The 144179-nt window shown below is 40.1% G+C and overlaps 1 pseudogene across 1 annotated transcript in view; it reads right to left on the minus strand.

Annotated features, from left to right (window-relative positions):
* Nucleotides 1–143814: 143814 nt before the first annotated feature.
* The window catches only part of LOC309856981 (small ribosomal subunit protein uS5 pseudogene), a 948-nt pseudogene continuing 583 nt past the window's right edge, over nucleotides 143815–144179 (minus strand). Inside the window, exon 1 of the transcript in view lies at nucleotides 143815–144179. This exon is cut by the window's right edge and continues 583 nt beyond it. The product of the transcript in view is annotated as a small ribosomal subunit protein uS5 pseudogene (transcript).

Here is a 144179-nt window from a genome sequence, read left to right on the forward strand (position 1 = left end):
TGCCCCATGCAATATGTGCCCTCCTTAATACCCATCACCAGGCTCACCCATCCCCACATCCTTCTCATCTTTAAAACCCTCAGTTTGTTTCTTGGAGTCCATAGTTTTTCATGTTTCATTTCCCCCTCCAATACCCCCACTTCATTTTTCCTTTCCTTCTCCTAATGTCCTCCATGCTATTCCTTAGGTTCCACAAATAAGTGAAACCATATGATGATTGACTTTCACTGCTTGACTTATTTCACTTAACATAATCTCCTACAGTCCCATCCATGTTGATGCAAAAGTTGGGTATTCATCCTTTCTGATGGCTGAGTGATATTCCATTGTATCCTTGGATCACATCTTCTTTATCCATTTGTCTGTTGTAGGGGATCTTGACTCTTTCAACAGAATGGCTATAGTGGACATTGCTGCTATGAACACTGGGGTGCATATGGCCCTTCTTTCCAGTAAAATAGAGCTAGCCTATGACCCAGCGATTGCACTACTGAGTATTGACCTCAAAGATACAGATGTAGTAAAAAGAATTAGGTATTGTTAAAGCACAAATGCAGGGGATAGAAGTTATGGTACAGAAGAGGGAAGGGCAACCATATGGCAGAGTAGAATAAAGTAGCTCAGGAAGAAATTAGTCATATACAGATATTGTAAGGCATGTGGGGTTGGCAGGGAGAGCATGAGAAATCATGAGAGAAGAGAGAGAAAATGGACCAGGCCGGAGAGGTTTATAACATTTTAACATCTAAGGTAAGCATATGCAAAGCAGAATAGGGAAAGAAATAAAAGTTTTTATAAGACTCAATACATAAGGAATAACGTGGAGGACACTGGGAGATGGAGAGAAGTGTGCTGGGGGAAATCGGAGGGAGAGACAAACCATGAGAGACTGTGGACTCTGAGAAACAAACTGAGGGTTTTGAAGAGGAGGGTGGCAGGTGGTTGGGTGAGCCCAGTGGTGGGTATTAAGGAGGGAATTTATTACATGAAGCACTGGGTGTGGTGCATAAACAATGAATTTTGGATCCCTGAAAATAAACTAAAAGAAAAAAAAGACTGACTACAGACATGGACCTCAGTGTAACACAGATATGGAACTCACTGTAATACCAGCCACCTCCCACCGACACACACAGACTATGATAATAATAAATAATAATGCAATTAAGAAAATTGCCGCCAAATAATTTTTCCTCTTTTTTATTTTTATGATTATTATTTTTATTTTATTTTTAAAGTTTTTATTTAAATTGTAGTTAGTTAAAATAAGGTTAATATTACTTTCAGGTGTACAATATAGTGATCAACACTGCCATACAATGGCTTAAATAAAAAAATGAAAAAAAAATTTTTAAAGATTTTATTTTTAAATAAAACCTCTACACCCAAGGTGGATTTCAAACGTACAACCCCACGATCAAGATTTACATATTTTACGGACTGTTCCAGCCAGGCACCCCAACAAATAAAAATTTTATAAAATTGTTGAGTTTGTGGGAGTCTCATTTGCTTAGTCAGTTAAGTGTCTGCCTTTGGCTCAGATCAGGATCTCAAGAGTCCTGGCATCGAGCCCCATATTGCTCATGCTCTCTCTCTCTCTCTCTGGCTTTTGCTCTTAAATAAATAAATAAAATATTTTTTAAAAAATTGTTGAGTTTGTTTAACTAGTTTTAAACTAGTAGACAGAGATGAAGATAAAGTATGATGTAATGGCACGGAAAAATACAACTTACACGTTTTAAAAAAAAATGTGCAATGCAAGTTACCTCACTTCTTTTATCACCACACTGGGACTTTCCCTACTGAGTTGTTGTAATGTAAGGACCTATTTTATATTTTTATATTTTAGCAAGAGGCTTTCATTGAGGTTAACCCTTAAACTGTCCTTGCTCCCCTTCCCCCAGGGGATTCACTTAAAAACAAGTCCTGGAAATCAGCTCCAGGTAACAAAGCCCATATACAAGGGTGGGTCAGGCCAGGTGGAGACATCAATCAGCGGGAGGGGGGCGGTGTTTGCATATTGTCTCCCTAGATACTAAGGAGTATGCCCCACTCCTCCGCCCTTTGGGAACCTTTTTTGCACCAATCCTAATCAAGGTGTAATAGGCTGGGTCAAATGTCTATACTAGGGTAAATTGAACCTCAATTGGTCACCTAGCCTCACTGTGGAGTTTCCTGTGTGTGTTAAAATCTCATTGGTCACCTGTGCGTGGCCAGGCCTGACTGCATGGCCTTTGCCCTTAAAAGCTAGACTGTGAAACAGCAAAGGGTTTCCTTCTCTCATAAGAGGTGTGGCCCCGAACGTTTGGTTAGATTCTTGATGCTTGGCATGAAATAAAGCTTTGCTTGACCTTTGCTTTACATCAGTCTCCCTCCTTTAATCATAGACCCATTATTGGGGCATAACAGTATTAATCTTAAAGTTATAAGTCCACAATGCATCCATCATCCATTCTACCCCTTAACATTCCCCTTTGGACAGACCCATGATCTAGAACAAGCCTTATTTTATAGTGCCTTGTAGGAGATTTTTGCTGCTGCCTAAATTGCCTACTTTCCTCTCACCATTACCACGGAAATTGGGTCCACTGAAACAAAGGGGTAGTGTAAGAAATTAAGACTTCCATAAATCTCTTTAAATAATAAAGTATAAGATAGTGATACCTTTTTTTCTGCCACATAACCAATTCTTGCAAGAATAAGGTCATATAAAAGAATTTACAACACATGCTAGCATTATCCTACTGGACCCAGACCATTTGTATGTTTCTCTGTCTCTGAGAAATGTAGTTATTTACATGACTGAAACCTAAAAATTGTTTGATATGACCACTAATATCACCTACATTATTTTAAAGCCTGTTTAAAGCTTCTGTAATACATAGGCTTTGTAAACACTTATTAAGCATCTTGTATATATCAAACACTTTAAAAATCTCTGCCAAAAAAAAAAAAAAAACTCTACCTCAATGGAACTTTGAGTCTGAAAAAGATACAGGCAATATACAAGGCAACAGATAGAATAATTACATATTTGATTATATACTCTGAGGATGTCACCTTAAATTGATATGAAAATGATCAGAAGGATCTGGATTTCTTGTCAAAATTTTTTGCCTTAAAAAGAAATTGATATTTAGGGAAAGTTGTTACTGAAAGAGGTCCTGTGTCAACCAAAAATGTTAAACCATGATCTCGCTAAATTTTCCAGTTGTGATCATTGCTTTGTTTAGCTGTCTTCTATTAAGACTGAATTTAGTAATTCAGTCTCAGATTCAGTAAGTCTTTTTTTTAAAGATTTTATTTATTTATTAGAGAGAGAGAGGGAGGGGCAGAGGGAGAGGAAGAACCAGACTCCTTGCTGAGCAGGCAGCTGATGCAGGACTGGATCCTAGTACCCTGGCATCATGACCTAAGCTGAAGGAAGACACTTAACCAACTGAGCCACCCAGGCACTCTAGACTGTAAACTTCTTAAAGGTAAAAAAGTTTATTCTTCTAGGAGTTCCACAGACATTTCTAACATCCATAAGAAAGCATGTACTGATGTAAAATGCCAGCAAATCAAATTATTTAAAAAAGAAAGAAAGAAAGAAAAGATATATCTGGATAAAGAGAAAAACAGAAAATCTAATAATACATTGAATTATTAGAGCAAAGAGTGGAGGAAGAGAAAATAAATATGAAATAGAGATTTCCACTAAAAGAAAAAAATTGAAAAAGGCAGGAGATTTAGAAAATTATTATGACAGACTTGAGAAAAAAATAAAATAGGAATTTTTAGAAAATAGCAATGAATGAAAAGGTAAATTGTTCCTACCTCTATAATATTAGCTGTTTGTTGTTGTTGTTGTTGCTAATTTACCTATTTAATCTAATAAACAAAGAAAGGTTTCATTTAGGGATAAGGTTTCTCTCTATATATATATATTTTTTCCATTTAGGGATAAGGTATATATATATATACATAGATATATATGTATATATATTTTTTTTAATTTTAATTGTTGGAAAATGTGTCACAGAATGTGTTTAAACTTTAAGATACAGATGCAACATGTAATGAACTGCATTGTTTGAACGTCTAATTTGTAAATGCTGTTAGAGGAAACTTGGTGGAAATGTTCCTATGTGCTTGTGTTTCTGGAACTAAGTATATTTATTAATAAGGAATAGTTTAAAATTATGAAATGACCAGGAGTGGACAATTTTCCTAATCCTATCAGCTCTTTGCAGCTCTTTTATTAGCCCCCTTCAGGAATATCAGCTTTTTTATCTAATTAAATTTTGTATTAATGTGCTTTTGACTTTTGGCCTTTCTCTTCCTTCTGTTCTTTTTTTTCCCCTAAATTACATGTTTCTGTTTAACAGCTACTATCAATTCTTTGATATGAATTCTCAACATCAATTTACTAACTCCAGAGATGAAGGAGCATCAATATTTAGAAGCAAAGAATACAAAGCCTTGGGCATCTGGATGGCTCAGTCAGTTAAGCATCTGCCTTCGACTCAGGTGGTGATCCCAGGGTCGTGGGATGGAACCCCAGGTTGAACTTTCTACTCAACTGGGAGCCTACTTCTCCCTCTCCTTCTGCCTGCCGCTCCCTTTGCTTGCGTTCTCCCTCTCTTTGTCAAGTAAATAAAATAAAATAAAATAATGTAAATAATACATTTATTTATTTATTAAAATGCAATTATTACACAATACATAATGTATTGCATAATTATAATAATGATTAAATAATTTATTAAATATTTATATTAAATATATCAATTTAATTAAATAAATATTTTTAGAATTTGAAATATTTCAAATTTAGATTATTAAATATTAAATCATTAATTTAATAAATAAATATCTAAACATAATTAAATAAAATAATTTATTTATTAAAATGAATAAAATAATGTTGTCATTATCTCAGCATGTATTTTTAAATAGTCTAAAAAAAATCTAATAAAGTCTAAATACATTGAGTTCAGATATTTATACAAGTTAACCCAGACACTCAACCCACAGTTTCAAAACTTTTGTTTTTATCTACTACTCAAAATACGATTTTAATGTATTTATTTGTAACTTTGACATAGCAAGGAAACTTGGAGGAAAAGGAGACATTTGCTTTTAATATTTGAAAATTATTTTGTTGATTTAAAAAAATAAAAACCTTAACACGTGAGCATTTCTTCTTAAATAACACTGTGAAGTTTCTGAGTCGCATTCTATTAAAAGTGCTGATAAAATGGCCTCAGTTACTCATTTAAATTATCAGCTGAATGGGTAACAAATGAAGTAGAGAGCTTTTTAATTATTTATGAATGTATTGCTTGTGGATGGAGTGCCACATAGAGTTACCTCTCTTTTTGGCTTTGTTTTGTGAGCAGCAGTGGAATCTATGAATGAGATTAAACATAAGGACATTCACAGAAATTCTTAATGAACTTCTGGGGAAGGGCAATAAGTGCAAGGAAAAACTGCAGCAAGACTAATTACAAATTTCAAGTGGTCATCGCTTAATTATAGAAGCTTTTAAGTTCAAGTAATATATCTTTTTCATGAGCCTATCATATTGTATTAATTACCACAAACTGCACTCTTGAACACTTATCTTTTCACATATTTCTTATTCTTAGTACTTAAAATTACCCTTATGATTGATAAGTAAATGGATTTTACTGACAATGCATTTATTTACATAAATAAATAATGCTGTTTATATATATAAAAACAATTGAATATGTGTATGTGTTCAATGAATTTTTTTTCAAATTAACATCTTAATTCTACCACATTAGTTACAAATAGATATAGACTTTATAGATTCATCAAATATTTAATTCTCAAATTTATATGTCCTTTGTGAAGTAAATGAAACTGTATATATTAAATATAATCCTATCACATGTAACAGTTACTAGTGCATCCCAGGACATACATAGGTCAGGTCCTACTCAAGGAATCACGGATAACTGGATTTAACTTTCTATTCTAGGAGTCTTCTGTATATTTCTGTGGCTTTTATACTACAATCAGGAGGAAGAATTCTTTTGCTAAAAGCTTCCAAATGACTATGCGAGTAGATTATTTGTAGACTAGTGATATAATATTATTGTTTAATATGTAAAGCATGATAAAATAAAATGCTATTGCCATATTTAATTTGTTCAGTAAAGCATTCATTTAGTTATCAAGCATTCATTTTCTTTTTTTAAAGATTTTATTTATTTATTTGACAGACAGAGATCACAAGTAGACAGAGAGGCAGGCAGAGAGAAAGGAAGGGAAGCAGGGTCCCTGCTGAGCAGAGAGCCTGATGTGGGGCTCTATCCCAGGACTCTGGGATCATGACCTAAGCAGAAGGCAGAGGCTTTAACACACTGAGCCACCCAAGAGCCCCAAGCATTCATTTTCTTTATACAGAAGAGATAGAACAATATTATATAGTAGAAAATACAGTAAATAATCTAGAAACCTTGATCATTTTGTTTTGGCAATTTTAGAACATAAAATTAGCTAAAGCTCAAGTGCAAGTTATATTTGTATCATAGGAGGAAAAGTTAATTAAAAGTTTGTTTATTACCATAGTTTAACACTTCAACGAAATGATAACGAGTCCAAAATCAATGAATATATGAAGTATACAATAAAAACAATAATCTTGAGTGTATGTGACTCACTGTAGGTATTGATAGGCTAGAAATCAAAGGGAAAGTATCTATAGGGTTTGTTCAGTTCCATGCTCATCAGATTAATAGGCTTTCTCATATTGCTTCCTTCACCACATTAATTTGTCTAATGAAGTTTTCAAGAGTTAAAGACAGTGATAGGTTCATGGCTGGAGAGAAGGTACAGAATCTAAGATAGTTCAGCAGTGCTTATTATTTAAGAGAAAGACAGCATGGGAGGTGAGGGGTATATCATGCATCCTGTTTTCACTCCCTTTGTGGAGCACCTACCCTGGAGGTCATGTAATAATAACCAATGACCAAAAAACAATAAAAAAACCCAAACATCCATGTGGAAGTGCCATCCCTGCCTGGAGATGAGTAGACTGCTCAAACAGATCCTGGGCAGGCATCTCAGCCCAGGCCTGTGTTGGGGAAGCTGGTTCCTGGCTTTGGGCGCAATCTGGAAGCCAGCAAACTGACGGAAGAGTGCAGCCAGGGTTAACAGGACTGATGATCTTTTTGCAGCCAGGCCGCGGGTGGACACCCGCTCAAGGAGCCAGGCTAGGAGGCTGCCCAGCGCCAGCGCTGGTCAAGCTTGCAGCCCCCGGGGCTTCCCCCGCGCCCCAGCCAGGGCGGGGCCTCAGGAGGGAGGGGGAGGGGGCGGGGGCGGGGCAGAGAAGGGGCTTTGCTAATTGCCAAAGCGAAAAGGGAGCTCGCGGAGGACTCAGGAGGGAGGGGGGCGGGGGCGGGTGGAGGGCGGCGGGGAGAAGGCGCTTTGCTAATTGCCTAAGCTGGAAGTGAGCTCACAGAGGATGTGGCTGAGAGTCTGGGAGGAGGTGGAGGGGCTGGCGGAGGAGGGGCGGGCAGCGCCGCGGTGCTGTGCTGCGGCTCAGTCGGGACTGCAGGACCCACCGGACTCGCCCCCCGTACGCTCCCATGTGAGGCTCCGCTGTCCCGCTCCTGCTGCCTGCTGCCCCTCCCCGCCCCAAGGCTTCTCCGGACCACCCTCTGCACAGGGGTAAAGTGACACCGCGCCGCGCCCTCACCTGGAGCAGAAAGCGCGGACCCGACCTGGGGGCGAAGAGGGGGGTGTGGAGGCCCAGCCTCCCGCAAACCCCAGGGCACCGGGACCAACCCGGGCGCTGCGCCAAACCCGGGTCCTCATGGGGTCGGGCTGGGGACAGCGCCTTGCGAGGTGCCCCCCGCCAGCAGGCACGCTAGCCCCCATCTTTCCGCAGCCCCATGCGCCCGTGCTGAGGACCCCCTTCCCTCCCCCGCCGTGGCCCCGCTGCTTTTGTTCTGGACTTGGGATCCCAGGTGGAAACTAGTCCCTCAGACCTCCCTGGCAGCAAGGAGGGCAGGGAGGGATTCTTGGTTTCCTGCCCTGGGTCCTCCTCTCTCCCCATTCACAAGCCTTCTGGCTTCCCTTTCCTCTCCTCATTGTCAGTTTTCTGAAATGGTTTTCTTCTGCATGTTGACCCAAAGAGCTATTTCATGAATGAATATACACGAAACTGAGTTGGAGCCCACCTGTAGAGGCCTTTCATTAGAATGGTCTCTGGTTCTAGCCTCAGTTCAGAATACTGCATGTACCTGAGGACCAAGTCCAGATGTTTCTTTCATCTCTGACTTGAATTTGAAATCCTCCTCAGACTTCAGCTTCCAGGATTTCTCCAGTCCTTGCTCTCCCACTGTCTTGCTGGGGATCCGCCATGAGTGTTGAACACAGGAATGAATGAATGATATATACCCCAGACTGCTGGGGCTTTGTCTTCTTTTGCTGAGGTTGGAAATGCTTGGGAGAGACCCCCTGTATGCAGATAGAGAGCTGCATGCAATTGCTTAGATAAACGTGTTCCCCACTTAATTGCTTGGGCATTGAACATTTCGCCCTTAACCAGTGGCTTGAGCATTTAGGAGGAGACAATCTGGAGGTGAATCAGAAGATGGCTGAATCCACATGGTGGTGGTCTGGGTTTGGGAGATTTTCCTGGAGATTCAAAGGAAAGATATAAATTCTTCCAGTGTGGAGTGGTAAACATTTTATCGATGGGAGATGGAAAATAAATGGTCTGGTTAAACTTTCCCGCCCCCTCAAAACCCATTATTTGAAAACACAAAAAGGGAAGTGAAGGGAGAAATCCTCCCACTCCCATTCCCACTCACCTCCATAGCCATCTCCTCTTCCAAGAACCTAACAGACAAGGTGCCAAGAAGTGTTAGGTACCAGCAGTGGTCTCAGATCTCATTCAAGAATCATGGTGAAAGGCTTTCAAATAGATTGTGGGGGAACAGGGATCCAATTAGGGGGGACAAGTTTAAGGTTTGCCTGGTCCCCTAAAAACTAATGGCACTAGAGAAGATGAGCTTTGGGAACTATAGCTTAATGGATACAATGTGTTAAAAGCTTCAGTGAGTCATGGTGGGAAGAGGCCAAGAGGGCAGCAAACACAGTCTTAGATGATGTTATTAATAGCACTACAGGCTCTAGATTTCCTGTGGTGGTGTTCTTGGCAAGACCAGCCCGGCCAAAGTGGATACTCTCAACCTGGAACAGAGGGTCTTGGAGATGCCAGCACGTGAGGTATGATGAGAGGGTAAAATGATAGGAGGTGTCCTTTGGAAGGACTGACTCCTTGACTTTAAAAGGGAGAACCCAAATCTGTAGGTGAAATCTTTCTGGCTACAAAGAGGGCCAAGGCCTCCTAAGGTCAAGGTCTCCTCGTCACTTGCAAAGATGTCGAAGAACATATTCAGACATTTCAAAGATGTCCTCATATCATTGGTTCCCACTCTGGAATTCTATCAATAAGGTGAGAGTTCCTCTAGTTGAAAAAGAGATCTAAAAAGACTTCCCTTTCTCATGTAATTTCTGTAACCTCCAGGACACACCCACCTCCCCCTTCCAGCTCTGTAATGAAGCCACAGCTGGTGCCAATTTGTGGAACTCCTTAAAGGCTATTCTCCCTTATATACCCCCGGACCAAGTTCCCATGCTCCCTCACCCGATTTCCTGCACTCACCTCCCACCTGGTGTGTTCACACCTGCAAGTGCCTTTTACCAACCCCTTTGCCAAAAGGCAGCCAGAGTGACCTTTCAAAGACCTATCAGTTCCTGGCATTTGTCTCCATAGAAATCTGCACTGATCTTCTAACAAATTCTCAGTCCTCCAAAGGCACCCATAATCCTCCCATCAGTCTCTTCATACCCCTCCAACTGACTGATGCCTGTTCTGCCCCATCTCTCTGCCCTTCAACCACACTGCCTCCTTCTTCCTGTGGAGACCTCTCATGGCACCTGCCTCCAAGCACAGGTGATTCCCATTGATGGGAAGACCCTCTTCTCTCCCCCATCTCCCCACTCCAGTTACTCCCACTTATTCGTGAGCTCACAAGCCCCATGGTAAACACTCTCCATGCAGCCTGCTCTCTCTTTTCTAGCACTGGCCTCCGTTTCTAGCTGTGCTTGTGTCATGGATGTCCCTCCCCAGCCAGCCTCCAAGCTCTCCTTCCCTTTAGCTCCAACACTTGACACAGTGCCTGGCACGTAGTAAGCCCTGGCTAGCTTCTAAGAGCCTCACTGAGGGACTGAAAGCATTTTAAAAATGTCACCACGTAGGCTCCAAACTGTAGGCAGAAAAAGCTTTGCCTGGATTGACATTTTAGAGACGTATTCGTCAAGTTGGATGTGTTCACTGACTTTACCTTGTAAAATTTAAAAAAAAAAAAAGGACCTCTGTATCGCTTCGCATCTAAGGAAGGCGCATGTATACTATTAGACCACGTTATGAGCTTAATGGAAGGAGACAAGATGTTTTCGCTAAGAAAATGTATAAGACTGTTGAGGTCAAGTGGGAGGAAACAGTCCGTTTGTTGGAGCATTGCTATCTTACTCTATCACAGCCACTCTTAAAAATCTGACACGGGGTGAGTCAGAATTGTCTGTCGGAGATGAGTTAGATCTGGCTCATGTTCCTACAGACATGAAAGCCAGAAACGAAGAAGGAGGCTTTGAAAGCATGGGTTGAGGAGGCCGTGTGGTTCACTGCGATGAGCTAAGTGCCCAGGGCCACCAGCAGACATGCTGGCCTGTGTCTGTCCTTTGTTCTGGGGTCCCTCTTGCACCATGTGGTGAGGCTGGTGGCTGGGAGAAGCTCAGGACAGGACCCGGTGGCATCTTATTTCTCCCACCCTCCTGTGGGCTCCAGTGGGCTCCCGTAGGTCCCAAGGGACAGCCTGCCTTCCTTGAAAAGCCCAGTAGCACTGGGAGCAGAAACTGGGGCCAAAGAGTGAGCACCCTGTTTGACAAGCTAGACCAGCCACCTCTTCTTCAGATGCAGGGGGAGCCCTGGCATGCTGACTCCTCCCTTCTCCCTTTCCCCTTTCCTCTTTCCTCCCTCTTTCCTTCCCCTCTCTCCTTCCCTGGTGGTGCCCTTTCCCAATGCCCACTTCATCCCTTTTCCTTTCTACATACCTGTCTTCTAGAGTTTCTTCTCTTTCCTCCCCATTACTTCCCTTCATCTGAATCTCCTCTTTGGTCCCTTTGTCCCTGCTCTCTGCTCCTCCTCCCCTTCCCTGGCCCCTGTTCAGCTCCATACTGAATGCAGGCAGAGCTGGACTAACATGCTCACTTGCTAGCTCAGCCACCCTCCAGAGAAGTCACTCTTCGGTGGCCACCTTCCTGACCCCCTGGTCGCTTCTCCACTTGTTCAGATATTGCTCTGAAGTCTGAGGAGGACAGAGCGGGGCTGCCACAGAAGCAGGCCAGAGGAGAAACCAAACCATGTGTCCACACTGTCCCCCAGCACTGATGCTCTGAGAGCTTTCTGAGTCCTCAACATGGTTAGGATTTAGGGGCTTCTTCAGAACTGGGAGTGAAAACAAGCATAGGTCTAAAGAAAAGCGACGGCCCCCACACAAAAATAATAATCACAAATGAAAACTATGTTAACTCTGAAGTCCCAAAGTTGAAGAATTGCCTTGAATCTGTCACTAGAAAGCACCCAAGGCCTCACTCTCTGGGTTCTGGGTGCTCTGGGAATGGCAGGAGGCTCTGACATGCACGTGGGGGTGCCGAACTATGAGGGCTAGCCTGCCCGCTGGCAGGGAGGGGTACCTCCTGTGGCGCTGTCCTGGCACGACCCCCTGTGTAGGGGGTGTGGCACGGCGTCCTGGGTGGTCCTGGTGCCCTGGGGTTGCCGGAAGCCTGGGCCCCGACCACTCCACCCTCCCCCCCCCCCACGCTCCTGTCCTGCGTTTTCTGCTTCAGGTGAGGGCGCGTCGAGGTGTCACTTTACCTGTGAGCAGAGGGTCCTCCAGAGAAGCCATGGGGCAGGGAGGGGCAGCAGGCAGCAGGAATGAGAACAGGACACCATGGCCTCTGGGGCTAAGCTGGAGCGTGGGAGCGCAGGGGCAGCGAGTATGGTGGGTCCTGCAGTCCCGAATGGGCTGCAGCACAGCACCCTGGAGCTGTGTGCCCCTCCTTCCCGCCTGGGCAATTAGCAAAGCCCCTTCTCCTGGCCCCCCCCCCGCCCCGCCCCCGCCCCCCTCCCTCCTGAGTCCTCTGAGAGCTCACTTCCAGCTTTGGAAATTAGCAAAGACCCTTCTCTGCGCCGGCCCTGCCCCCTCACTCCAGGGGCCTGAGCCCTGGCTGGGGTGCAGGGCTATGCCCTAGCATGCTGCCCCATTGCCAGCGCCGACGCTGGGCAGACTCATAGCCTGGCTTTCTGAGCGGGTGTCCACGGGCAGCCTGGCTGCGAAAAGATCATCAGTCCTAAAGGCCAGCTGCACTCTTGGGTCAGTTTGCTGGCTTCCAGATTGCGCCCAAAGCCAGGAACCAGCTTCCCCAGCACAGGCCTGGGCTGAGATGCCTGCCTGGGATCTGTCTGAGCAGTCTCCTCCACTCCAGGCAGGGATGGCACTTCAACCTGGATGTTTGGGTTTTTGGTTTGTTTTTTTGGTCATTGGTTATTACATGACCTCCAGGGTAGGTGCTCCACAAAGGGAGTGAAAACAGGACGCCTGATATATATGCATATGGCCATTCTAGAAAAATAGCTTGTGGTTCTCTCGGAAACGCGGCATTGGTCCTTGCACTATGGTTTAATAGAAAAGGGATTATGCACCAAGTTACTTAAATGAGCATAGGTTGAAATCGTTTACTGAGAGTAAATATTTTAAATAGTTATATTTTAACTAAATCTATCATCAATCATAAATCTATTACACGAAGGTTACAGGCAATTTAAAAGCAAGAGCACTCTCTTCAGGGTTTTAAATAATCCCTGTCTGTCTTGGCACATGAGAAGGCAAAGATAGGAAATGGTTTGTAAAAGATCATATAATAGCTTTTACTAATTCTATTTATTTGACAGACAGAGATCACAAGTAGGCAGAGAGGCAGGCAGAGAGAAAGATGGGGAAGCAGGCTCCCCGCCAAGCAGAGAGCCTGATGAAGGGCTCGATCCCAGGACCCTGAGATCATGACCTGAGCCCAAGGCAGAGGCTTAACACACGGAGCCACCCAGGCGCCCCCAGATGAAATACATTTCTGACTTAGAAACTTCAGATAGAATTGTTTTGTCCATGATGACAACTGAAGAAAATGTGTCATCCCTAAACCTAACCTTAAACCCTACCAACGCTGAAACCTAAGCTGACCTTAAAGCCCAAACTAGAACCCTGAATCCCAAACCTGGAATGGAACCCAAAGCCTGTACCTGAGCCCTGGATCCAAGCCCTGAACCAAGAACCCAAACCCTAAACCAGACCTCCAAGTCATGAAACCTGAACCCAAATCTCAGCATGAAGTCAAACCCCAAATTTGACCTTGAACTTTATCCCATAAGCCCAGAGTCTTAAAGCCTAAATCATAAACTTAAAGCCCTAAACTATAACTCTGTTCCCTTGTCCTTCACTCTAAACCCTCACCCTAACACTAAACCCAAAGCCTGATTAGAACTCTGACTAAAACCTGAACCTGAACCCAAATTCAAACCCTTCACCACACTTTGCTTATGCACTTGCCATTGATGGATACTTGCAGTTTGTACCTCTTGATTCTTGTGAACATTGTTTGGGTTGGGGGCTAGGGTTAGGGTCTTGGATTAGGGTAGGGTCCAGGCTTGAGACCAAGTTGAGGTCAGAGTGTGGGTCTGCATCAGGGCCATGTTCAGTGCCACTGTTTGGGTCAAGGACTGTTGTAATTCCACATTGTTTCCAATTCATTGTTCCTTAGCTATTTGGGGGGAAGTTGGGGGGTATTGGGCTCCATGCAGCTTGAATTTCTGGAATGAAATGGCATCAGCTGGACCCGGGGAGGGAGCAGGACCTTCCACTGAAGGGTGAGCTCCCACAGTCCTGCACTGCCTTCCACCGCCTGCAGAGGGCACCAGACCCCAGCACACTCCCTGAGCCCAGGCTGCACAGCCACTGCTGTGGCCTGAGCCCTGCCTTTTCAGGACCCACTGTGGAGACTTCTGGAGAATGTGGGGCGCCTCCCACCCTGACAGGACAAGCTGAGGAGGGTGTGGCTCTGCATCCACACTGACCGGACCCGTTGTGGAGGACGCGCCCACACTGGCAGCAGTCCAACCTCCTAAGGACCAGACGCTGGAGGAGGTGAGGAGAAGTCCCTTAGTGGACTGTCAAGGGGTTTGTGGTCTCAGGACCCCACAGAGAAAGGGCGCCCTGTGTAGACACTGGGGCTTCCGTTGTTTTGTGTGAGGAGACGTGGCCTCCTGCTGTGCTGTGCGGGGGGGGGGGGCTGTGGGGTCCCCCCTTTCTGGGCTCGGGTGATCCTTGGTCCTTGTCTGTGTTTGTGTGCTCGCGGATTAGGTTCCTTGGGCTCCTCAGATGGTCTGCAGTCAGGGAGCATCCCCCTGCTTTGGTGCTCGTGCTCTCCCCACCTCAGCCCTGCGGGGTCCTTCCCGTATCCACACCCACTCCAGGCTTGCGCCTAGTCCGGAAATTCGGGAGCCAAAGTGAGGACTCTGTAGCCGGTTTTGGGGAGAGTAGGTATTTTCCCAGTGTGGGTTCTTCCCTGAGCACAGTGCCTCCCCATCTCCGTGTGTACCCCTCCCTGTCTGTCGTCATTGTTGCAGGGCTGTCAGAGGACAGGTCTGTCACCTTCTTGGTTCAGGGGCCTCCCAGGTATCTTGCTGTCTTGGATGCAGGTGTAAATGAGATTGTTCTCCGCAGTCTCTTTCTGATGGTTTCTTCGGAGCACCTAGGAGTGCCACTAATTTGTGCATATTGATTTTGTTCCTTGCAAGTTCTTGAATTTATTAGTTCAATTGGCCTTAAACTCAATCTGCCAGTTATTTGACCAGCAGCATGGGTTTAATTGGGAAGAGCAGAGAATGGCAGTCTGGGCTGAGCAAGCTAAGGTCCCAACACAGGCAAGTGCGAGAAACAAAGGAGAGGAACATTATTTCATGGAGGAGGAAGAAGTTGGGAAGGGTGCTTGAAGAAAAGTCCCTTGGAGAAAGGCAGGGTGATGGAGAATTCTCACCAGCTGAGCTGCAAAGATCCTACAAAAAGTCAGGAGATGAACCTCCAGCTTCCCCTGTGGGGCCTAAAATTGGTGAGTCTCTCCTGTGGGGGATTGCAATGTGGGGTCTGTAATGGGCACTGAGCAGCAGGCGCCCCCTTCCAGCCTCCCCTTCTGGCATCCCCAGTCCACTTTACTGGGGCTTCCCTTCCTGCTTTTGCACAGTTCTAACCAGCTTGTGGTGGAACGTTGTGGAAAAACTGAAATTCCAAATCCACTGCTTCTACTGCACCTGAGATACAGGGCCCATGATTTAATCCTCCCACGAGTCTCTTGCTAGCCCCACCTGTCCGTTACTCATTTTGAGAGTTGATATTACCAAAGTACTGTAATTCTAAAAATTTCTGAATTAGCTGTATTATTTCTTTTTAGGTATGAAGTTAACTTCCAATTATATGAATTTAATATTTTGGTCATTGTTTTCTAATTTTATTGCCTTATTCTTGGAAAATATAGCCTGATATTTAACTCTAGGAATTTATTGGCATAGACTTCTGGCCTAAATAATGGCCTGTTTGTGTAAATGTTCAACTTATGCTTATATACTTACTGAAGACTCTTGTTTTGGGGTTAGGATGGCTACATTTATTAATAGATCAGGACTATTAGATTCTCTAAATTTTGATGTCTCTTAATTTAATCTAATTAAATTATCAGTTAATGAAAGAAGTTAAATTTTTTATGTACTACTGCATCTAAACTTATCAAAGTCTTTGCTATAATTAGACAAGTATGTCATCCTGTTTTTATACCAAGTCTTACATTAAAAAAATCATACTATCTGAAATATTATTTATTTTTATTATTATTTATTTTTTTTAAAAGATTGTATTTATTGGGGTACCTGAGTTAAGTGTCTACCTATAGCTCAGGTCATAATACCCGGGTCCTGGGATAGAGCCCCGCAGGGGGTTCCCTGCTCAGTGGCGTGCTTCTCCCTCTCCCTCTGTTATTCCCTCTGCTGTGTGCATGTTTTTCTTTTCTCACTCTCTCTCAAATAAATAAGTAAAATTTAAAGATTATCTCTCTCAAATAAATAAGTCAAATTTTTTTTCTCAATGGGAGGGAGAAGCAGACTCTCCACTGAGCAGGGAGCCTGATGCAGGGCTCAATACCAGGACCCTGGGATCATCACCTGAGCTGAAGGCAGACACTTGAACCAACTAAGTCACCCAGGCACTCCAGCTGTTTATTTATTTATTTATTTTTATTATGCATATGTTTTATCTCTCTTTTCTACAAGTCTTTTTTTTTGATCTTTTTACTTTTTTCATAAAACTGAATTATTTCAAGATGACTTGGTCATCCTCTTTTCCCCAACCTCAAAGATCATAGAGTATATTTTAACTGTTAAAATAATATTAGTATTTAAGTACTGCCTACACAAATTAAGGCAAATTATCTGTGATCTGTATTCCTGAAAATATTTTTTTTATTATGCCTTCCTATGCCAATGACATTTTATAAGGATCTAAACGTTTCCATTTGTGATTTTTTTTCAAGATAATAAAGCTATTACTTCATTCTTTTTTATATCTGATGTTATTTAAAAAATTTCTGTCAGTCTGATTCTTGTTTCTTTATTAATGAATTATTTTTTTTCTCTCTAACACTTGTGATTTTTTTTGTGTGTCTTTGGTATGTATGCCCTAGTTTGGGATTCATAGAGTCAACTCTAGTTATGAATATTTTCTTTCTTTTCTTGTATGTAAGTTTTAATCCAGTGTCTTGACTATTTTATGCTTGAGAAATAGATGTACATTAATATTCAAATATTTCTTTCCTTTTTCTTCTTTCATTTAAAAAAAGTCATTTATTTTATTTTATTTAAAAATATTTATTTATTTATTTGGAGTAGAGAGAGAGGGTCATGAAGAGTGGCTGATTATATACTTTCAATTTGGGAGGAGGTTAGGGATAGCACAAGCCTCCAAGGTATTTTATAAACAAGGTTTCCAGGACCTTGAGGGGGCTAGCTATTGTTAGGGAAAGGTCATTTATTACTATTTAGTAAAAACTCAGGGAAGAGACTCTTCTGATGTGTATCAGTGGGTATATGCTTGGGAGATGATTGCCAATGTATATCTTGAGGGCAGGGGTGGGGAGTAGAGATAAAGAAGTTTCCAAAGTAATTTTTACATGTGAAAGTAGATTTTCAGTATCCTGGGGGGTGGACTAAGAATGCTTTTTGCCCTGAGTGGATGTGTCCACATGGAAGCAGCTGAGTCCCCAGAGGAGCTTCAAGGACTTGTCAACAGGCTATGAGTAGTAAGGAAATCTAATTTCTTCTCTAGCTTTTGTTCCACACACATCACCTACATCTTACACCTCTTTTATATTGATAATTTTAATGCTTTGCTGGTATCCAGATGACTATATCCTTAAGTGACTTCTTATCTCTATTGAAACCATTATGTATTCTATCCATTGTATTCTTAATTCAACTAGATTACATATATTTAATCTATTAGTACCACTAGGTTCTTATTCTTGTTTTTATTTCAAAATCTTTCCTTATTTCCTTACATTATTTATTGGGTATATTTTAAATCCCTGAAATACTCACTTATTATATATAAGCTGTCAACCGTATTCTTATTTTGAGGTAGCTATATCTTTTTGGGTTTTAGGACATCATACCAACAATGCCAAATAATTTTCAGACAACAGCAGGATCTCCAAGAATTCAACTAAATTCTGACACTATCTACCTGAACATAGTGTAAGATTTCATCAGTTAAGGGATCAGTCCTCCAAGACTATCTCCAACCCCACCTCAGATGCCAGTCTCACTGTAGGCCCCAGGTTATTACCTGTGCTTGTGACTGAGCAACTACAGGTTGGAGGTCCCAGTGGCCTACTTTTTTACGTTCTTTTAATTTGCTACAGGGACTCACAAAACTCAGAAAAATACTTACTTTATGTTTGCCAGCTTATTAAAAGATATAATAGAAGATTTAAATCAATAGATAGATAAAGAAGTGCACAGGGCAAGGTATGGAGAATGGGCACAGAGCTTCTATTACCTTCTGTAAGACTGCCACTCTTCCTGCCTTTTCATACATTTAACAAACTAAAAGCTTTCTGAACCCAGTCCTTTCAGCTTTTCTGTGGAGGCTTCATGACATAGTCATGACTGACTAAATCATTGTCATTTGCTGATCTAATCTCCAGATCCTCTTCCCTCCCCAGATAATCCTGTATTGGGAGGAAGGGGAGGCAAAAAGTTGTGAAGGCTTTCACCAAGTGGTTGGTCCTTCAGGCAAACAGCCCTTGCCTTGAGTGAGGTCTGAAGGTCACTTCATTAACAGAACAAAACACACCTCTCTCACCCTTATCACAGGAAATCCCAAGAGTTTTAGGAGCTGTGAGTCAGTAGCCATGGTTGAAAACCAAATATTCAGATGACCAAAATATATTTCTTGTAAACCACTATATTACACTACATGCTTAAGTATTTAATTATGTGATCTTTTAAACTAATATTTTTCTAAGAGTATAAACTGTTCTGGCAGTAATCTGGATTGGGGAGTGATGTATTGCCAAATTTCTGTCCTTTTAGTCCAGGAAGTCAAAGAGAAAGAACAGGAGAGCCCCTTAGGGCAGGAAGTTCAAAGTAACAATGTTAACTACTACTACCTTTTCTTGATTTTTTTTTTTAAACAAGCAAATCTTCTCTTCAGAGTTGCAGTTTAAAGCCAAGAACATGCAGAATTGGGAGAAAAAATAGTTAAATTTGGAGACTTGCAGAGGTAGAATCAGAGTAGTGAAAGCCATTACAGCAACTGAACTAACTGAGGTCAGTCTTTGGTGAATCACAGAAACAGGTGGAGTTGTCAAAGGAATCTTTGTTTACAACATACAAGGAGATCACAGGGAATAAGTTCCAAAGCCTTGACTGTTTGAACAGGAGAGAGATTTTTATTTAGTATTTAAGATGAATACTCAGAAGGGAGAGTTTTATTATTCCGTGTATGGTTGGTCATAAGGTTGTGGATGCATGCACATCCACATATGTATTTGTGCAATATGTATTGCATGTTCACCTGAATGAAGCTTGTATTCCACCGAGGGCAGAAACTTCAACGTTAGAATAAAGCAGAGGTAACTGTTGGACAAGGGAAAGGGACTCTGCAGGCTTCAAGAGCAGATAGAAACTAGATGGGGTCTTGGGCTCATTTTCTGGGACAAGGAATGCAAGGCCTTGATTGCTTTTGAAATAGCACTAGGAGTTTTACCACTGATTTATTGTCTCAATAGCTTAGGCTATTTCCTGGTCTGGTGGTGACTGTTAGTTTTCCCATTGCCTTGTTCCCTCAAAATCCTTAAGGAGTGAGGTTTATGCATTTCTTTTTAAGAACCTCCCAGGAAGTTTTGGAAGAAGTGTGCTTGGGCAAGTACACAGGTGGGGTATAGATCATTGAAAATAGCTGGGGACAAAAAATGACTTTTCTTATGTCAGGAAAACTATATGTCATCTTAATTTTCTGGGAACCTCTAATTCTTTCTGCTGATGTTACCAGCAGGCTTCTGAGATATTACTGATTGTTCTCTTGTACCTAAGGAAAAAGAAATGTAGAAAGCAAAAGACAAAACTTTAAAATCTATCCTCCAACTCATCAATTCACTGCAGCCACCTCTCTGTCTTTCCCTTTCTCTTTTTCTTTATCTTTCTCTCTCACTTTCTCTCTCACATACGAACAACACACGCAAATCATCTTAAAACAATTTTTAATTTTCCCTATTCCATTTTAATATACTTGAGGCATGATCATTTTCTTAGTAAATACAAGAAAAAAAAATCTAGGATTCCATCATTCTGTGTGATTAAAGTATTGAGGAATTTACTTCCAATAGCACTTATAAAAACATATTTTATTTATGTAATATTATATAATCAGGTGCCTGCATTTTTCTTATTCTCTAACTAGTGTTATTTGGCAATTAATATTTTGTCAATCAATATTCCCCTATACCTGAATGTGTGGGCAGTGAGAGATGAGTTAGAGGCAAGGATGGTGAACACTCCCAACAACTGCAGACTACATATATCTTAAGCCATGATTTTCTTTGCAAAGGTCAACATTGATAATGTTGTAGTCATACCTCCGTGTACCAGGAAAGAAGTAGCATATTTCTTGAAAGACACAGCTATCAAAGCTCCATTGAGAAACTGTAAAGATGGACAAGCGATTTCCAAATTACATATCTGATAATGGACATCTACTCTGATTATTTAAAAATGAATAAAAATAAAAAACCTTACTAATAACCAAACAGAGTATCCAATTTTACATGTGAAGGAAATAATGGAAGAGACATGTCACCAAAAGTATATGGATGGCTTATAGGCACATGACAAATTTCTCAACATTTAGACATTAAAGAAATACAAATTAAAATCATAATGAGACATGCTTACATATCTATTAGAATGGCTAAAATTATAAAGGCTAATTGTACTTGGTCTGAGCTAGATTGAGAAGCAACAAAAAATCTAAACTGTTGTTGGCATATATCATGATACAACCACTTTGGAAAATAGTTTGAAAATTTTTTTTTTTTTAAAGATTTTATTTATTTATTTGACAGAGAGAAATCACAAGTAGATGGAGAGGCAGGCAGAGAGAGAGGAAGGGAAGCAGGCTCCCCGCTGAGCAGAGAGCCCGATGCGGGACTCGATCCCAGGACCCTGAGATCATGACCTGAGCCGAAGGCAGCGGCTTAACCCACTGAGCCACCCAGGCGCCCCATAGTTTGAAAATTTTTTTAAATGCAAAATATGTTGCAGTTACAAAAATAGCCATTTTACTTCTAGGCATTTAACCAAGAGAAACAAGCCCATGTTCATACAGGGACTTGTATATGAATTTCATAGCAGCTTTATTTTTAAGAATTGAAAACAGTGGAAATGTTCATCAATGTCCATCCATAGAGCAAAGAAAAATTATGATCTATTCATTAAAGAGATTACTATTCAACATCAAAATGAACTATTTACAATTGGAGATTCTCAAAGTAATGATGCTGAGAAAAGAAAAGCCAGGCAATCAATAGTATATACAGTGTCATTCCATGACTATAAAAAATCTAGAAAATACAAATTTATATATAGTCACAGTCATCAAATATATTGGTGTGATTTTAGTGCCTTCTTCTGTGATCCTATAGCTTCCTACACTTGCATCTCTGAGCATTTGTTACACCATGTGAAAATATGAACTCTTTCTCTTCATTCTGTCTTACTAGAATAAGAGTCCTTGAAATTTTATGGACAATTGAACTCTCAGTTATTAGCAGAAATTCTATCACACAGTAATTTTCCAAATATAAAAGCCAGAGTTTTACAATGACTTCTAAGCTTTTACATGATCTAGCCACTCATTTAACCTCTGTGACCTCTTTCCCTGCTACTCTTCAGTCACTCACAGTGGCCTCCTTGCTATTCCTCAGATATGCCAGGCATGATCCAACCTTATGGCCTTCAAGATAGCCAATTCCTTTGTCTGGAGTGACCTTATTGCTGATAGTTCTGGGCAAATTCATCACCTTTCCATACCTTTGTTCAATTGTCAGCTTCATTGTAACTACCCTGATCTTCCTATTTAAAATTTTAACTCCCCATCCCCTGCCTAGCAACCTTGATTTTTCTCACCCTGATCGAGTTTTTCTTTTTCCCCATTGTACTCATCCTTTTTGAATGCACTATGCAATTTTTATTAAGGTTTATAGCTTTGAATTGTCTCACCCATTAAAATAAAAGTTCTACAAAGCCAAGTATTTCATTTACCAGTGTAGTCTGAAGTAATATCTGCCATATAATAGTTCAGTAGGCAACTGGTAAATTTCAAAATAAATTAATGTTGAGAATATACTGAATTTCACAAGTCATTTCAATATTTATTTCCAAAAAATAAACTATGTAAAACATACCTTAAATTTACTTTCAAAATATTTTATAGCATATAATGGACAATATACATAAGCCTTAAAGAAACAATCCTATAAATAACCATTTCATACCTACTTAAAAACTACATAATACCACACTCCTAGATCCTCTCTGAACGCTCTAAAATAACCCTAAAGGAAATACATTTTTAAAAATAACAGATTTTTTGTCAAATAATTTAATAAAATAAAAGTTTCATTCATCTATGTAGATCATAATAAATGTTTTTAATAAGCATGAAATTATAACTCTGAAGTGTGCTAAAATGAAACCACCTGCTAATGGTGAGAGAATAAAAATAAACATCATGTTTCCAAATAAGAGGAATTAATTACCTTTGAATCAAAGCATGTGGATTTGTTCAAACTGGCAATAAAGGAATATGGAGACACAAACCATAGAAAGTCATATTTTAGATTTCTAAAAGACTTCGAAGTAAAAAGTATACATTCACTTCTCACTTATTGCTCCTACATATTCATGAATTTGAGAGAAAATATAGGCCCTGTGTGTCTTAGCAACTAATGGGATATTTTTTGATATTTACATGCTTACACATAGTATGTGTTATAGTCTTCTCTTTTACATGCTGTAAAAAGGTTAACCATTTTCTGCAGAGATCTGAAAATGTGAAACAGTGCCTGAGTAGCTGAATTCATCTAATTCAAATTTCTTGCAGGTCTAAGACCTATTGATTTTCACTTGACTGCCTCCTTTTTCATCTGTCAATTGGTTACAAATTCTGGTACTGAAGAGAATACATTGGGGCTGGTGGCTCAGTGTGTTAAAGCCTCTGCCTTCAGTTCAGGTCATGATCTCAGGATCCTGGGATCGAGCTCCACATCGGGACATAATGTAACGACAGATAGTTTATATGGGAGCCCTTTGGGTACTCTGGTGGATGAATGTTTTTAAATTAGTTTTTCATGGACATGGGGAGTTAGAGACGAGAAGGGAGGTGGGGGAAATTGGAAGGGGAGCTGAATCATGAGAGACTATGGACTCTGAAAAACAATCTGAGGGTTTGAAGGGGCGGGGGATTTGGAGGTTGGGGTACCAGGTGTTGGGTATCATAGAGAGCACTGCTTGCATGGAGCACTGGGTGTGGTGCAAAAAGAATGAATACTGTTATGCTGAAAATAAATAAAAAATTAATTTAAAAAATATTAGTTTTTCGTAAACTACAAAAAAAAAAAAAAAAGAAAAGCGCTCCCATTTATAGCATACACTTTATGGTTCACAAAGCACGTGCCAACAATAAAAATAATAATGGGTTACCGTTACACTTCATAGAAAAGGAGGTACAGGGAAATTGAATGAAAGGGAATAACAAAGTAGGTTCATAAGTCAATCTTCCTTGTAAAAAAATTAACCTGAAAGTGCGTTTCTGCCACCTCTCTCCTGTGTGACATTTTATCGATGGGAGATGGAAAATAAATGGTCTGGTTAACCTTTCCCTCCCCCTCAAAACCCATTATTTGAAAACACAAAAAGGGAAGTGAAGGGAGAAATCCTCCCACTCCCATCCCCACTCACCTCCATAGCCGCCTCTTCTTCCAAGAACCTAGCAGACAAGGTGCCAAGAAGTGTTAGGTACCAGCAGTGGTCTCAGATCTCATTCAAGGATCATGGTGAAAGGCATTCAAAGAGATTGTGGGGGCACAGGGATCCAATTAAGGGGGACAAGTTTAAGGTTTGCCTGGTCCCCTAAAAACTAATGGCACTAGAGAAGATGAGCTTTGGGAACTATAGCATAATGGATACAATGTGTAAAAAGCTTCAGTGAGTCATGGTGGGAAGAGGCCAAGAGGGTAGCAAACACAGTCTTAGATGATGTTATTAATAGCACTATAGGCTCTAGATTTCCTGTGGTGGTGTTCTTGGCAAGACCAGCCCGGCCAAAGTGGATACTCTCAACCTGGAACAGAGGGTCTTGGAGATGCCAGCACGTGAGGTATGATGAGAGGGTAAAATGATAGGAGGTGTCCTTTGGAAGGACTGACTCCTTGACTTTAAAAGGGAGAACCCAAATCTGTAGGTGAAATCTTTCTGGCTACAAAGAGGGCCAAGGCCTCCTAAGGTCAAGGTCTCCTCGTCACTTGCAAAGATGTCGAAGGACATATTCAGACATTTCAAAGATGTCCTCATATCATTGGTTCCCACTCTGGAATTCTATCAATAAGGTGAGAGTTCCTCTAGTTGAAAAAGAGATCTAAAAAGACTTCCCTTTCTCATGTAATTTCTGTAACCTCCAGGACACACCCACCTCCCCCTTCCAGCTCTGTAATGAAGCCACAGCTGGTGCCAATTTGTGGAACTCCTTAAAGGCTATTCTCCCTTATATACCCCCGGACCAAGTTCCCATGCTCCCTCACCCGATTTCCTGCACTCACCTCCCACCTGGTGTGTTCACACCTGCAAGTGCCTTTTACCAACCCCTTTGCCAAAAGGCAGCCAGAGTGACCTTTCAAAGACCTATCAGTTCCTGGCATTTGTCTCCATAGAAATCTGCACTGATCTTCTAACAAATTCTCAGTCCTCCAAAGGCACCCATAATCCTCCCATCAGTCTATTCATACCCCTCCAACTGACTGATGCCTGTTCTGCCCCATCTCTCTGCCCTTCAACCACACTGCCTCCTTCTTCCTGTGGAGACCTCTCATGGCACCTGCCTCCAAGCACAGGTGATTCCCATTGATGGGAAGACCCTCTTCTCTCCCCCATCTCCCCACTCCAGTTACTCCCACTTATTCGTGAGCTCACAAGCCCCATGGTACACACTCTCCATGCAGCCTGCTCTCTCTTTTCTAGCACTGGCCTCCGTTTCTAGCTGTGCTTGTGTCATGGATGTCCCTCCCCAGCCAGCCTACAAGCTCTCCTTCCCTTTAGCTCCAACACCTGACACAGTGCCTGGCACGTAGTAAGCCCTGGCTAGCTTCTAAGAGCCTCACTGAGGGACTGAAAGCATTTTAAAAATGTCACCACGTAGGCTCCAAACTGTAGGCAGAAAAAGCTTTGCCTGGATTGACATTTTAGAGACGTATTCGTCAAGTTGGATATGTTCACTGACTTTACCTTGTAAAATTAAAAAAAAAAAGGACCTCTGTATCGCTTCGCATCTACCAAAGGCGCATGTATACTATTAGACCACGTTATGAGCTTAATGGAAGGAGACAAGATGTTTTCGCTAAGAAAATGTATAAGACTGTTGAGGTCAAGTGGGAGGAAACAGTCCGTTTGTTGGAGCATTGCTATCTTACTCTATCACAGCCACTCTTAAAAATCTGACACGGGGTGAGTCAGAATTGTCTGTCAGAGATGAGTTAGATCTGGCTCATGTTCCTACAGACATGAAAGCCAGAAGCGAAGAAGGAGGCTTTGAAAGCGTGGGTTGAGGAGGCCGTGTGGTTCACTGCGATGAGCTAAGTGCCCAGGGCCACCAGCAGACTTGCTGGCCTGTGTCTGTCCTTTGTTCTGGGGTCCCTCTTGCACCATGTGGTGAGGCTGGTGGCTGGGAGCAGCTCAGGACAGGACCTGGTGGCATCTTACCTCTCCCAACCCCCTGTGGGCTCCAGTGGGCTCCAGTAGGTCCCAAGGGACAGCCTGCCTTCCTTGCAAAGCCCAGTAGCACTGGGAGCAGAAACTGGGGCCAAAGAGTGAGCACCCTGTTTGACAAGCTGGACCAGCCACCTCTTCTTCAGATGCAGGGGGAGCCCTGGCATGCTGACTCCTCCCTTCTCCCTTTCCCCTTTCCTCTTTCCTCCCTCTTTTCTTCCCCTCTCTCCTTCCCTGGTGGTGCCCTTTCCCAATGCCCACTTCATCCCTTTTCCTTTCTACATACCTGTCTTCTAGAGTTTCTTCTCTTTCCTCCCCATTACTTCCCTTCATCTGAATCTCCTCTTTGGTCCCTTTGTCCCTGCTCTCTGCTCCTCCTCCCCTTCCCTGGCCCCTGTTCAGCTCCATACTGAATGCAGGCAGAGCTGGACTAACATGCTCACTTGCTAGCTCAGCCACCCTCCAGAGAAGTCACTCTTCGGTGGCCACCTTCCTGACCCCCTGGTCGCTTCTCCACTTGTTCAGATATTGCTCTGAAGTCTGAGGAGGACAGAGCGGGGCTGCCACAGAAGCAGGCCAGAGGAGAAACCAAACCATGTGTCCACACTGTCCCCCAGCACTGCTGCTCTGAGAGCTTTTGGAGTCCTCAAAGGGTTAGGATTTAGGGGCTTCTTCAGAACCGGGAGTGAAAACAACCATAGGTCAAAAGAAAAGCTACGGCCCCCACACAAAAATAATAATCACAAATGAAAACTATGTTAACTCTGAGTCCCAAAGTCGAAAAATTGCCTTGAATCTGTCACTAGAAAACACCCAAGGCCTCACTCTCTGGGTTCTGGGTGCCCTGGGAATGGCAGGAGGCTCTGAAAAGCGCGTGGGGGTGCAGAACTATGGGGGCTAGCCTGCCCGCTGGCAGGGGGGGGGTACCTCCTGTGGCGCTGTCCCGGCCTGACCCCCTGCGGACAGGGTGTGGCGGAGCGTCTGCGGTGGTCCTGGTGCCCTGGGGTTGGCGGGAGGCTGCGCCCAGCTCCTGGACTGCGTTTTCTGCTTCAGGTGAGGGCATGTCGTGGTGTCACTTTACCTGTGAGCAGAGGGTCCTCCAGAGAAGCCATGGGGCGGGGAGGGGCAGCAGGCGGCGGGAACGGGAACAGGACACCGCGGCCTCAGGGGCTAGGCTGGAGCATGGGACTGCAGGGGCAGCGAGTATGGTGGGTCCTGCAGTCCCAAATGGGCTGCAGCACAGCACCCTGGCGCTGCGCGCCCCTCCTTCCCGCCTGGGCAATTAGCAAAGCCCCTTCTCCCGGCCGCCCTCGACCCGCCCCCGCCCCCCTCCCTCCTGAGTCCTCTGAGAGCTCACTTCCAGCTTTGGAAATTAGCAAAGACCCTTCTCTGCGCTGTCCCCGCCCCCTCACTTCTGAGGCCGGAGCCCATGCTGGGGTGCGGGGCTAAGCCCTGGCGTGCTGCTGCATTGCCAGCGCCTGCCCTGGGCAGCCTCCTAGCCTGGCTCCCTGAGCGGGTGTCCACGCGCAGCCTGGCTGCGAAAAGATCATCAGTCCTAAACGCCAGCTGCACTCTTGGGTCAGTTTGCTGGCTTCCAGATTGCGCCCAAAGCCTGGAACCAGCTTCCCCAGCACAGGCCTGGGCTGAGATGCCTGCCTGGGATCTGTCTGAGCAGTCTCCTCCACTCCAGGCAGGGATGGCACTTCGACCTGGATGTTTGAGTTTCTTGTTTGTTTTTTTGGTCATTGGTTATTACATGACCTCCAGGGTAGGTGCTCCACAAAGGGAGTGAAAACAGGACGCCATATATAGCATACAGCCATTCTAGAAAAATAGCTTGGGGTTCTCTCGGGAACGCGGCATTGGTCCTTGCACTATGGTTTAATAGAAAAGGGATTATGCATCAAGTTACTTAAATGAGCATAGGTTGAAATCGTTTACTGAGAGTAAATATTTTAAATAGTTATATTTTAACTAAATCTATTATCAATCATAAATCTATTACACGAAGGTTACAGGCAATTTAAAAGCGAGAGCTTTCTCTTCAGGGTTTTAAATAACCCCTGTCTCTCTTGGCACATGAGAATGCAAAGATAGGAAATGGTTTGTAAAAGATCATATAATAGCTTTTACTAATTCTATTTATTTGACAGACAGAGATCACAAGTAGGCAGAGAGGCAGGCAGAGAGAAAGATGGGGAAGCAGGCTCCTTGTCAAGCAGAGAGCCTGATGAAGGGCTCGATCCCAGGACCCTGAGATCATGACCTGAGCCCAAGGAAGAGGCTTAACACACGGAGCCACCCAGGCGCCCCCAGATGAAATACATTTCTGACTTAGAAACTTCAGATAGAATTGTTTTGTCCATGATGACAACTGAAGAAAATGTGTCATCCCTAAACCTAACCTTAAACCCTAACAACGCTGAAACCTAAGCTGACCTTAAAGCCCAAACTAGAACCCTGAATCCCAAACCTGGAATGGAACCCAAAGCCTGTACCTGAGCCCTGGATCCAAGCCCTGAACCACGAACCCAAACCCTAAACCAGACCTCCAAGTCATGAAACCTGAACCCAAATCTCAGCATGAAGTCAAACCCCAAATTTGACCTTGAACTTTATCCCATAAGCCCTGAGTCTTAAAGCCTAAATCATAAACTTAAAGCCCTAAACTATAACTCTGTTCCCTTGTCCTTCACTCTAAACCCTCACCCTAACACTAAACCCAAAGCCTGATCTAGAACTCTGACTAAAACCTGAACCTGAACCCAAATTCAAACCCTTCACCACACTTTGCATATGCACTTGCCATTGATGGATATTTGCAGTTTCTACCTTTTGATTCTTGTGAACATTGTTTGGGTTGGGGGCTAGGGTTAGGGTCTTGGATTAGGGTAGGGTCCAGGCTTGAGACCAAGTTGAGGTCAGAGTGTGGGTCTGCATCAGGGCCATGTTCAGTGACACTGTTTGGGTCAAGGACTGTTGTAATTCCACATTGTTTCCAATTCATTGTTCCTTATCTATTTGGGGGGGAAGTTGGGGGGTATTGGGCTCCATGCAGCTTGAATTTCCGGAATGAAATGGCATCAGCTGGACCCGGGGAGGGAGCAGGACCTTCCACTGAAGGGTGAGCTCCCACAGTCCTGCACTGCCTTGCACCGCCTGCAGAGGGCGCCAGACCCCAGCTCCCGCCCTGAGCCCAGGCTGCACAGCCACAGCTGGGACCAGAGCCCCGCCTCTTCAGGACCCACTGTGGAGACTTCTGGAGAATGTGGGGCGCCTCCCACCCTGACAGGACAAGCTGAGGAGGGTGTGGCTCTGCATCCACACTGACCGGACCCGTTGTGGAGGACGCGCCCACACTGGCAGCAGTCCAACCTCCTAAGGACCAGATGCTGGAGGAGCTGAGGAGAAGCCGCCTGAGTGGACTGTCAAGGGGTTCGTGGTCTCAGGACCCCACAGAGAAAGGCAGCCCTATGTAGACACTGGGGCTTCCGTCGTTTTGTGTGAGGAGACGTGGCCTCCTGCTGTGCTGTGCACGGGGCTGTGGGGTCCCCCCTTTCTGGGCTTGGGTGCTCCTCGGTCCTCGTCTGTGTTTGTGTGCTCGCGGATTCGGTTCCTGGGGCTCCCCAGATGGTCTGCAGTCAGGGAGCATCAGCCTTCTTCGGTGCTTGTGCTCTCCCCACCTCAGCCCTGCGGGGTCCTTCCCGTGTCCACACCCACTCCAGGCTTGCGCCGAGTCCAGAAATTCGGGAGCCAGAGTGAGGACTCTGTAGACGGTTTTGGGGAGAGTAGGTATTTTCCCAGTGTGGGTTCTACCCTGAGCACAGTGCCTCCCCATCTCCGTGTGTACCCCTCCCTGTCTGTCGTCATTGTTGCAGGGCTGTCAGAGGACAGGTCTGTCACCTTCTTGGTTCAGGGGCCTCCCGGGTATCTTGCTGTCTTGGATGCAGGTGTAAATGAGATCATTCTCCACAGTCTCTTTTTGATGGTTCCTTCCGAGCACGTAGGAGTGCCACTAATTTGTGCATATTGATTTTGTTCCTTGCAAGATCTTGAATTTATTTGTTCGATTGGCCTTAAACTCAATCTGCCAGTTATTTGACCAGCAGCATGGATTTAATTGGGAAGAGCAGAGAATGGCAGTCTGGGCTGAGCAAGCTAAGGTCCCATCACAGGCAAGTGCGAGAAACAAAGGAGAGTAACATTATTTCATGGAGGAGGAAGAAGTTGGGAAGGGTGCTTGAAGGAAAGTCCCTTGGAGAAAGGCAGGGTGATGGAGAATTCTCACCAGCTGAGCTGCAAAGCTCCTACAAAAAGTCAGGAGATGAACCTCCAGCTTCCCCTGTGGGGCCTGGAATTGGTGAGTCTCTCCTGTGGGGAATTGCAATGTGGAGTCTGTAATGGGCACTGAGCAGCAGGCGCCCCCTTCCAGCCTCCCCTTCTGGCATCCCCAGTCCACTTTACTGGGGCTTCCCTTCCTGCTTTTGCACAGTTTTAACCAGCTTGTGGTGGAACGTTGTGGAAAAACTGAAATTCCAAATCCACTGCTTCTACTGCACCTGAGATACAGGGGCCCATGATTTAATTCTCCCACGAGTCTCTTGCTAACATGTGTCCTCTCCATGTTGGGTGACCTGGATCTGGGAGGGCTTGGACTCCATCCCAAAGTCTGATGTTCTCTCTGCTTCCGTGTCGTCGTGCTAACATGGTTGTTTGGAAGATTCATTTCCTCTGTGGTGATTTCAAAGTGCAGTCAGCTTGTTATAGCAGCACAAATACGTGCTGTCTCCACACTCAGATTCCCCAGCCGTCATTTCTTTACCACGTTTGCCACTTCACACGGGATGCTTCAGTGTGTTTGATCCCACACCAGGACAATGTCCTGCAGAACCACCACATAACCTGAAATGAGGAGATCATTACAGAACCCATCCAAGGGTTAGTGTTAGGAACCAGGGACATGGCAGGGCTGACCTGAAGACCCCATGGAGAGCTGTCAGGGTGGCTGAGTTGACAGTGGAGGTGAGGGTGAGTGTCTGGCTCTGGCTTTGTGTCCAGGAGTCAGCTCTGTGTGGGTGTGTCCTCAGCTAGGCATGCAGATTTCTGCTCCTCTGAATCCTTTCCGGAGTTCCAAATGGCACAGTTTCCTTCTGGGCAGCAGGCTGAGTCCTCTGGGATTGCCCATGTGTCCCCAAATTGTAGGGCACCTACTGCAAGGCCTTTGGGGTCAGTATCTTGAAAACCAAACCAAAGGTTATGGTTAGGGACCACCACATGGCAGGCCCGATCTGCTAGCACTCTGTCCATCTTTCTGGGGGAGGGGGCAGTCGACGGATTTGTTCAGGTTGAGTGTCAAGCTCCAGGTTTGCATCCAGGGGCCTGCTGAATATGGGGCTGTCCATAGGTAGGAATGCAGATTTCAGTTCCTCTGAATCCTTTCTGGAGTTCCAAATGGCATGGTTCCTTTCAGGGTGGCAGGTTGAGTCCTATGGTGTTCCTCACTGTCCCCATTCTCTGAGGCTTTGGAGCCAGGCCGTCGGGGACAGACAAACACAGGCTGGAGAGCTTTAATGTCAGAAATGTATTTTCTCACAGATCTGGAGGCCAGAAGTTCCAGATCAAGGTGCCAGCAAGGTTGGTCTCCAGTGAGCCTTTTCTTGTTGGTCTATAGATCACTACCTTTTCAACTGTGCCCTCAGATGACCTCTTCTCTGTGCACCCCCAGAGGGGAGGTAGGGGGAGTGCTTTCATGTGTTTCACCCTTATGAGGACACCAGTCCTAGCAGATTAGGACTCCTGTGACCTCACCAAGCCTTCAGTACCTCCTTCTAGGTAGGCCCTATCTCCAGATGCAGTCACACCGGAGATTAGGAATTCTTCATATGACTTTTGTGGGGACACAATTCAGTCCATAACAATTAGTACAGGAGAAAAACCATGGAGAGAATTCTAGAGGAGTCACACGTTGATGTTATAAGGTAAGTAGGTATAAAAGAGCACCTCTGAAGTCCAATAGGTCATTAGAGCTAGAGGCTGACAGGAAAGTCTCGTACATGCCACAGTTTTGAGTTTGATGCAAGCGCAACTCTGAAGGGAAGATATTTGGGAGGCCTTGGCCGACCACTACTTCTAGCCAGGGGTGATTCTGGAGGGAGTATCTCTCGGAGTGCTGCCTAGAATCAAGACTTTGGGGTTGGAAAAGTGCCACTTCCAAAGCTGGAGAAGGATGGTGCTGTAAGTTACTTGAAGAGTACTGTTCTGGGAGATAGGAGATCTGGGGTGTCTTCTTTGTTCTGCTGCTGACCAGATGTGAAAATGCAGATTAACTCCCTAACCATCTCAGTTCTACCACCATGTGCTGCTGTCATGTGTCCCAAGCCCCAGAGTTAGTTTGATCCATAAGCAGAAGCCAGTCTTTTAGTTCCCAATCTCTTAATCGGGCTGATCGTCACAATATATAGCGGACACGTGACAGCCACCGGGGAGAAGTAAGGGTTGTCTTCCCCTCAGGGAGAGTGGAAAAGCTCTAGGAGAGGGCATACCCGTAGACCAAAGGCAGCCAGTGCTGGGGAGTGGAGCCACGGGGAAGAGTGTGCTGATGACAGCCTTGTGGAGGGAAGGCAGAAAGAGCCACCACCATGACACTTGAGTTACAGATCGAGCTTGGGGATAGAGAAGGGATCAGGGCACAGTAGAGCAGCAGCTGGCAAAGTGATTCTGTTGAGCTTAAGCTCATAGTGCCTTAGCGAATTAGAATGGGAAATGCCTTGCTATTGTCTGTGACTCTGTGATTGTGTGAGTATGAGTGACAGAGTGGGGACAAAGAGAGAGGGAAAGAGAATACATTAAATTTTAAAGGACAATAAGGGACGCCTGGGTAGCTTACTCAGTTAAGCATCTACCTTTGGTTCAGGTGATGATCCCAGGGTCCTGGGATTGGATCCCATACCAGGCTCTAGTGGGGGGCCTGCCTTCCCTCTGCCTGCAGCTCCCCTTGCTTGTGATCTCTCTCTTCCTCTGTAACAAATAATAGTAAAAAATAAACGAGGGCGATACGTTATGTTTACTTTTGTTTCTGATGCCAGACATGGGTTCAGAGGATTGAAGAGGGAGATCCAAGGAGCTAGCCTCTCAAGAGGAGTGAATACCTAGTCACTGGTAAGACCCCTGGTCCTGCAATACAATATGGCTCCTGTGATCTGGGTCCTGTTAAATGCCCCTCGCCATCCTTCACCCGATAGTTTGATTCTTCATTGCGTTCAGTGTGGGGAACTGGGAGAAGCTATGACACTTGGCCCTTTGTGGAGGAATGTTAGTAGTATAAATAGCAATAGTTATCAGTTCTGGAGCACTTCCATGACTCTGCTGCAGGCACTCTGCTGTGACCTGGGTTTATAGCAGTGAGATAAACATAGAAATAGATGTGGGCTCTGTTCCCAAGAATCTGAAACCCACTATTCTCCTTGTCCCCTTCCCATTCTGTCTTCTTCAGCCCTTGTGCAATCCCACCAAGCAGGAAGCTTGCTTCTCCCCTTCCCTCTCCTGCTCCCCCTGCTTGTGCTCTCATTCCCTCTCTCTGACATGTAAATAAATCAAATGTTTTAAAAAATTATAAAAAAGGCAAAACAAATAACCATTTTTGGAGAGTGATTTTCTGAATGCAGTTATGGGCAGTGCTGGGTACTGAAGAAGACGCTCTGCTGACCAGAGGAGTGGGGAAATTACAGAACAAATTCCACAGGTCATTGAATATATCACATTCATCACCCCACCCATAGCACTCATTAATCTCTAGCCCAGCCAATATGTTGGTTATAAAAATGAGCTTTCTCCAAACTGACAGGAAGTTCTCGTTTTAGCAATGTAAATCATTCTGATCTTTATCACTAATGTGATCTAATCCTGTCTAGTAAAGAAACTTGAGAGTTCTATATCTCTGTAAGCATTTAAGAAAAACAATGGACTCTACTCTAATTACTTTTTAACTAACTTGACTTGCCAAAGGAAGGAGAAAGTAAATATCAGAAATCTTACCACTAAGCACAAGTTGCAAGTTATACATGCCAAAATGTGGTTCAAAATATAAGTAACCAGTCTCCTTAGAAGCCTTTTACCTTCTTATATCTGTTATGTTGGGTAAATGAGTAGTTACTAGAATACAGCTGGCTCAGTGATCACAATTCAGCTTACCCTCAGAAATATAAATAGATTACATGTTTAGCCCGGTAACTGGACACTGATATAGAATTATTCACTGGCTGATTCCTAGATCAGAAACCACAAAAAATTTTTCTTTTTTATGGAAGTATGGCTGTTACAATAGTCTCACCTGTACCTCATAGTGATTGACTTAACTACTCTATACGTTACAACTCTAGATGTAACATTTTAATAAAACAACAATATCTTTGATGGTATCATGGAAATGTAAGTGCCTTGTGCACTTTTCTTAATGTGTATAATTACCTAAACATCATAGTAAGTAAATCAAGGCCATTGTCAAGCTTCCGTCAAGGAGAGTCCTTAACTAGAGGGATTTCCCATTGCTCTCAGGATGATAACCTCTGAGTTACAGGTTCCGTTAGTTGGCCACACACATTTGGAGCCTTGTGGACTTTCTGACAGCTGAGCAGCATATCTGTTTCAAGCATTGTGATCCCTGTTCTTACTGCAAGAGTGACAGTTGTCACTTTTCCTTTGACCCCTGTCTTTAGGAAAGTGTCTGACTCAGAAAGTCGAGTCAGTACCCCCCAAAGGTATTTTCAGGAGAACCACCTCAAAGATGATCACCTGAGATACTGTCAAGAAAAAAAAAACACTGAAATTCTAAGCAACATTCATAAAAAGTATTTTCATGTTGATAAGGAAAGATTTTCCCCTAAATACCAGAGAGGCTCCATGAAAGTGAGATTTTTACCTATTTTGTTCACCGTGTCACCAGTCCCTAGAAGAGCGCCTAAGACATCACTCAAGATTAGGTTGCTTTGAATGAATCAAATGAATGAATGAACTGTAGCCTTTGATAGTGAGGTAGTTTATGGTCCTTAGGCAAGAGATGTGATTTGTGTTGGGATTTCAAGAATGGGAGGTGCCGAAGAGAAAATTGAGAAGCTAAATGTGAAAATATGCAATTTACTGACTGGAGTAGTTCTGAATATATTTCAAACATAATTAAACTATGGCTGTGGGTCTATATGCGTTTTCATAATTTTCCCTTGAAAATGTGAGGCATACAGATGTCATCTCCAGTGAATTCTCCTTGTCCGTATACAGAATCACCAAAAAAAAAAAAGGCATTCTGACAGTCCTCAGCCCATCCACTCCAGGATTGTGACTCTTTCTTCTCCATGTTCTTTCTGACATCATGGACTTTCAGGTTGACCTCTCTCATCTTGGGTCCCACTCTCATTAGCTGTAGAAGTCATGCGATGTTTGTGATGTGAGGGTGGCAATACTCTCTGACTTTTGGTTACAATATGTCTTTGAAAGCCAGTGTTTATTCTGCTTTTACAGCATTTCTCCATTTGAATTGGCCACCTTTTAAGTGGTCATTAGCCACATGTGGCTACTAGCCATGGGACTTGGACAGCAGAGGTGTGGAAAATCTGCACATTCTTCCACTCAAAGGATATTGTGAGTTATGCTACATCTTTTTTTTTGAAGTGCCTTTTTTAGATATTTAAATTCAATTAGCCATTAGATAGTACATCATTGGTTTCAGAGAATTTAGTAACTCATCAGTTGTGGATAACCCTTGGTGCTCATCACATCACGTGTCCTCCTTAATGCCTATCACCCAGTTTCTCCATGTCTCCCACTCCCCTCCCCCCCAGCAACTCTCAGTTTGTTTCCTATAGTTAAAGGTGCCTCATGGCTTGTCTCCCTTTCTGATGACTCCCATTCAGATTTCCCTCCCTTCCCTCTCATCCTCTGTACTACATCTTAATCTCAACAGTCAAGCAGTGGTAGTAATTCAGTCATGGAGTCATGCATATTCTAAATCTGATGAGGTGGATTCCCATACTGCCTTTGTCTCTTCTAGAGCGCTTACATTTGTTATATTATTGCTGCTGCGTTCATGTTTCTCGTTCACTGAATGTCTGATAAAAGAATTAGTAAAATGTGTGACTGCAGAAAATACAATGGTCATGGATGATGAAGATTTTCTCCTTGACCAGACTCGAGTCAAGTTCCTCTGAGTCCTCTTTCTGTCTAGCCTTGACCTTAGGCTCCGCCCACTTAGCCCAGTTTTAGCAAGAAATCTGCTTGGTCATTTTTCAGCAATCTTCTATCCTACTCTTGATATCTGATCAAATTCCTTATCTCTCACCCCTGGTATCTTACCACTTTTTTTTTTTTAAGATTTATTTATTTTGACAGAGAGAGAGCCTGAGCAGGGGGAATAGCAGAGGGAGAGAGAGAACCAGACTCCCCACTGAGCAGCAAGCCCAATGCCAGGCTTGATCCTGGGATCAGATCATGACCAAGCCAAAGCCAGAGATTTAACCAACTAAGCCACCCAGGTGCTTCAGTATCTATAACCCTTAATATCTGATCCAATCCCTTATTCCCAGGGCACCTGGTTGGTGCAGCTGGTTGAACGTTTGACTCTTGGTTTCTACTCTGGTCATGATCTCACGGTCCTGAGATTAAGCCTCACCTCAGGCTCTATGCTCAGTGAAGAGTCTGATTAAAATTCTCTTTCCCTCTCCCTCTACCCCTACCCCTGCTCCCTCTCTCTAAAATGTATTAATAAGTCTTTTAAAAAATTCCTTATCCCCTGATCTCAATAGTTTATGACCCTAGCCTTCCTTCAACAATATTACTGTCCAGATGGTTTAGCCAGAATCCCTTCATCCTTACCCTTGATGTTCCATCTTAATTTTACATTCAGTGATCCCCACCGTGCTCTTTAGCTGTAAATCTCCATTTGTCTGAGCTGAGCCAGATTTCTCTCCCATACTATACAATAAAATCTCATCATAGTAGCATCCCTTGAATAAAATCTTCCTTACTCTCTTTAATGGGTGTCACAATATTTTTTTTTCTTTAACAGTCAGGAGGGTGCTAATGGAGTACCATGACAAAAGGCCTAACTTCCTATAATGGACATTTCCTTGGTTTACCTGACAAATACTCTTTCTCTCTTCTAAGGAAAATTTCCGGTTCTCAGTATAACTGCCAACTGGCCCAGGGGTGGACAAGTGAGGCAGATGAGACCAAAATGAAAATTCTGTTGAGACACTGGACCTTGAGGATTCAAGCCAAGGACATAAAAGTGTTGGTACTCCATTATTCTGATGGTCCGTTAACTCTTGCTTTTTTGGTTCCTGTGTCTATCACTGCCCCTGCCTTTTTGAAGATAATGACCATTCATCTGAGTACACGGTTCACAGAATCCCTTTGCAGTGGCCCATGCGGGCCAAGGTAGTAGAGCATAATAGATCTCTGTAAGTTTTTAAAAAATGTCTTTGTCCCTGTTGCCCATGGCCATTAAAGACCAAAGGTCGGGGGTAGGGGGATATTGGAAAAGGTGAAGTTATAGTTACTCACTGATTTTTTGATTGGTAGAGAGAAAGCAACACCTACATACAGGGCCAGTGGGTGAGTGGAGGAAACATCTTTGGCTCTAGGAGGAATGGGGGAAGGAGAAATATTAATAATCTTTGTCTTTGGAACTGCCCCTGAAGACTTCCCCACACAGGAAAATGACCTAGCGTGACTCTCCTATACTTCGGCAAGCCCCTTAAATTTAACTGACATCTAGATCTGATACTCCCTGCTGGATAACTCTGATCATTATTGGATTGTTACTTATTTTATTTTAAAATTATTTTTAAAGAAAATTTTAATCTAAATACAATTAATTAACATATAATACTAGTTTCAGACATACAGGTTAGTGATTCATCAGTCTTTTGTAACACCCAGTGCTCACTGTATCACATGCCTTCCTTAATGTCCATCACCCAGTTACCCCATCCACCCATCCCTCTCCCCTCCAAGAACCCTCAGTTTGTTTACTGTGATTAAGAGTCTCTTCTGAGGGGTGCCTGGCTGGCTCAGTGGGTTAAAGCCTCTGCCTTCAACTCAGGTTATGATCTCAGGGTCCTGGGATCGAGCCCCACATCAGGCTCTCTGCTCCCTGGGGAGTCTGCATCCTCCTCTCTCGCTCTTCCTGCCTCTCTGCCTACTTGTGATCTCTGTTTGTCAAATAAGTAAATAAAAATCTTTTTTTTTAAAGTCTCTTCTGGTTTGTCTCCCTCTTTGACTTCATCTTGTTTTATTTTTTTCCTTTACTCCCCTATGATTCTGGTTTGTTTCTTGAACTCCACATATGAGTGAGATCATATGATAATTGTCTTTCTCTGACTGACTTATTTCGCTTGGCATAATACCCTCTACTTTCACCCCTGTCATTGCAAATAATTGCCATTTATTTTAACTCGACAGAGAAGGCCACTAGAAACAGCAGGTGATGGCCCCAGCTCCTGTTCCTCCATGCAGAACATCTGTCAACACCTGTGGACATCTTTTCCTCCCCCCATTCCTATGAATGTTGCTCAGTTGTTACATGGCATGGACAAATGCTGTTGGCTGGTGGCATGGACACACTGGACAAGCTTGGCCTTCGGTAAAACAAAGACTGGCTTCAATTACTCAAACTGAAACAGGAATGCTTGGATGAACAAGCCTGCCAGGAAGTCCCACTGGAGGTACTCAACCTGTGCCCCTTCCCTCCTTGGACCAAGAACCTGAACTTGAGAGATGAATGGCTTATCCAAGGTTATGGCAAGGTTACACAGAGCTGAAACTAGACACAGGTGTACATGCCTATTGATCAAGGCTGGCTGAGAAATCGAACTGCCTCAAATCTTGATTCTTTTTACCACTTCTTATTCTCTGACCCTGTTTTTCATAGTTTAGGATGTAGGAATAATAAAAATATCAGCTAATGGGGTATCCTGACTTTTTGATGTTTTAGTTCTTGTCAGACATTTACCATAATGCTTAGCACATGGATATGTGTGTGCACACACGTGCACATGCATGACACTCAAAAAATTGTTCCCTGATATTAACTTTATCAGTGCACTTTGCATCCACCACCAATTGGCTGTTTTGTCACAAACTGATTAAAGCAGAACTGTCAAGTGAGAAACTTCAAAGCCAAAGCATTAAGTGCTTTGAAAAACCAGCACCTGGGAGGATTTGTCTCAGCATCTGTGATTAGAAGGCAGCAAAAAGAGACTTTGGGGACACAGTTCACCCCTTCATGAAGCAGCCATTCAGAACTTTCTCCGAAGGGCTAATGCCTAATCTTCCAAAGACCAGCAAGAACAAGCTTATGGTCTGTTAAAATCAGATTTTTAAAAGATTTTTATTTATTTATTTGAGAGAGAGAGAGAGAGTGAGAGAGAGAGCATGAGAGGGGAGAAGGTCAGAGGGAGAAGCGGACTCCCCATGAAGCTGGGAGCCTGATGCAGTCCTTGATCCTGGGACTCCAGAATCAAAATCAGTTTGATTGACTCAATACAGTCAGGGAGGACAGTCCTCAGGAGTCACAGAATGCTGGTTGCCATGAGGGAGGAGTCTTTTACAAAGTCTGGGCTCTCACAGAAGGAGTCTGAAGCACGTGTATGGAAAGCAGAGGTCAGTTCTGGATTAGAAGCTCTTTCTGAGGGGAAATGAGTAGAAGCAGGGATTAACCAGGACTTGGGCTCTGCTTTATTCAGTTCAAGTTGCTGCAACAAATGATGACAGACTGGGTGGCTGAAACAGCAAAACATGTACTATTCCTTGCAGTTCTAGAGACTGAGAAGTCCAAAAGCAAGATCCTGGGAGATCTGATATCTAGCAAGAGACTGCTTCATTATCTACAAATGCCCATATTTCTGTTGTAGACTTGCATGGATGACAGCTGGCAGAACAATCTCTCAGGTCGTTTCTCAGAAGTGCTTTTATCTCATTCACAAGTGTTCCAATCTCATGACCTCACCACCTCTCAAAGCCCATACCTCCTGATGGCACTCCTTGAGGGTCAGGGCTTCAACATCTGAATTGGGACAAGACACAAACATTCAGTCCATTATCAAGTGTTGTCATGAGGACAGCATAGCTTATCAACTGGGTATCCCCAGGAATCCATGGGACTAGCAAAGCAGAATCTGGGGGTGTCACTGGTAGGAAAGCAGGAGGTCCCCAAGAGACAGTCCTCATAGCATTTTACAGAGACAGCAGGACCCTTGAGAAACAATAGTTTCCGTGACCCATACACCAGCCTTTATCTATGCCTGTCCTCCCTGCTGGATTCACAGCAAGCCTACTTCTTTCTTTTCCAGTACAAATGGATTTCCACTCTCTGAATCCTGATGAATTTTTGCTCTTTTGCAGTTAGTAGGTTGTCCCTCAGGATTCTGCATGTCTGGATTTGCAATCGTGGAAACTGCCAAAGGTCTAGGGACCTGCATGGCAGAACCCGGCCTCTACCACTATTGCCCAAGGTAGGGACTCTGGTCCCTTGAGCGTCCTGTGCTGCTGTCAAAGGTCTGTGTGCATTGGCTTATTGTTTTTTTTTTTTAATGTAATTGCTTATACGTGTGTTTCATCATGCTCAAGTGGCCTTTCTGTGAAAAAGTGGCCAAGCTACACCTAGAAGTCACTGAAGAAAGTTCTAAGAACTCCTGGTTAGTATGAGGCTAGAGAGAGAGAGAAAGAGAGAAAAGAAATCTGCCTCTCTGCATTTTGCAAGTCCCTGGGCAAAATCTGTTGGCTGTGCACTCCTCACACGAAGATTCCAGGCAGGGAGACCCTCCTGAGCCTCATCTCCCTGAGTTCCTCTTCCAGGAGCAATCCCTAGTTTGAGACCAGGGTTAGCGAAAATAGAGCAGCAAAGCAGGGTCCAGAAGGAAGGACTGCCACAGACCATGGAGCACCAGGGGGACAGGCTGGTACCTCCTCACAGTTGGGGTACAAATGGGCTCAGCTCAGCAGGTATAGGGGTGCCCTTGGCCCCTCTGGTGGGCTTTGCAGTGCCCCAATCTCAGGAAGAAAAAAGGCTGGCTCAGGTGACATATTTTTGACTGGGAAGGAGCTGACAGCAATGGAAATAAACAAGTAGGGAATGATGTTGGAAAGTTGGAGGGTTTGTCCTTTATATCTCAGCTTTCTCTCCTATCTTCCCTTGCTCTGTAGTGTGTTATCAAAGAAGTATTTGGCATGATATTCCTGTTCACTGATTAACTCTTGAGCTGTGTCTTTTCTGCTGTTCAGCTCATCTGGTGAATTCTTTTACTGTAAAAAGTATCTTGCCCTTGCAAGGGCAATGGCAAGACCTGAGAAATCCCAGAGATTTCAGCTTGCCACCCAGAAGGAAACCAGGCTATTTGGAATGCTGGAAAGGATTCAGAGTAGGGGAAATCGTCTTGGACATCTGAGACCACCCCCACATTCAGCGGTCCACTGGACACAAACCCAGACCTTGATACTGATCCTGAACCATGCTCTCAACTCAGACCCCTGTGATCCTCGCCACAGTGCTTTCAGATCAGTGCAGCCATGCCCATAGGCACAAACTCTTAAGCCTAGATTCTGTCCTGAGAGGTCTGTCCCCGACGGCCTGGCTCTAAAGCCTCAGAGATTGGGGACAGTGAGGAACACCATAGGACTCACCCTGCCACCCTGAAAGGAACCATGCCATTTGGAACTCCAGAAAGGATTCAGAGGAACTGAAATCTGCATTCCTACCTCTGGACACCCCCATATTCAGCAGGCCACTGGATGCAAACCTGGAGCTTGACACTCACCCTGAACAAATCCCTCGACTGCTTCCTCCCCCAGAAAGATGGACAGAGTGCTGGCAGATCGGGCCTGCCATGTGGTGGGCCCTAACCATAACCTTTGGTTTGGTTCGGTTCTCAGGATTGTGACCCCAAAGGCCTTGCAGTAGGTGCCCTACAATTTGGGGACACATGGGCAATCCCAGAGGACTCAGCCTGCTGCCCAGAAGGAAACTGTGCCATTTGGAACTCCGGAAAGGATTCAGAGGAGCAGAAATCTGCATGCCTAGCTGAGGACACCCCCACACAGAGCTGACTCCTGGACACAAAGCCAGAGCCAGACACTCACCCTCACCTCCACTGTCAACTCAGCCACCCTGACAGCTCTCCATGGGGTCTTCAGGTCAGTCCTGCCATGTCCCTGGTTCCTAACACTAACCCTTGGATGGGTTCTGTAATGATCTCCTCATTTCAGGTTATGTGGTGGTTCTGCAGGACATTGTCCTGGTGTGGGATCAAACACACTGAAGCATCCCGTGTGAAGTGGCAAACGTGGTAAAGAAATGACGGCTGGGGAATCTGAGTGTGGAGACAGCACGTATTTGTGCTGCTATAACAAGCTGACTGCACTTTGAAATCACCACAGAGGAAATGAATCTTCCAAACAACCATGTTAGCACGACGACACGGAAGCAGAGAGAACATCAGACTTTGGGATGGAGTCCAAGCCCTCCCAGATCCAGGTCACCCAACATGGAGAGGACACATGTTAGCAAGAGACTCGTGGGAGAATTAAATCATGGGCCCCTGTATCTCAGGTGCAGTAGAAGCAGTGGATTTGGAATTTCAGTTTTTCCACAACGTTCCACCACAAGCTGGTTAAAACTGTGCAAAAGCAGGAAGGGAAGCCCCAGTAAAGTGGACTGGGGATGCCAGAAGGGGAGGCTGGAAGGGGGCGCCTGCTGCTCAGTGCCCATTACAGACTCCACATTGCAATTCCCCACAGGAGAGACTCACCAATTCCAGGCCCCACAGGGGAAGCTGGAGGTTCATCTCCTGACTTTTTGTAGGAGCTTTGCAGCTCAGCTGGTGAGAATTCTCCATCACCCTGCCTTTCTCCAAGGGACTTTCCTTCAAGCACCCTTCCCAACTTCTTCCTCCTCCATGAAATAATGTTACTCTCCTTTGTTTCTCGCACTTGCCTGTGATGGGACCTTAGCTTGCTCAGCCCAGACTGCCATTCTCTGCTCTTCCCAATTAAATCCATGCTGCTGGTCAAATAACTGGCAGATTGAGTTTAAGGCCAATCGAACAAATAAATTCAAGATTTTGCAAGGAACAAAATCAATATGCACAAATTAGTGGCACTCCTACGTGCTCGGAAGGAACCATCAAAAAGAGACTGTGGAGAATGATCTCATTTACACCTGCATCCAAGACAGCAAGATACCCGGGAGGCCCCTGAACCAAGAAGGTGACAGACCTGTCCTCTGACAGCCCTGCAACAATGACGACAGACAGGGAGGGGTACACACGGAGATGGGGAGGCACTGTGCTCAGGGTAGAACCCACACTGGGAAAATACCTACTCTCCCCAAAACCGTCTACAGAGTCCTCACTCTGGCTCCCGAATTTCTGGACTCGGCGCAAGCCTGGAGTGGGTGTGGACACGGGAAGGACCCCGCAGGGCTGAGGTGGGGAGAGCACAAGCACCGAGGAAGGCTGACGCTCCCTGACTGCAGACCATCTGAGGAGCCCCAGGAACCGAATCCGCGAGCACACAAACACAGATGAGGACCTAGGATCACCCGAGCCCAGAAAGGGGGGACCCCACAGCCCCGTGCACAGCACAGCAGGAGGCCACGTCTCCTCACACAAAACGACGGAAGCCCCAGTGTCTACATAGGGCTGCCTTTCTCTGTGGGGTCCTGAGACCACGAACCCCTTGACAGTCCACTCAGGCGGCTTCTCCTCAGCTCCTCCAGCATCTGGTCCTTAGGAGGTTGGACTGCTGCCAGTGTGGGCGCGTCCTCCACAACGGGTCCGGTCAGTGTGGATGCAGAGCCACACCCTCCTCAACTTGTCCTGTCAGGGTGGGAGGCGCCCCACATTCTCCAGAAGTCTCCACAGTGGGTCCTGAAGAGGCGGGGCTCTGGTCCCAGCTGTGGCTGTGCAGCCTGGGCTCAGGGCGGGAGCTGGGTTCTGGCGCCCTCTGCAGGCGGTGCAAGGCAGTGCAGGACTGTGGGAGCTCACCCTTCAGTGGAAGGTCCTGCTCCCTCCCCGGGTCCAGCTGATGCCATTTCATTCCGGAAATTCAAGCTGCATGGAGCCCAATACCCCCCAACTTCCCCCCAAATAGCTAAGGAACAATGAATTGGAAACAATGTGGAATTACAACAGTCCTTGACCCAAACAGTGTCACTGAACATGGCCCTGATGCAGACCCACACTCTGACCTCAACTTGGTCTCAAGCCTGGACCCTACCCTAATCCAAGACCCTAACCCTAGCCCCCAACCCAAACAATGTTCACAAGAATCAAAAGGTAGAAACTGCAAATATCCATCAATGGCAAGTGCATATGCAAAGTGTGGTGAAGGGTTTGAATTTGGGTTCAGGTTCAGGTTTTAGTCAGAGTTCTAGATCAGGCTTTGGGTTTAGTGTTAGGGTGAGGGTTTAGAGTGAAGGACAAGGGAACAGAGTTATAGTTTAGGGCTTTAAGTTTATGATTTAGGCTTTAAGACTCAGGGCTTATGGGATAAAGTTCAAGGTCAAATTTGGGGTTTGACTTCATGCTGAGATTTGGGTTCAGGTTTCATGACTTGGAGGTCTGGTTTAGGGTTTGGGTTCGTGGTTCAGGGCTTGGATCCAGGGCTCAGGTACAGGCTTTGGGTTCCATTCCAGGTTTGGGATTCAGGGTTCTAGTTTGGGCTTTAAGGTCAGCTTAGGTTTCAGCGTTGGTAGGGTTTAAGGTTAGGTTTAGGGATGACACATTTTCTTCAGTTGTCATCATGGACAAAAAAATTCTATCTGAAGTTTCTAAGTCAGAAATGTATTTCATCTGGGGGCGCCTGGGTGGCTCCGTGTGTTAAGCCTCTGCCTTGGGCTCAGGTCATGATCTCAGGGTCCTGGGATCGAGCCCTTCATCAGGCTCTCTGCTTGACGGGGAGCCTGCTTCCCCATCTTTCTCTCTGCCTGCCTCTCTGCCTACTTGTGATCTCTGTCTGTCAAATAAATAGAATTAGTAAAAGCTATTATATGATCTTTTACAAACCATTTCCTATCTTTGCATTCTCATGTGCCAAGACAGACAGGGGTTATTTAAAACCCTGAAGAGAGTGCTCTTGCTTTTAAATTGCCTGTAACCTTCGTGTAATAGATTTATGATTGATGATAGATTTAGTTAAAATATAACTATTTAAAATATTTACTCTCAGTAAACGATTTCAACCTATGCTCATTTAAGTAACTTGGTGCATAATCCCTTTTCTATTAAACCATAGTGCAAGGACCAATGCAGCGTTTCCAGGAGAACCCCAAGCTATTTTTCTAGAATGGCTGTATGCTTATATATGGCGTCCTGTTTTCACTCCCTTTGTGGAGAACCTACCTTGGAGGTCATGTAATAACCAATGACCAAAAAAAACAAACAAAAAACCCAAACATCCAGGTCGAAGTGCCATCCCTGCCTGGAGTCAAGGAGACTGCTCAGACAGATCCAGGGCAGGCATCTCAGCCCAGGCCTGTGCTGGGGAAGCGGGTTCCTGGCTTTGGGGGCAATCTGGAAGCCAGCAAACTGACCCAAGAGTGCAGCCGGCGTTTAAGACTGATGATCTATTCGCAGCCAGGCTGCACGTGGACACCCGCTCAGGGAGCCCGGCTAGGAGGCTGCCCAGCGCTGGAGCTGGCAATGCAGTAGCATGCCAGGGCTTAGCCCCGCACCCCAGCCTGGCTCAGTTTTCAGAAGTTAGGGGGCGGGGCCGGAGCAGAGAAGGGTCTTCGCTAATTTCCAAAGCTGGAAGTGAGCTCTCAGAGGACTCAGGAGGGAAGGGGGGGGCGGGTCGGGGGCGGCCTTGAGCAGGGGTTTTGCTAATTGCCCAGGCAGGAAGGAGGGGCGCACAGCGCCAGGGTGCTGTGCTGCAGCCCATTCGGGACTGCAGGACACACCATACTCGCTGCCCCTGTGCTCCCATGCTGCAGCCTAGCCCCTGAAGCCCCGGTGTCCCGTTCCCGTTCAGGCCTTCAGGCCGCCTGCTGCCCCTCCCCGCCCCATGGCTTCTCTGGAGGACCCTCTGCTCACAGGTAAAGTGACACCGCGACGCGCCCTCACCTGAAGCAGAAAACGCAGGACAGGGGACAGGAGCGGGGTGTGGGGTGGTCGGGGCCCAGCCTCCCGCCAACCCCAGGGCACCAGGACCACCCCGGAGGCCGCGCCACACCCTGTCCGCAGGGGGTCGGGCCAGGACGGCGCCACAGGAGGTACCCCCTCCTCCCCCCTGCCAGCCGGCAGGCTAGCCCCCATAGTTCCGCACTCCCACGCGCCTGTCAGAGCCTCCTGCCATTCCCAGGGCACCCAGAACCCAGAGAGTGAGGCCTTGGGTGCTTTCTAGTGACAGATTCAAGGCAATTTTTCGACTTTGGGACTCAGAGTTAACATAGTTTTCATTTGTGATTATTATTTTTGTGTGGGGGCCGTAGCTTTACTTTTGACCTATGGTTGTTTTCACTCCCGGTTCTGAAGAAGCCCCTAAATCCTAACCCTGTTGAGGACTCAGAAAGCTCTCAGAGCAGCAGTGCTGGGGGACAGTGTGGACACATGGTTTGGTTTCTCCTCTGGCCTGCTTCTGTGGCAGCCCCGCTCTGTCCTCCTCAGACTTCAGAGCAATATCTGAACAAGTGGAGAAGCGACCAGAGGGTCAGGAAGGTGGACACCGAAGAGTGACTTCTCTGGAGGGTGGCTGAGCTAGCAAGTGAGCATGTTAATCCAGCTCTGCCTGCATTAGCGATGGAGCTGAACAGGAGCCAGGGAAGGGGAGGAGGAGCAGAGAGCAGGGACAAAGGAACCAAAGAGGAGATTCAGATGAAGGGAAGTATTGGGGAGGAAAGAGAAGAAACTCTAGAAGACAGGCATGTAGAAAGGAAAAGGGATGAAGTGGGCATTGGGAAAGGGCACCACCAGGGAAGGAGAGAGGGGAAGGAAAGAGGGAGGAAGAGAGGAAAGGGGAAAGGGAGAAGGGAGGAGTCAGCATGCCAGGGCTCCCCCTGCATCTGAAGAAGAGGTGGCTGGTCCAGCTTGTCAAACAGGGTGCTCACTCTTTGGCCCCAGTTTCTGCTCCCAGTGCTACTGGGCTTTGCAAGGAAGGCAGGCTGTCCCTTGGGACCTACTGGAGCCCACAGGAGGGTGGGAGAGGTAAGATGCCACCAGGTCCTGTCCTGAGCTGCTCCCAGCCACCAGCCTCACCACATGGTGCAAGAGGGACCCCAGAACAAAGGACGGACACAGGCCAGCATGTCTGCTGGTGGCCCTGGGCACTTAGCTCATCGCAGTGAACCACACGGCCTCCTCAACCCACGCTTTCAAAGCCTCCTTCTTCGTTTTTGGCTTTCATGTCTGTAGGAACATGAGCCAGATCTAACTCATCTCTGACAGACAATTCTGACTCACCCCGTGTCAGATTTTTAAGAGTGGCTGTGATAGAGTAAGATAGCAATGCTCCAACAAACGGACTGTTTCCTCCCACTTGACCTCAACAGTCTTATACATTTTCTTAGCGAAAACATCTTGTCTCCTTCCATTAAGCTCATAACGTGGTCTAGTAGTATACATGCGCCTTCGGTAGATGCGAAGCGATACAGAGGTCCTTTTTTTTTTTTTTAATTTTACAAGGCAAAGTCAGTGAACACATCCAACTTGACCAATACGTCTCTAAAATGTCAATCCAGGCAAAGCTTTTTCTGCCTACAGTTTGGAGCCTACGTAGTGACATTTTTAAAATGCTTTCAGTCCCTCAGTGAGGCTCTTAGAAGCTAGCCAGGGCTTACTACGTGCCAGGCACTGTGTCAGGTGTTGGAGCTAAAGGGAAAGAGAGCTTGGAGGCTGGCTGGGGAAGGACATCCATAACACAAGCACAGCTAGAAACGGAGGCCAGTGCTAGAAAAGAGAGAGCAGGCTGCATGGAGAGTGTGTACCATGGGGCTTGTGAGCTCACGAATAAGTGGGAGTAACTGGAGTGGGGAGATGGGGGAGAGAAGAGGGTCTTCCCATCAATGGGAATCACCTGTGCTTGGAGGCAGGTGCCATGAGAGGTCTCCACAGGAAGAAGGAGGCAGTGTGGTTGAAGGGCAGAGAGATGGGGCAGAACAGGCATCAGTCAGTTGGAGGGGTATGAATAGACTGATGGGAGGATTATGGGTGCCTTTGGAGGACTGAGAATTTGTTAGAAGATCAGTGCAGATTTCTATGGAGACAAATGCCAGGAACTGATAGGTCTTTGAAAGGTCACTCTGGCTGCCTTTTGGCAAAGGGGTTGGTAAAAGGCACTTGCAGGTGTGAACACACCAGGTGGGAGGTGAGTGCAGAAAATCGGGTGAGGGAGCATGGGAACTTGGTCCGGGGGTATATAAGGGAGAATAGCCTTTAAGGAGTTCCACAAATTGGCACCAGCTGTGGCTTCATTACAGAGCTGGAAGGGGTAGGTGGGTGTGTCCTGGAGGTTACAGAAATTACATGAGAAAGGGAAGTCTTTTTAGATCTCTTTTTCAACTACAGGAACTCTCACCTTATTGATAGAATTCCAGAGTGGGAACCAATGATATGAGGACATCTTTGAAATGTCTGAATATATTCTTCGACATCTTTGAAAGTGATGAGGAGACCTTGGCCTTAGGAGGCCTTGGCCCTCTTTGTAGTTAGAAAGATTTCACGTACGGATTTGAGTTCTCCATTTTAAAGTCAAGGAGTCAGTCCTTCCAAAGGACACCTCCTATCATTTTACCCTCTCATTATACCTCACGTGCTGGCATCTCCAAGACCCTCTGTTCCAGGTTGAGAGTATCCACTTTGGCCGGGCTGGTCTTGCCAAGAACACCACCACAGGAAATCTAGAGCCTATAATGCTATTAATAACATCATCTAGGACTGTGTTTGCTGCCCTCATAGCCTCTTCCCACCATGACTCACTGAAGCTTTTTACACATTGTATCCATTAAGCTACAGTTCCCAAAGCTCATCTTCTCTAGTGCCATTAATTTTTAGGGGACCAGGCAAACCTTAAACTTGTTCCCCTTAACTGGATCCCTGTTCCCCCACAATCTATTTGAAAGCCTTTCACCATGATTCTTGAATGAGATCTGAGACCACTGCTGGTACCTAACACTTCTTGGCACCTTGTCTGTTAGGTTCTTGGAAGAGGAGATGGCTATGGAGGTGAGTGGGAATGGGAGTGGGAGGATTTCTCCCTTCACCTTGCTTTTTGTGTTTTCAAATAATGGGTTTTGAGGGGGCCGGAAAGTTTAACCAGACCATTTATTTTCCATCTCCCATCGATAAAAAGTTTACCACTCCCCACTGGAAGAATTTATATCTTTCCTTTGAATCTACAGGAAAATCTCCCAAACCCAGACCACCACCATGTGGATTCAGCCATCTTCTGATTCACCTCCAGATTGTCTCCTCCTAACTACTCAAGCCACAGGTTAAGGGCGAAATGTTCAATGCCCAAGCAATTAAGTGGGGAACACGTTTATCTAAGCAATTGCATGCAGCTCTCTATCTGCATACAGGGGGTCTCTCCCAAGCCTTTCCAACCTCAGCAAAAGAAGACAAAGCCCCAGCAGTCTGGGGTATATATCATTCATTCATTCCTGTGTTCAACACTCATGGCGGATCCCCACCAAGACAGTGGGAGAGCAAGGACTAGAGAAATCCTGGAAGCTGAAGTCTGAGGAGGATTTCAAATTCAAGTCAGAGATGAAAGAAACATCTGGACTTGGTCCTCAGGTACATGCAGTATTCTGAACTGAGGCTAGAACCAGAGACCATTCTAATGAAAGGCCTCTACAGGTGGGTTCTCACAGGTGGGCCCCAACTCAGTTTCGTGTATATTCATTCATGAAATAGCTCTTTGGGTCAACATGCAGAAGAAAACCATTTCAGAAAACTGACAATGAGGAGAGGAAAGGGAAGCCAGAAGGCTTGTGAATGGGGAGAGAGGAGGAGCCAGGGCAGAAAACCAAGAATCCCTCCCTGCCCTCCTTGCTGCCAGGGAGGTCTGAGGGACTAGTTTCCACCTGGGATCCCAAGTCCAGAACAAAAGCAGCGGGGCCATGGCGGGGGAGGGAAGGGGGTCCTCAGCACGGGCGCATGGGGCTGCGGAAAGATGGGGGCTAGCGTGCCTGCTGGCGGGGGGCACCTCGCAAGGCGCTGTCCCCAGCCCGACCCCATGAGGACCCGGGTTTGGCGCACCGTCCGGGGTGGTCCCGGTGCCCTGGGGTTCCGGGAGGCTGGGCCTCCACAACCTCCCTCTCCGCCCCCAGGTCGGGTCCGCGCTTTCTGCTCCAGGTGAGGGCGCGGCGCGGTGTCACTTTACCCCTGTGCAGAGGGTGGTCCGGAGAAGCCTTGGGGCAGGGAGGGGCAGCAGGCAGCAGGAGCGGGACAGCGGAGCCTCACAGGGGAGCGTACGGGCGGCGAGTCCGGTGGGTCCTGCAGTCCCGACTGGGCCGCAGCACAGCACCGCGGCGCTGCCCGCCCCTCCTCCGCCAGCCCCTCCACCTCCTCCCAGACTCTCAGCCACATCCTCTGTGAGCTCACTTCCAGCTTCGGCAATTAGCAAAGCGCCTTCTCCCCGCCGCCCTCCACCCGCCCCCGCCCCCCTCCCTCCTGAGTCCTCCGCGAGCTCCCTTTTCGCTTTGGCAATTAGCAAAGCCCCTTCTCCGCGCCGCCCCGCCCCCCTCCCTCCTGAGGCCCCGCCCTGGCTGGGGCGCGGGGGGAAGCCCCGGGGGCTGCAAGCTTTGCCAGCGCTGGCGCTGGGCAGCCTCCTAGCCTGGCTCCTTGAGCGGGTGTCCACCCGCGGCCTGGCTGCAAAAAGATCATCAGTCCTGTTAACCCTGGCTGCACTCTCCCGTCAGTTTGCTGGCTTCCTGATTGCGCCCAAAGCCATGAACCAGCTTCCCCAGCACAGGCCTGGGCTGAGATGCCTGCCCAGGATCTGTTTGAGCAGTCTACTCATCTCCAGGCAGGGATGGCACTTCCACATGGATGTTTGGGTTTTTTTATTGTTTTTTGGTCATTGGTTATTATTACATGACCTCCAGGGTAGGTGCTCCACAAAGGGAGTGAAAACAGGATGCATGATATACCCCTCACCTCCCATGCTGTCTTTCTCTTAAATAATAAGCACTGCTGAACTATCTTAGATTCTGTACCTTCTCTCCAGCCATGAACCTATCACTGTCTTTAACTCTTGAAAACTTCATTAGACAAATTAATGTGGTGAAGGAAGCAATATGAGAAAGCCTATTAATCTGATGAGCATGGAACTGAACAAACCCTATAGATACTTTCCCTTTGATTTCTAGCCTATCAATACCTACAGTGAGTCACATACACTCAAGATTATTGTTTTTATTGTATACTTCATATATTCATTGATTTTGGACTCGTTATCATTTCGTTGAAGTGTTAAACTATGGTAATAAACAAACTTTTAATTAACTTTTCCTCCTATGATACAAATATAACTTGCACTTGAGCTTTAGCTAATTTTATGTTCTAAAATTGCCAAAACAAAATGATCAAGGTTTCTAGATTATTTACTGTATTTTCTACTATATAATATTGTTCTATCTCTTCTGTATAAAGAAAATGAATGCTTGGGGCTCTTGGGTGGCTCAGTGCATTAAAGCCTCTGCCTTCTGCTCAGGTCATGATCCCAGAGTCCTGGGATAGAGCCCCACATCAGGCTTTCTGCTCAACAGGTACCCTGCTCCCCTTCCTTTCTCTCTGCCTGCCTCTCTGTCTACTCGTGATCTCTGTCTGTCAAATAAATAAATAAAATCTTTAAAAAAAGAAAATGAATGCTTGATAACTAAATGAATGCTTTACTGAACAAATTAAATATGGCAATAGCATTTTATTTTATCATGCTTCACATATTAAACAATAATATTATATCACTAGTCTACAAATAATCTACTCGCATAGTCATTTGGAAGCTTTTAGCAAAAGAATTCTTCCTCCTGATTGTAGTATAAAAGCCACAGAAATATACAGAAGACTCCTAGGATAGAAAGTTAAATCCAGTTATCCGTGATGCCTTGAGGAGGACCTGACCTATGTATGTCCTGGGATGCACTAGTAACTGTTACATGTGATAGGATTATATTTAATATATACAGTTTCATGTATTTCACAAAGGACATATAAATTTGAGAATAAAATATTTGATGAATCTATAAAGTCTATATCTATTTGTAACTAATGTGGTAGAACTAAGATGTTAATTTGAAAAAAAAATCATTATACACATACACATATTCAATTGTTTTTATATATATAAACAGCATTATTTATTTATTTAAATAAATGCATTGTCAGTAAAATCCATTTACTTATCAATCATAAGGGTAATTTTAAGTACTAAGAATAAGAAATATGTGAAAAGATAAGTGTTCAAGAGTGCAGTTTGTGGTAATTAATACAATATGATAGGCTCATGAAAAAGATATATTACTTGAACTTAAAAGCTTCTATAATTAAGCGATGACCACTTGAAATTTGTAATTAGTCTTGCTGCAGTTTTTTTTTTGCACTTATTGCCCTTCCCCAGAAGTTCATTAAGAATTTCTGTGAATGTCCTTATGTTTAATCTCATTCATAGATTCCACTGCTGCTCACAAAACAAAGCCAAAAAGAGAGGTAACTCTATGTGGCACTGCATCCACAAGCAATACATTCATAAATAATTAAAAAGCTCTCTACTTCATTTGTTACCCATTCAGCTGATAATTTAAATGAGTAACTGAGGCCATTTTATCAGCACTTTTAATAGAATGCGACTCAGAAACTTCACAGTGTTATTTAAGAAGAAATGCTCACGTGTTAAGGTTTTTATTTTTTTAAATCAACAAAATAATTTTCAAATATTAAAAGCAAATGTCTCCTTTTCCTCCAAGTTTCCTTGCTATGTCAAAGTTACAAATAAATACATTAAAATCGTATTTTGAGTAGTAGATAAAAACAAAAGTTTTGAAACTGTGGGTTGAGTGTCTGGGTTAACTTGTATAAATATCTGAACTCAATGTATTTAGACTTTATTAGATTTTTTTTTAGACTATTTAAAAATACATGCTGAGATAATGACAACATTATTTTATTCATTTTAATAAATAAATTATTTTATTTAATTATGTTTAGATATTTATTTATTAAATTAATGATTTAATATTTAATAATCTAAATTTGAAATATTTTAAATTCTAAAAATATTTATTTAATTAAATTGATATATTTAATATAAATATTTAATAAATTATTTAACCATTATTATAATTATGCAATACATTATGTATTGTGTAATAATTGCATTTTAATAAATAAATAAATGTATTATTTACATTATTTTATTATATTTTATTTAGTTGACAAAGAGAGGGAGAACGCAAACAAAGGGAGCTGCAGGCAAAAGGAGAGGGAGAAGTAGGCTCCCAGCTGAGCAGAAAGTTCAACCTGGGGTTCCATCCCAGGACCCTGAGATCACCACCTGAGTCGAAGGCAGATGCTTAAGTGACTGAGCCATCCAGATGCCCAAGGCTTTGTATTCTTTGCTTCTAAATATTGATGCTCCTTCATCTCTGGAGTTAGTAAATTGATGTTGAGAATTCATATCAAAGAATTGATAGTAGCTGTTAAACAGAAACATGTAATTTAGGGGAAAAAAAGAACAGAAGGAAGAGAAAGGCCAAAAGTCAAAAGCACATTAATATAAAATTTAATTAGATAAAAAAGCTGATATTCCTGAAGGGGGCTAATAAAAGAGCTGCAAAGAGCTGATAGGATTAGGAAAATTGTCCACTCCTGGTCATTTCATAATTTTAAACTATTCCTTATTAATAAATATACTTAGTTCCAGAAACACAAGCACATAGGAACATTTCCACCAAGTTTCCTCTAACAGCATTTACAAATTAGACGTTCAAACAATGCAGTTCATTACATGTTGCATCTGTATCTTAAAGTTTAAACACTTTCTGTGACACATTTTCTAACAATTAAAATTAAAATATATATATATATATATATATACCTTATCCCTAAATGGAAAAAATATATATATATATATATATATATATATATATATATATATATATATATACATAGAAACCTTATTCCTAAATGAAACCTTTCTTTGTTTATTAGCTTAAATAGGTAAATTAGCAACAACAACAACAACAAACAGCTAATATTATAAAGGTAGGAACAATTTACCTTTTCATTTACTGCTATTTTCTAAAAATTCCTATTTTATTTTTTTCTCAAGTCTGTCATAATAATTTTCTAAATCTCCTGCCTTATTCAATTTTTTTCTTTTAGTGGAAATCTCTATCTCATATTTATTTTCTCTTCCTCCACTCTTTGCTCTAATAATTCAATGTATTATTAGATTTTCTGTTTTTCTCTTTATCCAGATATATCTTTTCTTTCTTTCTTTCTTTTTTAAATAATTTGATTTGCTGGCATTTTACATCAGTACATGCTTTCTTATGGATGTTAGAAATGTCTGTGGAACTACTAGAAGAATAAACTTTTTTACCTTTAAGAAGTTTACAGTCTAGAGTGCCTGGGTGGCTCAGTTGGTTAAGTGTCTTCCTTCAGCTTAGGTCATGATGCCAGGGTACTAGGATCCAGTCCTGCATCAGCTGCCTGCTCAGCAAGGAGTCTGGTTCTTCCTCTCCCTCTGCCCCTCCCTCTCTCTCTCTAATAAATAAATAAAATCTTTAAAAAAAAGACTTACTGAATCTGAGACTGAATTACTAAATTCAGTCTTAATAGAAGACAGCTAAACAAAGCAATGATCACAACTGGAAAATTTAGCGAGATCATGGTTTAACATTTTTGGTTGACACAGGACCTCTTTCAGTAACAACTTTCCCTAAATATCAATTTCTTTTTAAGGCAAAAAATTTTGACAAGAAATCCAGATCCTTCTGATCATTTTCATATCAATTTAAGGTGACATCCTCAGAGTATATAATCAAATATGTAATTATTCTATCTGTTGCCTTGTATATTGCCTGTATCTTTTTCAGACTCAAAGTTCCATTGAGGTAGAGTTTTTTTTTTTTTAAAGCAGAGATTTTTAAAGTGTTTGATATATACAAGATGCTTAATAAGTGTTTACAAAGCCTATGTATTACAGAAGCCTTTAACAGGCTTTAAAATAATGTAGGTGATATTAGTGGTCATATCAAACAATTTTTAGGTTTCAGTCATGTAAGTATCTACATTTCTCAGAGACAGAGAAACATACAAATGGTCTGGATCCAGTAGGATAATGCTAGCATGTGTTGTAAATTCTCTTATATGACCTTATTCTTGCAAGAATTGGTTATGTGGCAGAAAAAAAGGTATCACTATCTTATACATTATTATTAAAGAGATTTATGGAAGTCTTAATTTCTTACACTACACCTTTGTTTCAGTGGAACCAATTTCTGTGGTAATGGTGAGAGGAAAGTAGGCAATTTAGGAAGCAGCAAAAATCTCCTACAAGGCACTATAAAATAAGGCTTGTTCTAGATCATGGGTCTGTCCAAAGGGGAATGTTAAAGGGTAGAATGGATGATGGATGCATTGTGGACTTATAACTTTAAGATTAATACTGTTATGCCCCAATAATGGGTCTATGATTAAAGGAGCGAGACTGATGTAAAGCAAAGGTCAAGCAAAGCTTTATTTCATGCCAAGCATCAAGAATCTAACCGAACGTTCGGGGCCACACCTCTTATGAGAGAAGGCAACCCTTTGCTGTTTCACAGTCTAGCTTTTAAGGGCAAAGACCATGCAGTCAGGCCTGGCCACGCACAGGTGACCAATGAGATTTTAACGCACACAGGAAACTCCACAGTGAGGCTAGGTGACCAATTGAGGTTCAATTTACCCTAGTATAGACATTTGACCCAGCCTATTACACCTTGATTAGGATTAGTGCCAAAAAGGTTCCCAAAGGGCGGAGGAGTGGGGCATACTCCATAGTATCTAGGGAGACAATATGCAAACACCGCCCCCCCTCCCGCTGATTGATGTCTCCACCTGGCCTGACCCACTTTTGTATATGGGCTTTGTTACCTGGAGCTGATTACCAGGACTTGTTTTTAAGTGAATCCCCTGGGGGAAGGGGAGCAAGGACAGTTTAAGGGTTAACCTCAATGAAAGCCTCTTGCTAAAATATAAAAATATAAAATAGGTCCTTACATTACAACAACTCAGTAGGGAAAGTCCCAGTGTGGTGATAAAAGAAGTGAGGTAACTTGCATTGCACATTTTTTTTTAAAACGTGTAAGTTGTATTTTTCCGTGCCATTACATCATACTTTATCTTCATCTCTGTCTACTAGTTTAAAACTAGTTAAACAAATTCAACAATTTTTAAAAAAATATTTTATTTATTTATTTAAGAGCAAAAGCCAGAGAGAGAGAGAGAGAGAGCATGAGCAATATGGGGCTCGATCCCAGGACTCTTGAGATCCTGATCTGAGCCAAAGGCAGACACTTAACTGACTAAGCAAATGAGACTCCCACAAACTCAACAATTTTATAAAATTTTTATTTGTTGGGGTGCCTGGCTGGAACAGTCAGTAAAATATGTAAATCTTGATCGTGGGGTTGTACGTTTGAAATCCACCTTGGGTGTAGAAGTTTTATTTAAAAATAAAATCTTTAAAAAATTTTTTTTTCATTTTTTTATTTAAGCCATTGTATGGCAGTGTTGATCACTATATTGTACACCTGAAAGTAATATTAACCTTATTTTAACTAACTACAATTTAAATAAAAACTTTAAAAATAAAATAAAAATAATAATCATAAAAATAAAAAAGAGGAAAAATTATTTGGCAGGCAATTTTCTTAATTGCATTATTATTTATTATTATCATAGTCTGTGTGTGTCGGTGGGAGGTGGCTGGTATTACAGTGAGTTCCATATCTGTGTTACACTGAGGTCCATGTCTGTAGTCAGTCTTTTTTTTCTTTTAGTTTATTTTCAGGGATCCAAAATTCATTGTTTATGCACCACACCCAGTGCTTCATGTAATAAATTCCCTCCTTAATACCCACCACTGGGCTCACCCAACCACCTGCCACCCTCCTCTTCAAAACCCTCATTTTTTTTCTCAGAGTCCACAGTCTCTCATGGTTTGTCTCTCCCTCCGATTTCCCCCAGCACACTTCTCTCCATCTCCCAGTGTCCTCCACGTTATTCCTTATGTATTGAGTCTTATAAAAACTTTTATTTCTTTCCCTATTCTGCTTTGCATATGCTTACCTTAGATGTTAAAATGTTATAAACCTCTCCTGCCTGGTCCATTTTCTCTCTCTTCTCTCATGATTTCTCATGCTCTCCCTGCCAACCCCACATGCCTTACAATATCTGGATATGACTAATTTCTTCCTGAGCTACTTTATTCTACTCTGCCATATGGTCGCCCTTCCCTCTTCTGTACCATATCTTCTATCCCCTGCATTTGTGCTTTAACAATACCTAATTCTTTTCACTGCATCTGTATCTTTGAGGTCAATACTCAGTAGTGCAATCGCTGGGTCATAGGCTAGCTCTATTTTACTGGAAAGAAGGGCCATATGCACCCCAGTGTTCATAGCAGCAATGTCCACTATAGCCATTCTGTTGAAAGAGCCAAGATCCCCTACAACAGACAAACGGATAAAGAAGATGTGATCCAAGGATACAATGGAATATCACTCAGCCATAAGAAAGGATGAATACCCAACTTTTGCATCAACATGGATGGGACTGGAGGAGATTATGTTAAGTGAAATAAGTCAAGCAGTGAAAGTCAATCATCATATGGTTTCACTTATTTGTGGAACCTAAGGAATAGCATGGAGGACATTAGGAGAAGGAAAGGAAAAATGAAGTGGGGGTATTGGAGGGGGAAATGAAACATGAAAAACTATGGACTCCAAGAAACAAACTGAGGGTTTTAAAGATGAGAAGGATGTGGGGATGGGTGAGCCTGGTGATGAGTATTAAGGAGGGCACATATTGCATGGGGCACTGGGTGTTTTACACAAACAATGAATCATGGAACACTACTTCAAAAACTAATGATGTATTGTATGGTAACTAGCATAACAGAATTAAAAAAAAAAAAGGAGGGGGACAATACCTAACACTCAATCTTTGCTAGTTTCTTGTTTACCTCCTTTTAAGAGTAAGCTCATTAGTGTTTTTGTTTGTTTGTTTTTTTTTGTCTCAACTAAAAGAAGAAAAATAATACACATTATTTTGAAAACTTTTTGAACAGTGTACAAACGTTAGTCAAGTCCACAATGTCTCATCTCTTCTTCCTCCTAACATGGCTAAGTTGAAAAACCCTTTATCTGGGAAAAGATCATTGTCCAGCCACCTTGTGTAAGATTTTGGCTTTAGGTTAGATTATCCTTTCTTTCCTTTTCTGAAAATAAGTTGAAAATATTAATAGCCTCAGTTTCTTCTTCCAAAATATGACTGCTTCTTTACCAAGTGCAAAAGCAACCCATTTTGACCATAGTAAACAGCTTGGACCTACTTTTTTTGGCTCACTGTTTTAGTGAGACAAGTGGAGTGAAGATGACACACCATTTCCAAATGTATTAATAATTTGTAGACCATACTTCTAAATTGAAGATTTGTTGCCATTAAACTACGACCAGACTCGCTATAATTACAGAGGTAAATTCTTTATATTTACTATATTTGAAATTACCATATAATACCAAAATAAAATTATGATTATGTGAAGAGTCTGTAATATTAAGAAGATGACTTTGAAATGATTGATTATCTAAATGAAATTTCCCATTTTATAATCTTGTATAAGCTTCCATTGTCATTTCTATTTAAAATCTATTAGAAGGCACTCTTATTTTCCCTTAAGTGGGAAGTCAAATGTGGAACAAATTCATCCCAAAGGAACTGATTCTATGTTCCACTGAAGACCAGGTGGCTTCCATGTGGCATTTTGCCTCTTGCATATTGTTCATCTCCTACAACAAATGAGGGTATGCTCTTTAGTAAACTAATTCAACTCAATTAGAGACATTGTCTTCAAGGGATAACATCATAGAGACTAGAATCAGAATCATACTTTTGGGAAAATTGGGCCCAGGATTTTTGTTTTGTTTTGTTTTGTTTTAAGATTTTATTTATTTATTTGACAGACAGAGACCACAAGTAGGCAAAGAGGCAGGGGCGGGGGTGGGAAGCAGGCTCCCTGCTGAACAGAGAGCCTGATGCAGAGCTCGATCCCAGGACCCTGAGATCATGGCCTGAGCCGAAGGCAGAGGCTTAACCCACTGAGCTATCCAGGTGCCCCTGGGCCCAGGTTTTGATGGCTTCTTTCCTCAATATTATAAAACCTATTTGAACTCTACTGGATGCCAGAACTGCTTAAAAATATTTGGTCCCTTGTAATTTTAACCTTCCATTATTCAATGCACCTGATCCATGTAATATCCTATAGTATTTTTGTCAAATGAAGACTCTCAAAGTGTGTTTCTTGGGAGACACTTTTCAATTGGTTGCTTACATTTCTGCATTTATTATTTGTTCTAGGCCATCCCTGTGAAGATGGTTGTAATGAATAGACTTGGAAGACAGAAATAGTATCTTTTTTTTAACTTAACCTGTTGTGTTTGCAAATATTATCTGCCTCTGTTTTGATTCTTCTTGTGGGAACTGAGGCTCAGAACTGATATATAACTCCCAACCCTACACACACACACACACACACACACACACACACACACACAAATACTGTTAATATTCTGGCTACCTCTATTGCTGTGAATATTAAACTATATTATTTCTGAACCATGAGTCTGCGTCTTCTATCAACACCCAAGAAACTACGGCAGACTCATACACCAGCTTTCAAATAAGGGAAAATAATCTCAGATGCTTTATATTTTTTGATAGTGTTACCTACTTCTGAACATATGACTGAACACATATAAAGCTGGAGCCCTGACCATTTAGAGCTTCTTCTGTGGAAGAACTATGCATTCACCAGTAAACAAAAGTAGATTCATCTTTTTTTTTTTTTCCTCCTGGACACCATTTCCTCTCTCACACTGTTGCTCAAATTGGATGGAGTCTAAGGTCCTTTGAGGAAATTTTTGTTTAATGACTCAAAATAAAATAGGAAGAGTCTAAAGTGCTAAAAATACTTCTAGATAAAAGGTATAAGATAATGCCAGAAAGGATAGTAATTTTATCTAACAACTGCCTGTTCACCACTTTTTTGTTCCTTAACTAATCTCCAAATTCCTGACTAAATCCCTTTTGTAAGCCAGAATGTGAGCTAAAAACTGGGATTTTAAAAAATTTTCATTTGAAATCCAGTTAGTTAACATATATGGTTGTATTAGTTTCATGTGTACAATATAACATATAGCACTCAGTGCTCATCATGACAAGTGCTCTAATTAACCCCCATCACTTATTTAATCCATCACTCCTTTCAGATCCCCTCAAGTAACCATCAGTTTGTTCTCCGTAATGAAATGTCTGTTTCTTGCTTTGTTTCTCTTTCTATGTCTTATTATTTCCCCTTTGCTTGTTTGTTTTGTTTCTTTTATTCCATATATGAGTAAAGGTATTTGTCTTTCTCTGACTGACTTATTTCACTTTTAGCATTATACTGTCTAGTTCCAACCATGTTATTGCAAATGGCAAGATTTCAGTCTTTTTTATGGCAGGATAATATTCCATTGTATATAGATACCACTTATTCTTTATTTATTCATCAATTGATGGATACTTGGGCGCTTTCCATATCTTAGCTTTATAAATAATGCTGCTATAAACATAGGGGTGCTAGCATCCCTTTGAATAAGTTTTCTTATATTCATTGGGTAAATACACACCAACAGGATTGTTGGATCACAAAGGACTTCTATTTTTAAATTTTATGGAAATTCCATACTGTTTTCAAATATGGCTGTATCAGTTTGCATCACCACCAACAGTTCACAATTGTTACTTTTTTTTTTTTTAAGATTTTATTCATTTGACAGAGAGAGATCACAAGTAGAGAGAGAGAGAGGAGGGAGCAGGCTCCATGCCTGGCAGAGAGCCCGATGTGGGACTTGATCCCAGGACCCTGAGATCATGACCTGAGCTGAAGGCAGAGGCTTAACCCACTGAGCCACCCAGGCAGCCCCCACAAGTGTTACTTTTTCACATCCTCTCCAACACCTTTTGTTTCTTGTAGTGTTGATTTTAGCCATTCTGACAGGTGTGAGGTGGTATCTCTTTCTAGTTTTGCTTTGCAATTTCCTGATGATACATGATGATGGACATCTTTTCATGTATCTACTGAACATTTGAATGTGTGCTTTGGGGAAACACTTGTTCATGTCTTCTATCCATGGTTTTATTGGATTATTTGTTTTTGGATGTTGACTAAAAACTGGATATTAAGTAACACACAAGACAGGTTTCCTTGAGCTTAAATTTTATTTGCATGAGTATCATTAACAGGAAAAAATATGCATATGGGTATGTACAAGTGTGTTTATGTATACATCTATCTATCTATCCTCTATCCCATGTCTTCTAATTGTGGTAAATCCTGTAAGGTGGGGAATGGGATAGTCTGAAGAAATATGCTTCTGGATATGCTGGGTAAGCAAATTTAATTGCACTCAGATGCATTGGATATAAGTGAATCACTCAAATGAGTTATTTAATATTATATAGAAACAAATTAAAAGTTTATGTAGTTGAAAATAATAGGTAGTTAAAATAATTTTTTTGTTTGTTGTTTTTGTGTCTTTTTTTGTTTATATATACTATGGTGTGAATGTTTATGTCTCCCAAAATCATATTATGGAATCTAACTCTGGAAGTGATAGTATTAAAACTTAGGGGCCTTTGGGAGGTGATTAGGTCATAAGTGGGATTACAGTCCTTTTAAAGGAGACCCCAGTGAGTTCTCTTGATTCATTCATCATGTACGTTTACAGTGAGAAGATAGCCATCTATGAGGAAGTGGGCTCTCCCTGGATCTGCCCATTCCTTAATCTTGAACTTCTCCGTTCTAGAACTGTGAGAAATAAATTCCTGTTCTTTATAAGCTATTAAGTCTATATCATGTCCGTTATAGCAGCCTGCATGCAGAAGGACACTATGACCTAAAATGAGAGCAATAAATATAAAGTTTCAGTAAAGTCAGTTGGTACAATGTTTTTTTTTTTTTTTTACTTAGAGAAGCCATGCTGCTTCATGTTAAACCTTGATATTGTATATGTTTCTTGAAGGGCCACTTCTTACTCCTTTGTGTGTTTTCCACAAAGTCCAGGATGATGCCTTACATAAAGGTAATATTTTATAAATACTGTTGGAAATATATACTTCTCTAAAATCTTATTTTGCCTACAGATTACTTGGATCCACTTTGCCTTGTGTAGAATATTTGAAATATATTAAGTACAGAATGTCTCTCTAAATAACATTTAGAATCATCATTAGTTTATGACTCCTGACTCATTTGTTTATGCAGTGATACTTACTTCAAGAACACTGAAGTTTGTAATATATTTTGAATTAATCACCAAGCTAGTTTATTTTAACTTATGAAAAAATAATTTCTCATGTTGGTTTAATTCTGCTCTTATGTTATGGTCATGACATTTTCATTAAAATAAAGTAGAAAATAGAAGTAAATAATTAATGAAAAATAATAAATAATAAATAAAAAATAAAAGCAAATCTCTTGTGAAATGTTAAACTTTTCTTACTTATTTTGTTTTGCTTTTCCTCTACCATGCTGGCAAAGCTGTATGTTGCAGATAAGTATAATTTTCTAGGTGCTAGGTTTGTTACTTTTACTAAAATTTTCAAAATATAAGGAGTTGAATAGTCATGGATTGTATATTAAACTCCTTATCTACACATATAAAAATAAAACAATGATGGTGACATGGGTATTTCTAAAATTGTATTCTGTTTTTCCATATTATGGTTTACAATGTAATTAATAAAGATTCTGCATATATTAACATCCATCCCCTTCTATCTCATCTGTATGTCCATACAGAGCATGTATGATTTCTATTCATTTCTATGTTGTGGTGAAGAGATTGTCTGAAGTAGCCTATATTTATGCAGGTAGATCTTAAGCTACGGTGCTCTTGTTTATTTGCTTGTTCGTGATCAGTATGTCTGAAAGATGATAACTATTGCATCAGGTGTGACGATTAAAAAATATTATTGTTGCCTGATACACTGTGATGAAATAGGTAAGTTGATTCATAATTTGTTAATTAAATTAGAAAAGAAATTCCTTTGGATTTGTTCTTTATTAAAGTTTTTTTTTTAACGAATTCCTTGGGATGTTTTTTGTGTAATATATATCACATGCCTCAACCTTTAAATTTGAATGTAGAAAAGAGTTATCAGAATGAGCCTAGAAAATATTGTTATGGGGGCGCCTGGGTGGCTCAGTGGGTTAAGCCGCTGCCTTCGGCTCAGGTCATAATCTCAGAGTCCTGGGATTGAGTCCCACATTGGGCTCTCTGCTCAGCAGGGTGCCTGCTTCCTCCTCTCTTTCTGCCTGCCTCTCTGCCTACTTGTGATCTCTCTCTGTCAAATAAATAAATAAAATCTTAAAAAAAAAGAAAACATTGTTTTGAAATATTTTTGTTCTGTTATATTATGTTAACTTAGGAAATAATGGTAGTTATTTTTATTAGCATTTCCTACTTTCCACATGCCCTTACAGATGAGATATCATGTTTTTCCTACTCTTTTTATCGTGGTTGTTATATTCTTCATGATCAATAACAATCAATAAAAATTCATAACATTAATTTTCTTTGGGAAAGTGATATTTTAGCAAGAATCCATGACCAAAAATTTTAGCTGTTGTTCTTCCAGGAGATGAGACTATCAATGTTCCCGAAATTTCAAGAAATAGAACTTATTAATTGTGTTGGTTGATGTTTATTGTCTCTGAACTTAGAGGTGCATAATTCAATTTAAAATTTATTTTGGGGGCGCCTGGGTGGCTCAGTGGGTTAAAGCCTCTGCCTTTGGCTCAGGTCATGATCCCAGGGTCCTGGGATCGAGCCCCGCATCGGGCTCTCTGCCTAGCAGGGAGCCTGCTTCCTCTTCCCTCTCTCTCTGCCTGCCTCTCTGCCTACTTGTGATCTCTATCTGTCAAATAAAATAAATAAAATCTTAAAAAAAACGGAGTGGACCTTATGGGGGTGCTTATCTGAAATTGAGGGACATTATAAAAAAATAAAAAATAAAATTTATTTTGAATTGAAAACAAGATCTTACTGAAGTTTAGGCATCCCACTTTATATCAGGCCTCCAGTACATTCTAATTTATTTATAGAAAATATCATAAACATGAATGACACTTTTCCTATTGCATTTATATGAAACTGCAATGACTCAAAGATGTCAGATTTGAAAAGCACTACCTTTCTATAATTTCTGTTTCCTAGGAGGAATGGATATACCATTTTAGCTCAATTATCCAACAGTATTCAAAACCACCATGAATTTTAAAACATAGTTATTACATCCTAAAAATCAAGTATGAAAATGTATAAACAACCAAATCTCTATCTGTAAATGAAATACTCCCACACAGACGGGTTTTAAAACTTTCTAACTTAAGGAATTTGATAGCACAGACTCAGGGTAGTAGTTTCAGTGCCTACAGTATACTTTCAGGGAGAGAGTAATGTAAGCTCTGAGTCACTTTCTGCCTAGAGATGACCTAATAGTGGTTCTGGCATTGTTTGTTTGTTTTTGAAAATACGTTCCTGGGCGTCATTCAGAAAATGCAGAGTTTGGCATCTATATAAATTAAGGATGATCTTTTTGAACTTTTGTCTTTCATTACATCAAATTACCATAATTGGACAGAAATTCCACTAAATTAAGCATTGTTAGGAAATGTGTAAATTGGAGCTACTCAAATTAGTTGCTCTTTGAACTATGTGCTGTTGGTTCAGGATTAGATAAGGATTTTGAAGGCAAACCTAAATCATTGCTTCTTTTTGAGAGATTCTCAGCATATTTTCTTAAAATTAGCTGAAATAAACAATGTGTTTAGTCGCAAAGTGATTTGCATTTTTGCACAAACTCCCTATCTCCTTGAGAATTATAACAGATATTTCATGAAACATCATTGATCTTTACTTTGTTACACTGCTGTAAAGTACATTCAGAGTTGCCAGTTAAAGGTGTTAGTGTTGAGATGAAATTTCATGCATTTTTCTTCACTTCCATGCAAATGAACACAGTAATTTATTAAGACACAATGAAGAAGGTTTTCTGCGCGTGCGAGCGGCGGCGGCGGCGGGTCCCGGCAGGTGAGGGGCGCGCCGGCTCCTGGGCAGCCCCCGGGACGCGGCCTCGGACAGCCCTCTCTCCCTGAGAACACTGAGCATCTCCTAGCAGCCTGTAGCCCTCATAGGGACCTCTGCCAGCGAGAGGCCGGAAGCTGAAGCGCCATTACCATCAAAAATACTCACTCTAGGGAGGAGTCAAGATGGCGGAGAAGTAGCAAGCTGAGACTGCTTCAGCTAGCCGGAGATCAGCTAGATAGCTTATCTAAAGATTGCAAACACCTGAAAATCCATCGGCAGACCGAAGAGAAGAAGAACAGCAATTCTGGAAACAGAAAAACAACCGCTTTCGGAAAGGTAGGACCGGCGGAGAAGTGAATCCAAAGCGACGGGAAGATAGACCCCGGGGGGAGGGGCCGGCTCCCGGCAAGCTGCGGAGCAACCGCGCACAAAATCAGGACTTTTAAAAGTCTGTTCCGCTGAGGGACATCGCTCCAGAGGCTAAACCGGGGTGAAGCCCACGCGGGTTCAGCGTGGCCTCAGATCCCGCAGGGTCACAGAAGGATCGGGGGTGTCTGAGTGTCGCAGAGCTTGCGGGTATTGGAACGGGAAAGCCGGCTACAGAAACAGAGCCGACAGTAAGCTCACAGCTCGGTGTTACCTTGAACCGGTCGCAGGCTCGGTGAGCTCGGAGCGCGGCCGGAGGTCAGGCAGACGGGAATAACTGGGCGCTGTTCTCTGAGGGCGCACTGAGGAGTGGGGCCCTGGGCTCTCGGCTCCTCCGGGCCGGAGACCAGGAGGCCGCCATTTGTGTTCCCGTCCTACGGAACTCTACGGAAAGCGCTCAGGGAACAAAAGCTCCTGAAAGCAAACCCGAGCGGATTACTCACCCCAGCCCCGGGTAAGGGCAGTGTAATTCCGCCTGGGGCAAAGACACTTGAGAATCACTACAACAGGCCCCTCCCCCAGAAGATCAACAAGAAATCCAGTCGAGACCAAGTTCACCTACCAAGGAGTGCGGTTTCAATACCAAGGAGAGCAGCAGAATTCCAGAGGAGGAGAAAGCCAAGCACGGAACTCATGGCTTTTTTCCTGTGATTTTTTTTAGTCTTGCAGTTAATTTAATTTTTTCTTTTTCATTTTTTTTTTTCTTTTTCTTCTCGCCCTCGGGTAAAATTTTTTTTTTTTTTAACTGTTACCTTTTTCTTTTTTAACGATTTTTTACTAGTTTATCTAATATATATATTTTTTCTTTTTTACATTTTTCTCAGGTGTTTTCTATTTTTAAAAAAATTTTTTTTCTTTTCTTTTTTTTTTTTTTTTTTTCTTCTTTCTTTCTTTTTGAACCTCTTTTTATCCCCTTTCTCCCCACTCACGATTTTGGATCTCTTCTAATTTAGTTAAAGCATATTTTTCTGGGGTTGTTGCCACCCTTTTAGTATTTTACTTGCCCCTCCATTTACTCTTATCTGGCCAAAATGACAAGACGTAAAAATTCAACGCAAAAAAAAGAACAAGAGGCAGTACCGAAGGCTAGGGACCTAATCAATACAGACATCAGTAATATGTCAGATCTAGAGTTCAGAATGACAATTCTCAAGGTTCTAGCCGGGCTCGAAAAAGGCATGGAAGATATTAGAGAAACCCTCTCGAGAGATATAAAAGCCCTTTCTGGAGAAATAAAAGAACTAAAATCTAACCAAGTTGAAATCAAAAAAGCTATTAATGAGGTGCAATCAAAAATGGAGGTTCTAACTGCTAGGATAAATGAGGCAGAAGAAAGAATTAGTGATATAGAAGACCAAATGACAGAGAATAAAGAAGCTGAGCAAAAGAGGGACAAACAGCTACTGGACCACGAGGGGAGAATTTGAGAATTAAGTGACACCATAAGACGAAACAACATTAGAATAATTGGGATTCCAGAAGAAGAAGAAAGAGAGAGGGGAGCAGAAGGTATACTGGAGAGAATTATTGGGGAGAATTTCCCCAATATGGCAAAGGGAACGAGCATCAAAATTCAGGAGGTTCAGAGAACGCCCCTCAACATCAATAAGAATAGGCCCACACCCCGTCACCTAATAGTAAAATTTACAAGTCTCAGTGACAAAGAGAAAATCCTGAAAGCAGCCCGGGAAAAGAAGTCTGTAACATACAATGGTAAAAATATTAGATTGGCAGCTGACTTATCCACAGAGACCTGGCAGGCCAGAAAGAGCTGGCATGATATTTTTAGAGCACTAAACGAGAAAAACATGCAGCCCAGAATACTATATCCAGCTAGGCTATCATTGAAAATAGAAGGAGAGATTAAAAGCTTCCAGGACAAACAGCAACTGAAAGAATTTGCAAATACCAAACCAGCTCTACAGGAAATATTGAAAGGGGTCCTCTAAGCAAAGAGAGAGCCTACAAGTGGTAGATCAGAAAGGAACAGAGACCATATACAATAACAGTCACCTTACAGGCAATACAATGGCACTAAATTCATATCTCTCAATAGTTACCCTGAATGTGAATGGGCTAAATGCCCCTGTCAAAAGACACAGGGTATCAGAATGGATAAAAAAACAAAACCCATCTATATGTTGCCTCCAAGAAACTCATTTTAAGCCCGAAGACACCTCCAGATTTAAAGTGAGGGGGTGGAAAAGAATTTACCATGCTAATGGACATCAGAAGAAAGCAGGAGTGGCAATCCTTATATCAGATCAATTAGATTTTAAGCCAAAGACTATAATAAGAGATGAGGAAGGACACTATATCATACTCAAAGGGTCTGTCCAACAAGAAGATTTAACAATTTTAAATATCTATGCCCCCAACGTGGGAGCAGCCAACTATATAAACCAATTAATAACAAAATCAAAGAAACACATCAACAACAATACAATAATAGTAGGGGACTTTAACACTCCCCTCACTGAAATGGACAGGTCATCCAAGCAAAAGATCAGCAAGGAAATAAAGGCCTTAAACGACACACTGGACCAGATGGACATCACAGATATATTCAGAACATTTCATCCCAAAGCAACAGAATACACATTCTTCTCTAGTGCACATGGAACATTCTCCAGAATAGATCACATCCTCGGTCCTAAATCAGGACTCAACCGGTATCAAAAGATTGGGATCATTCCCTGCATATTTTCAGACCACAATGCTCTAAAGCTAGAACTCAACCACAAAAGGAAGTTTGGAAAGAACCCAAATACATGGAGACTAAACAGTATCCTTCTAAAGAATGAATGGGTCAACCGGGAAATTAAAGAAGAATTGAAAAAAATCATGGAAACAAATGATAATGAAAATACAACAGTTCAAAATCTGTGGGACACAATAAAGGCAGTCCTGAGAGGAAAATATATAGCCGTACAAGCCTTTCTCAAGAAACAAGAAAAGTCTCAGGTACACAACCTAACCCTACACCTAAAGGAGCTGGAGAAAGAACAAGAAAGAAACCCTAAGCCCAGCAGGAGAAGAGAAATCATAAAGATCAGAGCAGAAATCAATGAAATAGAAACCAAAAAAACAATAGAAAAAATCAACGAAAGTAGGAGCTGGTTCTTTGAAAGAATTAATAAAATTGATAAACCCCTGGCCCGACTTATCAAAAAGAAAAGAGAAAGGACCCAAATAAATAAAATCATGAATGAAAGAGGAGAGATCACAACTAACACCAAAGAAATACAAACTATTATAAGAACATACTATGAGCAACTCTACGGCAATAAATTTGACAATCTGGAAGAAATGGATGCATTCCTAGAAACATATAAACTACCACAACTGAACCAGGAAGAAATAGAAAGCCTGAACAGACCCATAACCAGTAAGGAGATTGAAACAGTCATTAAAAATCTCCAAACAAACAAAAGCCCAGGGCCAGATGGCTTCCCGGGGGAATTCTACCAAACATTTAAAGAAGAACTAATTCCTATTCTTTTGAAACTGTTCCAAAAAATAGAAATGGAAGGAAAACTTCCAAACTCATTTTATGAGGCCAGCATCACCTTGATCCCAAAACCAGACAAGGATCCCACCAAAAAAGAGAGCTATAGACCGATATCCTTGATGAACACAGATGCGAAAATACTCAACAAAATACTAGCCAATAGGATTCAACAGTACATTAAAAAGATTATTCACCACGACCAAGTGGGATTTATTCCAGGGCTGCAAGGTTGGTTCAACATCCGCAAATCAGTCAATGTGATACAACACATCAATAAAAGAAAGAACAAGAACCATATGATACTTTCAATAGATGCTGAAAAAGCATTTGACAAAGTACAGCATCCCTTCCTGATCAAAACTCTTCAAAGTGTAGGGATAGAGGGCACATACCTCAATATCATCAAAGCCATCTATGAAAAACCCACCGCAAATATCATTCTCAATGGAGAAAAACTGAAAGCTTTTCCACTAAGGTCAGGAACACGGCAGGGATGTCCATTATCACCACTGCTATTCAACATAGTACTAGAGGTCCTAGCCTCAGCAATCAGACAACAAAAGGAAATTAAAGGCATCCAAATCGGCAAAGAAGAAGTCAAATTATCACTCTTCGCAGATGATATGATACTATATGTGGAAAACCCAAAAGACTCCACTCCAAAACTGCTAGAACTTATACAGGAATTCAGTAAAGTGTCAGGATATAAAATCAATGCACAGAAATCAGTTGCATTTCTCTACACCAACAGCAAGACAGAAGAAAGAGATATTAAGGAGTCAATCCCATTTACAATTGCATCCAAAACCATAAGATACCTAGGAATAAACCTAACCAAAGAGACACAGAATCTATACTCAGAAAACTATAAAGTACTCATGAAAGAAATTGAGGAAGACACAAAGAAATGGAAAAATGTTCCATGCTCCTGGATTGGAAGAATAAATATTGTGAAAATGTCTATGCTACCTAAAGCAATCTACACATTTAATGCAATTCCTATCAAAGTACCATCCATCTTTTTCAAAGAAATGGAACAAATAATGCTAAAATTTATATGGAACCAGAAAAGACCTCGAATAGCCAAAGGGATATTGAAAAAGAAAGCCAACGTTGGTGGCATCACAATTCCGGACTTCAAGCTCTATTACAAAGCTGTCATCATCAAGACAGCATGGTACTGGCACAAAAACAGACACATAGATCAATGGAACAGAATAGAGAGCCCAGAAATAGACCCTCAAATCTATGGTCAACTCATCTTCGACAAAGCAGGAAAGAATGTCCAATGGAAAAAAGACAGCCTCTTCAATAAATGGTGCTGGGAAAATTGGACAGCCACATGTAGAAAAATGAAATTGGACCATTTCCTTACACCACACACAAAAATAGACTCAAAATGGATGAAGGACCTCAATGTGCGAAAGGAATCCATCAAAATCCTTGAGGAGAACACGGGCAGCAACCTCTTCGACCTCTGCCGCAGCAACATCTTCCTAGGAACAACGCAAAAGGCAAGGGAAGCAAGGGAAAAAATGAACTATTGGGATTTTATCAAGATCAAAAGCTTTTGCACAGCAAAGGAAACAGTTAACAAAATCAAAAGACAACTGACAGAATGGGAGAAGATATTTGCAAACGACATATCAGATAAAGGACTAGTGTCCAGAATCTATAAAGAACTTAGCAAACTCAACACCCAAAGAACAAATAATCCAATCAAGAAATGGGCAGAGGACATGAACAGACATTTCTGCAAAGAAGACATCCAGATGGCCAACAGACACATGAAAAAGTGCTCCATATCACTCGGCATCAGGGAAATACAAATCAAAACTACAATGAGATATCACTTCACACCAGTCAGAATGGCTAAAATCAACAAGTCAGGAAATGACAGATGCTGGCGAGGATGTGGAGAAAGGGGAACCCTCCTACACTGTTGGTGGGAATGCAAGCTGGTGCAGCCACTCTGGAAAACAGCGTGGAGGTTCCTCAAAATGTTGAAAATAGAACTGCCCTATGACCCAGCAATTGCACTATTGGGTATTTACCCTAAAGATACAAACGTAGTGATCCAAAGGGGCACGTGTACTCGAATGTTTATAGCAGCAATGTCCACAATAGCCAAACTATGGAAAGAACCTAGATGTCCATCCACAGATGAATGGATCAAGAAGATGTGGTATATATACACAATGGAATACTATGCAGCCATCAAAAGAAATGAAATCTTGCCATTTGCGACAACATGGATGGAACTAGAGCGTATCATGCTTAGCGAAATAAGTCAAGCAGAGAAAGACAACTATCATATGATCTCCCTGATATGAGGAAGTGGTGATGCAACATGGAGGCTTAAGTGGGTAGGAGAAGAATAAATGAAACAAGATGGGATTGGGAGGGAGACAAACCATAAGTGACTCTTAATCTCACAAAACAAACTGAGGGTTGCTGGGGGGAGGGGGTTTGGGAGAAGGGGGTGGGATTATGGACATTGGGGAGGGTATGTGCTTTGGTGAGTGCTGTGAAGTGTGTAAACCTGGTGATTCACAGACCTGTACCCCTGGGGATAAAAATATATGTTTATAAAAAATAAAAAGTTAAAAAAAAAAAAAAAAAAAGACACAATGAAGAAAAAAAAAATTGACAATGAGTTCCAGATTTCAAAAATCACTTGCCATTCAATCCAAATTGTGAGTTTGATCGGTTACTGAACACTTTATAATGCACCCCCGGTAATTTTACAGAGATTACTTTTTTCTTACCAATTCTTGATTATTCTGTCTTGCAATGCAGAGAAAGCTAACTAATTTAAAGAGTGCTGTGAAGTGTGTAAACCTGGTGATTCACAGACATGTACCCCTGGGTATAAAAATATATGGTTATAAAAAATAAAAATTAAAAAAAAAGAAAAAAGAAAAAAGAAAAATAAAATAAAATAAAATAAACTTCCGTTAATTTTGATTGTTATAAACTTAAAATTGACTAATTTCCATATACAGAGTTTAAAATGTTCACAATTTACATTAAATATACATTCTGTGTATACCTTGGAAAAATTATACTGAAAATTGAAATTAAAATGATGTTGTATATAGCTGCAAGAAGCCGCCTGTCCCATTTCATCTTACTATATAAGTTGTGTAGGTAATTTATAAAATCCCTGCTGCATAACAAATCTATTTTTTGTTGGAATGGGTAGTAATGTTTCTTCTTATTTCGAAATAAGAGTTGGTCTATGAGTGCCTCTGCAACTGTATTTTTCCTAAGTGGCTTCATGGTCTTGAACTGAGAAAGCTCAGAGCATTAAACATCAAAGTAATATATTTTGACATAATTAGACATCAAGGAAATGCAATTAAAATGACACTGAGATATCACTACACACTTACCAGAATGGCTAAAATAAAATATAATGACAAGCCCAAAAGAAAATATATACCATTTGATGATACACAATGGCAAGTTGTACCATAACTTAACCATCTCAGACTAGTGTAGTGTTAAATTTGTTTTTCTAAGCCATGTTTTGGGTCACTTACCACTTTTCAAGGATATAAAGTGCTATCATTTTACTTAAAACTGTGAAATTTGGTCAGATTTAAATTTCAATTTATGTTAAAACATTCTGTAAACTGTGTTAGACTTTGACATTTGTTCCCTCAGTTCAGTGAATAACACTATATCATATTCTGAAAAATACGCTAATTTTTTATTATTTTGAAAAATATCCCTTTTTCCTCTTATGGTAATTATTAATATGAATTAATAGTAGAATTTGATATGGTCCAATATGACCATAAATACTTTATTGTATATTATCAAATTTAATAATGAATATAATGTACTTCTGTGGACAATTTTTAAAGACCAGTCTACTCTTGAAACAAAAAAAAATGGAGATGCACTTCTTTAGTTCACACAAATTTCATTTTATTATATATGACCTCAGATAAATTTCAACAAATCATAATTTATTAAAATCATGTCTACTTAAAAATCTCATAGAAGAGTTAAACCATCAAAAATAAAAATAAACACACACAACACACACACATCACCCATGTATTGGCAAATCACAATTGCTGTAACAATACATTAGGCATTCCACAGTTAAGGGCTATCAAAATTTCCATCAGTGACAAAAAGATTTGTATCCAAATGGACTGATTTGCCAGAATCCAAGAAAAAGTCTCCTAGGATTTATTTAAAGGTAAATATTTGAACAAATACTTCTTAAATTTAGGAAATTCAGAACATACGATTAAAGAATATTTGCAGTGCAGACTATATTCAATCCTTCCTTCAAAATGTGCCTTTGAGTACATAATTCTGTTTTCTCGATCTAAATTGAGCTGTCTTCCAAGGAAGTTTTCCAAAATGTGTGTCTCTGTGTGATAAATGTTCTAAGACCTAACATGCTTCATTGTATTTTTACTGTGCTCTCAAATTTAATCAATAATTTGGATTGATGTATAATACCTAGTTTCAAATATCTTTTCCATCTATAAAAACTCCCAGCTGTCTCTTTATATGCTATTACTATTGAGAATTGTGCTGTCAGTATTATTCTTGTACATTTTAGGTGATCTGTTCTTCTCTTGGGCATCATTTATGCTCTTCTCTGTTTTTGATATTCTTAAAACTCACCATAATGTATATGAGTGGTTTTTTGTGTGTGTAGTTTTTGTTTTGTTTTGTTTCTGATATCTCATGTTTGGCATCATTTTAAGTCTGGTATCTTTTATCTTTCTTTAATTCTCCAAAATTTATCTCAGTACTTATTTAAATATTTTCTTTATTTTTTTTCTCTTCTGCTGTATTTGGGCAGAAGTCATTAATTTGTTTGTTTGTTTTTCCCAACTCATTTATTCATTTTACAGCTATATTCATCTTAGTCTCCATTTATTGTATTCTTTATTTCAACAATTTTCACTTAATTTATATTCACAGTATAGTATCTTTCTTTTCCTTGTATATGTATATCATTATTTTATCATATACTTTTAAGCTATTTTTAAAAATATTTTATTTATTTATTTGACAGTGAGAGATCACAAGTAGGCAGAGAGGTGGGCAGAAAGAGAGGAAGGGAAGCAGGCTACCTGCTGAGCAGAAAGCTTGATGTGGGGCTTGATCCAGGACTCTGAGATCATGACCTGAACGGAAGGCAGCGGCTTAACCCACTGAGCCACCCAGGCGCCGCTTTTAAGCTATTTTTTAAAAGTACAGTCATTCTTTTTTTTTTAAGTTTTTCTTTATTTATTTATTTGACAGAGAGAGATCACAAGTAGACAGAGGGCAGGCAGAGAGAGAGAGAAAGAGAGAGGGAAGCAGACTCCCTGCTGATCAGAGAGCCTGATGCAGGACTTGATCCCAGGACCCTGAGATTATGACCTGAGCTGAAGGCAGTGGCTTAATCCACTGTGCCACCTAGGCGCCCCTAAGCTATTTTTTTAATTCCTGTTCCCATAACACTTGGATTGGCATATAAAGTTAACCACATCATATTTTTTAGGTAAGTAATTGTACTTTTTATGTGCATAGTTATTTTGGTCCATGAGTTCAGCTCTTCTTAGGATCATCAAATCTCTGTAAAGTCTGGGTATGCTAGGATTTTCTAAGCAACAATAAAATACATTGAAACCTGGTAGCTTAATTATAATAATGTTTTCTTTCTCAATCATTCACAATAGTATTCCATTCTGAGTAGCTTCCTTCTATTTTGCAGCTATAGTGTTTGGAAAAACTTGAATTATGATATTACTGTGATAATGTGAATTAGTCAGGGTTTTTCAGAGAATCGGGAAGAGAAAAAAAGGAAGATATTCTCCAGGGCCAACTCTAGAAGTGACTATTAAAACATCTGTCCAAATTCAATTGAACAAAACTCAGAAATGCCATCTCCAGTGAAATACAAAAAAGATTATATATAGTTCTGGGCACACACATCTCATTTGACCCAATGATGTATATCAATGAAAGACTGAAGGCCAATCACCACTCCATGGGAGAATTTAAAAATAAATTTACTAATGAGGCCAAGAATTCAGAATCACCAATACTTCAGAACTAATAATAACTGCCTTCACTTGATGTTATTCTATAAGATAAATCCTACGGTCAAGTTTCAATTTTAAATTCTTAAATCCTTATGAAGAAGCATCATTTGGAGGGAGCAGTTTTCATAATTTATCATCCATCAGCCTTTTTTAAAAGATTTTATTTATTTATTGGACACAGAGAGAGAGAAAGAGAGTGAGAGAGAGAGATCACAAGTAAGCAGAGAGGCAGGCAAGCAGGGAGGGAAGCAGGCTTCCTTTTGAGCAGTGCCCGATGTGGGGCTGGATCCCAGGACCCAGAGACCATGACTTGAGATGAAGGCAGAGGCTTAACCCACCACCCACGTGATGAGAGAGCCACTCAGGTGCCCCTCATCCATCAGTCTTAATTGATTGGAGGAAAATGTGTGGAGGAATAATGCCTTAGGGAGCTAATCTCTCTAAAGAATTTTCAAGTCTTTACCCCTTCAAGGTTTTGTACAGTTCTGATAGCCTCTAAACATCCAGCGGATTTCTACAGTGACAGGCCTGTTAAAACCTGTCTTCAAACCAGGAATAGAGCTTGAAACATACCAGTCAAGGGCAACTTTGAGTATTTTAAGGCGTTTATCATCATTTCTTTGTTTTTGGTTAATATCTGAAATAGTTCCATATTACACTTGCATAATTTCTCCAGAGCTGACTTTGAAGGAGGCATTCAGTTCCAGCTAGTTCCATATTTTGGCAAGAACTATACTTCTATATTAAAAAAAAAAAAACATATTTTAGGGCGCCTGGGTGGCTCAGTGGGTTAAAATCTCTGCCTTCGGCTCAGGTCATGATTCCAGGTTCCTGGGATTGAGTCCCACAGTGGGCTCTCTTCTCAGCTGGGAGCATGCTTCCATTCCTCTCTCTCTGGCTGCCTCTCTGCTTTCCTATGATCTCTGTCAAGTAAATAAATAAAATTTTTAAAAAAACATATTTTATACCAGTTATTCATGTTTATTAACTAAGATATCACAATACAAATAATACAAACAGTTGCTCTTTATTAATACCTTCAACCAAGATAAAAAAATATGTCATATTTTCTCCAAAAATTTTATATCATCTGATAGGTCAGATATATATAAAATTACATTTAAAGTTTTAAAAATATCAGCAAATATTTTCATTTAAATGCCAATTTGAAAAGAAATCTACTTTTCCAAACACGACTTTTTTTTTAAAGATTTTATTTATTTATTTGACAGAGAGAGATCACAAGTAGGCAGAGAGGCAGGCAGAGAGAGAGGAGGAAGCAGGCTCCCTGCTGAGCAGAGAGCCCGATGCGGGACTCGATCCCAGGACCCTGAGATCATGACCTGAGCCGAAGGCAGCGGCTTAACCCACTGAGCCACCCAGGCGCCCCCAAACACGACTTTTTATCCTATTTATTTTGAATTTTGTCAACAACTGATAAAATGTTTAGCGAGACTATAAATGTTAGATCGAAAAAAATGATTAATAGATGTAGGTTCAAATTATTATGTTCCATTAAAAATGATTTAGTCTTTGATGAACATCTGTTTGGTAATATGTTGTATCCAGATATAGTAAATTAAAGACATATATAAAATTATAGGGAAATGACATCTTCCGTTCCATTATGAGTAGAGCTTTTAAAATGCTATTTGTCACAACCTGTCATCTTGTCATTATGTAGCATTATGTAGCAATTAAAAAATGTATACTCTTCACTTAGAAGTCTTTTGGAAATCTAAAATATGACTTTCTATGGTTTGTGTCTCCATATTGCTTTATTGCCAGTTAAAACAAATCCACATGCTTTGATTCAAAGGTAATAAATTCCTCTTATTTGGAAAAAGGATGTTTATTTTTGTTCTCTCACCCTTAGCAGGTGGTTTCATTTTAGCACACTTCAGAGTTATAATTTCATGCTTATTAAAAACATTTATTTTGATCTACATAGATGAATGAAACTTTTATTTGATTAAATTATTTGCCAAAAAATCTGTGATTTTTATTTTTATTTTTATTTTTAAAGATTTTATTTATTTATTTGACAGAGAGAGATCACAAGTAGGCAGAGAGGCAGGCAGAGAGAGAGGAGGAAGCAGGCTCCCTGCTGAGCAGAGAGCCCGATGCGGGACTCGATCCCAGGACCCTGAGATCATGACCTGAGCCGAAGGCAGTGGCTTAACCCACTGAGCCACCCAGGTGCCCCAAATCTGTGATTTTTAAAAATGTATTTCCTTTGAAGGGTTATTTTAGAGCATTCAAAGAGGATCTAAGAGTGTGGTATTATGCAGTTTTTAAGTAGGTATGAAATGGTTAATTATAGGATTGTTTCTTTAAGGCTTATGTATATTGTCCATTATATGCTATAAAATATTTTGAAAGTAAATTTAAGGTATGTTTTACGTAGTTTATTTTTTTGGAAAAAAATATTGAAATGACTTATGAAATTCAGTATACTCTCAACATTAATTTATTTTGAAATTTACCAGTTGTGTACTGAACTATTATAGGGCAGATATTACTTCAGACTACACTGGTAAATGAAATACTTGGCTTTGTAGAACTTTTATTTTAATGGGTGAGACAATTCAAAGCTATAAACCTTAATAAAAATGGCATAGTGCATTCAAAAAGGAAGAGTACAATGGGGAAAAAGAAAAATTCGATCAGGGTGAGAAAAATCAAGGTTGCTAGGCAGGGGATGGGGAGTTAAAATTTTTAATAGAAAGATCAGGGTAGTTACAATGAAGCTGACAATTGAACAAATGTATGGAAAGGTGATGAATTTGCGCAGAACTATCAGCAATAAGGTCACTCCAGACAAAGGAATTGGCTATCTTTAAGGCCATAAGGTTGGATCATGCCTGGCATATCTGAGGAATAGCAAGGAGGCCATTGTGAGTGACTGAAGAGTAGCAGGAAAAGAGGTCACAGAGGTTAAATGAGTGGCTAGATCATGTAAAGCTTAGAAGTCATTGTAAAACTCTGGCTTTTATATTTGGAAACTTACTGTGTGATAGAATTTTTGCTAATAACTGAGAGTTCAAATGTCCATAAACTTTCAAGGATTCTTATTCTAGTAAGACAGAATAAAGAGAAAGAGTTCATATTTTCACATGGTGTAAGAAATGCTCGGAGATTCAAGTGTAGGAAGCTATGGGAGCACAGAAGAAGGCACTAAAATCACACCATATATTTGATGACTGTGACTATATATAAATTTGTATTTTAGATTTTTTGTAGTCATGGAATCACACAGTATATACTATTCATTGCCTGGATTTTCTTTTCTCAGCATCATTACTTTGAGATTCTCCAATTGTCTTTGCTCTATTGATGGACATTGATGAACATTTCCACTGTTTTCAATTCTTAAAAATAAAGCTGCTATGAAATTCATATACAAGTCCTTGTATGAACATAGGGTTTGTTTTTCTTGGTTAAATGCCTAGAATAAAATGGCTATTTGTGTAACTGCAACATATTTTTCATTTAAAAAAATTTTGAAACTATTTTCCAAAGTGGTTGTATCATGATATATGCCAACAACAGTTTAGATTTTTTGTTGCTTCTCAATCTAGCTCAGACCAAGTACAATTAGCCTTTATAATTTTAGCCATTCTAATAGATATGTAAGCATGTCTCATTATGATTTTAATTTTTATTTCTTTAATGTTTAAATGTTGAGAAATTGGCCATGTGCCTATAAGCCATCCATATACTTTTGGTGACATGTCTCTTCCATTATTTCCTTCACATGTAAAATTGGATACTCTGTTTGGTTATTAGTAAGGTTTTTTATTTTTATTCATTTTTAAATAATCAGAGTAGATGTCCATTATCAGATATTTAATTTGCAAATCCCTTCTCCATCTTTACGGTTTCTCAATGGAGCTTTGATAGCTGTGTCTTTCAAGAAATATGCTACTTCTTTCCTGGTACACGGAGGTATGACTACAACATTATCAATGTTGACCTTTGCAAAGAAAATCATGGCTTAAGATATATGTAGTCTGCAGTTGTTGGGAGTGTTCACCATCCTTGCCTCTAACTCATCTCTCACTGCCCACACATTCAGGTATAGGGGAATATTGATTGACAAAATATTAATTGCCAAATAACACTAGTTAGAGAATAAGAAAAATGCAGGCACCTGATTATATAATATTCCTTAAATAAAATATGTTTTTATAAGTGCTATTGGAAGTAAATTCCTCAATACTTTAATCACACAGAATGATGGAATCCTAGATTTTTTTTCCTTGTATTTACTAAGAAAATGATCATGCCTCAAGTATATTAAAATGGAATAGGGAAAATTAAAAATTGTTTTAAGTTGATTTGCGTGTGTTGTGCGTATGTGAGAGAGAAAGTGAGAGAGAAAGAGAAAGAGAGAAAAAGAGAAAGGGAAAGACAGAGAGGTGGCTGCAGTGAATTGATGAGTTGGAGGATAGATTTTAAAGTTTTGTCTTTTGCTTTCTACATTTCCTTTTCCTTAGGTTCAAGAGAACAATCAGTAATATCTCAGATGCCTGCTGGTAACATCAGCAGAAAGAGTTAGAGGTTCCTAGAAAATTATAGAAGAGATATAGTTTTCCTGACATAAGAAAAGTCATTTTTTGTCCCCAGCTATTTTCAATGATCTATACCCCACCTGTGTACTTGCCCAAGCACACTTCTTCCAAAACTTCCTGGGAGGTTCTTAAAAAGAAATGCAAAAACCACACTCCTTAAGGATTTTGAGGGAACAAGGCAATGGGAAAACTAACAGTCACCACCAGACCAGGAAATAGCCTAAGCTATTGAGACAATAAATCAGTGGTAAAACTCCTAGTGCTATTTCAAAAGCAATCAAGGCCTTGCATTCCTTTTCCCAGAAAATGAGCCCAAGACCCCATCTAGTTTCTATCTGCTCTTGAAGCCTGCAGAGTCCCTTTCCCTTGTCCAACAGTTACCCCTGCTTTATTCTAACGTTGACGTTTCTGCCCTCGGTGGAATACAAGCTTCATTCAGGTGAACATGCAATACATATTGCACAAATACATATGTGGATGTGCATGCATCCACAACCTTATGACCAACCATACATGGGATAATAAAACTCTCCCTTCTGAGTATTCATTTTAAATACTAAATAAAAATCTCTCTCCTGTTCAAACAGTCAAGGCTTTGGAACTTATTCCCTGTGAACTCCTTGTATGTTGTAAACAAAGATTCCTTTGTTTGACAACTCCACCTGTTTCTGTGATTCACCAAAGACTGACCTCAGTTAGTTCCGTTACTGTAATGTAATATCAAGCATATCTAGTTAGTTGATCATTTTGTTCAAGTCTTACATATCTTACCAATGTGATGACCATTTGTCTATGTAATCTTAAAATAAGGGTGTTGAAATTATTTTCCATTTGTCGTCCAAGGTAGAAGTTATGATTTTTGTTCTTAGTTTTTCCCTATATATCCCCAAATCTGTTGTTACGTATTAAAAGTCAAGAATTATTATACTCCTGGGGCGCCTGGGTGGCTCAGTGGGTTAGGCCGCTGCCTTTAGCTCAGGTCATAATCTCAGGGTCCTGGGATCGAGTCCCGAATCGGGCTCTCTGCTCAGCAGGGAGCCTGCTTCCTCCTCTCTCTCTCTCTCTGCCTGCCTCTCTGCCTACTTCTGATCTCTCTCTGTCAAATAAATAAATAAAATCTTTAAAAAAAAAGAATTTTTACACTCCCTGATGAATTCATCCTTTTAATCTTCTGTAATTTTGACTTGATCTTTATGTCTGATAATGAAATTTGCTTTAAAATCACTTTTCATTATCTTGATATAATCACCAAAGTTATAGTATGATTAGAGTTAATATAGCATATTTTTTCTTTTACTTTTTAAAGCACTTCTATATTGAATCCTGACAAAGAAACAAAACAACTTTTTAACTCTGGAAGCATCTTTCTAAATTATCTTTTTTTTTTTTTTAATGAAGCAGTAGCAATTTTTGTTAAGGGACTTAAACTGAAAGTACGTTTAGAAATTTATTTATTTATTTATTTATTTAGTAAAAGATTTTATTTTATTTATTGACAGCAAGAGAGAGAGAGAGAGAGAGAGAGAGAGAGAGAGAAGAAGCACACAAACAGGGGGAATCATGTGCAAAGGGAGAGGAAGAAGCAAGCTCCTTGGGGTGCAAGTAGTCCCATGCAGGGCTGGATCCCTGTACACTGGAATCATGACCTCAGCCAAAGGCAAACATCTGCTTAAACAACTAAGTCATCCAGGCACCCCTAGAAAATTAAAAAAAAAAAAAAGACCTTTTAAAAACATTTTGTTTCTTTCTTGTTTTTTTTTTTTTAATATTTTATTTATTTGACAGACAGAGAGACAGGAAGAGGAACTATAAGCAGGGCAGAGGGAAAAGGAGAAGCAGGTTTCCCACTGAGCAGAGAGCCTGATGTGGGGCTCCATCCCAGGACCCTGGGATCATGACCTGAAAAGAAGGGACACTTCTTGGAGGAAGCCACACAGACACCTCTTTTCTTTGTTTTTAATATATGGCAACTGATGCTTCCCAGCCACGAGGAGCATATTACCCATTGATTAAATCTTTGATAACAACCTATTTAAAAAGGTGTGTAAATATATACTTACTCAGATTTATACACTTTGTGTTTTCTTCATAGTTTGGGGCTGGACCCCATGGTCACAACACTGCTTCCAGTCTTTGCCTTCCCATCTTTTGATACCAGGTATTTGGTCAGCAAAGCAAATTAGTATCAAAATTAATAAGCCCTTGGCACCATATCTCTGGAGCAGGGCTTGCTCTTAGCCAAGGCCCAGAGCAGTTGACATCCCCTCGCTAGTGCTATAGCCCCAAGGACTAGGTCCCTGCCACCAGAACTCAGTCTTACATGTTATGCTAAGCAGACAAAACCAAAACAGGAAAGCTCTGACAGCTTTCACTGGCATGCCTCATCTCCAACTCCCTCGACATCTAGGCAGTACCAGATGACAGGGAGGGGTCTTGGTCCAACATATGGGAGGGAAGGAAGTAGCCACGAGCAAGTACCTGCCTCTCTGTTCCTTTCTTTCATGAGCAGGTTGTAAGGAGGAGGAAGAGGAAGGGGAAGAGAGGTGAACTTCAAGGGGTGAAGGCCTCAGGTAGGCAGCTGGCTCCTGCCAGTAGGAAAGGGACAAAGGAGAAGGCAGTGAGTCTTGCAGGGAGGGTGGGGGGTAAGGGTTACAGCTTATGACGGAATCTGGACAGGAGTAATAGGGATACTAGTCATTTGAGTCCACCATTGGCAAGCTGGGCTGGGTGTCAGGGCAGATAGGCCTCCTTGGGCAACGGCACATGAGAGAAGGTGGAATTCTTCTCTGAGGAGCAGGTGAAGCTTTGCGTGTTGGGAAAGCATAGACAGTATTGTTCCAGGGCCAAGGACAGGTCCGGTTACTCCTGGTTGGAGGTCAAGGACACAGTATGATCCAGGTCTTCTACCAGCAGCTTGAAGGTACCACATGCCAGCCACCCCTCATTATTGTGTATAACTCTCTGGTGCACTTATTGGCTTATCCATCAAATGACTCCTTCAGCAGCTTAAAAACCACCTCCACAGGCACTCCAGGATATGGGAGGCTTCCAGAGTGAAAATTTTGCACAGGATCACCCCAAAAGACCAGAAGTCACTCTGGTGGATGTAGATCTGGTCAAACATGGCCTTAGAGACCATCCAGTTCACAGGCAGTCCACTATTGGTTCTCATTTTATAGTAACTGATGTGGTGATATCTCTGGCAAGGCTGAAGTCTGAGATCTTCATCATGTTGTCCTTTGTCACCAGCACTTCCCTGGTGGCCAGGTCTTGGTGTATGCACTTCTTGGAGGCAAGGTACTCCATGCCTCAGGCTACCTGGTAGGCACAGGATACCGGGTGCTTGGAGGAGAGTTGCTCTGCTGCATTGTGGCTGATATTGTAACAGTACTCCAGGTCAGGAGGCCTCTGGGCCTGCAGGTACTCCTGTATGTTGTCTTTGGAGGCATATTCCATGATAGTGTACGAAGGACCATCCTGTGTGCAGGACCCAGCAGGTTGATGGTGTCCTTGTGCTGTCCAATCATCTTCATCATCTCCATTTCTGAGATTAGGTTTGACAGGTCTTTCTCTGCTGCATCTGACTTCAACATCTTCACAGACACTTTAGTCAAATGGTTGGATTTGTCTTTGTCCAGCCCAATGGCCTCCTCCAACACCACCTGCCCAAAGTAGGCCTCTCTTAGGGGTCTGCCTAAACTGCCTACAACCAGCCTGCCTCAAGGCAGTTATGAACTCTAGATTATCCTCAAAAACATTAAACCACAAGCTAAAAATTCTCTTCACTAGGTCTCTGTCGCAGGTCTAATTTTCTTATCTTTCATCATTTATCTTTTTCCTAATTCTTATTTTCAGTATAGTTTATTTGGCTTCCAGGTGTTTCCCCGGGTTTCTGTATGCTGTTTCATAGGGAAGAATTATCCTGTCATAAAATTATTTCTTGAGCATTCATTACATCTCTCGGTTAAAATGGGTTCTTTTATGGTATTGATTCATTTGAGTTTTCTCAAAATGGGAAGAATTTTCAAAATGGTGTTTTCCTCAAGGTTCAGAGTATGTCTTAGCCTCATCTTTACTCTTTTTGAAATTCACTTTTCAAATTCTTGTCCCTCTTTTTATCTTTTTAAATTAAAATGTTTTATTTTTACTATTTTTTTATTTGAGTGTAGTTGATAGTCAGTGTTACATTGGTTTCAGGTTTTCAATATCTCCATACATTATTCTATGATCACTACAAATATAGCCACCATCTGTCACCATATAACACTATTATAATATCATTGACTATATTCTCTACACTGTCCCATATCTCTTTTTAAAATCTCTGATTTTTATGTTTTCTGTTATTCCAATTTTCGACCTCATTTTACTTGGTTACTTTAATAAAATATGCCTGATTACACACTCTATGCTGAAAACCATAGCATTTGATTTATAGTAGTCTTCTTCTTCTTCTTCTTCTTCTTCTTCTTCTTCTTCTTCTTCTTCTTCTTCTTCTTCTTCTTCTTCTTCTTTCTTCTTCTTAATTAACATATAGTGTATTATTAGCCCCAGGGGTACAGGTCAGTGAATCGCCAGGTTTACACACTTCACAGCACTCACCACAGCACATACCCTCCCCAATGTTCATAACCCCACCACCCTCTCCCTAACCTCCCCACCCCCCCCCCGGAAACTCTCAGTTTGTTTTGTGAGATTAAGAGTCTCTTATGGTTTTTCTCCCTCCCGATCCCATCTTGTTTCATTTACTCTTTTCCTGTTCCCCAAACCCCCCACATTGCACCTCCATTTCCTCATATCAGGGAGATCATATGATAGTGCCTTTCTCTGGTTGACTTATTTTGCTAAACATAATACCCTCCAGTTCCATCCATGTCAACGCAAATGGCAAGATTTCATTTCTTTTGATGGCTGAATAGTATTCCATTGTGTGTGCATATATATATATATATATATATATATATATAAATATATATATATTTCATTTGTTGATGGACATCTATGTTCTTTCCATAGTTTGGCTATTGTGGATATTAATGCTATAAACATTTGGTGCACGTGCCCCTTTGGATCATATACAGTCTTCTTTACCTCTATCAGAACCCCAGGAAGCTTTATTTATTTATTTACTCACATAAACAGATGATCCAACACAACGTTTTTTGATGTTCCAATGTATTATAATGTCTTACCGCTTAACACTATGCTTACTGCTCTCTTTCACTGTCTGACTAAATCCTCATCATCACTATGCCATTTAATGAGAAAGAACATTTGAACTCAGAGTTCTCTCCATATCAGGGAATGAAGACTCCACCCTTCTGTTTGTGCAGGTAAAATAAATGTTGATGTCTGTCCTGCACATACCCCATCCTGTTCACCAGAATATTCACCATCAAAATATATAAACAATGAAAACCATACCTCACCACTTCTATTACCACCCAGCATGCTAAAAACACCATCATATGTTCCTGAATTATTGACTTGATTGATAACCCCACTTCCACACATACTGCACTCCTTTCTCCATGCAAATTTATTTTGGTACAGCAATTTAACCTAAAAATCAAGTCATATGATTTCATTCTGCTGTTGAAAGACTTTTGGTATCTTCCCCTTTCATAAAACTGAAGGCGTTTCAATGTACTAGAAGGTCATACATCAATACGTTCTTCCTCTCTCCACCACTATGAACTCCTCATTGGCCTCCTTGCTTTTCCTCAAAAGTAACAGACAAGCTGTTCACACAAAGTCTATATACTTACTTGCTCTGCCTAGAGCAATCTTTTCCTTTAATATTTGTATAACACTCTCCTTCACTTCCTGGGTCTTTGTGCAAATAACATCTCATAAATGAGATATAACCACCCAACACAAAATAAAATTAACTTTCATCCCAGCATTCTCCAATGGCTTTTACCTTTCTTGTATTTCTTTGTATCACTTATCACCATCAACCATCAATCATTATTCTATTACTGGTTTATTTTCTTATTTGAGACAGAGAGAGAGAGAATTGGGAGGGTGCGCAGAGGAAGAAGAAAACACCCCACTGCCTAGAAAGCCTGCTGGGGAGTTACATCCCAGGACCCTGAGATCATGACCCAAGCCAAAGGCAGTCACTCAATGGACTGAGCCACCCAGGTGCCCCTCTATTATTGGTTTATTTCACTATTATATTTCAAAAGAATGTGAGCTCTTTGTGGTCAGGTATTTTATATGTTTTATTAATTGAAGTATTCTCAGAAAGGTAGCTGGCAGATTGTAAGGGCTCACTAAACTGTATTTTGTTGTTATTATTGGGCTCCTTTATGGGCTTTACCTCTTACGCTAGAAGTCTATCCTTCAGATGTAAGCGATAAGAATAGAGCCCTGCTGCCTGTTCAAATGTGTAAAAAGCCTGTATTAAGTGGATATTTTAAAAGCTAAATGAATGGCTTAATAGTTGTATATAGGGGGAAAGGGAACATATTTTCCACAGTTTAGAAGTGGAGTTCTTTTATAGAGTTCTTGTACAAGCCTACACTATGGAACGATAATGGGCAGTTGTACATTACAATTATACAAACACTTTGGTAATTTATATCCTTTTTTTGTTATTCTTGACTGGATCATTTAATTCCTTAGGAGCATTATAGCATTTCAACTTTTCATGTTCAATAAACTTATTGGGATTGCTACCTTTTTTATTCAAATGGAGAAATAGTCATGATTTAATCTAAATAAAGTGTTATTGATTGTGTTGTTTTCTAAAAATGAGTCGCACATGCTAGTTTAAAAGTTTTGTTAAATTCCCAAGTCTGTCACTGATAAAAGCCTTTTGTAGATTAGTAACTTGATCAAAACGGAAAAGTTATGTATCACCTATTGTTATACTATATTTGTTTCCATCTTGCATTGTAATAACACCCATCTTAACTCTATTTAAGACAAATCATTGCCAGATGGATTTCTGGCATTGATTGCAGGATATGAAATCTAGTATAACTAAAAGTTTTTGGTTTTAGTAGCATATAAATCTATTTAGAAAAATATATGTATTTGAATATAAGATAAAGTTTTAAATTATTTGGCAATAATAAACTAAACTTTTTTTTTTGTAAATTTTTATTTTCTAAAATTTCATTGAGCTCTCTTGCAATAAGAAACAAGTTACAAAAAATTAAGGTTTATTTACCCCAATTCAAAATTATTAGGAATATAATCATAGAGGTTGAAGTATTTAAAATATTGAACCCAAAATGTTTTATTAGGTAAATTCATGAATGCTGAGCATTCACTGTTAAAATATACTAATACTATTGATAGACTGGTAGAAGCCTAAAATCAAATATTTATTAAATATTTCTATCCATATCTTTTCATAGCTTGGTAATTCATTTCTCTAGCATTAAATAATATTCCATTGTTTGCATGTACTACACTTTCTTTGACCTTTCACTTATGGAAGGATATCTTGGTTGCTTCCAAGTTTTTGTCAGTTATGAATAAAACTACTATAGACATCTTTGTGGGTATAGATTTCATCTTCTTTGGATAAATACCAAGAGCTGCTACTGCTGAATCATCTGGCAAGAATATGTTTAGTTTTGTAAGAAACTGCCAAGTTGTTTTCCATTCTTTATTCTCAATACACATGGAAGAACATTCCTGTTGCTCCACATCCTCACCAACATTTCGTGTTCTGTTGACAGTGCTCTGGATTCTGGGTATGTACTGGTGTCTCTTTTTTGTTTTAATTTGCATTTTCCTGATGACATATGATGTGAAGCATCTTTTTATATGCTTATTTGCCATCTGTAATATTTTCTTTGGTGAGGTATCTGCTAAGGCCTTTGGCTCATTTTTAATCCGGTTTTTCCCCCATTGTTGAGTTTTTAGGGGTCTTTGTGTATTTTTGATTAACAGTCCTTTGCCAGATGTGTATTTTGCAAATTTTTTCTCATAGTCTGTGCTTTGCCTTTTCATTCTCTTGGCATTGTGTTTCACAGAGTAGACATTTTTAAATTCAGTGCTTGTGCTTTTGTAGCTAAAGTTATTGCAAAAACCAAGGTCATTTAAATTTTCTTCTATATTACCTTCTACATGTTTCATGTTTAGGTTTATAATCCAATCTGAGTTAATTTTTGTGAAGAGTGTAGGATATCTGCCTGGATTTATTTTATTTTATATTTTTAGATTTAGCTTCACCATTGCTACAGAACCATTTGTTTAAAAGATTGTATTTTGCTCTCTTGTATTGCTTTTGCTTTTCTATTAAATATAAAATATAATTGATAATATATATTCTGTTGCTTTAATCTAGTCTCTCTGTGGTATTACAATATCATGCTTACAATTATCGTTATGGTAAACTTTTTTTTATGATTTTATTTATTTATTTGACAGAGAGAGAGATCACAAATGGGCAGAGAGACAGCCAGAGAGAGAGATGAGGAGAAGCAGGCTCCCTGCTGAGCAGAGAACCCAATGCGGGACTCGATCCCTGCTCCTTGGGATCATGACCTGAGCCGGAAGGCAGAGGCTTAACCAACTGAGCCACCCAGGCGCCCAATCGCTTTAGTAAACTTTGAAGTCAGTCCTCAGTCTTTGTTCTCCTTCAACACTATGTTGACTATTGTGAGTCTTTGCCTCTCCATATAAACTTTAAAATAAGTTTGTTAATATTAAAAAAAAAAGAACTTGCTGGAATGCATTAATTGTATAGATAAACTTGGAAACCAGTGACCTCTTGAGCTTAGCAGGAATTAGACCATGGACATCAGTTGTCACAGTGGTGCCTCTGGCAGAACCTATTGCAAATCCCTAGGCAAAATGACACCTCAAGGATCTGAGAGAATGTCTAAGAAGTACTTGATACATCCCTTGGGTATGGTTTATTAAAGTGTCCACCTGTCTGAAAGCTGGGGAATCTAGATAAGGGAGGGAAAATTAGTTATGATAAAACATATCAACAAACATCAATAAATTTTGTAAAACTAATTGTCATGGCTCATATACAATATGACCAACAGAGGGACCATCAGAAGGAAAGCATCAGTTATGTTTATTGTGAAATTTTTTATTCAAAATAAAGCAATGTGAGGGGAAGACACAATGAGAAAATTACCATTTTTTAAATGGTAAACATCTTACAAAATGGAATAGGTTTTATATTCTAAGTAGTATATTGAAAAGTAAAACATTGGGGCGCCTGGGTGGCGCAGTGGGTTGGGCTGCTGCCTTCAGCTCGGGTTATGATCTCAGGGTCCTTGGATTGAGCCCCGCATCTGGCTCTCTGCTCCGCAGGGAGCCTGCTTCCCCCTCTCTCTCTCTCTCTCACTGCCTGCCTCTCTGCCTACTTGTGATCTCTGTCTCTCAAATAAATAAATAAAATCTTTAAAAAAAAAAGAAAAGAAAAGTAAAACATTAAAAAATAAAATTTCAAAGAAAAAAATTATTTAATTTTTAAAAAGGTTAAAAATAGCAGAACCATTTTTCTTATAACTGGAAAATACACTGTATATACATCTATCAAAATAACTTGTCATGGGGGAGCCTGGGTGGCTCAGTAGGTTAAAGCATCTGCCTTCGGCTCAGGTCATGATTCCAGGATCCTTGGATCGAGGCCCACATCCGGCTCTCAGCTCAGCAGGGAGCCTGCTTCCTCCTCTCTCTCTCTGCCTGACTCTGCCTTATTGTGATCTCTGTCAAATAAATAAATAAAAACTTTTATAATAAATATTTGAAAAATAACTTGTCATGTCTGGAATCAGGAGCATATGGAAAAAAATAATATCTGAGGACAATACTTCTGCCATGTTTTGTGCCTTGCTAATATTTTTAAACAGTCAGGCAAATTTTAGCCTTATTGAAATACCTGCTAAGATACCTGCAGTGCCTTTTGGAGCCCTATGACTATAAAAATTAATTGCAAATATTCAAAATGTTTACTATGGTGTCACTATTTAGGGCCACCACCAAGTATGTTTCAGAAGTAAGCATAACTGTTACTCTTCCATAAGGCAAAAGGGCATATTTTCAAGAGTTCCATCTGCTGTACCAGGAGGTGAATCAAGTAATGATTTTTGTCTATAAAATAATTCACTTTTCAATCTAACATTCCTCATTCCACATTATAATAATAAAAACTAGGAGGAGACTAAAACAAACAAACAAATACAACTACAACAACCAGCTTTTCCTATAGTGGAAAAGTAAATATAACCTTAGGAGTAGCCTAAAATTTATTTTTAAATATTTTAAGATAAACGTTTTTGTTAGAAAACCATATATTTTATATTACTAAGAAATAACAGGCAACGTTTTATTAACTTCTAAAAAGTCTAGTTACTTGTATTTATCTATTAACTCATCTCTTTATGAAGTAGAACATGATCACACCTCTTGTATCTACCCAAGTTTGTATGCTTTGGTTGTTTTATGTTTGCTATTTCCTTGCTTAATTTTTACAATATTTGATACATAATAGTATCTTTAAGTCCATCTATGGTTTCACAGAATTTGTTTGAACTTCATAAAAATGTACCATACTTTTTGCACTGTCCTTGTTTTACTTCTCTATTAGCTTTCCAAGTTTTATTCACTTTAGAGTGTGTAGCTATCATTTATTTTTACTCCTCCATAATGCTATGTTTACAAATTTGTATTTATCTGTACTTTTAAAAATATCTTAATTATATACCATTTCGCATCTCACGTAACACTCATGTTACTTCTACACTTATCAGATATTATGTAACGGAAAACCACAACTCAGCAACAATAGAACACCGTTTTTCAAAATTAAATGGCTTACCAGAATTCTTTAATTCTATCCTTTATTTGTATTAATGACCCTTTATTCTGGTATTTGGCATTGTTCATATGGAGGAAAGCTTATAAGTTGATATTCCATAAATAGAAGGATTTTTATGATCGATTAATTATTTTCATTTAGAATGCATAGAATATGGTTGATTTAATATTTCTTTCTTACTCTCTGCCTGGAACATAGTGCTATCTATGCAATAGCCACTAAAATATTAAGTTAATTACCTAGACTTTAAACTGCATATTAATAGGAATAGCATACAGAACTCTTCTCAGATTGGGACACCTGGGTGGCTCAGTCAGTTAAACGCCTGAGCCTTTAGCTCGGGTCATGATCTTAGGGTCCTGGGACTCAGTTCTGCAACAGATTCCCTGCTTAGCCGGGAGTTTGCTTCTCCCTCATCCTGCTGCTCCCCCTGCTTGTGCTCTCTCTCACTCTCTCTCTTACAAATAAATAAAATTAAAAAAATAAATTCTTCTCAGATAGCTAATATAGAATATCATCTTTGTATTCATCAAAGGGAAAGTGCCATATAATAATGAAATCCAGACTACTTCAAATTCACTTTTTAACCAGTAAGAAAGTACTGGAAACAAGCCAAAAATGTCTTCAATGAATTAAAGAAATAGATTGATTTTCAATATCTTAATGTTTCTAATGTTAAATTGCAAGATTTTTATACTAGATATCAGTGTAAATATTCATTATACAAGGATATTCTAAAAATAAACCTGAGAAAACTACTTGACATATATGATGACAAAAACCAATGTCAGTTTGGGTAAAACTTACAACACCTACCACCTGAAACTCTTGTTCTATATGGTGCCATCTTGTGATTCTGGGCAGCGGCAGTGAGCCACAGCTTCCAGTCAGCTAGAAGATTACAGGGGTGAACACCTGATATTCTTACAAGCATTCTATATATAGAACATATATATAGAATATATATATTCTTCTTTTTTTAGTGTAATATTTAATAAATTTCGTGTGATATTTGATACTTTGTTATAAAATAGGCTTTGCTTAAGATGATTTTGCCCAAATGCAGGCAAATGTAAGTGTTCTGAGTATGTTTAAATAAGCTTAAGGTAAGCTATGATATTTGATAGTTTTGGGGTATTAAATGCATTTTTAATTTTTTATGTGTTTCTCTGTACATAGCCCCCTTGTAAGCTGAGGAACATCTCTATATGTATATGTAGCCTTGGTATGGCTTACATATTATTGGCATGAAACATCTAGAACAGTACGTGTGCCATAGAATTGTCTACAACATCAAACAAGTTTCTTGAAAACTTGTGCCAAAGGGGTTATGTCTTTAAGGATTCTTATTTCAGAAGGGTTCTCTCAAACGTAAGATTTTTCAGAAGTTAAGTGAAAATCTGACCAAACTAAACATTTTTCCATTTTCCCTAGTGAGCAAAGATAGCTAAAATCTATCTGCCATTTTCAACACTGTACTCAACGATTGTAATTCTAATTTAAGAACAGATTATTTATATCAAAACCACATGTTGGCCTAATCTTATACAATATTCATAAGTCACACTCAGACCCTTGGACACTTTTATTTGTTGAGTCTATATGGTACTACGGACATTCATCTTTTTTGACCTCATAGCTTCATGTATGTCTATACTTTTGAAAATACATGCATCATAGTTCCATTGTAAAATGTCTGGGTTATAAAATGTGCTATGCTATCAAAATGGTAATAAGAACATACAAATGACCTGATGTAATGAACTGGACCAGATTGCCAGATATCACATTTCATACCAGAAAGATTCAGTGGTAAGTTTTAAAATGGCCAGCTATACATTGACTGAATTATAACTCATTTAACTTCTTTCTTTGTGTACAGTATTATACATTAGTCAGTATTATAGTAGATAAGTACTTTGGACAGATGTAAATATGCTGTAATAAAAAATGTTTTTTTTTTTTAGTCCTTTTTACTTGTAAGACTAGCCACAAATACCACGCCTCCCCCAAAATAATTTGCAATCCAAATTTATCTCTAAATGAATTTATTGCACAGAAAAATATGTATATATATATATATATATATATATATATATACACTTACAGAAGACATGTTCAAAAAAAGTTACACAACAGCAGGGCCCTAAATGTAAGCAGTATAGTTGTTTTGTTTTGTTTTGTTTTATTTCTTTAAAAAAAAGAGGTTATGTGAAATATTAGGATTTTATTTCCAGGCGTAGTATTTCAAGACAGTTAACTACACCTATGGTGTCAACAGCCTCTTGTTGGCAGTATGATTTTATTGGCTCCATGGAATAACAGCAAGAATTTACTATTGCTTCTTTCTTTTATGACACACACAGAAAAAAAAATGACACATTTGCTCAAGACCAACCAGAATCATTTTAACCTATCAAAATTGATGGGAGGCCTTCACTGCCAAAGTCACTGCTGCGTTTTCACAATTCACTGCAGACAATCTGCTACTCCCATTATGATAAAGGAGAGAAGAGTCATAATCAGGGAAGAAAGCTAGATTAATACTTGTAATTATCATTGAATATTTAGCCTGCTATAGGTTTATTATTATTAGTGTCATTTGATAATTTTCTCTCATTTTATTAAACACAACTGTGAGTAATTACGCTACCTAATATTTCTCTGTATTGGCTGACTAGCTAGCAAACATTCATGAAAATATCCATTAGCCACACATATAAAATGCTGCATTATGATGCTGTTGAATCAGAACATACCACTACCTGATCCTTTAGCTCTTTGAGGATTTGCAAATCAATTAATTCTATGTTTATTGGATTCTTCCCATACAATTAGAAAATTTATAATCGAGTCCATGAACATTATTAGTTTTACCATTTTAAACCAGCAATCACACTTTGATTTTTACAACAAAAGCAGAAATATAAACACACACATTTGGATCAGTTTTCTCTTAGTCTGTCTGGACTTCAAAATCCTATTCCTCAAGATGATGCACACCAAAGTTCTGGATTAAACAAGAAATTAGATGGCACCTGAACACTTGGTTTAATATTCTCAAAAGGATTATGCAACTTCTTTCTTACAATATGACATTGTTTTACAAAGATCTACACTTTTATAATGTTAGTATTTATAATAATCAATAAAGTCAATTAATCATGATTAAAAATCAAACATAAAAATTTCTACTTTTTGCTTTTGCCCCCTCCATTTAGAACTTATTTATAGCCTGATAATTCAAAGGTCCCTATGTTTATGAAAATCTGGACAGAAATAGCTCTAAGATCCCATTCAGAACTTGATATTAATCTAAGTCTTTTGGCTCCATTTATCCTGAGAGCAAAGAGTAGGACAAAGGATTTGAGTACTGTTAGTTTATCTGGGAGATTATCCAAGGTAGAAAAGAATGGGAAAGTGATACAGTGAAGAAGCAACTTTGTCAAAGAGGTACATTGTTGATATAATTGTTGTGGATAGAAAATGAAGGCTTGCTTTTACTGAAAGGTCCTGAGAAACTTCTTTAAGTTGTCCTCATGAAGACCTGAAAACTGACAATTTTACCTATGGTTCTTATTTCCACTTCACTGAGAGCTGTCCTCAGAGGACATTAACTCTCCTACACTTTTGGGTTGTGTTGGAGACATTCTAAAATGAGAGAGAGAACATGAGATGCTATCAGTGTTAAGTAACTGCAATTTCCCATGGAACTATCCACCACAGGTTTGGCTATAATCAGGTGTTGGGCCTTGATATCAGAGGGATTTGAGGCAGTATCATTTTAGGTTAATCATTATATCTGAAATTTCCAAAAACTACAACTGATGAAACTTTGATTATAAACCTACAAATATAACAATAAATCTACAGTATTCAAATTATTTTCATAGAAATACACAAACAAAGCATCAACTGATTAATATTTAAATGTTACAAAATACTGAACTGAAAGAATTTGGTCATATAACAACGTGTAAGAAGTAGAGCTTAGGTTTAGGTTAGAAGTCAGGATGCATTTGGGACTCAGTTAAGAAATTGAATGGAGGGACGCCTGGGTGGCTCAGTGGGTTAAGCCGCTGCCTTCGGCTCAGGTCATGATCCCAGGGTCCTGGGACCGAGCCCCAAATCAGGCTCTCTGCTCAGCAGGGAGACTGCTTCCTCCTCTCTCTCTGCCTGCCTCTCTGCCTGCTTGTCATCTCTCTCTGTCAAATAAATAAATAAAATCTTAAAAAAAAAAGAAATTGAATGGATGTCTGACTATCTTATAGGTTTGCTAAAAATCAGTGACTTTGTGTTCACGTGTGGCTATGCGGGAATTTTTAACTTTCTCTAAGAAGTTATTAGATTGATTATATAATGGCAGTAAAGGATGGGGAAAAGCAAAGTACAAACCCCATAAAGACAAAGACACTGAGTATGAGAAAAGAGTAATAGATAAGAAGAATCAATGCATTTGAGGAAAATGGGAATTGAAATACACAATGATTGTTGATTTTTTTAGATGCAGAAATCAAAACTAGCTTGCAAGAAGGAAATAACAGAAGACATGTTGTGAAAAGGCAGTAACGTGGAATAAAGGAGTAGGGAGAGCATATCAGGTAATTTGGATAGGAAGGAGTTAGGAGATAATTGCTTGATAAATTTTATATGGCCCACTTAAATGCACAGATTTCTCTTCTTTAATTTATATGGAGAACAGGGTGTCCTTTCTCTTCCCTTTCAGAGCACCCGAGGTGTACTCTTTCAGACTGAAAACCTGAAAAGCTCAGGACTCAGTTGCTTAAGCACAGCTGAGAGGACATATTTCAATTAAGATTTACAGTTTGCTGTAGGTAGTAGACTGTCAAAAGTGGTTTAACCATATTTTTCATTTAACAAGAAGACTACAGAGAGTGTTTTCTGGTGTTGGTTCAGAGTCTTAAGAAAGTCAAGTGAACTATCTTAGAGGTTTTCATGGCTTTTTATTCACAGTTGCAAAAATTGCTGTTGGAGTTCTCACTATTAAGCCCACATTTCTGGCAGAAAGATAGAGGTAAAAGAGAATGATATCTTGTACAACTGATACTTTGTCATATGGTTACAATGTAACTAGAAAAGAGACAATAAAATATTTGATGTTGTTTTAAGTTTCCTTGTTGTCAATCCCTCAGTGCTTTCTGATACTAAAGGAAAAAGTAGATGGATATTGACCTGGCAACTATCAACACCTGTCAGTCTCTCTTGGATAACCAATATCTCTATAATCTCTTCTTCCCAGTAAAAAAAAAATAAAATATATTCATAAACCACACTGTGCCATCTCAAGTTACTGCACCAAGATAAAATTACAATGATTTTCAGTTGTTCCAAATGGACAGAATACCCTTCCTTATGATATCATGTCTTATAAGATAGATAATTGGCTTGCTACCAATATACCCAGATGAGACTGTGGAAGAGACAGGAAAAAAATAATAATATTTATTTATTCCTTGGGTTGACCCTGTTTACACAGATGCATTACTATTAGAAAAGGTTGGTTTGGGACATTGGAATGAATTTACTTAATGGGTCTGTATGTAATTGGGTTGGAGAAAATTTTTAATTTCTACAAAAATTATTAGAATTCTATCTTATTCCCTTTTGATAATTTTCACATGTTAACAAAGCCAACGTTTTTGTCTAGCAGACAAGATCTTAAATCCTAACAAAACTCAATTTTTTCCTTTTTTTTTTTAAGTTTGAGAGCCTCATGTTCTCTCATGCTGCTTTAAATACAACTCAAAAAAACAAAAGGAGCTAAATGGGGCAGTAAGCCCAGACTTTTTATTTTAATTTATTTATCTTATTTTTAATTAAAAAATTAAAGATTGTATTTATTTATTTGAGAGAGAGAGAGCATGAGTGGGGCAGGGGGATGTAGCTGCAGAGAGAGACTGAGAAGTATACTCCCTAATGAGCAGGAATCCCGATATGGGGCTCGATCCCAGGATCCTGACTGAGATCATGACCAGAGACAAAGGCAGATACATGTGCAAAATCCCTTTTTTTCTGGGAAACAATACTTTACAAGAGATGTTTGAAAAAGTACTGGGGAAACAACTTTAATCAGAGATACAAAAATTTAATTGACTTCTGTAAAGCTACAGGGATCCAAATGATGGGAATCCCAGGCCGTTTAGGTTGTGGACCACAGAGTATTCTTCTCTGTAATATTTTATTTTCTTCCATGTCTACTAACTCCAGTCCAAGTTCACTGATCTCTTTTTAGATAGTGCAAAACATGGCAAAGAATACCAAACAAGTGCCCAATATTCTACATTTATTACATCATTTCTAACATATAGAAGTGTGTTATCAAGGCTGGTTCTGTGAACGAACCTAGTTATGCTAAAGTGTGTTTTGTTCTCCAAAAATTAAATTCATGATTATCACACAATTATAAAATACTTGTGTCAAGAATTTTTATTCAAAAATTAATAAGAGAAGCAGATATTAAAACTAGTTCACATGGTTATTTGGGATATAAGCAGAGTTGTGCAGCAGAAGTGCTCTGGGCCCATAATTTGGGTTATAGAATTTATGTTTTCTAATGAAAAATCACTAACTTGCATTATTGTTAACAAGAATCCTGTGCATTACCATCAGTTTTCTCCATTATAACCTCTTGCTCTACAGTTTGTAAATAACTTTGTCAATAGCAAGCTAATAAACGGGGTGACTCCAATGGATTGAGATAATCTCCAGAGTTTCTGCTACATAATGAACAGGACTCCATTGAAAGGACACCTAAGAGTTTATTTTGCCCAAAAATTTGATCACTTTTTTCACTGTCCTTACCTATTTTCCAAACCTAGTTCTTTTCAGTCTACAGACAACCCTGTATCTGACTGACTTGTTAATTCTGGGAATGTCTTGCAGATTAATTTGCTTGCCCGAGGTGGTTCCTCTAATTGATGTCTAAGAACCCTAATTAGTTAAGAAAACTTTTTTTTTAACATTTTCATTGCTACTTATTATTATTATTATTATTATTATTGCTAATATCTCTATTATAAATAATTCACAAGGGCATCTTTCTGACAAAAGACAAAGAGCTGGCTACTAGTAGAAAAAGTACATTTGACTCTGTCAGTGAAAGTGGTAAAGGGATTTGAGAAAATAAGGCAAAGCAGTGGAATTATGTGTTAAAACTTTAAATATTATAGACACATTTACTTAATTTCTAATACTGCTTATAATTAAAAAAGATGTTTTCCATGAACCACGCATTACAACAAATATATTGTTTATACAGATTAAATTTTCATCAAAAGGGACGCCTGGGTGGCTCAGTTGGTTAAGCAGCTGCCTTTGGCTCAGGTCATGATCCCAGCATCCTGGGATCGAGTCCCGCATCTGGCTCCTTGCTCGGCCGGAGCCTGCTTCTCCCTCTACCTCTGCCTGCCATTCTGTCTGCCTGTGCTTGCTCTCTCGCCCACTCTCTCTGATAAAGAAATAAAATCTTAAAATAAATAAATAAATTTTCATCAAAAAATTATAAGTGTATTTTTTTGTAGGATCATGATAAGCATTTTGCAGATGAGAAAAGTGAAATTTAGAAAAGTATGTCTCTTCAAATCCCTCATACAATATCTGGCCTAGATAGAAGGATATACTATCACAATTGAGGAAGATAATTGAGATTACTTAAAATGATAAACTTTACTGTATAGGGTTTTTTTACAAGTTTGCCACAGATTCACATTTTTTAAAATATATATCTATTTGTGTAAAGAGAATGCACTGAGAAGTAAAAAGATAGTGATATATCAGTGCTACCAACTAATGGCTATAATATCATCACCTTATTTATGAACAATGAAACAGTGTGTAATATTTAAATAAATTTAAATAAATTCCTATTTATTTTATATATTTATAAATTTAAATGAATTCCTATTTATTTATTATTAAAGAAATTCCTCTAACAAACAGTATGTTTTGAAGGTTGCTAGCAGGAAAGTGTTGTACGACATGGAAGTAATCAGAAAATGTGATCTAAAATTCTGCTTTCAAGGGCGCCTGGGTGGCTCAGTGGGTTAAAATTCTGCTTTCAAGAAGCTATAACAGTAAGTACTGAGCATTAGCTATTATATGCTATGGATGAATAACTGAAATCTACATTTGAAACTATTGGTACACTATATGTTACCTAATTGAATTTTAAAAAGTTAATAAAAAAAACCACTATTTTATAAAACAATATTCCCAACAGGCTCTTTTGCTTTAAAATACTCACTTTGTTTCCTCTCCGAGAGAACACCAAATGGCGGATGACGCCGGTGCTGCGGGAGGGCCCGGAGGGCCCGGGGGCCCTGGAATGGGAGGCCGCGGCAATTTCCGCGGTGGCTTCGGCAGAGGCATCCGGGGCCGGGGCCGGGGCCGGGGCCGTGGTCGGGGCCGGGGCCGAGGCCGCGGAGCTCGCGGGGGCAAGGCCGCGGACAAGGAGTGGATCCCCGTCACCAAGCTGGGCGCCTGGTCAAAGACAAGAAGATCAAGTCCCTGGAGGAGATCTATCTCTTCTCCCTGCCCATCAAGGAGTCTGAGATCATCGACTTCTTCCTGGGAGCCTCCCTCAAGGACGAGGTTTTGAAGATCATGCCTGTGCAGAAGCAGACGCGCGCGGGCCAGCGGACCAGGTTCAAGGCATTTGTCGCCATCGGAGATTACAATGGACACGTCGGTTTGGGTGTCAAGTGTTCCAAGGAGGTAGCCACTGCCATCCGCGGAGCCATCATTCTGGCGAAGCTTTCCATTGTCCCTGTGCGGCGAGGCTACTGGGGGAACAAGATCGGCAAGCCCCACACTGTCCCGTGCAAGGTGACTGGCCGCTGTGGCTCTGTGCTGGTGCGTCTCATCCCCGCCCCCAGAGGCACTGGCATTGTCTAGGCCCCTGTGCCCAAGAAACTGCTGATGATGGCTGGTATTGACGACTGCTACACCTCGGCCAGGGGCTGCACTGCCACCCTAGGGAACTTTGCCAAGGCTACTTTCGATGCCATCTCCAAGACCTACAGCTATCTCACCCCTGATCTCTGGAAGGAGACTGTGTTCACCAAGTCTCCCTATCAGGAGTTCACGGACCATCTTGTGAAGAACCACACCAGAGTCTCTGTTCAGAGGACCCAGGCTCCAGCTGTGGCTACTACATAGTTTTATACAAGAAAAATAAACTGAACTAAAGCTTGAAAAAAAAATAGTCACTTTGTAATGAGAGTCATTACTTTTGTCTAGCCAAATCTTATAGCACTGTTTATCCCTTCCCTGCTTTATCCCTTCCCAGTATCAATAAAGGCTCACTTGGGTTACCTAGAAGCCATGAGAAAGCTTGTAATAGATCTGGCTGGTTTTCACCAGCAATTTGACCACCATGTGCACAGGGAAGTCTATTGATAAAGGCTTTATTGCAATAAGTTGCAAATACATGGATGATTTTGAATTCTCTTTCTTGAGGTCTTGTTTCATGATAATAAATTTAGGGTGGCTTATTGGAATGGATGTTATTAACATATCTTCATAGTTATAAGCACATGGAATTGTAAAATAGATGAATGAATGTGGCATTACTGACAACTGTCCTCATTTTGAAATCAAATTACAGTGTACTAAGATGAGGAAGCAAAGCAGATTTGGGATTATGAGTGAAATAATTTAAAAAAGTCTTGGGGTATGATCAGACTATTGGGTAATTCAGTAGAAAAATGTCTACTGATTGAGATTCTGTGTTCCCTGATTTCAGAGAGAAGTTAAGATAAATAAGTAACACGAGGAGACTAGGAAGCCAAACATAAGTGATAATTTTGTGCCAGGGTGTGTTTACATCTGTTTATCTTCTTGCTTTACCACTAAGGTTGCTCCTAGAGGAGAGTTTAAATATGTGTTGGAGCTAATCTCTGTGGATTACACAAGAAACCACATCCTACAGCTCTCCCTGAAACACCCCTTATGATTTCAATGTAATTTGGTTTTTGCATTTTTAGAAATAACAAAATACTTTGCAAACTCATCTACTTTATTACCATCACAAGTGAGTCAGCTGACTCCACATTTTAACACAGTGACAGTCACAGAGGAATGGAGGAATGAGTAGAGTTATCAATATATGTGCTTTTAAGAAGTATGACAGGGTAGCAGCTATTTCCAGGAACCAAAACATGGGTCAGCAGCTGTGCAGGAAAAGTGATGGAATAAATGACTCATTTCAGAGGAGTTCTATAACATATTAGTTCTATAATGTATCTTCAGCCCCCAATTACCCGCTTTGATCTAAAGATAAGGATTTACAGTTAAGGTCCCATTTATGATTTGACTGGTGTGGTCTGAATCATTTTTACTATTGTTTTGACTATTACTTGAAGCCTATAGTAGTACTTGGGATATGTGTTGTGTATTCTGTGAACATGTGCTATTTTTAGATTAGATAATTTCTGTCTCGAACCCCTGTTCATTTGTTTGTTTTTGTTTATTTGATAGTGGTTTCAGTAAATGGATATATCTGAAAAATTGCAAAGCCACTATTAAAACAAGTTATTATTATATATAGCATGGAATTGCACATTCCTCCTTTGAATCCGACAGAGCTTCACCATATCCTTAACAATTTGGGAAAAACATGCTATTATTTTTCTTTATAAAATTTCTCCTGTTAGGCTGTGATGGTTGTCATCAGCAGTAACTCCTCTGAAGGCTTTGTCAAAAGAGTTGAAAAAATTGGAAAGGTGTGTGAATGAAGCTGTTTGCTGAATATAAAGAAAAGAGCATTGAAGTACAATTCACACTCTTACTTCTCCTTCTATGCTTTCAGATGTTTGACATTTGAAAATTTTGCTTCTAGAAGAGATGCCCTATATAATTCTTACTTTAAGGAGCAAGTTGCTTTTATAATTTTTTTATTATTCTACCATTCCAGTATTTCCATTTAAATTAAATTCAATACCATTTAAAAAAAATCAAAAGTGCAGCCAGTATTCAATTCCTGGGCTAAATAATTTTAGAAAGCTTTGTGTTATTGAACCTACAGGGTTTTTCTGTAGTTTTAACTCTTTCTTTCTGTGATTTTTCCCATTAGTCACGTAAGTGACTGCAATATAACAGACATTGAGGATAAAGAAGGACTGAATAGAACAATCCTTGGCCTCATGAAGTTGAGAATCTAGCAAGGGAGTCAAACAATTCAATCATTCAGAGACAATTTATTGAGTGCCTGGCCTAAGATGAGCACAACAAAACCCCAGGCCAGAGGAATCATTTTAATGGGAGAGATAGATAATAGGTAAGCCAACTTTAAAAAAAAAATCGTACTGCTTTTTCTTTAATAGAGATGCATATTTGAACTAAATAAGCACATTTTAAAAAGAGCAGTGATTGAGAAGAGGTTTTTTAACTGAGTGGTCCGAAAGGGCCTCCCTGAAAAAGTCTGTTTTGAACAGATTTCTGAATAATATCAGCTAGGAAGCTGCGTAAAAATCTCAGGGATGGGTGATTTTTCCAGTCGAAAAACTCTAAAGGCTCCAAAGTCACAATAGAGCTATAAGTTTCTCTAATAAAGTAACTTCTGACAAAGAATGAGAAGAAATAACTAACCCAGGTTTGAAAGAAAAGGGACAGACTTTCTATGGAATTCATATTTAATTAAAGCTCTAAAGGACAAAAATACAATAGAGCAAAATTCTGGTCACGCTGATATACCTAACGAAAGTTCATAAACAAGGTGTGGGTAGCAAAGAGTGTGTGGGAATGTTGGTAAGAACAGTGGGGAAGAGTCATCCCTGAACATGTTCTTAAATGAAGCAATTCTTGGGTTGTATTAAAGGGTAAATTGGAGTTTGCCTAAGTGATTAGAGAAGGATGCCTCAGCTTATGGAAGTTCAAAGCCATAAAGATGTGATAAACTACTGCAGATATTTTCATGTATATTTGTTGTTGCTTCTAGTAATGGTGATCTAAAAACTCCTACTTAAGACAACTAAAAATCCAGACAAAATAGCTTTTAAAGTTAAAAATATCAGAATGATTATAAAAATAAGTGAGGGATTACTGGGCCAAAATACGAAATACAATGAGAGCCTAGAGATATATGCCCTGAAGCCATTTTAGCTATGAGAGCATTTGAAACTGCTAAAACACACTGAGCTGTGTTGTTAATAGACTCTTGATACTAGAAAAACAAATCCAGCAGCAATCAAATTTGAGGACTTTGGTACAACCCAAATTTAAGTTGAGATCCCCAAAGCACAAGGAGAAGCAGAAATAAGACTATAGCCTACCTTGCCTTCTGTGTAAACTGAGAAAGCCAATCACTGAATTTGGAGTATGATTGTCTTGTAGAGTCTCAGATATAAGAGAAAATCCTACCAAGGAGGACCATACCGTTATTATAGCTCTTAATTATCCCTACTCAATAAGAGTTTCAAATATAATGTCTTGAACATAGCAAAATGTAACAAAGCACACAAAGAAAAACCATTAACAAGATTTGATAGACAAAATGGGATTAAGTATGATGTTAAAATGATCAATAAAGATTGTAAAATGGCTTGATTACTCTGCTCAAAGAAATGAGAGGGGAAGCAAATTGAACCAAAAACTGACACTAAAAATGATATTGAGAAAGGTTTTATAAATGAACCAAATGGATACTCTAGAACTTTAAAGATATGACAGCTAATTTAAGATACCACAGGGGTGCCTGGGTGGCTCACTTAATTAAACCTCCAATTCTTTTTCCTTTTTTTTTAACACCTTACTTTTATTTTATCTCTTTCAATTTGGCTCAGGTCATGATGTCATGGTTGTGAAATAGAGCCCAGAGTTGGGCTCTGTGCTGAGCCTGGAGCCTACTTAAGATTCTTTTCCCTTCTTTTTCTATCCTTCCCTGCACTCTCACTTGCTCACTCTCTCTTGCTTGCAAATAAATAGATAGATAGATAGATAGATAGATAATAGACAAAGAAAAATAAAAGCAGATTATGAAAATAAATATAAAGATTTTGAAATGAAAACAAGTTCAAAATAAAATAGAGAAGACCTACACAGCTAAAAGTTCATTCAGAAAATCTACTATTAAAGAAGTCAGTATGACACAGTGTTAAGATATCAAAAGAAATGAAATCTTGCCATTTGCGACAACATGGATGGAACTAGAGCGTATCATGCTTAGCGAAATAAGTCAAGCAGAGAAAGACAACTATCATATGATCTCCCTGATATGAGGAAGTGGTGATGCAACATGGGGGCTTTAGTGGGTAGGAGAAGAATAAATGAAACAAGATGGGATTGGGAGGGAGACAAACCATAAGTGACTCTTAATCTCACAAAACAAACTGAGGGTTGCTGGGGGGAGGGGGTTTGGGAGAAGGGGGTGGGATTATGGACATTTGGGAGGGTATGTGCTTTCGTGAGTGCTGTGAAGTGTGTAAACCTGGTGATTCACAGACCTGTACCCCTGGGGATAAAAATATATGTTTATAAAAAATAAAAAGTTAAAAAAAAAAAAAGATTTGAGCATGTACTTTACAGAAAGGGTAATCCAAATGGCCACTCATATATAAAAACTGTTTATCTTTATTATGAATCTGGAATTAAATTAAATTAAATTAAAAATAAATTAAAACCTAAAATGACATACTATTACACACTTATCATATTGGGCAACAGTAAAATTGCCTTGCAAGAATGTGAAAGAATGAAAGTGCCCATAATAAAAACATTTGAGGTAAGTTGGACAATATTTAGAAAACTTAAAAATAAAAATAAAAATTTGGTCCATTCCTAGAAATACAACATGGAACTAAATGAATATTTTCACCAGGATATGCAAACAGATGATTATAGCTATTTCATTCATAACGGCAGTTCAGTAGTGGTCTATTTGCACAATGTTACATTAAATAAGAGAGAATATTAACAAACTGGGAGGAGGGGCTAGGTTGTTATCAGAAACAGATCTTCTATGGTGCTGATTATGTTCTATTTCTCAAAATCTTTAAGTTAAAAAAGTTTTCAAATTTATATCTAGATAGATAGATGATAGATAGACAGATATCCCAGAAGCTGCAATGCTAGGCTAAGACCAGGCTTTAAAGGGCTTTTCTATACTCTACTAAATACTTGAAACCATTCATTATATCATAGCTCAGTGTTCAAATCTCCATTTGTTTCCTCAGTTTCCTAATATTTACCTTAAGGTGACCTGATTCAGACTTTTGATCACCTTTGTCTAAATATTTCTATTTTAACAAAGTCCTTTTTAACACTGAGAAACTAAAACTTAGAAAAATACTCTGATTGTTATCTCACTAGGGTGGAAAATATATAGTTACCCATTAACTAATGATATCCATGTCTACATTAGATCCGTGGCATTTTTAATTCTTGGGAGCTTTTGGTTAAATGAAATTTTTAAGCTTCCTTTAAAGGAAGCTTTAAGCCATCACCACATGAATAAAATTAAAGAACCAAATGAAAACAGGCCAAGTATTTACAGAGTAATAGAATGTGCAGTGGAAAGAGTACAATTCTGAAATCATAAAGCCTAAATTAGTGTGATGCATTTTTGCTACCCATGTAATCATAAACCAGTTATCTAAATGTGTTAGCCTCAGTTTTTTCACCCATGAAATGGTGATGATAATACTTATTATGCAGCGTTGTTGTGTGGATGTGATGAAGCATGGAGCATGAGAGTCTCATATTCCATGCTAAAATGATAGCTATTTTTATACTTATAATAATTCTAGTAATAGTAATTAAATTGTTCAAAATGGTAATATTCATTTATATTGAGGCATTGTATTGACTATTATTAGACACATTTACCAACATAAATTTCATTTTACTTTACCCCCTCTGAGGATATATATTCCCTAATTCAATATGAATCTCCTTATGAATAATAATTATCATAATAAATATGCTGATTTTTCTTCTATTTGTTTTTAAGGAGGTATCCTTTACTGTTGAACATAAAGAAACTTAAGCAAGTCTGTCTTATTCAAACTTTGCATGCTGCTTTCTTATGAAACTAGATTATAGAGTTGTATGAAATAAATTCATGCAGTTAAGACATTGATGTTTGGAACACTGGGTGGTCAGTTTAGTATTTTAAAAGAAGATATTAAATTTAAACCTTAAAACTGAGCTCTTTCAGCCTTTTTTATAGACCATCCTTCATGCTTCATAAGTACTCCTCCATTGTAAACTAAGTAATAGTTTTTGTCACAGTGTATATACCAAAAATGGATTTTATATTCTATTATTTCAGAGTTAGTTGCAGTTTCTACTGCCTTACTTCATTTTTTGAAAAATAGATTAATTCTACAAAAAGTTTTTTCCAGCTTTATTGAAAAAAATCGACATATTTGTAAATTTAAGAAATGATTTCTTATAACATTGCAAACTTTTAACATTGTGTAAATTTTGTACAATTTGATAAATTGGTATACATCTTTATTGCAATATAATCTACACAAAAATGTTAATACATCTACTATCTCGTATAGTTGCCACTGTTTTTTATGCATGTATCGTAAGGAATTTTAAGATCTACTCTCTTAGCAACTTTTATGTATATAGTATAGTAGAGATAAACTTCAGAGGTCTTGTGGGTTTTGTTCCAGACTGCCTCAATAAAGTGATTATCTCAATAAACTAAGTCAAATTATTATATTTTTTGGTTTCCCAGTGCATATAAAAAATTATGTTTCCCAGTGCATATAAAAAATAAAAACTATACTGCACTGTTCAAAAGCATTATGTTTTTAAAGAAAATCAATGTATATACCTTAAGTACACTAGTTCTGAGTTTTCAGTGGGTCATAATTACTGATCACAGATCACCATAACAAATACAATAATAATGAAAAAACTTGATATATTGCAAGAATTACCAACATGTGACAAAGAGACACAAAATGAACAAATGTTGTTAGAAAAATGGTGGCAGCAGACCTCTTTTATACAAGATTGCTATAAACTTTCAACTTGTAAGAATGTGATATATGCAAAGTTTATTAAAGGGAAGCACAATAAAAAAAAGTATGTATATCTTATTAACTATGATCATCATGCTGTACATTAGATCCCCAGAACTTTTTCATATTATAGTTGCAAGTTTGCACCCTTTGACCATCTTACTCCACCCCAGGTTCACCCCTTGTCAACTCAACTCTAAGTTTCCATTAGTTTTCCTTTTCCTCAGATTCTGTATGTAAGGGATATCATAATACATAAATTTAAAAAATATATAAAATCTTTGAAATATTTCACTTAGAATAATACCTTCAAGATCCATCCATGCTGTTGTAAATGGCAGTATTTCTTAATTTTTCATGGTTAAGTAGTATTCCGTAGTATATATTTACCATACTTATTTTACTCATTCATCCATTAATGGATACTGAAGTTATTTCCATCTCTTGCTTAGAGTTAATAATTTTATAATAAACATAAGAGTGCAGATATGTCTTTGAACAGTGAACTTCGTTTTCTTTAGATAGATACCTAGAAGTGGGATTACTGAATCATATGGTAATTTTACTTTTAATAATATGAATAATCTCCATACTGTTTTCCATACAAATTTATATCCCTATTACAGTGCATAAGTTCCCCGTTTTCCCCAATATTTACCAAAATTGGTTAGTTTCAATTTTTTGGTAGTATATATTCTAATATCTTGCTGTGTTTTTCAGAGGTAAACAACAACAACAACAACATAAGGACTTTGCCCTGAGATTTTTACGTTGAGCACTTTTTAATGCTCCTGTTGGTCATTTATATAACTTTTTTGAAAAAAAAGTCTATTGAGATCCTTTTGCTATTTTTTTAATCATATATTTTTTTCTATTTGTATCTGTTGGTTATTAACCTCTTTTCAGATATAAGATTCGTAAGTATTTTCTTACATTCTGTGGATTGTGTTTTCATTCTCTCTCCCTTTTTTTGGCAATGCAGAAACGTTAGTTTGATGTAATACCATTTATTTATTTTTGCTTTTTTTGCTTGTGTTTTTGGTCTGGTATCCAAAAAACTATTGGCAAGACCAATGTCAAGGAGAATTTTTCCTATGTTTTCCTTTAGGAAATTTAGTTTCATGCATCACCTTTAAGTCTTTAATCTATTTCAAGTTCAGACTTATGAGTGATATAAGGTTCCCTTTTCATACTGTTTATGTGACTATTCAGTTTTAAATATCATTTATTGAACAGACTATCTTTCCCCATTACATATGTTGGCCCCTGTCAAATATTAGGTGACTGTATGAAAGGATTTATTTCTGGACTCTCAATTCTGTTCTACTTGTTTATTGGTCTGTTTTTATGCCAGTATACTTTATTGTTTTGAGCATGAGGGCTTTGTAGTATAGTTTCAAATCAAGAAGTGTAATCTCCCTTCTTCATTCTTTCTCAGAACTGCTTTGATTATTTGTTGTCTTTCATGGTCTCATATAAACTTTAGGATTCTTTACTTACTTCTGTAAAACAATAATATTGGGGTTTTTTTTAAGATTTTTAATTTATTTATTTGACAGAGAGAGATGACAAGCAGGCAGAGAGGCAGGCAGAGAGAGAAGAGGAAGCAGGCTTCCTGCTGAGCAGAGAGCCTGATGCGTGGCTTGATCCCAGGACCCTGGGATCATGGCCAGAGCTGAAGGCAGCGGCTTAACCCACTGAGCCACCCAGGCGCCCCTAACATTGGATTTTTGATAGGAATTGGATTTACAGATGGTTTACGGTAGTATGGACATTTTAACAATGTTAATTCTTACCATTCATAAATATGAGCTATCTTTCCATTTCTGTCACCTTCAATTTCTTTATCAATGTCATAGTTTATGGAGTACAGATCTTTCATCTTCTTAGTTAAATCTATTCCTAAGTATTTTATTATTTTTGATGCTATTGTGAATTAGATTGTTTTCTTTATTTTTTCAGATAGTTCATCATTAGAATGTTAAAATGCTCCTGTCTTGTGCTTACTTTGGCAGCACATATACTAAAATTGGAATGGTGCAGAGAAGATTAGCGTGATCACTGAACAAGGATGACATGACAAACTGGGAAGCAGTCCATAAAAAAAAAAAAGAAACAAAACAAAATTCTTTTCTTTTATATATTGATCTTGTATTTGGTAATTTTACTAAATTTGTTTATTCAAATTTATTGTGAATTTTTTAGGATTTTTTAACATGTAAGTTCATGTTATCCAAAAAAAGAAAATTTTACTTCTTCCTTTTTTTTTTTTTTTTGGAGTCTCTTATTTCTATGTGTTCCTTGTTTCTCTGGCTAGGACATCCACTACTGTGTCAAATGAGAGTAGTGAAAATGGACACACTTGTCTTTCTTCTGATCTTTAAGGGGAAAACTTTCAAAAGTTTTGATTGAATATGAGATTAGCTCGGGGCTTGCAATCTGTGTTTTTTCTTTAATGGGTTTTTTAAATTATTTTTTAAAATTTTTTATATAATGTGTTTTAATCCCTAGGAGTACAGGTCTGTGAATCACCAGGTTTACACATTTCACAGCACTCACCATCACTCACCATAGCACCTGCCCTCTCCAATGTCCATACCCCCACCATCCTCTCCCAACGCACCTCCCCCCAGCAACCCTCAGTCTGTTTTGTAAGATTCAGTCTTTTATGGTTTGTCTCCCTCCTAATACCATCTTTTTTTATTTTTCTTTTCGTATGCCCGAAACTGCCTATGTTGCATCTCCACTTCATCATATCAGGGAGATCATATGATAGTTGTCTTTCTCAGATTGATTTATTTCGCCAAGCATAATACCCTCTAGTTCCATCCACGTCATCACAAATAGCAGGATTTCATTTCTTTTGATGGCTGCATAGTATTCCATTGAACATATATACCACATCATGTATCTACTGAACATTTGAATGTGTTCTTTGGGGAAACACTTGTTCATGTCTTCTATCCATGGTTTTATTGGATTATTTGTTTTTGGATGTTGACTAAAAACTGGATATTAAGTAACACACAAGACAGGTTTCCTTGAGCTTAAATTTTATTTGCATGAGTATCATTAACAGGAAAAAATATGCATATGGGTATGTACAAGTGTGTTTATGTATACATCTATCTATCTATCCTCTATCCCATGTCTTCTAATTGTGGTAAATCCTGTAAGGTGGGGAATGGGATAGTCTGAAGAAATATGCTTCTGGATATGCTGGGTAAGCAAATTTAATTGCACTCAGATGCATTGGATATAAGTGAATCACTCAAATGAGTTATTTAATATTATATAGAAACAAATTAAAAGTTTATGTAGTTGAAAATAATAGGTAGTTAAAATAATTTTTTTGTTTGTTGTTTTTGTGTCTTTTTTTGTTTATATATACTATGGTGTGAATGTTTATGTCTCCCAAAATCATATTATGGAATCTAACTCTGGAAGTGATAGTATTAAAACTTAGGGGCCTTTGGGAGGTGATTAGGTCATAAGTGGGATTACAGTCCTTTTAAAGGAGACCCCAGTGAGTTCTCTTGATTCATTCATCATGTACGTTTACAGTGAGAAGATAGCCATCTATGAGGAAGTGGGCTCTCCCTGGATCTGCCCATTCCTTAATCTTGAACTTCTCCGTTCTAGAACTGTGAGAAATAAATTCCTGTTCTTTATAAGCTATTAAGTCTATATCATGTCCGTTATAGCAGCCTGCATGCAGAAGGACACTATGACCTAAAATGAGAGCAATAAATATAAAGTTTCAGTAAAGTCAGTTGGTACAATGTTTTTTTTTTTTACTTAGAGAAGACATGCTGCTTCATGTTAAACCTTGATATTGTATATGTTTCTTGAAGGGCCACTTCTTACTCCTTTGTGTGTTTTCCACAAAGTCCAGGATGATGCCTTACATAAAGGTAATATTTTATAAATACTGTTGGAAATATATACTTCTCTAAAATCTTATTTTGCCTACAGATTACTTGGATCCACTTTGTCTTGTGTAGAATATTTGAAATATATTAAGAACAGAATGTCTCTCTAAATAACATTTAGAATCATCATTAGTTTATGACTCCTGACTCATTTGTTTATGCGGTGATACTTACTTCAAGAACACTGAAGTTTGTAATATAATTTTGAATTAATCACCAAGCTAGTTTATTTTAACTTATGAAAAAATAATTTCTCATGTTGGTTTAATTCTGCTCTTATGTTATGGTCATGACATTTTCATTAAAATAAAGTAGAAAATAGAAGTAAATAATTAATGAAAAATAAAAAATAATAAATAAAAAATAAAAGCAAATCTCTTGTGAAATGTTAAACTTTTCTTACTTATTTTGTTTTGCTTTTCCTCTACCATGCTGGCAAAGCTGTATGTTGCAGATAAGTATAATTTTCTAGGTGCTAGGTTTGTTACTTTTACTAAAATTTTCAAAATATAAGGAGTTGAATAGTCATGGATTGTTTATTAAACTCCTTATCTACACATATAAAAATAAAACAATGATGGTGACCTGGGTATTTCTAAAATTGTATTCTGTTTTTCCATATTATGGTTTACAATGTAATTAATAAAGATTCTGCATATATTAACATCCATCCCCTTCTATCTCATCTGTATGTCCATACAGAGCATGTATGATTTCTATTCATTTCTATGTTGTGGTGAAGAGATTGTCTGAAGTAGCCTATATTTATGCAGGTAGATCTTAAGCTACGGTGCTCTTGTTTATTTGCTTGTTCGTGATCAGTATGTCTGAAAGATGGTAACTATTGCATCAGGTGTGACGATTAAAAAATATTATTGGTGCCTGATACGCTGTATTAAATAGGTAAGTCGATTCATAATTTGTTAATTAAATTAGAAAAGAAATTCCTTTGGATTTGTTCTTTATTAAGAGTTTTTTTTTTAACGAATTCCTTGGGATGTTTTTTGTGTAATATATATCACATGCCTCAACCTTTAAATTTGAATGTAGAAAAGAGTTATCAGAATGAGCCTAGAAAATATTGTTATGGGGGTGCCTGGGTGGCTCAGTGGGTTAAGCCGCTGCCTTCGGCTCAGGTCATAATCTCAGAGTCCTTGGATCGAGTCCCACATTGGGCTCTCTGCTCAGCAGGGTGCCTGCTTCCTCCTCTCTTTCTGCCTGCCTCTCTGCCTACTTGTGATCTCTCTCTGTCAAATAAATAAATAAAATCTTAAAAAAAAGAAAACATTGTTTTGAAATATTTTTGTTCTGTTATATTATGTTAACTTAGGAAATAATGGTAGTTATTTTTATTAGCATTTCCTACTTTCCACATGCCCTTACAGATGAGATATCATGTTTTTCCTACTCTTTTTATCGTGGTTGTTATATTCTTCATGATCAATAACAATCAATAAAAATTCATAACATTAATTTTCTTTGGGAAAGTGATATTTTAGCAAGAATCCATGACCAAAAATTTTAGCTGTTGTTCTTCCAGGAGATGAGACTATCAATGTTCCCGAAATTTCAAGAAATAGAACTTATTAATTGTGTTGGTTGATGTTTATTGTCTCTGAACTTAGAGGTGCATAATTCAATTTAAAATTTATTTTGGGGGCGCCTGGGTGGCTCAGTGGGTTAAAGCCTCTGCCTTTGGCTCAGGTCATGATCCCAGGGTCCTGGGATCGAGCCCCGCATCGGGCTCTTTGCCTAGCAGGGAGCCTGCTTCCTCCTCTCTTTCTGCCTGCCTCTCTGCCTACTTGTGATCTCTATCTGTCAAATAAAATAAATAAATTCTTAAAAAAAAAACAGAGTGGACCTTACGGGGGTGCTTATCTGAAATTGAGGGACATTATAAAAAAATAAAAAATAAAATTTATTTTGAATTGAAAACAAGATCTTACTGAAGTTTAGGCATCCCACTTTATATCAGGCCTCCAGTACATTCTAATTTATTTATAGAAAATATCATAAACATGAATGACACTTTTCCTATTGCATTTATATGAAACTGCAATGACTCAAAGATGTCAGATTTGAAAAGCACTACCTTTCTATAATTTCTGTTTCCTAGGAGGAATGGATATACCATTTTAGCTCAATTATCCAACAGTATTCAAAACCACCATGAATTTTAAAACATAGTTATTACATCCTAAAAATCAAGTATGAAAATGTATAAACAACCAAATCTCTATCTGTAAATGAAATACTCCCACACAGACGGGTTTTAAAACTTTCTAACTTAAGGAATTTGATAGCACAGACTCAGGGTAGTAGTTTCAGTGCCTACAGTATACTTTCAGGGAGAGAGTAATGTAAGCTCTGAGTCACTTTCTGCCTAGAGATGACCTAATAGTGGTTCTGGCATTGTTTGTTTGTTTTTGAAAATACGTTCCTGGGCGTCATTCAGAAAATGCAGAGTTTGGCATCTATATAAATTAAGGATGATCTTTTTGAACTTTTGTCTTTCATTACATCAAATTACCATAATTGGACAGAAATTCCACTAAATTAAGCATTGTTAGGAAATGTGTAAATTGGAGCTACTCAAATTAGTTGCTCTTTGAACTATGTGCTGTTGGTTCAGGATTAGATAAGGAGTTTGAAGGCAAACCTAAATCATTGCTTCCTTTTTTGAGAGATTCTCAGCATATTTTCTTAAAATTAGCTGAAATAAACAATGTGTTTAGTCGCAAAGTGATTTGCATTTTTGCACAAACTCCCTATCTCCTTGAGAATTATAACAAATATTTCATGAAACATCATTGATCTTTACTTTGTTACACTGCTGTAAAGTACATTCAGAGTTGCCAGTTAAAGGTGTTAGTGTTGAGATGAAATGTCATGCATTTTTCTTCACTTCCATGCAAATGAACATAGTAATTTATTAAGACACAATGAAGAAAAAAAATTGACAATGAGTTCCAGATTTTAAAAATCACTTGCCATTCAATCCAAATTGTGAGTTTGATCGGTTACCGAACACTTTATAATGCACCCCCGGTAATTTTACAGAGATTACTTTTTTCTTACCAATTCTTGATTATTCTGTCTTGCAATGCAGAGAAAGCTAACTAATTTAAAATAAACTTCCGTTAATTTTGATTGTTATAAACTTAAAATTGACTAATTTCCATATAGAGAGTTTAAAATGTTCACAATTTACATTAAATATATATTCTGTGTATACCTTGGAAAAATTATACTGAAAATTGAAATTAAAATGATGTTGTATATAGCTGCAAGAAGCCGCCTGTCCCATTTCATCTTACTATATAAGTTGTGTAGGTAATTTATAAAATCCCTGCTGCATAACAAATCTAATTTTTGTTGGAATGGGTAGTAATGTTTCTTCTTATTTCGAAATAAGAGTTGGTCTATGAGTGCCTCTGCAACTGTATTTTTCCTAAGTGGCTTCATGGTCTTGAACTGAGAAAGCTCAGAGCATTAAACATCAAAGTAATATATTTTGACATAATTAGACATCAAGGAAATGCAATTAAAATGACACTGAGATATCACTACACACTTACCAGAATGGCTAAAATAAAATATAATGACAAGCCCAAAAGAAAATATATACCATTTGATGATACACAATGGCAAGTTGTACCATAACTTAACCATCTCAGACTAGTGTAGTGTTAAATTTGTTTTTCTAAGCCATGTTTTGGGTCACTTACCACTTTTCAAGGATATAAAGTGCTATCATTTTACTTAAAACTGTGAAATTTGGTCAGATTTAAATTTCAATTTATGTTAAAACATTCTGTAAACTGTGTTAGACTTTGATATTTGTTCCCTCAGTTCAGTGAATAACACTATATCATATTCTGAAAAATACGCTAATTTTTATTTTGAAAAATATCCCTTTTTCCTCTATGAATTGGGCCATGGAGAAGGTGACACCGACTCGCTTCGCAAACTGCCTTGGTGAGAGACCCAGGCAGCTCCAGAGGTTTGGGACGGCCTGGGGTCCTCTTGGCCCACCCATGACTACTCCAGTCAAGTGTAGTGATCAGGCCTGGGTTGATGAGGAGTGGTTGCTATGACCTCAAAGCTTTGTGACATCACAGATGCTGGCTTCACTGAAGCAGCTGTCCCTCTCCCATGACCTTGGTGTCCTATGGCTTTAAGTAGGAAGCTCCGGGAAGGACAGAACAAGAGCCCTCTGAACCTGATCAAGAACTCAGGATATCTTGTGGTTTAATGTCCAACTTCCCCTTTCTGGAGACATAGAGGAAGGAAAATGACATTCAGTATACCTTCCTTTAGGCCAACATATCCCCGGAGATGGCAAGGTGTCCTTTTCCACTACAATTTCTAGATATTTCAAGAAAAGGTGAGGCCTCGCAGGTATGAATAGCTCTCCGTGGGTTTTCTCGTCCTGTGGGTGAGAGCGTACTTTGTCAGCGTCTTTCGCCTATGCGTCTGTGATGACTAAGGTACGGAAAGTCCCTTTCCGAGGTAAAAGGTGATGGCATCGATATATGGTGCTGTCTGGGGCCTAGTCTCCTAGTGTTCTGAAACACACGGCTAAGGGATGAGGCCTCTGTCTACCTGGCTTTCCCTTAAATACCTTTGCAAAGACTTCGAGGGAGTGACCTTCTGCATCAGAGCTAACTCTCATTGAAGAGGCCTGGACCGAAACCGTTGTCATTATTAGTTAACTGTACTTGTTGTGGTAACGGGTATAGACATGTGGACCAAGTCTCTTTAGTCAGAAGGAAAGGGACGGCCTATACCGACGGCTTGCAAGGCCCATTCGAGCAGACTTTTGGAGTGAGCCGCAATGCCTTTGCAAGGACTAGTGGATCAGGAAGTTTGGGTCCATTTCGGCACCACAGTATTCCTCTGCCGTCGAAGTGAATGAACCCCTGGACCTTGCCTTGACATGAATGTCCCATGCCCTGCTGTTGGGAAATGGAAAAGGAAGGGAATACTGACGGGCAAGAAGTCAGAGAAGGAGACCCACCAGGAGTGACTCAGGACTCTGAGAATCCAGCTGAGGTTTACCAAAAAGAGAACTGCTTAATGGGTAGTCAGGAGTTGTGGAATATATTAAGAGGAGCACTGGACGTACATGCAACTAAAGCATCCCTGAATACTCTGTCAAAAACGGATGATGGATGATAGGCAGGCTTTCTCAACAGAACAGCAACAAGAACAACATAATTTCAGAGGAAAACATTATGGCCCTCTCTAAACCAAAGGCAGTCACAGGAGAAAAGGAAAGAATTATATTGTTTATTGTCTTTCCTTTATTGAAATGACATGGAATTGGTTTCCTAAAATGTCCTTTTTTGAATTGGGTCTTTATCCTTGTGAATTAGAGTTTACCCACCTCTTCCATCTCTGGATTTGATGAGAGGACATCACAATGCCTTCACTAAATACCTAGAGGAGTGGCTCAAGAAAATGTCTTGACCTGGCCTTCTGTGTGTTGGCTGGGGTTGGATTACTGCTTCAAATGGTTCCGTCACTACTAGAGCTGAGATTTTGTAGGATTACTGACCTAACTTGGATGTTCCTATGTGTCTGCGAATTTATCCTTTTCTCTCAGTTCTTGGATTTGCTAGCATAAATGTGTGGATGTGCCTCTTCGGTTTTTCTTTTTTCCTTTCTCCGAGTTGTCATGTGGTTTCATACTTGCAGCTGTGTGCTTGTCTCCCTGTTTTATCCCAGTAATGGCTTCTGTGGTTTGTTCGTGTTGTGAAAACTGAAGTGTGAGGTCTCCTGATTCATTTCCTATTGGTTTGTTTGTATTTCCTTAATTTTGATAATCACATGTATGATTTCAATTTTTCTGTTAACTTTGGAGTTCGGTTTTTCTTCATCTTGTTCCTTCAGTCGTCCTTATAGGGGGATTTCTTTTTCAGTGTTTTTAAATTTTGGAAATGCATGCTTTTAACCCTATATGGTTTCCCCATAAAATGTTTTGGCATCCTCCTCTAAGTTTCTTAGAATTCCTTCGTTCATGGCTCTTCTTTTCCTTTGGATTTTCTTTCTTGCATTCATTGCAGTTCGTGAATGTGTTGTGTTTTCCACTTTAGTGTCTGGCTGTATTTCCAATTTGAAAGTGATATCTTCCTGTTTTCATACCTTCGTGATCATAAGTGCACAGGATAGGTTTTGACTTCTCTTCCATGAATTACGACTGGATTTGGACTCGAGCTCATGACCTGCGATAGACAAAGTTAGGTCTGCTGCTGGGAAGAACATATCTTATTGTCCTCAGAGACGCAATCTTTCTCATCGATCCCCAAAGTTCAGGTGGTCTCGAGAGCCCATGTGGACGTCTGTTATTCCTTAGCACCTTCCCATCCAGATGATCTGTCCTGTGCTTAACGTAGATATCATAATTGCCAACAGTATTGGATAAAATTTACCATCTCCCTTCCTGTGTGTTCATAGGCTTCCAACGTTTAGATACACCCTTGTTCGTGGTGTATATGTTGGCAATTCTTCCAGGTTTCTGTTGTTTTGATGCTCCATCAAGACAAAACAACTTCCGCTTATCTTTTGTCTCTCGAAGGCATAAAATGACTCTCGCTGACTTATGCACAAACACTTTGGCTCTCTTCTCCTTGGGAATAGCATAACCTATGTCTTCCCTGTTTCTTCACTTGCAAGCTATGAGTATCTTTATAGTCGAAGGAAATCTCCTATGGTCAACAGAAGGACGAGCTAGTTTAATATTTGTTGTTTTCTTATGGATGTTTTCTACCTTTTTTTTTTTTTATTTGGAATTTCAACCACTCTTACAAACTGTTTGTATTGACGGGAGACTTTAGTCCTGAGTACTGAATGTATTATTGATAGGTAATAGTTCACTTTCTCATTTCGGTTGGCTTCTGACTTGGATTCTATTTGCCTTTCACCTATATGGTATTTTCTTGGGGTTGCTTCATTGGTACGATTCCTCGCTTCCTTCCCATATTTTGCATGTGCATGTGTTAATGCTGTGTGGTGTGTGTGTGTTTCACATCACAATTATTATTAAAATACGAGAGAATGGAATTCGGTCTCTTGTGGGTAGCAATTCAATTTGACATGCCTTGAAATCTCACATTCCATCAGTTTCAGGAAATCTCCTGCAAGGAATGTCATCTCTTGTCCTCTTCAAGTAACACGTGTTCTCACAAAACTGCTTTCCAAAGAACAGCACCATTTGAATTTCTCATTAGAGTCATACTGTTTGTACCAATACCCTTTCTTTTTCGTATGATTCTTGAGTGTCATGAGTTAGTGAAATCGTCTGTCTGATGTCGTTCTGAGAATGATAGATGTGACAAAGCCCAATGCTCTCCGCAAGACTGCCATAAGAGACAAGTGGAAGAATTCCTTCTTGCTTATGTCTCAGTACGAATTGCGGTGACATGGAGGAGAGTGAGATGGTAGTAGTGTCTAATAACCTCATGCTTGTCTTCAGCTATGAAGGCAACAGGAAGATGAACACAACAACTGCATTGGGGTGGAAATTGACCTGAAGCCTACAAGATAAACTCCACAGCGAAAGAGAACGGAAGTTGCAGAGATGATGGGAGAAGGTTGGAGACATGGCTCACGGGAGATTTGGTTGGTTCGTGGATCAGAGGGCTGGAGTCCATGAAGAGGACCAAGGCACAGGAGAGCAGGGCACACTGGGAACCCACAAGGAACCTGTTTCCCAGTGCCGTTGACTGTGAGACGCAGAGGGTCTGAAGGGCACGAGTACTTTACAACACAAGTGTTGAAGGCTGAAGTTTTCCTATCAGCAGGCTTGGCAGACATCAACTTGAAGGAACACCATCTTTTTCCTGCATATGACACCAACAAGCGACCAGGAGCAGACAGCCTGGAGACAATGATCAGAGAGAGACAATACTAAGTGACGCACTGGGAAGATGGTGAGTAGTGGGAGTGATTCCGTGAAAGGCAGTGTTCGTGGAGATGTCTCAATGTGGACATAATAAATTTTGGGCTCTCGCAACAGCAGCATCAAGACAAAGCTACTGGCCAAGACAGGTATGTGAGGACATAGGCTGCCTAGCCAGCCAACTTGAAATCCCGACAGTGGAATACTTGGAAAACTGCCTTCCTCAGTCCAAGATGCTTAGTCCAAGGACAGCGACTCTCCCATAGGGGACGAGAAGAAAGCTTTGACCACATGTTCTCTTCTGAACACAGCATTCTGCAGGCCTGCGTTCTGCTGAGTTGCTCGAATTTCTCCTTTCACAGGCACACCAGAGCCCACCAAGGTAAACCTCTGCATATTCAACCCGGACCCTAAAAACAACAAACGGCCGGAAAGGAGAGCTACAGCAAATGACTGGCCTCCAGGACAGGGTCAGCCACAACACAAACAGCAGTGGCATGCATGCCACATACACACTCACAAACACACACACACGCACGCACTCAACAAACCTTAAGGGCCAGCCCTGGGTACTCCGGATCTCTTCCTCCTAAATAAATTACCCTCAGGTTAGAAAGCAGAATGAGTTTAACGAATACAGAGAGGTGACAGAGACTTAGATCCAATGCAAAGATGAAAAAATCAATTGATGCCCAGGTAAAGGAAGAAGGAATGATTATGGCTAGGCAATCAGAGTGAACCCTCTACATAGAAAACGCCCGATGCGGGATTGAAAGCAGGGGCCTGGATACTCGCTGTACGTCAGAAAACATAGGAGATATCAGAGAGTCTCGAACCACAGAGATAAAACTGATAAAGATAAAAGCACCTAAAGAACTCCTGAAGAGAAGATTGGTAGGAGACTGTACACTGCAGCTCCATGCAGGATCCCATGATCTTACCTCCAGAGGCTTTTCCAAAAATTCCAATGCTGTTTCAGTTCTCATCATTTGAATTCGGGTGGCCCTCCAAAGATAGGGTCCTTATTCAAAAGAGCGAGACTGATACAAAGTGAAGGTCAAGCAAACGTTAATTTTGCACAAAGCATCGAGAATCATATTGACCGGTCAGGGCCTTCTCTTGCAAAGAGGCAACCCCTCCCAGCCTCAGAGACTAACATTTATAGCGGTAGTTTAGCCAGGCTATACAGACGTGGCCAATGAGATAACAATACAGAAAAAACTGCACAGTCGTGCTAAGTCTGCTACACCACAAAAACAAAAATGCTAGGTAACACATGGGTGGACAATTGGATCTCAATTTACCCTAGTAGATATATGCGTGCCCCTCTAATGGGATGTCTTCACCTGGCCTGATTCACCCTTGTATCTAGGCTTTGAGAGTAAGCTCCTCTGGGAGGAGTAGGGTCAATTTTGTTTACAGCATGGGTTCAATATAAGTTTACTGCAGAAACACAAAATGACTCCCTCTGGCCTAGCGGACCTTATAATGAGTAGCTGTAGCATCCCTAGAAATAGAGCCAAAATGACTTCCAAATCTTCAAAACTGACGATTTACCAAAAGCAGATTCTACATCCTAGAACCTTAGGTCCAGAATGGACTCATGTACTTGGAGTCCACAGGAGCAAGCATGGAGCATGTTGGAAAAGACCCATAGCCCAAGTGAAGCCATCTGAAAGACTTCCGTGCCCGTTTCAGGAACACAACTTGTATCTTCAAAAGGACGCATTGAAGAGGATTCAAATGTCAAAGAACCTGGAGCATTCCCACAGGGTCGTGCAGATACCCTCTGGAGGAGTACATGTAGATGTGACAGCACAAGCCTGCCTTCACCCTCTCATGAACATCCCCCAAATAGTTTCATGGGATAAGCAAACAATGCCTCTTGTGGAAGATGGGCGTGTTCTAATGGAGGCAGCAGAAGATGAACAGTGGGACAACAAAGGGCCATTAGAGAGCCACAGACAGCGTATGCTACAGGTTGGTGAGGATATTCAGGAAGACAAGGAACTGGAGAATGAACATTGGAGCTCTGAGCGAAGGTTTAGCATTTGAGGATGGTGGGAGGTTCTCTGAACCTGGCTGCCTTCCATAGAGATCTAGGTCCAAATTAAAGAAAACATCCCCTGGCCACAGTCAATCCTTGTACCCCGGTTGTGTTTTTGTCTTTTTGTCAAACAATGCACATGCACATATTTGACAGAGAGACAGAGAGATCACAATCAGGGTGTAGAGCTGGAGAGGGAAAAGCTGACTTACCCCTGAGCAGGGAACCTGAGACCAGAGTCGATGCCAAGACCCTGGGATCATGAGTTGAGCTGAAGGCCGCCTCTGAACTGATAGACACAATCCATGACACAACCTTTGACTTCTGAATACGTCCTAGTTCTAGACGTGAAACACTGCTCTGTCATTGTTCACAAATGCAGGGGAAATGGATTTTGTCTTGGGCTGGTGTTGCTTGAGCTACCTGACCTGCTTTGAGAGCTGGTATAGTTTGTCCTCTTGAGGTAAGTGATTTGGCTATGTACAAACTACACTCCCACGCATATTTAGATAAAGAGAATTCCTCCATTGAATGAAACTATGTCTTGTGGTTCCATGCTTCTGTGGATGGTGATGTGAGTCCTCCTTGCCTCTGAATCTGGATCTCTGTTTCTGCTCCCAGATGAGGGACAGTTTTAGCTCTGAATTCTCAAATCCATGTTCAGCCCTCTTTTTTTTTCTCTCACTCCTACTTCTCCTACAATAAGCACCTCTTTCTATTCCTTGGAGTCAATGACTTTCCTAAGCTCATTGTCATGTTTCATCATTCTTCCTTCTTTCTTTGGATTTGTTTCCTTATTTACCATTCCTTTTCTGCCAGGTCAAAAATTTGGTCCTTTGCTTCTGCCAGCTTTTTTGGACTTTTCCTTCAGTCTGCTACCAATCTTTTCTTTAGAAATTCTTTATTTATTTTATTTTATTTTATTTTATTTTACTTTATTTTATTTCTATCAGTTTAATCTATGTGTTTTGAGACTCCCTGATATCTTTCTGCTTTCAATCCTCCATTGGGCGTGTTATATGTGAGGTTTCACTCCGATTACCTGGCCATGATAATTTCTTGTCTTCTTCCTTGGCAACAATTGATTCTTCCATCTTTGTCTTGGATATAGGTCTCTGACTCTTTCTCAGTATTTGAAAAATCAATTCTGTTTTTTATCCTGATGGTAATTTCTTTAGAAATAAGATATCATGGAGTGCCCAAGGGCTGGCCCTTGAGGGAGTCTCAGGTATGTGTGTGTGGCATGCATGCCCTCTGCTGTTGTATCATAGCTGCCCCCTGTCCTTGAGACCAGTCATCTGCAGAGGCTCTCTTTGCCAGCCTTTTGGTGTGTTTGGGGTCTGGGCTGAATAGGCTGAGGTTTAGCTTGGTGGGATCTGGTGTGCCTGTGAAAGGAGAAATTCAACCTTCACAACAGAATGAATGCCTGTAGCATTCTGTGGTCAGGGGACAGCCTATGGACAGGGCTTTCTTCTAGTCCCCTATGGGAGAATCTGTTCTCTTAAAATGAAGCAAGTTGGACTGAGGAACACAGTACCCTATGTGTTCCATGGTTAGAATTTCGTGTTTGCAGGAGAGGCAATTAAAGCCCTCACCAACCTGTCTTTGGCCAGTAGCTCGGGCTTGATGCTGCCTGTGCGAGAGCCCCAAATTTCTTTTGCCCCCATCAAATCATCTCCAAGAACACTGCCTCTCACTAATGTACAGCCAGAACCCACCATCTTCCCACTGTGTCACCTGGTATTGTCTCTAATCGTGGTTTCCAGGCTGTCTTCACCTGGCTATTTGTTGGTGTTCTCTGACAGAGAAATACAGTGTTCTTTTGAGTTGATATGCCAAGGCTGCTGATCTAAAATCTCCAGGCCTCAAGGCCCTTTGTTGGCATAAACTAGTATGATTCAGACCCCCTGATGGTCAGAATCAATGGAATTGGAGAACGTACTCCTTGTGGGTTCCAAGTGTGCTCCGATCTCTTGTGGCTTTGCCCATTGCATTGTCTCACTGCCTTCTGAATTACCAACTTTCCACTTTTCCCCTAAACCATGTCTCCAATCTTCTCCCATAGTGATTGCAACTTATTCTCTCTTTTGCTATGGAGTTTGCTTTGTGGGCTCCAGTTCATTTCTGCCATGTTGAAGTTGATGTGGTAATCTTCCTGTTGTGTTCCTGGATAAAGACAAGTCTGGAGTTACCAGACACTACTACCATCTCACTGTCCTGAAAAAGCCCCACAGAATCTTACCCAGCCATAAGCAAGAATGAATTCTTTCCACTTGCCTCATGTGGCAGAATTGTGGAGAGCATTAGCCTACGTCACATCTATCAGTCCCAGAAAGACAAATAACATACAATTTCACTCTCTCATGACTGTCAAGAGACATATGAAAAAGCAAGGGAAAAATGGACAAATAATACGACACTACCCAGGCACACAAAATGTGGTGTTTGTTGAGGTCAGTTTTGAGAAAATATGTGTTTATCAAAGAGGACAAAAGATGACATTCTTTGTAGGAAATGTGGCTGAAAGAGAGGGAATGTGAGTTTTCAAGGCATGTCAAATGGAACTGCTATCCATTAAATACCGACTTCCTATCTCCATCAATTTAATTATAATTGTTATTTGAAACACACTCAGCACACACACACACACACACACACACACACACACAGATAAGACACACAAAAGATGGGGAGGAAGTGAAGAATAGCACTAATGAAGCAAACCCAAAAGAAAAGAACTGAGAGAAAAGGATAAATTCCAAGACACATATTCACTCCAAAGATTAGGTCAGGAAACCTACAAAATCTCAGCTCTGTAGTAGTGACTAAAGCGTTTGAAGCAGTAATCAAACCCCTGTCAACACACAGATGGCGAGGTGCAAATCATTTCCTGTTCAACTCTTCTAGACATTTAGAGAAGGCAATGCCATTTTCTTCTCATCAATTCCACAAATGGAGGAGGTGGATGAACTCCACTTTACTAGTATAAAGACCCAATTCAAATAATGACATTTTAGGAAATAAATTATATTCCATTTAAATAATTAAACATAATAAAAATATAATTCTTTCCTTTTCTCTGTCTGTCTTCACCTGCATTTGAAAGGGCCAGCTTGTTTTTGTATTATTTTGTACTGTTGAGGAAGCCAGCCTGTCATCCATCATCCATTTTTGACAGAGTATTCACTGATGCTTCAGTTCCATATATGACCTAGTACTCCGCCTAAGATATGCCAGAACTCTTCAACACCCATTAGCCCGTTCCCTCATTCCCTGCATGTCTCTTTTTTCCTTGACTCTCAGCTTGATTCCTCAGAGTTCTGAGTTACTCCTGGTTTGTCTCCTTCTCTGACTTATCCCCTTCAGTTTTTCCTTCTTTCTACTAAGGGCCGTGGTATTCGTCCTAGGGCACATATGAGAGAAGCCATATGATATTTCCCTATGTCTCCTTGCCCATTTCATTTCACAAACCCAGTCCTGTGGCATTCATGCCAGTGCAAGAATCAAGAGTTCATCCTCCCTAATTGCTGAGGAATACTCTGTTGCCAATATGGACCACACCTTCTTTATCCACTAGTCTTTGCAAGGACATAGCAGCTCAATCCTCAGTTCTGTTCAAGTGAGCCTTGCAGACCATCGATATAAGCCATTAATTTTCCTTTGATTAAAGAGACTTGGTCAACAGGGTTATACCCATTAACACAGTAGGTAGAGATAAATAATGGTAACAAGGAGTGCTGTCCATTGCTCCTCCTTAAGGATTAGCTATAATGTATAATGTCACTCTCTCATGCAAAGGATGACAAACCTCAGAGAGACGGGATGATATACCAGAGGACTTGTTGTTTCTGATATCTCTAGATATTTCAGAGGAAATAGGAAAACTTTGCCATCTCTGGAGAAAGGTTGGCCTAAAATATCATTTTCCTGGGCCACTCTTCTAGGTATTTAGTGAAGGCATTGTCATGTCCTCTCATCAAATCCAGAGATGGAAGAGGCGGGTAAGCTCTAATTCACAAGGATAAAGACCCAATTCAAAGAAGGACATTTTAGGAAACCCACCCATGTCATTTCAATAAGGAAAGATAATAAACAATATAATTCTTTCCTTTTCTCCCTGTGACTTCCTTTGGTTTTGAGAGGGCCACATTGTTTTCCTATGAATTGATGTTGTTGTTGCTATCTGTTGAGAAAGCCTGCCTATCATCCATCATCCATTTTTGACAGAGTATTCACGGATGCTTTAGTTGCATGGACGTCCTAGTGCTCCTCCTAATATATGCCACAGCTCCTGACCACCCATTTATCAGTTCTCTTTTCGATAGCCCTCAGCTGGATTCTCAGAGTCCTGAGTCACTCCTGGTGGGTCTCCTTCTCTGACTTCTTGCCCTTTATTATTCCCTTCCTTAAGTGGGCCAAGGTATTCCTCCCGAGGCACATATTGTGGGTAGCCATATGACATTTCCCTTTGTTTGCTTGCCTTTTCCATTTCCCAACAGCAGGGCATGGGACATTCATGTCAAGGCAAGGTCCAGGGGTTCATTCACTCGACGGCAGAGGAATACTGTGGTGCCGAAATGGACCCAAACTTCCTGATCCACTAGTCCTTGCAAGGGCATTGCGGCTCACTCCAAAGTTCTGCTCGAATGGGCCTTGCAAGCCTTCGGTATAGGCCGTCCCTTTCCTTCTGACTAAAGAGTCTTGGTCCACATGTTTATACCCGTTACCACAACAAGTACAGTTAACTAATAATAACAACGGGTTCGGTCCAGGCCTCTTCATTGAGAGTTAGCTCAGATGCAGAATATCACTCTCCTCAAAGACTTTGCAAAGGTATTTAAGGGAAAGCCAGGTAGACAGAGGCCTCATCCCTTAGCCGCGTGTTTCAGAACACTAGGAGACGAGGCCACAGACAGCACCATATAGCGATGCCCTCACCTTTTACCTCGGAAAGGGACTTTCCGTATCTTAGTCATCACTGACCCATAGGCAAAAGACGCTGACAAAGTACGCTCTCACCCACAGGACGACAAACCCCACGGAGAGCTGCTTATACCCGCGAGGCCTCACCTTTTCTTGAGATATCTAGAAATTGTAGTGTAAAAGGACACCTTGCCGTCTCTGGGGATATGTTGGCCTAAAGGAAGGTATACTGAATGTCATTTTCCTTCCTCTATGTCTCCAGAAAGGGGAAGTTGGACATTAACCCACAAGACATCCTGAGTTCTTGATCAGGTTCAGAGGGCTCTTGTTCTGTCCTTCCCGGGGCTTCCTACTTAAAGCCATAGGACACCAAGGTCATGGGAGAGGGACAGCTGCTTCAGTGAAGCCAGCATCTGTGATGTCACAAAGCCTTGAGGTCATAGCAACCACTCCTCATCAACCCAGGCCTGATCACTACACTTGACTGGAGTAGTCATGGGTGGGCCAAGAGGACCCCAAGCCATCCCAAACCGCTGGAGCCGCCTGGGTCTCTCACCAAGACAGTTTGCGAAGCGAGTCGGTGTCACCTTCTCCATGGCCCAATTCATAGTATTTGGTCGTGAGTGTCAGCACCAGCCCTCTGGACCTCGGAGAAAGGCAAGGATCCCTCATTCCATCTTAGCCACGACAGGCCAAGAAACTAACAGACCACAAGCAAAGCCTCAGGGGAGGAAATCCGAGCCCTGCGTAAGGGTGAGACCCTCCCACCAAATCATGGAGCATCTCAACAGGAAAAGGTCCACCCAAGGGAAGCTCAAAGTGAACCCCCGCAACCGTGCCAAAGACATGTCTGGAATCTTCCACAGCAAGCACACGAGTACCTCGATGATCTCCAGAAACGGTGCCAACAAGGCCTCCCAATCTTCCAAAACACCATTCATCCAAGGCAGACTCTACACCCTAAAACCTTAGGTCCAGGACGAACTCATGTTCTTGGAGTCCACAGAAGCCAACGGAGAGCATGTTGGAAGAGACCCAAGCCCAAGTGAAGCCATCTGAAAGACTTCCGTGCCCATTTCAGGAAGACAACTTGTATGTGCAAAAGGACGCATTGAAGAAGATTCGAATGTGGAAGAACCTTGAGCACTCCCTCATGGTGGATCAGCTACCCTCTGTGGAACTGCATGGAGATGTGGCAGCACAAGCCTGCCTTCACCCTCTCATGACCATCCCCCAAATGGTTACATGCGATAAGCAAACAGTGCCTCTTGAGGAAGATGGGCATGTTCCAATGGAGCCCCGAGAGGATGCACAATGTGTTAACAAGGGGTCAGTACAGCACGACAGACAGCGGATGCTGCAGGTTGGTGAGGAGATCCAGGAAGGCAAAGAACAGGAGAATGAACAAGGAAGCTCCAAGCGAAGGTCGGGCATTTTAGGATGGTGGGAGGTTCTCTATACCTGGCTGCCCTCCATAGGAACCTAGGTCCAAATTCAATAAAACATCCTTTGGCCCCAGTCAATTATTGTGCACTGTTTTTGTCTTTGTTATCTTATCGAACGTGCACATGCACGTTTGGACAGAGAGGCAGAGAGATCCCAATCAGGGGGTGGAGCTGGAGAGGGAGAAGCTTACTTGCCCCTGAGCAGAGAACCTGAGAACAGAGTCAATGCCAAGGCCCTGGAATCATGAGTTGATCTGAAGGCCGCGTCTGAACTGATGGACACAACCCGGGACCCAACAATTGACTTCTGAATACCTCCTTGTTCTAGACAGAACCGCTGCTCTGTCATTGTTCAGAAATGCAGGGGATAAGGATTTTGGCTTGGCTGCTGTTGCTTGAGCTATCCGGCCTGCTTCGAGAGCTGGTATAGCTTTTCCTCTTGAAGTCAGTGACTGGGCTATGGACAAACTATTCTCCGATGCCTATTTGCCTAAAGACAATACCTCCATGCCTAGATTTTCCAGGGGGAATGGCACTATGTCTTTAGGTGCTCCGCTTCTGTGGAAGGTGTTGGGAGTTCTCTGTGCCTCTGATTCTGGACCACTTTCTCTGCTCCCAGATGAGGGTCCTTTCCAGCCCCGAGTTCTCTAATCTAGGATCAGCCCTCTTTTCTTTCTCTCACTCTTACTTCACCTACAAGAGGCACCTCTTTCATTTCCTTAGAGATTCCCTAAGCTCACTATCATGTTCCATCATTCTGCCTTCTCTCTTAGAATTTGCATCCTTATTTTCTAGGCTTGTTCTTCTCGGTTCCTAATTGGATCCTCCACTTCTACCATGTTCCCGAACTTTGCATCCAGTCTCCTGCCAATCTTCTCTTCAGGAGTTCTTTAGGTGTTTTTATCTTTATCAGTTTTATCTCTGTGTTTCGAGACTCTCTGATATCTCCTATGTTTTCTGATGTACAGCGAGTATCCAGGCCACCGCTTTCTATCCCGCATCGGGCGTGCTCTATGTAGAGGTTTCACTCTGACTGCCTAGTCGTAATCACTCCTTCTTCCTTTACCTGGGAATCAATTGATTCTTCCATCTTTGCATTGGATCTAAGTCTCTGTCACCTCTCTGTATTCGTTAAACTCATTCTGTTTTCTAACCTGAGGGTAATTTATTTAGGAGGAAGTGATCCGTGAGTGACCCAAGGCTCGCCCTTAGGGTTTGTTGAGTGCATGCGTGTGTGTGTGTTTGTGAGAGTGTAGGTGGCATGCATGCCACTGCTGTTTGTGTTGTGGCTGACCCTGTCCTGGAGGCCAGTCATTTGCAGTAGCTCTCCTTTCCGGCCGTTTGTTGTTTTTAGGGTCCGGGCTGAATATTCTGAGGTTTACCTTGGTGGGCTCTGGTGTGCCTGTGAAAGGAGAAACTATACCAACTCAACAGAACGCAGGCCTGCAGAATGCTGTGTTCAGAAGAGAACATGTGGTCAAAGCTTTCTTCTCGTCCCATATGGGAGAGTCTGTTCTCCTTGGACTAAGCATCTTGGACTGAGGAAGGCAATCCTCCAAGTGTTCCACTGTTGGTATTTTGTGTTGGCTGGCTAGGGAGTCTCTGTCCTCACATACCTGTCTTGGCCAAGCTCTGTCTTGATGCTGCTGTTGTGAGAGCCAAAATTTAATATGTCCACATTGAGTCATCTCCACGAACACTGCCTTTCACGGAATCACTCCCACGACTCATCATCTTCCCACTGCGTCTCTTGGTATTGTCTCTCTCTGATCATTGTCTCCAGGCTGTCTGCTCCTGGTCGCTTGTTGGTGTCATATGCAGGAAAAAGATGGTGTTCTTTCAAGTTGATGTCTGCCAAGCCTGCTGATAGGAAAACTTCAGCCCTCAACACTTGTGTTGTCAAGTACTCGTGCCCTTCAGACCCTCTGCGTCTCACAGTCAACGGCACTGGGAAACAGGTTCCTTGTGTGATCCCAGGGTGCCCTGCTCTCCTGTGCTTTGGTCCTCTTCATGGACTCCAGCCCTCTGATCCACGAACCAACCAAATCTCCCCTGAGCCATGTCTCCAACCTTCTCCCATCATCTCTGCAACTTCCGTTCTCTTTCGCTGTGGAGTTTACCTTGTAGGCTTCAGGTCAATTTCCACCCCACTGCAGTTGTTGTGGTCATCTTTTTGTTGCCTTCATGGTTGAAGAAGCCTGAGGTTATTAGACACTACTACCATCTCACTGTCTTCATGTCACCACAATTTGTACTGTGACATAAGCAAGAAGGAATTCTTCCACATGTCTCTTATGGCAGTCTTGCGGAGAGCATTGGACTTTGTCACATCTATCATTCTCAGAAAGACAATAAACAGACGATTTCACTAACTCATGACAGTCAAGAAACATACGAAAAAGAAAGGGTATTGGGACAAACATTATGAATCTAATGAGGAATTCAAATGGTGCTGTTTGTTGGAAGGCCGTTTTGTGAGAACACGGGATTCTTGAAGAGGACAAGAGATGACATTCCTTTAAGGAGATTTCCTGAAACTAATGGAATGTGAGATTTCAAGGCATGTCAAATTGAATTGCTACCCACAAGAGACCGAATTCCATTCTCTCGTATTTTAATAATAATTGTGATGTGAAACACACACACACCACACAGCATTAACACATGCACATGCAAACACACAAAGATAAGACATGCAAAATATGGGAAGGAAGCGAGGAATCGTACCAATGAAGCAACCCCAAGAAAATACCATATAGGTGAAAGGCAAATAGAATCCAAGTCAGAAGCCAACCGAAATGAGAAAGTGAACTATTACCTATCAATAATACATTCAGTACTCAGGACTAAAGTCTCCCGTCAATACAAACAGTTTGTAACAGTGGTTGAAATTCCAAATAAAAAAAAAAATAGAAACATCCATAAGAAAACAGCAAATATTAAACAGGCTCGTCCTTCTGTTGCCCATAGGAGATTTCCTTCGACTATAAAGATACTCATAGCTTGCAAGTGAAGAAACAGGGAAGACGTAGGTTATGCTATTCCCAAGGAGAAGAGAGCCAAAGTGTTTGTGCCTAAGTCAGCGAGAGTCATTTTATGCCTTTGAGAGAAAAAAGCTAAGCGGAAGGTGTTTTGTCTTGATGGAGCATCAAAACATCAGAAACCTGGAAGAATTGCCAACATATCCACCATGAAAAAAGGTGTATCTAAACGTTGGAAGCCTATGAACACACAGGAATGGAGATGGCGACGTTTATCCAATACTGTTGGCAACTATGATATCCAGGTTAAGCACAGGACAGATTATCTGGATGGGAAGGTGCTAAGGAATAACAGACGTCCACATGGGCATTCGAGACCACCTGAACTTTGGGGGTCCATGAGTAAGATTGCGTCTCTGAGGACAATAAGATATGTTCTTCCCAGCAGCAGACCTAACTTTGTCTATCGCAGGTCATGAGCTCGAGTCCAAATCCAGTCGTAATTCATGGAAGAGAAGTCAAAACCTATCCTGTGCACTTATGATCACGAAGGTATGAAAACAGGAATATATCACTTTAAAATTGGAAATAAAGCCAGACACTAAAAGTGGAAAACACAACACACTCACAAACTACAATGAATGCAAGAAAGAAAATCCAAAGGAAAAGAAGAAAGAGCCACGAACGAAGGAATTCTAAGAAACTTAGAGGAGGATGCCAAAACATTTTATGGGGAAACAATATAGGGTTAAATGTGTGCATTTCCAAAATTTAAAACCACTGAAAAAGACGACTGAAGGAACAAGATGAAGAAAAACCGAACTCCAAAGTTAACAGAAAAATTGAAATCAGACATGTGATTATCAAAATTAAGGAAATACAAACAAACCAATAGGAAAAAAATCAGGAGATCTCACACTTGAGTTTTGACAACACGAACAAACCGCAGAAGCCATTACTGGGATAAAACAGGGAGACAAGCACACAGTTGCAAGTATGAAACCACATCACAACTGGTAGCAAGGAAAAAAGAATAACCGAAAAGGCATAGCCACACATTTATGCTAGCAAATCCAAGAACTGAGAGAAAAGGATAAATTCCCAGACACATAGAAAATTCCAAGATTAGGTCAGGAAACCTACAAAATCTAAGCTCTCTAGTTTAGACGGAAGCCTTTGAAGCAGTAATCCAACCCCTGCCAACACACAGAAGGCCAGGTCAAGTCATTTGCTTGGGCCACTCTTCTATGTATTTAGTGAAGGCATTGTCATGTCCTCTCATCAAATCCAGAGATGGAAGAGGTGGGTAAACTCTAATTTACATGGATAAAGACCCAATTCAAAGAAGGACATTTTAGGAAACCCACCCATGTCATTTCAATAAGGAAAGATAATAAACAATATAATTCTTTCCTTTTCTCCCTGTGACTTCCTTTGGTTTTGAGAGGGCCACATTGTTTTCCTATGAATTGATGTTGTTCTTGTTGCTGTTCTGTTGAGAAAGCCTGCCTATCATCCATCATCCATTTTTGACAGAGTATTCATGGATGCTTTAGTTGCATGGACGTCCTAGTGCTCCTCCTAATATATGCCACAACTCCTGACCACCCATTAATCAGTTCTCTTTTTGGTAGCCCTCAGCTGGATTCTCAGAGTCCTGAGTCACTCCTGGTGGGTCTCCTTCTCTGACTTCTTGCCCTTCATTATTCCCTTCCTTTACTAGGGCCAAGGTATTCCTCCCGAGGCACATATTGTGGGAAGCCATATGATATTTCCCTTTGTCTGCTTGCCTTTTCCATTTCCCAACAGCAGGGCATGGGACATTCATGTCAAGGCAAGGTCCAGGGGTTCATTCACTTCGATGGCAGAGGAATACTGAGGTGCCGAAATGGACCCAAACTTCCTGATCCACTACTCCTTGCAAGGGCATTGCGGCTCACTCTAAAGGTCTGCTCGAATGGGCCTTGCAAGCCGTCTATATACGCCGTCCCTTTCCTTCTGACTAAAGAGTCTTGGTCCACATGTCTATACCCGTTACCACAACAAGTACAGTTAACTAATAATGACAACGGGTTCGGTAGACCTCTCTGAGAGTTAGCTCTGATGCAGAAGGTCACTCTCCTCAAAGACTTTCAAAGGTATTTAAGGGAAAGCCAGGTAGACAGAGGCCTCATCCCTTAGCCGCGTGTTTCAGAACACTAGGAGACGAGGACACAGACGGCACCATATATCGATGCCCTCACCTTTTACCTCGGAAAGGGACTTTCCGTACCTTAGTCATCACTGACCCATAAGCAAAAGACGCTGACAAAGTACGCTCTCACCCACAGGACGAAAAACCCCACGGAGAGCTGCTCATACCTGCGACCTCACCTTTTCTTGAGATATCTAGAAATTGTAGTGTAAAAGGACACCTTGCCGTCTCCGGGGATATGTTGGCCTAAAGGAAGGTATACTGAATGTCATTTTCCTTCCTCTATGTCTCCAGAAAGGGGAAGTTTGACATTAAACCACAAGACATCCTGAGTTCTTGATCAGGTTCAGAGGGCTCTTGTTTTGTCCTTCCTGGGGCTTCCTACTTAAAGCCATAGGACACCAAGGTCATGGGAGAGGGACAGCTGCTTCAGTGAAGCCAGCATCTGTGATGTCACAAAGCTTTGAGGTCATAGCAACCACTCCTCATTAACCCAGGCCTGATCACTACACTTGACTGGAGTAGTCATGGGTGGGCCAAGAGGACCCCAGGCCGTCCCAAACTGCTGGAGCCGCCTGGGTCTCTCACCAAGGCAGTTTGCGAAGTGAGTCGGTGTCACCTTCTCCATGGCCCAATTCATAGTATTTGGTCGTGAGTGTCAGCACCAGCCCTCTGGACCTTGGAGAAAGGCAAGATGCCGCATTCCATCTTAGCAACGACAAGCCAAGAAACTAACAGACCGCAAGCAATGCCTCAGGGGAGGAAATCTGAGCCCTGCGTAAGGGTGAGACCCTCCCACCAAATCATGGAGCATCTCAACAGGAAAAGGTCCACCCAAGGGAAGCTCAAAGTGAACCCCCACAACCGTGCCAAAGACATGTCTGGAGTATTCCACAGAAAGCACACGAGTACCTCAATGGTCTCCAGAAACGGTGCCAACAAGGCCTCCCAATCTTCCAAAAAGACCATGCATCCAAGGCAGAGTCTACACCCTAGAACCTTAGGTCCAGGACGGACTCATGTTCTTGGAGTCCACAGAAGCCAACGGAGAGCATGTTGGAAGAGACCCATAGCCCAATGAAGCCATCTGAAAGACTTCCGTGCCCATTTCAGGAAGACAACTTGTATGTGCAAAAGGACGCATTGAAGAGGATTCGAATGTGGAAGAACCTTGAGCACTCCCTCATGGTGGATCAGCTACCCTCTGTGGAACTGCATGGAGATGTGGCAGCACAAGCCTGCCTTCACCCTCTCATGACCATCCCCCAAATGGTTACATGTGATAAGCAAACAGTGCCTCTTGAGGAAGATGGGCATGTTCCAATGGAGCCCCGAGAGGATGCACAATGTGTTAACAAGGGGTCAGTACAGCACGACAGACAGCGGATGCTGCAGGTTGGTGAGGAGATCCAGGAAGGCAAAGAACAGGAGAATGAACAAGGAAGCTCCAAGCGAAGGTCGGGCATTTTAGGATGGTGGGAGGTTCTCTATACCTGGCTGCCCTCCATAGGAACCTAGGTCCAAATTCAATAAAACATCCTTTGGCCCCAGTCAATTATTGTGCACTGTTTTTGTCTTTGTTATCATATCGAACATGCACATGCACGTTTGGATAGAGAGGCAGAGAGATCCCAATCAGGGGGTTGAGCTGGAGAGGGAGAAGCTTACTTGCCCCTGAGCAGAGAACCTGAGAACAGAGTCAATGCCAAAGCCCTGGAATCATGAGTTGATCTGAAGGCCACGTCTGAACTGATGGACACAACCCGGGACCCAACAATTGACTTCTGAATACCTCCTTTTTCTAGACAGAACTGCTGCTCTGTCATTGTTCAGAAATGCAGGGGATAAGGATTTTGGCTTGGCTGCTGTTGCTTGAGCTATCCAGCCTGCTTCGAGAGCTGTTATAGCTTTTCCTCTTGAAGTCAGTGACTGGGCTATGGACAAACTATTCTCCGATGCCTATTTGCCTAAAGAGAATACTCCATGCCTAGATTTTCCAGGGGTAATGGCACTATGTCTTTAGGTGCTCCGCTTCTGTGGAAGGTGTTGGGAGTCCTCTGTGCCTCTGATTCTGGACCACTTTCTCTGCTCCCAGATGAGGGTCCTTTTCAGCCCCGAGTTCTCCAATCTAGGATAAGCCCTCTTTTCTTTCTCTCACTCTTACTTCACCTACAAGAGGCACCTCTTTCATTAACTTGGTGATTCCCTAAGCTCACTATCATGTTCCATCAAAGAATACATTCAAATGGCCAACAGACACATGAAAAAATGCTCCACATCACTCGGCATCAGGGAAATACAAATCAAAACCAGAATGAGATACCACCTCACACCGTTCAGAATGGCTAAAATGAACAAGTCCGTCAATGACAGATGCTGGCGAGGATGTGGAGAAAGGGCAACCCTCCTACACTGTATGTGGGAATGCAAGCTGATGCAACCACTCTGGAAAACAGCGTGGACGTGCCTCAAAAAGCTGAAAATAGAACTACCCTATGACCCAGTGCTTGTAGTACTGGGTATATACCCTACAGATACAAACGTGGCATTCTGAAGGGGCACATGCACCCAAATGTTTATAGCAGCAATGTCCACAATAGTTAAACTATGGAAAGAAACTAAATGTCCTTCAACAGATGAATCAATAAATAAGATGTGGTATATATGTTCAATGGAATACTAAGCAGCCATCAAAAAAAAAATGAAATCCTGCTATTTGTGATGACGTGGATGGAACTAGAGGGTATTATGCTTGGCGAAATAAATCAATCTGAGAAAGACAACTATCATATGATCTCCCTGATATGATGAAGTGGAGATGCAACATAGGCAGTTTCGGGCGTACGAAAAAAAAATAAAAAAAGATGGTATTAGGAGGGAGACAAACCATAAAAGACTGAATCTCACAAAACAGACTGAGGGTTGCTGGGGGGAGGTGTGTTGGGAGAGGATGGTGGGGGTATGGACATTGGAGAGGGCAGGTGCTATGGTGAGTGATGGTGAGTGCTGTGAATCACAGACCTGTACCCCTAGGGATAAAAACACATTATATAAAAAATTTTAAAAAATAATTTAAAAAACCCATTAAAGAAAAAACACAGATTGCAAGCCCAGAGCTAATCTCATATTCAATCAAAACTTTTGAAAGTTTTCCCCTTAAAGATCAGAAGAAAGACAAGTGTGTCCATTTTCACTACTCTCATTTGACACAGTAGTGGATGTCCTAGCCAGAGAAACAAGGAACACAAAGAAATAAGAGACTCCAAAAAAAAAAAAAAAAAAGGAAGAAGTAAAATTTTCTTTTTTTGGATAACATGAACTTACATGTTAAAAAATCCTAAAAAATTCACAATAAATTTGAATAAACAAATTTAGTAAAATTACCAAATACAAGATCAATATATAAAAGAAAAGAATTTTGTTTTGTTTCTTTTTTTTTTTATGGACTGTTTCCCAGTTTGTCATGTCATCCTTGTTCAGTGATCACGCTAATCTTCTCTGCATCATTCCAATTTTAGTATATGTGCTGCCAAAGTAAGCACAAGACAGGAGCATTTTAACATTCTAATGATGAACTATCTGAAAAAATAAAGAAAACAATCTAATTCACAATAGCATCAAAAATAATAAAATACTTAGGAATAGATTTAACTAAGAAGATGAAAGATCTGTACTCCATAAACTATGACATTGATAAAGAAATTGAAGGTGACAGAAATGGAAAGATAGCTCATATTTATGAATGGTAAGAATTAACATTGTTAAAATGTCCATACTACCGTAAACCATCTGTAAATCCAATTCCTATCAAATATCCAATGTTAGGGGCGCCTGGGTGGCTCAGTGGGTTAAGCCGCTGCCTTCAGCTCTGGCCATGATCCCAGGGTCCTGGGATCAAGCCACGCATCAGGCTCTCTGCTCAGCAGGAAGCCTGCTTCCTCTTCTCTCTCTGCCTGCCTCTCTGCCTGCTTGTCATCTCTCTCTGTCAAATAAATAAATTAAAAATCTTAAAAAAAACCCCAATATTATTGTTTTACAGAAGTAAGTAAAGAATCCTAAAGTTTATATGAGACCATGAAAGACAACAAATAATCAAAGCAGTTCTGAGAAAGAATGAAGAAGGGAGATTACACTTCTTGATTTGAAACTATACTACAAAGCCCTCATGCTCAAAACAATAAAGTATACTGGCATAAAAACAGACCAATAAACAAGTAGAACAGAATTGAGAGTCCAGAAATAAATCCTTTCATACAGTCACCTAATATTTGACAGGGGCCAACATATGTAATGGGGAAAGATAGTCTGTTCAATAAATGATATTTAAAACTGAATAGTCACATAAACAGTATGAAAAGGGAACCTTATATCACTCATAAGTCTGAACTTGAAATAGATTAAAGACTTAAAGGTGATGCATGAAACTAAATTTCCTAAAGGAAAACATAGGAAAAATTCTCCTTGACATTGGTCTTGCCAATAGTTTTTTGGATACCAGACCAAAAACACAAGCAAAAAAAGCAAAAATAAATAAATGGTATTACATCAAACTAACGTTTCTGCATTGCCAAAAAAAGGGAGAGAGAATGAAAACACAATCCACAGAATGTAAGAAAATACTTACGAATCTTATATCTGAAAAGAGGTTAATAACCAACAGATACAAATAGAAAAAAATATATGATTAAAAAAATAGCAAAAGGATTTCAATAGACTTTTTTTTCAAAAAAGTTATATAAATGACCAACAGGAGCATTAAAAAGTGCTCAACGTAAAAATCTCAGGGCAAAGTCCTTATGTTGTTGTTGTTGTTGTTTACCTCTGAAAAACACAGCAAGATATTAGAATATATACTACCAAAAAATTGAAACTAACCAATTTTGGTAAATATTGGGGAAAACGGGGAACTTATGCACTGTAATAGGGATATAAATTTGTATGGAAAACAGTATGGAGATTATTCATATTATTAAAAGTAAAATTACCATATGATTCAGTAATCCCACTTCTAGGTATCTATCTAAAGAAAACGAAGTTCACTGTTCAAAGACATATCTGCACTCTTATGTTTATTATAAAATTATTAACTCTAAGCAAGAGATGGAAATAACTTCAGTATCCATTAATGGATGAATGAGTAAAATAAGTATGGTAAATATATACTACGGAATACTACTTAACCATGAAAAATTAAGAAATACTGCCATTTACAACAGCATGGATGGATCTTGAAGGTATTATTCTAAGTGAAATATTTCAAAGATTTTATATATTTTTTTAATTTATGTATTATGATATCCCTTACATACAGAATCTGAGGAAAAGGAAAACTAATGGAAACTTAGAGTTGAGTTGACAAGGGGTGAACCTGGGGTGGAGTAAGGTGGTCCAAGGGTGCAAACTTGCAACTATAATATGAAAAAGTTCTGGGGATCTAATGTACAGCATGATGATCATAGTTAATAAGATATACATACTTTTTTTATTGTGCTTCCCTTTAATAAACTTTGCATATATCACATTCTTACAAGTTGAAAGTTTATAGCAATCTTGTATAAAAGAGGTCTGCTGCCACCATTTTTCTAACAACATTTGTTCATTTTGTGTCTCTTTGTCACATGTTGGTAATTCTTGCAATATATCAAGTTTTTTCATTATTATTGCATTTGTTATGGTGATCTGTGATCAGTAATTATGACCCACTGAAAACTCAGAACTAGTGTACTTAAGGTATATACATTGTTTTTCTTTAAAAACATAATGCTTTTGAACAGTGCAGTATAGTTTTTATTTTTTATATGCACTGGGAAACATAATTTTTTATATGCACTGGGAAACCAAAAAATATAATAATTTGACTTAGTTTATTGAGATAATCACTTTATTGAGGCAGTCTGGAACAAAACCCACAAGACCTCTGAAGTTTATCTCTACTATACTATATACATAAAAGTTGCTAAGAGAGTAGATCTTAAAATTCCTTATGATAAATGAATAAAAAACAGTGGCAACTATACGAGATAGTAGATGTATTAACATTTTTATGTAGATTATATTGCAATAAAGATGTATACCAATTTATCAAATTGTACAAAATTTACACAATGTTAAAGGTTTGCAATGTTATAAGAAATCATTTCTTAAATTTACAAATATGTCGATTTTTTTCAATAAACCTGGAAAAAACTTTTTGTAGAATTAATCTATTTTTCAAAAAAGGAATTAAGGCAGTAAAAACTGCAACTAACTCTGAAATAATAGAATATAAAATCCATTTTCATTATATACACTGTGACAAAAAGTATTACTTAGTTTACAATGGAGGAGTACTTATGAAACATGAAGGATGGTCTATAAATAAGGCTGAAAGAGCTCAGTTTTAAGGTTTAAATTTAAAATCTTCTTTTGAAATACTAAACTGACCACCCAGTGTTCCAAACATCAATGTCTTAACTGCATGAATTTATTTCATACAACTCTATAATCTAGTTTCATAAGAAAACAGCATGCAAATTTTGAATAAGACAGACTTGCTTAAGTTTCATGTTCAACAGTAAAGGATACCTCCCTAAAAACAAATAGAAGACAAATCAGCATATTTATTATGATAATTATTATTCATAAAGAGATTCATATTGAATTAGGGAATATATATCCTCAGAGGGGGTAAAGTAAAATGAAATTTATTTTGGTAAATGTGTCTATGAATAGTCAATACAATGCCTCAATATAAATGAATATTACCATTTTGAAGAATTTAATTACTATTACTAGAATTATTATAAGTATAAAAATAGCTATCATTTTAGCATGGAATATGAGACTCTCATGCTCCATGCTTCATCACATACACACAACAACGCAGCATAATAAGTATTATCATCACCATTTCATGGGTGAAAAAACTGAGGCTAACACATTTGGATAACTGGTTTATGATTACATGGGTAGCAAAAATGCATCACACTAATTTAGGCTTTATGATTTCAGAATTGTACTCTTACCATTGCACATTCTATTACTCTGTAAATACTTGGCCTGTTTTCATTTGGTTCTCTAATTTTATTCATGTGGTGATGGCTTAAAGCTTCATTTAAAGGAAGCTTAAAAATTTCATTTAACCAAAAGCTCCCAAGAATTAAAAATGTCATTGATCTAATGTAGACATGGATATCATTAGTTAATGGGTAACTATATATTTTCCACTCTAGTGAGATAAAAGAGTATTTTTCTAAGTTTTAGTCTCTCAGTGTTAAAAAGGACTTTGTTAAAATAGAAATATTTAGACAAAGGTGATCAAAAGTCTGGATCAGGTCACCTTAAGGTAAATATTAGGAAACTGAGGAAACAAATGGAGATTTGAACACTGAGCTATGATATAATGAATGGTTTCAAGTATTTAGTAGAGTATAGAAAAGCCCTTTAAAGCCTGGTCTTAGCCTAGCATTGCAGCTTCTGGGATATCTATCTATCATCTATCTATCTAGATATAATGTGAAAACTTTTTTAACTTAAAGATTTTGAGAAATAGAACATAATCAGCACCATAGAAGATCTGTTTCTGATAACAACCTAGCCCCTCCTCCCAGTTTGTTAATATTCTCTCTTATTTAATGTAACATTGTGCAAATAGACCACTACTGATCTGCTGTTATGAATGAAATAGCTATAATCATCTGTTTGCATATCCTGGTGAAAATATTCATTTAGTTCCATGTTGTATTTCTAGGAATGGACCAAATTTTTATTTTTATTTTTAAGTTTTCTAAATATTGTCCAACTTACCTCAAATGTTTTTATTATGGGCACTTTCATTCTTTCACATTCTTGCAAGGCAATTTTACTGTTGCCCAATATGGTAAGTGTGTAATAGTATGTCATTTTAGGTTTTAATTTATTATTAATTTAATTTAATTTAATTCCAGATTCATAATAAAGATAAACAGTTTTTATATATGAGTGGCCATTTGGATTACCCTTTCTGTAAAGTGCATGCTCAAATCTTTTGATATCTTAACATTGTGTCATACTGACTTCTTTAATAGTAGATTTTCTGAATGAACTTTAAGCTGTGTAGGTCTTCTCTATTTTATTTTGAACTTGTTTTCATTTCAAAATCTTTATATTTATTTTCATAATCTGCTTTTATTTTTCTTTGTCTATTATCTATCTATCTATTTATTTGCAAGCAAGAGAGAGCGAGCAAGTGAGAGTGCAGGGAGGGATAGAAAAAGAAGGGAAAAGAATCTTAAGCAGACTCCAGGCTCAGCACAGAGCCCAACTCTGGGCTCTATTTCACAACCCTGACATCATGACCTGAGCCAAATGAAAGAGATAAAATAAAATTAAGGTGTTAAAAAAAAAAGGAAAAAGAATTGGAGGTTTAATTAAGTGAGCCACCCAGGCACCCCTGTGGTACCTTAAATTAGCTGTCATATTTTTAAAGTTCTAGAGTATCCATTTGTTCATTTATAAAACCTTTCTCAATATCATTTTTAGTGTCAGTTTTTGGTTCAATTTGCTTCCCCTCTCATTTCTTTGAGCAGAGTAATCAAGCCATTTTACAATCTTTATTGATCATTTTAACATCATACTTAATCCCATTTTGTCTATCAAATCTTGTTAATGGTTTTTCTTTGTGTGCTTTGTTACATTTTGCTATGTTCAAGACATTATATTTGAAACTCTTATTGAGTAGGGATAATTAAGAGCTATAATAATGGTATGGTCCTCCTTGGCAGGATTTTCTCTTATATCTGAGACTCTACAAGACAATCATACTCCAAATTCAGTGATTGGCTTTCTCAGTTTACACAGAAGGCAAGGTAGGCTATAGTCTTATTTCTGCTTCTCCTTGTGCTTTGGGGATCTCAAGTTAAATTTGGGTTGTACCAAAGTCCTCAAATTTGATTGCTGCTGGATTTTGAATTTTGTTCCTCTAGTATCAAGAGTCTATGAACAACAGAGCTCAGTGTGTTTTAGCAGTTTTAAATGCTCTCATAGCTAAAATGGCTTCAGGGCATATATCTCTAGGCTCTCATTGTATTTCGTATTTTGGCCCAGTAATCCCTCACTTATTTTTATAATCATTCTGATATTTTTAACTTTAAAAGCTATTTTGTCTGGATTTTTAGTTGTCTTAAGTAGGAGTTTTTAGATCACCATTACTAGAAGCAACAACAAATATACATGAAAATATCTGCAGTAGTTTATCACATCTTTATGGCTTTGAACTTCCATAAGCTGAGGCATCCTTCTCTAATCACTTAGGCAAACTCCAATTTACCCTTTAAAACAACCCAAGAATTGCTTCATTTAAGAACATGTTCAGGGATGACTCTTCCCCACTGTTCTTACCAACATTCCCACACACTCTTTGCTACCCAAAGGTTGTTTATGAACTTTCGTTAGGTATATCAGTGTGACCAGAATTTTGCTCTATTGTATTTTTGTCCTTTAGAGCTTTAATTAAATATGAATTCCATAGAAAGTCTGTCCCTTTTCTTTCAAACCTGGGTTAGTTATTTCTTCTCATTCTTTGTCAGAAGTTACTTTATTAGAGAAACTTATAGCTCTATTGTGACTTTGGAGCCTTTAGAGTTTTTCGACTGGAAAAATCACCCATCCCTGAGATTTTTACGCAGCTTCCTAGCTGATATTATTCAGAAATCTGTTCAAAACAGACTTTTTCAGGGAGGCCCTTTTGGACCACTCAGTTAAAAAACCTCTTCTCAATCACTGCTCTTTTAAAAATGTGCTTATTTAGTTCAAATATGCATCTCTATTAAAGAAAAATCAGTACGTTTTTTTTTTTTTAAAGTTGGCTTACCTATTATCTATCTCTCCCATTAAAATGATTCCTCTGGGCTGGGGTTTTGTTGTGCTCATCTTAGGCCAGGCACTCAATAAATTGTCTCTGAATGATTGAATTGTTTGACTCCCTTGCTAGATTCTCAACTTCATGAGGCCAAGGATTGTTCTATTCAGTCCTTCTTTATCCTCAATGTCTGTTATATTGCAGTCACTTACATGACTAATGGGAAAAATCACAGAAAGAAAGAGTTAAAACTACAGAAAAACCCTGTAGGTTCAATAACACAAAGCTTTCTAAAATTATTTAGCCCAGGAATTGAATACTGGCTGCACTTTTGATTTTTTTTTAAATGGTATTGAATTTAATTTAAATGGAAATACTGGAATGGTAGAATAATAAAAAAATTATAAAAGCAACTTGCTCCTTAAAGTAAGAATTATATAGGGCATCTCTTCTAGAAGCAAAATTTTCAAATGACAAACATCTGAAAGCATAGAAGGAGAAGTAAGAGTGTGAATTGTACTTCAATGCTCTTTTCTTTATATTCAACAAACAGCTTCATTCACACACCTTTCCAATTTTTTCAACTCTTTTGACAAAGCCTTCAGAGGAGTTACTGCTGATGACAACCATCACAGCCTAACAGGAGAAATTTTATAAAGAAAAATAATAGCATGTTTTTCCCAAATTGTTAAGGATATGGTGAAGCTCTGTCAGATTCAAAGGAGGAATGTGCAATTCCATGCTATATATAATAATAACTTGTTTTAATAGTGGCTTTGCAATTTTTCAGATATATCCATTTACTGAAACCACTATCAAATAAACAAAAACAAACAAATGAACAGGGGTTCGAGACAGAAATTATCTAATCTAAAAATAGCACATGTTCACAGAATACACAACACATATCCCAAGTACTACTATAGGTTTCAAGTAATAGTCAAAACAATAGTAAACATGATTCAGACCCTACCAGTCAAATCATAAATGGGACCTTAACTGTAAATCCTTATCTTTAGATCAAAGCGGGTAATTGGGGGCTGAAGATACATTATAGAACTAATATGTTATAGAACTCCTCTGAAATGAGTCATTTATTCCATCACTTTTCCTGCACAGCTGCTGACCCATGTTTTGGTTCCTGGAAATAGCTGCTACCCTGTCATACTTCTTAAAAGCACATATATTGATAACTCTACTCATTCCTCCATTCCTCTGTGACTGTCACTGTGTTAAAATGTGGAGTCAGCTGACTCACTTGTGATGGTAATAAAGTAGATGAGTTTGCAAAGTATTTTGTTATTTCTAAAAATGCAAAAACCAAATTACATTGAAATCATAAGGGGTGTTTCAGGGAGAGCTGTAGGATGTGGTTTCTTGTGTAATCCACAGAGATTAGCTCCAACACATATTTAAACTCTCCTCTAGGAGCAACCTTAGTGGTAAAGCAAGAAGATAAACAGTTGTATACACACCCTGGCACAAAATTATCACTTATGTTTGGCTTCCTAGTCTCCTCATGTTACTTATATATCTTAACTTCTCTCTGAAATCAGGGAACACAGAATCTCAATCAGTTGACATTTTTCTACTGAATTACCCAATAGTCCGATCATACCCCTAATACTTTTTAAAATTATTTCACTCATAATCCCAAATCTGCTTTGCTTCCTCATCTTAGTACACTGTAATTTGATTTCAAAATGAGGACAGTTGTCAGTAATGCCACATTCATTCATCTATTTTACAATTCCATGTGCTTATAACTATGAAGATATGTTAATAACATCCATTCCAATAAGCCACCCTAAATTTATTAGCATGAAACAAGACCTCAAGAAAGAGAAACCAAAATCATCCATGTATTTGCAACTTATTGCAATAAAGCCTTTATCAATAGACTTCCCTGTGCACATGGTGGTCAAATTGCTGGTGAAAACCAGCCAGATCTATTACAAGCTTTCTCATGGCTTCTAGGTAACCCAAGTGAGCCTTTATTGATACTGGGAAGGGATAAAGCAGGGAAGGGATAAACAGTGCTATAAGATTTGGCTAGACAAAAGTAATGACTCTCATTACAAAGTGACTATTTTTTTTTCAAGCTTTAGTTCAGTTTATTTTTCTTGTATAAAACTATGTAGTAGCCACAGCTGGAGCCTGGGTCCTCTGAACAGAGACTCTGGTGTGGTTCTTCACAAGATGGTCCGTGAACTCCTGATAGGGAGACTTGGTGAACACAGTCTCCTTCCAGAGATCAGGGGTGAGATAGCTGTAGGTCTTGGAGATGGCATCGAAAGTAGCCTTGGCAAAGTTCCCTAGGGTGGCAGTGCAGCCCCTGGCCGAGGTGTAGCAGTCGTCAATACCAGCCATCATCAGCAGTTTCTTGGGCACAGGGGCCGAGACAATGCCAGTGCCTCTGGGGGCGGGGATGAGACGCACCAGCACAGAGCCACA

This window comes from Mustela nivalis (genome assembly GCF_964662115.1).
Source record: "Mustela nivalis genome assembly, contig: HAP1_SCAFFOLD_53, whole genome shotgun sequence".
In the NCBI taxonomy this organism is placed as follows: Eukaryota; Metazoa; Chordata; class Mammalia; order Carnivora; family Mustelidae; genus Mustela; species Mustela nivalis.